The following is a 144,179-nucleotide window of genomic DNA, read 5'->3' on the forward strand; positions in this document are numbered from 1 at the left end:
ATACATGCAGTTTAGAGATATGTGCACGTTAAGGCTTTGTGTGAATCGCTCATAGTGTATGTGTCCACAACAACACACTCACAACTTCAGTTCAAAGAGCAAAATTCATTTTATTTTAGTTTGCAGTCGATACATTTCATTCAAAATGATTCATGACCGTTAGTAACCTTATGAATCTACTCCATGTTATTTTAGTGCAGTTATGTACATGTAGAGTTCAGTGTGAGTTAATCAGCCGCCCACTCTGCAGCAGCTTCAGTGGGACTTTAAATAAAGATGGACGACATGACGGCTTCCCAAAAGTGAAGCCAAAACATCTTCAATCCCGCCTCCTCCTCCAGGTTAGTGCACATCAAACAGATTGTTCTCAAAGACAGCGTCTGTTAGTTTAGGTAGTTCTCATCACACTGATGTTCAAGTGTTCATGTTTCTGAACTTTGGTTTTAATCACTTACTAAAAACAGGGTGAAACGTCATGATTGACAGTTGAGACTGACTCGTGATTGGTCGAGCGTGTGCATCGACCGGACCTCGATACCACGATCGCTACTGGGCTGGACCCTGACTCCAACTGCGCAAGATGGCCGCGTTCGTATCCTGGATATTTTGGCTTCGTTTCTGAGTAGTGGGGAAGTGGGGATGCGTTGTCTGTCTTTATTTACAGTCTTTGTGTGAAACGCAGCACAAATAATTCTTAGCCAGGATGTGACGAGTGAACAATCTTCGAAACAAACACTGAACATTAATATTTGCACTGTACCTGTAGTGTAGATCATTTGAAGCAACAGCGCCCCCTCTGGTTGGCATCGAGTAACTGACAGCCACATCTCACATTGGATAAGGTTTTATTACAAAAAGCTGTCTGACACTTGATGAAAAATGCATCTAGTTCTGTGCAGTAACTAATGATGAATGGACGTCCCCCATGAAGAAGCTGCTTATAGGAACATGTTCTGTGAAGGTCTGAGGCTGCCTGACTGGAGGAGAAGTGGGGACGTGGCCTTTTTCCCTTTGAATCCTCACTCTCTCTCAACTCATCTCTAATGGGCTCATGGAGCTGGATGCACAGCTGAGCCACTGGCTGTAAATAGGCTTTCATCATTGAACTAAACACAAATAAATACAGTACAGTGCATACACACACACACACACACACACTCACACACATACACATTCTCAGTCACCCTCACATCCATTTCTGTGCAAATGTAATAGTTTCAAGATCTTTTGTGCAAATTCAAGAACATAATCCACATACTAAGGACACTCCCTTACACCTATGTATTTGCTGAAGTGCGATGTGTGTAAATCTATTCAAACGGGGCATCTAGTGTTACTCCTGTTCGTCGCAGTGTGTGTGTGACCAAACGTCGGTGAAGGGAAGCAAGTAGCTGCCCTGTAGATTCAGTAAGAACATTAGAAGCAGCCATATCCTCCTCCTCCTCCTGACTGGACCGCTCTTCATATATGATCTCACCGGGAGGGGAGAAGGAAACGCACCGGCCTCCTCACATCCCTCGTTCTATTTCCACTGCGAAACCCCCGCAGACATCTTCTCCCTCTGAGGAAAAAGCAATCAGGCTGAGAACAGTCCTCCTGCAAGTCAGCCAGCAGGGGTCAAGCGAGTCGTTTTTCCCGGCTCCCATCATCTGAACCTTGCGGGAGCGGCTGACGAGAGTTGGAAGCCTAATTTCCGTGCTCCTGCGAAGAAGGCTAAAGGCGGTGTTTGGGAGTTGGACGACGAGCTGAAGGTCTCTCTCGTCAGTTCTCCACGTTGGCCCTGAGTGTGCGATGCTTGAGTCTCTGATGCAGCCGGTAGTCCTGGCTGGCCGCCCTCCGGAGGGGAGCCGGGGAGCCGTTGTTGGGGCCGAGTGTCTGAGTCTTCGCTCGTGGCAGCGCTCGGCTGCAGCTCACCGAGCGTCTGTCTTCGACGCCTGACTGGGACTCGAGCTGGGCCTCGCACAGCTCTAGCAGTGACAGTACCTGCTCCCTCTGCACCAGGGATTTGAACCTGCGACCTGCCAGTGAATAGAAGGCCTCCACAAAGGCTTGCAGTCCCATCCCTGAAAAACAACAATGGTGGAGGAAATAAAGTAAAACAGTTAGAACTATGCTCAACAACAAAATGTGGGATCTCTGCAAAACCACAATAGCATCACTTTATCTAGCATATTAGTCAGTGACAGTCAGTCACACCACTTCTTGGCTTTTTATATAAAACAGAAGTCAGACCAGTTTAAAGGGGAAGTTTGACAAAAAGCAAGAACAAATTGCCAACGTTTCCTTGTCTGTTCTGTCTGTCCTCATCTATTCGATGGGGAAAACATCATTCTGACTTCCCATAAAGACTGGAAACAGGAAGAAGCAGCGTTCTAATATTAATTAGAGAAATTGAGAGATGCTGGTAGGTGGATTGTTACGTTGGGAGAGATTCAGTTTAGCCTTTTCCTTATATATAAGAACATGTAATTGGACAATGGAAATATCATATATCAGTGGATTCTAAAAGTCTTTCAAAAAACCTTTGGGTTGCCGTATAATGAAGAGGACATTCTGCTTATTTCCGTCTCTATATTTTTATTCTGGGACGACACCAGAGTATCTTCGCATGACTCAGAGTTCAAGTCCTTGTTTAACTCAAACTTCCCTTTTCACACCGCTGACTGAAACAGGCAATATTAGCTTAGGCCTCCTTAAGAGACCTCCTTAAAAAGACCACTTCTGATTGGCCGAACATCTGGTCAGAGATTTACTTTTACGTACGTCTCCTTCGATACTTGGTCTCATTTAATATGAACATCTGACACTGCAGCAGATGAACTGTCGTCCATGACATGAGGGCGAGCATAAAAGGTCCCCCTTAACATTTGAAGCATGATAATAAAATATTAATGATTAGAAATTAATAATAAAATATGAATATATTGTTTGTGCCTTTGAGAGAAGACGACAGCTCTGAGGGTTCTGCTCTCAGCTCATTAAACCACTGAGCTGTTGCTGCTTTAAGGATCAGAGATATGAACTTTATTACTTTCACATCTTGCCTTAGGGACAAGGTCAGAGACACTGAGGGTCAACAACAGAGAAGGAGAAAAGCAGGAGCTGAAAGTATGTTCTCCTGCAGCTGTTGCTGTCGACGTAGAAGAGGAAACAAATGTGCAGAAAACCCAAGGACTCATGGAGGGAAACAAATTAATGAGAAGTTGATTCACAGGTCATCTGCTGTAGAATTAATCAGAATCATAATATTAAAGGGGGGGAAATATCGGAGATTTTGAGAAAAAATTCTAAACATTAACTTTGTAATATTATGAATTTATTCTTGTCAAAGTATTCATTTAATGAGAAGAAAAGCCAAAACATTATGAGAATATGTCGCAATTTTACAATAAAAAGTCATAATATCACGTGAATAAAGAAAAGGAAATAATCAGCAAGGGGAACTTGAGATCATTAAGTCTTTCTGCCGAGTTTTTATGCACAATCTTTTTAAAGGTCCATACACATTTTTTCACTTCAAGTGTCCCTCATACTTTGTCGTAGATCACAAAGAGTCTGGCACAAGAAAGCATTTAAATAAATTATTCCATGTGTCCTTGTCACCCCAATCAAAGCATTAGGAAAACATTTGACGATTTGCTTCATTTAAAAGTTTGCTGCCTCCTCCAAGTTCCCGAACAAATCTTCCAAAGCACATCCACAGAAATAACAGACCCTGACTTCAATCTCCCTGAATACGTATTAGCTCATTCTCAATTCAGCCCACAAGCTCGTCTGTACGGGCCCCTTCCATCCTGGCCCACGTGATCTCCATCCGTCCGCTCCGCCTCACAAACATTCCTCGCGAGGTGCAACGTCTGAATAATTCATGTGTGATAGTCTCTTTGCTGTCACATTGTGATCTCGGCTCATTTCAATTATGGGAGCGCAGTGTCGGAGGGAAACTGACAAAGAATGACAAGCAATTATCTCCAAGCACATTATTTGCTCCGAGTCTCAAGGATACTCAGCTCTATGTCCTCTGCATGTTGTTTCCCTGCGAGGGTTTTAGCATGTATCTGTGTGTGTGTGTGCGTGCGTGCGTGTGTGTGCGTGTGTGTTCGTGTGTGTGCGTGTGTTACCTGCTTCTCTAGAATCCGTCGTTGCTCCTGACCAGCGACGTGTACTGTCTATGTAGAAGATGTCCACTGAAGCCATGGTGAAGTTACTGTTGCTCAGTTTACAGGTCCTGGAAACAACCAGACAACATTTTATGTCCACGTGTTCACAATCGGACTGACACCAGCCGCGCACTTTTCCCCAGTAACTGTTTGTGTAGTTGCTGAGGTGCAGCACGAGATACTGTATGTTTCTTAATTGGATTCAACTTTTCACTTTACATGTAGTGAGACAATGAAATGCGGTTTAGCAGCAAGTGCAGAGGAACATACATATGTATCGAGACATATCGATATAAATAACAGGGAGGTACAAGTGTGGCAATCAACACGTGCGTTATACTGTGAGGTGTTTCCAATGTTCCCCCCCTCCCTCATTTATGTGACAAAAACACAAATTTTACCAGATGAATTTACACATTTCCCATAATGTAAAAAAACTGAACATCATTAACCCGATAAAGGGAGAATTAATGGCAGAGCTGATGTACTGCTCAGGCATAAACCTAATAACGTGAGCAGTGAGTGTGTGTGTGTGCTGTAACAGACAACAGAGATATGAGCTCGAATCTATCATCTCTACATCAATTTACAAGACAACTATTAGGGGCTGACACCAGCATCTTTTCCTGATTTTGTTGTTTGAGTTTATTATTTGTCAGGAACCTTAACTAGAAAGAGAAACTAGGAAAGCTACTAGCTAATTTCCATGTGCAGTATCTGGGCAGGTAGACAGAAGCACTATCCACAGCATTTATTATTTTTTAAATGTTATATTATACATATTATACCATATTTTTAAAATGTTTAAGAAATTGGGAATGAACGTTAGTGAGACATTTTTCATTTATATCATTAAAGTAGTCATGAAAAACAGTGCATTGATAAGTATTAGTCTGATCTTCAGTTGTATGGTTGCTACAAAGTTAGATACTATGGTAAAATTCATGCATATCCCACTTAGTACGTGAATAAATTATCTATGTACATAGCTTCTGTAGAATTGAACATTTACATTTAAATACTTTATATTTACATCAGGAGCGGGTCCTCTTTACAGAGGCCGCCATGTTTTTTTACAGTAGCCCAGACTGGACAAACTAAACACCTTTTGAGTTTTTATGACAACTGAAGGTTTGGAAGGGGAGGGTGAGGTGAGGGGTGTTCAGCTGCTACATGCAGCTTCACCACTAGATGTCACTAAATTCTATACATTGAACCTTTAAAATACAACTGGTAACATTAACAATTTATTTATACTATTAAAAGTTTTTTGTGATCTATTTTATGTTGTATTATGATGAGCTGATTTGTATAACTATTCACTGCTTTCATGATTCTACTGAAGATTAACAACTGCTTTGGCAGAAGTCTGGGGCTTCGGTAAAATACATCTCATTTGTACCTGATGAAGGTTCGGAAGGCTGTGGGGCCCAGACGCATGTTCCCCTTGACACCGAGGAAGCGTATGAACAGAGATGCGATCCGCTCCACCAGCCGCAGGTAGTTGAACTGTTTGGTGTACTTGGGGTAGACCTGCTTCAGACACAGTGAGGGCAGAGCTCCCTCGTCCGAGCCCTTGTCCTGCGTCTCCGTCTCAATGGGAATCTCCTCCTTGTGTTCGAACCCTCCAGCCCTCAGTTGGGAACTTTTCCTGTAGACCAAAAAGGAAAGAAAAAACGGATTATACTGTATTACATTTCAAAGACAGACTTTTTTTATGAATTGATAAGTTGACTGAGATTTAACCAGTAGCTGAGGAGTAGAAGTAAATCACTACATGCACTTGTGTGCTGTCCAGGGCTGAGAAACGGCCTTCGGGCCCTGCAGGACAGCAGCAAAAGAGCATGAGGCCAATCCAGAGAGCTTTTGTCGGCTGAGCTACCGACTGCCAAGCACCTGAGGTAGATAAATGCACCAAACATTTCACTTGAGTCTGCACTTACAGCCTGACTTGGCAGCGGAAGAGGGAGGAATAATATTGCATGAAGGACAAATGACTCTCCTTTGACTCTTTTATCTCCCAGCCACCGCACACACATCTTTTCACTGTCAGAGCTCACATCCTCAACGTTTATCTGCATCAGTATCTGAGCCTTTTATAGAGGTTTAGTATTTGGAATTAAAAAATCTAAGTTTTGCTTCTTATGAAGAGAAAGTTGATACTTGGATAGTTAATTAAGTCACACAAAGCCCAGAAAGGAAGGGCACTTGTGTTGTGTGCAGCACTGGGACTCTGAGTTCTGCATACCCAGGTGATAACTGTTGAAAAGCCACAGTGGATTGTTGCAGTTGTTTTAGTCTGTGCAGGGCATTAGTCAGTGTAAGCCTGAGCTTAAGAGCCATATTGCCAATTCCGGTGCAGTGACTGATGGTGGACAAATTGAGGTCTTAAAGACGTCACGTTTAATGCCCGGAATGAGGGAGAAAAACGTACAAAAGCACTTATGTTAGTTACTTGATTTGGCCAAAAGAAGTCCATCGACCACAGATTCAATTCATCAGCGTCCTGAGCCACGAGGTCAGAGAGAGAAAGGAAAGGAAATAAAACAGGGGATTTCTCTAGATTATGTTCCCGCAATACCAGAGGCTGCACTTTTGGGACCACATTTCTAAGTCCTTGGTTTAAAAAGTTTATTACACCTAAATACTTGTTTGTCCAACTCTTTGGATCTTAAATTGTCAAATATTATTTTTGTGCAGTTTCATCAAGTTTAATTTTATTGGTCATAGAGTAGAAAACATTTGAATTTGTCACCTTTGGATTTTTGTTTTACACCGATTCATATTTTCTAGCCTATTCATTAATAAAGGCACAGATTAAAGATGGATGACGTGACTGCTCCCCAAAAGTGAAGCCAGATCATCTTGATTGCCCCCTGGTGGCTGGCTCCAGTATAGGTAAAAAGAAAAACTCCTCCATGTTAGCAGCTGGGACATAGCCCAAACTATTTTTATTTTTATTGATTTCTCAAAGATGGTTTCTGTCATTCTAGGTAGTTCTTATCACAATGAGGTATGTTTAAGTGCAAATAAAAAAAGAAAGTTATTTGAGGCTGTACAAACAACTGCAACATCATGATTGACAGCTGAGACTGCCTCCGGATTGGTTGAGATTGAGTATAGGCCGGACATTGAGACTGACGCTCCACACCACACCACTAGGATGTTAGCGCCCATATCTGGGATATTTTAGCTTAATCTTTTTTTTAAATCACCTGGGGAAGCGGAGACACATTGTCCATCTTTATGTACAGTCTATCTATGGTGTCAGGTGTGACTGGTTACCAGCTACGATCTGGCACCTACATCATGTCCCATCTCTCCTCATGCTTTTGTGCTTCTCCTGAAGAATTTGGTACTTCTCATAGAAAATGAATGGCAGCCAGGCGCTCAGTGCGTTTCTACCCTCAGGACCGTGGGGGCGGGTACACACTGTGCTCGTCTGACATCTCCCTCCTCTTAGCTTTGTCGTCCCTGTTACTCTACAGCACAACTAATTACACCTTTATCTTCCTTGTTGGTACGACAAAGTCGCAGTGACCCCCAGTACCTCCCATCACAGAGCAGCAAAGAGGAGGACTCATCCACCAGACTGAGTGAAAAACACCTGCCGCATCGGCCTTTTAGGATGACACCTATGGTCAACGCGTGTTTATGAAGATACACAGACAAACAGGAACACAAAGGTAATTTCACATCAAGGGCATACAGTGCTGCTGACGATTATGAGGCACTTTCTTTGCCCATGAATTAGTAAGCAGTGTGAATGGCACTGAGAGAGCACTGCTGAATGTTTAATAGAATCAATCATCCCTCGGCAGCCAGAAGGACACCGCCCACATCTATTTAGACAGGACAGACACGGCCCAAAACAGCCACGTCTCGGACAGAAGCTGACAGCGAGACAGACAGCGAAGGGAATGTCGACGAGCATTCCCCCCGCAGACGGAGAGGAGAAACTGACGGAGGCAAAGAGAGAGGGTAAAAGGTGAGGAATGGCAGGTTATTAAAAACACATTCAGAGGTGCCGCTGCCAAATGTTAGCTGAGAGTACGTGAGGAGGGCTGCGCCTAATTCAGCTGTCATTAACCGGCGTTAGTGCTATTTCTGGTCTTGCGGTGAGTAACTCTTCAAAGCTGCAGTGCGATTCAGCTCCAAAAGGAGCCAGATGTGTCATTGAAAAGAAATGAAAGTGCCTGTCCACTTATCTCCATTTCAGAAATTGACTTTTTTCAGAGCGTGACTCATACAAAACATACGAAGACAAAATAAAATCCTGTGGGTGACAATAAACGTTTTATGTTAAAGATTTAAAACCCACCACAGGAATCAGAAAACGGTGTTACAAGTATTTTATACAAAGCTTTCCTCCCTAAAAGAATAGAAAAGTTAGACATTGGTTTTAAAGCTAAGTGTCGTCTTGTTACCTTACACTTTTCATCCAGATGATGTACTGTAATTTAAGGTATGCAAATCTATGAATATACGCTTTTTGTTCTCACCTATATATTCACATACAGCTCATAATGGCTCGTAAATCACCTTCATAGACAACGTACAAAGGCCCAATGAGCTGGGTGCGAGAAGTACGTCACCGATATCGTCACACTCTCCAATTCCTCATTTAACCCCCTGATTTTTGTACTTTTACAGCACGTTTAATCTGAGCAGTACCTTTGCATTGTGTGGCTGGTCCGTTCTCATCTCTCTTTTACTTCATTTTGTCGGGGGAAATTCATACGGGATTGGATTCGGTCTGAGCCCTGCGTTCTGAACGACTGAGTCCCATCCATCCCACTGCAGAACAGCTGTCAGTGACCACAGTGCAGGTGTATTTACTTACAAGTAGACCATCTGCACCGTAAACAAAACACTTAACCTCCTGTTACGGTATCAGGGACACTTTGTTAGCGCCCCGTTAATAATTCGGAAAGTTTGCAAGGAAAAAGAAAAGGGAAAACAAAGAAGTCCTTCACCATTAAAATAAATCTGTACTGAATATGAATTTATGCATGCTTACGGCAGTTTAAATCGTGTTTTAATAAAAGTTATAATCCACTGGCGTCCCTGAGATTCTAGTCATGATAATTGGTATTTGAAGAGTTTTGATGCCATGCTAAGAGACAGAAATATTCACCCAGCTCTCCTCTCCTCTACTTATTTCCCTTAATCAGCCCCATTCCTCTCATTAGTCATTAATCCAATGTTCACATGCTGGCATCAATTGTGGATATTGGATGTTGGAGATCTTTTTGCCTGCATTTCCACATTCATGGCTTGATTTAAAATGGATAAAAGTCAATTTTGCATTCAATGTCATGAAAAATAGTCCATTTCCCATCAAACAAACATATGAGGACTGCACCCATGGATCGTGTCCATGCAAACACACACAAAGAAGAAACTGTGGAAGTGAATGATTAATGAGCTCCTATTTAGGTCCTGTGTCATTGCAGTAATGATTACATTTTTCAGAGCATATCCAATCTCCGCACTAATTTAATAAACATTAGCCATAGCTAGTTGGGACATAATTAGCACGCCCCCGACCACAAGACACTATCTGCACAGCTGACAGGACACTTCCCGGTAATCACAACCTCACATGAATACTAAATTGTCTTGTTTAGAATTGAATTTTTGTTAATTGTGCCGAATCCCAGAAAGAATATTACCAAAGTTGGATCCAACTCTCAACTTTCCTGTGATTCAGCACAAATAAAATAAAGTTAGTAGAAGTCAAAAAAAAGAAGTACTTGATTGGTCGATTAATCACAGGGGACATATTTTTTCCGACCCTTGTAAGTGTTTGATGGTCGGTGATGGGACATTGAGAGAATTGTCAGATTGTCGTCTGCCTTGCCTCTGTTGTTGCTGCTAGCGATAAACGTAAGGGGGGGGTGCAGCTTTAGATGGTTATGCCTAGCGCTGGTATTGTTGTTGGCAGCCTTACTAATGTTGCAGCTGACAGCTTTATCTGCTTTGGTTAAGTATTTCCACACTGGGGATCTGAATCTGGTCATACGGACTATTGTGCCCACACTGCTGTGTTTAAGTCTCGCCTGACAAATATGACTTTTTAACTGTTTGTCAATAACAACAGCGCCTCCTGCTGCATATCTGCTCTAGATACCACTGCCATATCTTTAATAGTGCACTGTGCTAAACCCACAAATGCACAACTAGTCTACAACGATGCAGTGTCAGCTAGAAGTTTTGATTTGACTAGTTGAGCCTAATATGTGCTACTGATCTCAGCTTTACTCTGGGTCCTTCCACGCTTTTAAAAGAAGACACTTTACTGCTAACTCATTGCTAATCAATTACATTATTAATTATTAGCTGAGCACTGACTGTGTTATCATTAACCTCATGCTACTTTATCAGCTAAACCAGATTCCTAAAAACCTCCACCCCATCACCTGACTTCTATAATTTTTTTATTCCATCTCATTATCGTCATTTAGCACCATATGTTGTTACTGTTGGCCTGAACTCGTCATAAAGTGTATACCTTATTCCAATCACTTCTCCTATGTTTAGTGTTGTAGCATCTACAAATACAATGATACATTCAAATTTTAAACATGGCTGCAAGGCACTATGTTCCTGAACAGCATGAACCCTGCTGTCCTTGTGGGAGTCACTATAAGTGGTGCTTTATTTTGATAGAGGCTCTGAATCATATATATATAAGATATATAAGACCCCCGACCTTGTTTCTTTCCTGTAGCTTGTGTGACTGTCGATTGTACAGAAACTCACACTGAGATATTTTACAAAGATTTTCTTCCACTATTTAATTTGCTTGAGGAGGCTCAAAGTGTGTTGTGCATCTACAGCAGAGCAGTGAAATAAGTCAAGGTATCATTGTTATGTTCTTATTCAGACAAACTAGATAATAAAAGCAGTTCCATGGCTTTCATTCTCTGTATGTATGTTCTTCAGAGTTTAACCTTCAGGCCATACAGCATTGACAGCAATCATCACTTCCATACAGGGTTGGTAGCATACAGCTGTTAAAATAGGTCCTTATTTTTGGTAAATGCACTGAAATTGGACCAGTACCCAGTACTGGGTGTCGGTCGATAGGCAAACTCCAGGTATCGGTATCGGGAAGGGAAAGATGGTATCGGAACATCTCTACATAAGATGCAAAAGAAAAGAAAATCCTCCCAACGGAGAAGGTGAAACCAGAAGAAGTTTGATATTTTTCTTGGAAAATGACTTTTATATACTAATAGATAATGAATCATCAGTTCATTATCTCAGCTATATAACTGTATCGTGTACAGACACAGATATACAGTTTTTTTCAGGAACACCCACTAACTAACTCAGGGGCAAAGATTTAAGTCAACAGAGACATTCTGAGGAACATTAAACTAAAGAATCGGAGGTCTCTGAAAGTATGTAGATAAGAAATGGTTGAAAGGAATGGAAATGTAATTCTGTACACTGCGTTGAACCTTGGTATAATTACACACGGTAAAAAGCAAGGTTCTGCTGATTCGAGCTGAAGGAAAATGCCGCAATGCAGGAGTAACAAGGATTAAACATATTATAGACGGATTATATCAATATGTTACTGGTCATGAATATAATAGTTAAGTAGGTATTATCCTTGAGACGATATCCCCCTCACTTGCAGAACAAAGCAGATCAAAAACCTGATATAGAAGTTAATCTGGGGAGGAGGCGAGAAACAAGCGAAGGAAGCAGAGAAACAGTGAGAGAGCAATAGGCAAGAAATGGAGATGGTGGTGGAACAGAAACAGTAAATCCTCTTGTCACAGAAGAAACACAGATTGAGAGGAAGCAGGAAAAAAAACCCACAAACCCCCAATGGTAGAGGGGATTTACTGACAGGCACCACACAGGGCCAGTCAGCCAGAGAGATTGAGCCCCCAGACTCGCACAGTGCAGTGTGAATTTCCACCACGGCTCGGCTGAATTTAATTTTTCCATTTAACAGGCTTACGGAGAGCTGTTGAGTGGTGCAGAGCTGGGCAGAGTAAGGTATCATGTCCTTAAGTGGACTCTTAACACCAGCAGAGGAAGAGAAGAGCGGGGGTGGAGGAACGTCCACTGCACTCTGTGTGTTTACTGTGTAGTGTACATGCAGTACGTGTGTATTTACCCTGAAGGTTTCTTATGGCCAGGATCCATAAGGCGCAGTGTGTCCCTGATCACACCCACTTTGACCTCTTCATCCACAGGACTGGGAACATATTCAAAAACTCCTGACGACACCTGGAACACACACAAAGGTTTATTTTAGTACTGCTCATATTAAAATATAATAACTACACCACTATGGAAATACTGGTGTTGACCTTTACCTCTTTTTCATGTTCTATCCTCATACTGGGGTTGGAGTTGACCTCTAATAAAATTGGCTTCAGGTTCTTCATGAGCAGGATGTCAAAACCCAAAATCTGAGACACAAGCAAATCCTTAATTATTAATGTATATGAACAAACAAAAATATACACGGGGGGGGGGTACATGAAGTTGCAATCTGCATCTGGTTGTGTCACAAATATATACAGGGTTTATATTTTAAGTGAGAGCAATTGCAGCAGACATGGATGAAAAATGTATGGGACGCCTTTAAGCTGCCAACAAAATAACACAATATTTCAACATTGTACCTGAATTATTCATATAATAATAGACAAATTGTTTTCGTAGTTTACCGAATCGATAAAATATATAAAACTGAGTATAAATATAAACTGCTAAAGATCAGGGTGAAAACCAATAAGGAAAACACGAAGGATGACTGATGAGTTTGTGGCCTGCAGTAGAAGGAGATGAGTTATAAAGCTCTTGTTTCATGCACAAGTAGTTTAACTCTCTGAGTGATTACGCAGCCTTTAGGTCAATCAGCTTCCAAGTCATCTGCTACCTCCGTCTCAAGGGGCTGGTGCACAGGGACAATTCAAACATGGCAGACACAGAGGGCCTGGAAGATGAACCCATCCTGGAAGGTTGGTCACCGTCACCAAACATGAGACCAATGACCAGATACAACTTCCAGAAGGATCTATATGCTTCATGTGGGAGGGGACTATGGACGTTTTTGCACCTGAACGTCCGAACCATGGTCCAAACCAAGGATCAGGATTTTACATTACATTAATTATTCCTAAATAGATACAACTGGATTTTAGTGACTGTAGCAAAGTATGATGTACATTTATATTCGATATTTGAGTTATGACTCAGAGAAGAATTTGGAACAGAGTTTTTCCACAGATGTTCAGAGCATATTATCTGAACTCCTTACAAAGTCTTAGCCGTGACCCACCTGGAAGCACGTGGGTCCTGGTTTGCCCGGCGGTATATCGGCCTGGTAGTAGACTCTAAGTTCAGGCACCACGGCGATGATGGTTTTGAGGACGAGAGCGATGATGTCCGACCACACCTTCTTGATGTCTACGCCTTTGGCTGCGAGCCTGTAGAGGACGCTGGAGAGGGACCGCTTGCTGCCGGTGCTCTGGCTGTCTGAGTGGACAAAGTTCCCACTGTGCACGTTGAGGGAGTAGTTTGTCAGGTGCATGAAGACATGGCTCAGATTCTTCTGGCTTGGTTCCTTCACAATCAAAATGAGAGTGGCATTGATTTTGCGTATGGCGTAAGAATATAAGTAGATCTTCTAATGAAACCTGACAACATCGGTAGCACTGTCATGGATACCTGGTAGGGCTCGGTGCAAAAACGTGTGAGGCCTTCCTTGGCAATGTAGATCTCCAATGGCTCCAGAGACTTTATCAGCACATAGAGGCGAATATCAAACTTGAGCTTGTCGATGAGTAGCGGCCTCTGGATGTACTCCTGGACTACGCCCTGTTTGGCCTGTGCACCTACCATGAGCTTTAGGTCACTGGGGTCACGGATGAGGTAGATGCCGTCCCCCTGAGAACCCCCATCCGGCTTTACAATGAAGGTTGGATTCACTGTGGCATCGTTCTCCTTCACCATGCGAATCTACAGCAGGAGGTGGGAGAGAGAGAGAGAGAGACAGAGAGAGAGAGGATAAGGTCAAGGAAAAAACAACCTTGATGACCAAGATCCCCGAGAGGAGATACACAGCCTAGTATTCAAAAGTATTTGCCCACTATCTGATTTCTTCTATTTCTGAATATTTGTCCCAAGTCACCACAAAATGCAGTTTTTAAAATAATTATTTGATTTATTGAATGTGAAAAAGTGAAATAGTAATTCCCCCTCAGTTTCTAAATTAACCGATTAACCAACTTTGATGATTATTTGGTTCAGTGACACCAGCTTCACCCAGGCATGATTACTGTCAGGCCCATTCGACCTAAACACAATGTAAACAGAACCCGTCTGGCAAAGTGAAGCAGCCTAAAAGGTGTCAAGAAACAACACATGATGCCGCAAACTAAGGAAATTCAAGAACAGATGCTGAACAAACGGAAATCAGTCAGTCTGGAAAGTGTTACAAAGCCACTGTGAAGTCTCTGGGGCGACAGCGAAACATGATGACAGCCATCATCTACAAATGCAAAACACTTCCTCTATGAGCGCTTCAACAACTCATCCGGGAAGTCACAAAAGAAACCAGACGACTGTTTTAAGAACTGCAGGCCTCACGTGTCTCAGTTACAGTAAATGGCTGCAGAGGTTTATAATATGAGACGTTCATGGGATGTTTGCAGAGGTGTCACAAATATTGACAACAATCCAATCCTGAACAATTTGTCGTAAAACTAAACTGCAATAAGTCTAACTTGAAAATGTAACATCCAGTATTAAAGAAAACATTAAATTTAACATTCAAATTAGGTCACAGCTCATCTTTTGAACTTTAAAATTATGACGCTTGATAACCTTAAAGATTGTAATGTCGAACTGGGATGCTGAACAAGATGGATATTGTTTTCCTGTTCGGTTGGTTATCACATATATGAAGCAGTTTGACTTGTCCTATTGTAGATATTTACATCAGAAACAAATTTGCAGGGGACCCTGATTCCAGTGTTCCCTCGATGAGTCCCTCGCTGTGTCAATATGGTTTCATAAAGACCCTAATTTAACTTCTAGCGGCACTGCATCCATTCAAACCAGCTCAAATGCATCATCACTGGTCTTCATGTTGCACAGGTCTGATTAAGCACTGTCTACATTCAATGAGGAGTTTAAACATCCAACTTTCAATTATTTCTTTGAATAAAGCTTTGTCAAACTGACAAACCAACATCATATTATTTAAGTTTTTTCTTTGTTATTTGTGCCTTTTTAATGTTGAACACCTTATTATCGACGTGTAGGAAAGCGGCTGTTCGATAGGGATACAAATTAAATTTGTAATATATTAGTGCCCCCTGCTGGACATTTTATGTAGCTGCAATATAAAACTTCCTTTAAGATCATTCATCAATTCAAAGTGAAAAGTGCCCTTTGATATTATTACAAATAACTGAAACTGAAATGTAACTTCCAAATGTTGGTTGTGCTGGAGAAAATAAAATATATTTTTTAATGAAAGTACTAGGTTTCTGTTATTAGCTCTGACTACAAATATGATTGATGTACAAATCACATTCAAACTTTGGCTCTTTCGTCGTTTGAACAACTTTCCTCCCAAGTTGTTATTTTATAAACGCATAAATTTGGATACTGGAAAAATCGTTGTCACTTCATTTATGTGCTGAGTGGCACACTTGCTGACTGTGCGTGACTTGCTTGTTCATGGCACTCAACCAGGAAAAAGCAGGAGAGAGAAGCTCATTCTTCCCGGATTCTCTCCACTGCTCTTCCTCCCTTTTCAGTGTCGACACTCACTCACAGTGTTTCCTTCACAGGACAACTCGACTAGACTCAACCATGTGTTAAGGAGTGCCAGATTACTATAGAGGGTGGCACGCATGAATGTGTTACAGTCTGTCGTTTCCCCTCAAGGAAAGGGAGCAATGAAGCGAACACAACAGAGACTTAAACAGGCCGTACTATGTAGAACACTACTGTAGCACTGAAGCATGGTGAATAGCCACAGCAAAGGATTAGAAGAGGAACTAAACTTGCTAAATATGATAAATCACTACTGTTTGCATTATTAGTGCTATTTGCTTTTTTTTTTATTGTTTGTTTTCTGACTATTGCATATTTTTGTCTTCAACTCCTATTTAATTTGGGACTATTTGATCACATAAAGGTTACCATTATTCAAAAACTGACTACATTTTATTCTGTGAATTAAAGTATTAAAGACTAATCTTAAACTTTTTGTCTCTTTTTTGTGCAGACCTGAAATAAACATCCTTTCTGAACGCGTCTCCTGTGACCACTTGTGATTGGATCTCATTTCCCTGCTCTATCTTTAAATACACGCACACGTACGTTGTTTCTGTTCCTGAACACCTAGTGCTGTTGTTTTCACCCTGTGCAGTTTGTTTGTGTCAGTGTGTGTCGGCTCGAGTGAGAGAGAAGAGAGGGGCTGAAAGAATGAGTTATGAGTCCTTCTGTGGTGATTAGTGTTGATATTGAGGACACAAACAAATCACTGTATTGTCACTGAAAAGCCTAAACATAGATTTGATTCAGTGTGAATCTGTAGCAGGTCAGAGGACGTCAGCTGAGTAGGCGCTGCTGCATCTGTGGCTTCATTAACACAGCAAAAGTGGTCTGAGTGATCGGATCTCAGGGACACATGGAGGATGCATGTAAGTGCGTTAAGACCTGAACTTAGGACTGACCCCCTGTGATGGGATCACTCAGAACGGATGTTAATATCAGGTCTGAACGGGGCCTCTGATATGCAGTGAATGCAACTTTTCTGGCCTTCCATGACGGCTCAATTCTGCTCAGACAACACATAGAATCCATGTTTTGACTGATACAGTGGGGCAAAAAAGTATTTAGTCAGCCACCAATTGTGCAAGTTCTCCCACTTAAAAAGATGAGAGAGGCCTGTAATTTTCATCATAGGTATACCTCAACTATGAGAGACAAAATGAGAAAAAAAAAATCCAGGAAATCACATTGTAGGATTTTTAAAGAATTTATTTGCAAATTATGGTGGAAAATAAGTATTTGGTCAATAACAAAAGTTCATCTCAATACTTTGTTATATACCCTTTGTTGGCAATGACAGAGGTCAAACGTTTTCTGTAAGTCTTCACAAGCTTTTCACACACTGTTGCTGGTATTTTGGCCCATTCCTCCATGCAGATCTCCTCTAGAGCAGTGATGTTTTGGGGCTGTCGCTGGGCAACACGGACTTTCAACTCCCTCCACAGATTTTCTATGGGGTTGAGATCTGGAGACTGGCTAGGCCACTCCAGGACCTTGAAATGCTTCTTACGGAGCCACTCCTTCGTTGCCTGGGCGGGGTGGGATCATTGTCATGCTGAAAGACCCAGCCACGTTTCATCTTCAATGCCCTTGCTGATGGAAGGAGGTTTTCACTCAAAATCTCACGATACATGGCCCCATTCATTCTTTCCTTTACACGGATCAGTCGTCCTGGTCCCCTTGCAGAAAAACAGCCCCAAAGCATGATGTTTCCACCCCATGCTTCACAGTAGGTATGGTGTTCTTTGGATGCAACTCTGCATTCTTTCTCCTCCAAACACGACGAGTTGAGTTTTTACCAAAAAGTTCTATTTTGGTTTCATCTGACCATATGACATTCTCCCAATCCTCTTCTGGATCATCCAAATGCTCTCTAGCAAACTTCAGACGGGCCTGGACATGTACTGGCTTAAGCACGGGGACACGTCTGGCACTGCAGGATTTGAGTCCCTGGCGGCGTAGTGTGTTACTGATGGTAGCCTTTGTTACTTTGGTCCCAGCTCTCTGCAGGTCATTCACTAGGTCCCCCCGTGTGGTTCTGGGATTTTTGTTCACCGTTCTTGTGATCATTTTGACCCCACGGGGTGAGATCTTGCGTGGAGCCCCAGATCGAGGGAGATTATCAGTGGTCTTGTATGTCTTCCATTTTCTAATAATTGCTCCCACAGTTGATTTCTTCACACCAAGCTGCTTACCTATTGCAGATTCAGTCTTCCCAGCCTGGTGCAGGTCTACACTTTAGTTTCTGGTGTCCTTTGACAGCTCTTTGGTCTTAGTGGAGTTTGGATTGTGACTGTTTGAGGTTGTGGACAGGTGTCTTTTATACTGATAACGAGTTCAAACAGGTGCCATTAATACAGGTAACGAGTGGAGGACAGAGGAGCCTCTTGAAGAAGTTACAGGTCTGTGAGAGACACAAATCCTGCTTGTTTGTAGGTGACCAAATACTTCTTTTACCGAGGAATTTACCAATTAATTCATTAAAAATCCTACAATGTGATTTCCTGGATTCTTTCCCCCCATTCTGTCTCTCATAGTTGAAGTGTACCTATGATGAAAATTACAGGCATCTCTCATCTTTTTAAGTGGGAGAACTTGCACAATTGGTGGCTGACTAAATACTTTTTTGCCCCACTGTATATATCGCACAGAAATACAGAAGAGCAATGATTAGTTTTAAATAATCCAAACTGGAAAATGATACTGTTTTGGTGTTGCACAGCTGTACCTGTGTGGAGAACTGCTGGTACTCCTCAGGTAGGATCCAGGAACGGGGATAGAAATCGTACTCGTCTGGGAACAGCTCCTGAACCGTCCTCATAGCCCGACTCAGGTTGATCTTCCTCAGCATTTCTACCATTCCTGTGATGCAGGAAGCGACATTTCAGAGATGTAAATGAAAATGCAGTTGGAAATGGAAGAAACGATAAATCATATTCTTGTGCAGCTGTTACTGTGAATGCAGCTAGTTTTACTTAGATAGATGCTATAGAACCACTTCAGGATATCAGAATAGAGTTTCCATGCTGTAGAAGCAGACAGACGATGCAGTAAGATATTACTCCATGTAAGAGAGGGATGATACGCACTAATCACTTCAGTCTCTAAAGTAATAATTATTGCCATGGCACGAAAAGGTTCGCATTGCTGCAATGAGGATCAGTGGGGCTTTAACTAAACCCCTCTTGTTGTGATAACTGAATACTGAGTACACATGAAGTAGTGCAAGCTGTAATCGAGCCATCTCTCCTCTTCAAGCGTCAGTATGTGTGGCTTCATGTGAACAGAAGGTTGTAGGGAGAGTGAGGCAGAAGCTGTGTGAAATACCTGGGAACTTGTTCACCTGCCCTGAGACAATATTCTCATTTTCGTGGAAGGAGACGCCATGCCAGTAGATATCACAGGCCGCCCGTCTTCCCAGAGGAAACTGAAAACACACATGAGAGAAAGGTGAAAAAAAGAGGAAATAAAAACAAAACCTGCAAAATCAGATCCTTCAGAAAGACGTAATTCTTTTTCCATCTGTAAATGACCATGTAGGCTTAATCTTTAGCAATTACTCAGGGTATAGGAAGGGCGCTTGTCCTGCTGCTGACCCCAGTGTGGGGATAATCTTGCCTAAAGACGGTAGGTAGTGCGTGTTCTGTTGTGATGAGCTGGGAAAGAGGAGAGAAGTGATACTGTAAAAGGATTTAGAGAGCTCGGAAATCCTACTGGCACAAGGCACAGCTTTTGTCCTGGACACCTCTCCTCCTGCCCACACTCACACACTCCGAACTACAGATTGTGCATCAAATGTGTTTGTTACGATCAAGTTATAAGAAGAGGATATTCCACTCATACTGTGAAAAGAATCGTGCTTTGAACGTTTGGACATTCTGCGCTTCCATTTTGATTTTCAAGTATCCTGTCATAAAAATGTGTTATTATACAAAGCAAAAACAGTTCCAGCAGTGTTTAGACCCCCGGCTAGTACATAAATTACTATGAAGACAGCTTCTACTTCTCCTATCTCACTTCTCTGAGAGTTTCAAGCGGATTGTGTCTAATTGACTAATTGACTGCTGAAACCCATTGATGCATTTTCAGCTTTTTAACAAACAGGACGAATCACTGTCGTAAGTTTGGTCTCAACAGATGTCCCTAAAACAGAATGTCTTCTGTATGTCGATGCATCACAAATATTTGTACAAGTATCATCTAACTTAAGTGATAGTGATAAAGCTCCTACTAAATGGAAATGTTAACCGCCCTCTGCTTACATAAGTGACTCCATCAATCAATTATCTACAGTTCAATACTTCGAGGGTCACAGGGGGATAGAGCCAATCCTGGCTGACACAGGGCGAGCGGTGTTCTCCACCCTGGACAGGTCTCCATTCCATCATAGGTCAGATACACAGAGAAAAACAACCATTCTCACCTTCAGGCAATTTAGCGTCTGTGGGAGGCTCATTATAAAAACATGCCGACAGCGATGATTCCTTATGCCAAACATAAACCTAAATATTAAACTTTACAGTATGCTATCTCCAATAACAACATTGTAAGGAATAAGTAATATGATGCCACTTCAGATAAAGACCAAACCTTCTGGAGGGCTTGATGACATTATAAGCTAACTTCGGTGAGAATTTGACCAATATTTATTTTATTTCTTTTGCAATTCAACTTAAACTGTTATAATCGCTCGTAAAGCTTCTATGTTTTATATTGGAGATATATTGTTTAAATAAATATGGAGCTTGAAAAGAGCTTTTAAACAAAATGAGAACCATTTCTCTTTGATATATATCAAATTCACACAAGTTCAAACTTCCTTAGCCCGAATCTGCGATCAGAAAGGTTTCTTATTGGACCAAATCGGCAAGCCAGAATTCATTAAGATCTGCCGCTGTGCTGCCCAAAAGTGTGATGCTTTGACACGGAATGACGCCATAATGTATTTTAGAAGCTGCACTTCCTGATTTCCAGCCAGTTCATCAGACCCAGTGTTAATATCACTTGACACAGCTCACATCTGAGTTTCAAAGGATCAACAGTCAGCTGGAAAGTATGACGTCACGAGTCTATCTTTAACTGAATATTATCACGACCCTACATCAAGTTGTACAAGAAGGTCAGCTTCTATCCTGATATGACACCTCCACACTGTCCAGGCACAAGACAGTCCAGTGGAAGAATTACATCCCGTTAATGAGTTAACGTGTGAAACGGGGGAAACCCTGCTTGACAGCCAGGGCTGCTATAAATACTGGCAGAGAGATGCCAGCGTGTAACCGTCTAATTACATCAGAGAAGGAGGTCAAGTTGATCAGAGTCGTTTCTAAGGGATCCGGCCCACAAATAGCCATCAAGTGTGCGTATGGAAAGATGGATGGACAGGTGCATGTTCAAGCTACTGCTGTGGACTTCATCATGCACGGGTCATTTTCCAAATCCACTTTGAGCAGGAACACACTTTACTCACTGAAGTACAGCACTTTAACTTAGCTACTTTAGCAAAAAGCAACAATATGAAGGGTTTTTTAATTCCATTTGATCGATCATGTCTCCAGTTAACAGAACTTATAATTCAAGTCATTCCGCCTACTATTCTATTATGAAATTCCCCATGGGGATGAATAAAGTATCCATCCTTCTATTCTCCAAACATGCTACAATGGAAGCCTCTAAGTGAGAGGTACCTTCGTGCCTTTTAAAATTCATGCGCTTTCATTCAAAATGTCAGCTTCATCTGTTGGATTCTCATAAATAATACCAAGCCTGTGATTAAATGCACGGTTATTAGTCTAATTTTCTGAACCCTCTGGCTTGGCACTCCCTCTCTCTGCCTCAAAGCGGACTAAAAGTCTATTGGATTAGAGGAGCTTAAGGCTAATCATTTCCCACCGTTTAAGAGAATGCCATATGCTGGAAGTCGGTTGACAGCGTCCTCTCAGGTCAGAGAACACTGCAGATGTAGACACGCAGAAATTTGGATGCAAAGTGACCTTAAAGCCAAACTGTGCAACTAATCAGTCACTAAAACACCCTCAAAAAGTGTATCTGCACCACTTGTTGTAAAGGTGATAAAGTGGTAGGCTTGTTATAACTCGTTAAAAGAGATTTTCACCAATATATTTCATGACTGATCAAAGAAATAGAGCGAGAATACTTGAGTTTCTACCCCTTCAAAGATGTTGACAGGTACTTTCAAAGTGATACAGGATCTATAGCGCCCTTGACTTTGACGGGGCTGGATCGTGTGGACAAAGCAGGGTAAGGTATAGTCCTCCCCTCTCCTGTTTCCATCACCAGAGCTGAGAGGGTTTAAGTGTCACTGCGTGGTCATCGGTGACAAGTAGAGTCTTTACTTCAGCCGTCTCATTGCATTGCCCGTCTTTACTTCTCATGCATAATGGACATCGTGTTGATAATGGCTGAAACAAGGGTATTCGTTGCATCACGTTCACACTCACCAGATGGTGTTTGTGGCTCGGAGTAAGAAGAACTGGATCAATTAGCCCTCTCATAAATCTTTTAAAGTTGTCGCTTTTCTTTTGGAATAACTTTCATCCACAGCCATTGCCTGTGCATTTTTAGAGGGAGGCCCTTGTAGCTGGTTTTATATGTCATCTAAAGAATAATGGGCCAAGTCTTGTGTTAACAACTTATTCAACACAAACTTTGATAGAGATCATGAAAATAAATGGGAAATGGGAAAAGGGCAACAAATAATTATACTTTAAATAAGTTATCTGACAGGACTTTCTTGGCTTTGTACACTTGCAATTAAATTATTTTAACTTTCATATGCTTAGTGTCCATGTCAACATACACAATGATGGCACATGTCTGACAACACTTTCATCAAGTTGCAGCATCAGTGTTCTAAATATTAGTTTGACTTCCGGGTGCATGATCAGCCAAAGACAAAGCTACCTTCTCCAAGCCACTGTGGTAAAGTGGCAGGTAGCGACGACAAGGATAAATATGACACTACTCTGTGTAAATATTTAAAATAGTTGTACTGACTAGACATGACCAACACCGATCCTTTTTAGTGTCCCATGTTTTCCTATTTGACCACCTTCATTAATGTAAGCTATATACACGTATGTCTATACATTAATGTGAATGGTGATGTAACTGCTGAGAAGCTGTGATGTACCATGAATTACAGATTTACAAAATAAAAAAATTTAAATTTTAACACATTGTCTTTACTTTTTTCATAAAATAAATAGATAATCTGAGTTCGAGTATGGAAAATCTTTTTACAAAAGCTTCTACACAGAGTGGAGTTTAAGTTCAAGAGTTTTTTTGATTAGCATTTTGTCATGTTCCTGATTTGGAACGAGAAGAAACAACCCAATAACTACATAAACTAGTCCTGTTGAGACAGAAAAGGTTTTCCAAAGGGTGGCAAGCTAACGTAAATATAATGATTAGATTGATTTAAACTCTGACTTAATAATCAATAACAATAAAGGAGTCTTTTACACAATGTTACATGCCCAGTAGAAGTGATCTGAAGCTGTAGCAGTGCAGGAGGAATTTTATCCTACTCCATCCACAGTCACATAAACACAGGCAGCTTTTGCCTGCGTGTAACTTTGACCTCTGCAACTCTAATCCAGCACATCTCCCTTACTGAGCTTCCTCAACATCAAGAGGACACGTGATAAGCATCTTCCCTGTGGAGCCGAATCAAACAAAGCAACAGCCTGAAGGACTCAAACCCATGACTTTAGCTCTCTACAGTAGAGTACAGCCAGCATGAAGCTTATGGTCACGTCACATGTGAGGCATAGTCTAACTGTTAGACGCTATTCATTCACAGAAGGCAGTTAAGCAGAGAACCATACCACTGAGAGTCACTCATGTGCAGGCTTCCATTGAAATGTGGATGTTATCATTAAACCCCCCCTGCACCAGAGGGGACAAACTCCATAAGTGGAGGTGCTTACTGTTGTGTTTAGCAAGAGGAATAAGTGGCAGACATGTTCCCGCAGAGTTTGAGGGCAGTAAAGCAAAGGTTTTCCTGGATGCTCATTATATCATTATTGATGCTCTGAGCAGTGTCAGGGATGTGGGACACTGGATGAAAAGCGTTTCTCAAAGACAAACAGCAACGCCGCACACCTCTTTCCACTTCAACTGCTTGATGCTGATCTTCAGCGCCTCCAACGAGGTTTTGGCTTTCGACGTGTCCACTGTCACTGGTCGTCTCCTCCTGGCCGGCTTGAATCCGTCCTCGCGGCGTGTCTCTTGGTTGTTCTTGGAAGCATTGTTGGCCACACAGTTCCCGTTAGTCTCGGACTTGCCCTGCAGGATCATCTCAGTTCCCTCGATGTGAAGGGTCCGCTCAGTCTCCTGCCTGTTCGAGTTTTTCCCCACATGAGCAGAGACAACAGACCCAGGCGAGGACGCGTCTGGGGCGTGCATGCCACTGGTGTTCTGGGCATCTTTCCCCTGCTTGGTGCGACCTTTGCCTCGGGGTCTGGAGCCGACGGAGGTGCTGATGATGCAGCAGGGGTCCGGTGAGACGGAAGCAGCGGGGGAGGACGCCGGCAGCTGCTCCTCGGCGTCCACGTCTTCTCCTCTCCCAGCCTCCTCGCCCAGTGTTTTCATCTGCTCGAGCTGAACCTTGACTTGGATATAATGGTCACTCATCGTGCGAGAGGCTGGACGGGGCACGGCGGCACCACAACAGTGCTACGATCCAACTCCGGCCGGCTAACGTTGACCTGCAACGATGTGGTCCGCATCTCTAGCTCAAAGGGCTAACTGGGGAGGGAGAGCATGTCATTCACAGCCGTGATGTGCCCACAGCTAGCGAGACACCGGTTGACATCTCCGGCTAGAGAGCTAGCACAAGCTAACGACGGTGTAATGACGCTACTAAAGCAAGTGGCTCCCACCAGCTGCTGCTGACTTAGCCGCTAATGCTAAACACTGGTGCTGGCTGCTGCAGTAAGGGCAGCTCGTAGAGGCACTTCCGGTGTCAACAAAAACTGCAGGCACCTGCCTTTAACCTTTAAATAGTGAAAGTGAAATGTTCTGATATTGAAGCAAACTGTTATTTATACTTTCCTGGCTAACCAGTAATTTCAAGTACATCTCCACCAAGGTTACCAAGTACAACTTGAAAAGTAAAAAAAATGTTGCTTTTGATGACAGATAGACATTCAAAATGTCTAGATAATCGCCTTTTATCTTAATTATTTGTGCAAATGCAGATCATAATAACTAATTAAAAGCATTAAATTATAGCATTGTCTATTGTAACGACCTATTGTGTCAGTGGCAGTAAATGTTAATAATGCAACCTTAAAAAGGGCTACAGAGCTGCAATAACAGACACAAACAGCAGGTTTTAAATGTGTCATAAAAAGCAAAGGTATTGTAGTAAGGACTGGGTTCAAGTGACTTTAATATTAACAAATCTTTTAGTAGATACATATTTATTTGGGAATTCGGCCGTATTAAAATACAGCACATATGAGCACAGCATGTAGAAAAGAATAAAACAGATGTGAAGGGATGACACCATAAGTATACGCAGCGTCTCCACCATCCATGACCCGGAACAATAACAAGTAAGTAAACGTTCACGAGCCAGTCCAGCATGGCAACTGACAGCTGCCTCAAATCGCGGCAGCTGCTAACCCGCAGTTTCTGTTGCCACCGGAAGTGCCTCCACGAGCTGCCGCCGCCACGATTTGCTGAGCTCCACCTGACGTCAGCCTGTCAAACTTCATTTAGCGAACACATGGTTCCGAAGCGGCTCTGCAACTCATGACACACTTTACCTGCCGGGGCCGGGAGGTACTTTTATTTTGTAACAAAGAGCAGCGTCGTTCAGATGTGAAGTCCCCTGTATTATTACCCCCCCCTCCCTCCTCCTCCCGTGTTGCTAAGCAGCAGGAGGCAGAGCAGCCTCCACGAGGGGCTTTGAACCTGCTTTGAACCCGGCTCATGCTGCCTTCACTGCCCCTCGTAACTCCCGCCGCTGGCCTTATTGACTTCGTTATAAATAGAGCCGAGACTCTGGTGGAGTTTAGATTTGTTTCGATCCTGTGAGCTTTACTGACACCAGAATGTCCATATCGTTATACGAATAAATAAATGGCACGGTGTAAAAACATAGAATAAAATCATCACACTTTAAGAGTAGACGGGGATTAATCAACAAACAAACTTGCTCTGATTAAATATGATTATTTCCTAAATCCTGAATGTTGAGGAATTTTTGACCATCCTCACACATTACTGCATAGGCCACTATATATTATGTATATTGTATATTACAATATATCTGTACAGGAGAATAGTGCCTGTCTAATTCCACAGATACTCATTTCTAAGCAGTACCAAGGTCAGGTTATAGATAAAGGACCAACCAACAGTACATTGTGGTGTCTATGTTCAGGGACTTTCAACTCAGATGCTCCAGACAGAGAGACACCAACTTCAACTCTTTTGCGTATTTCACCAGTGGCAAGACGTAAGGACACAACATGAATAACAGGAGAGAAGAAGGCTGTGCCATCTATTCTTTGACTGATCAGTTTCTGCAGACACTGTATCGTCCTGAGCTGCCTCATCTTGTCCTGTGTCTCTGTGGAGTGTGACAAGCTTCTTCTCTGTACAGCACCGAATGCATCTTACTGACTGATGATTTTCCTCTACACTTACTCGAGTTGCCCAGTTTAGATAAATACAATCTTAATCACAATGTGTGGAACATTTTAATCAACTAAACTTTATTCATGGATTCAAAGTTCATACCTTTTTAATTGTCTCTATTCCATTTCCCACATGTCCATCAGTGTCACATCAGCACCAGCAGGGACATTTCAATATTTGCATTGTTCAATCCATCACTGAATCTTACCTCTGCCACAGCTTCATACTCAATTATACACAGGAATCAACAATGTTCCACTTATATTCACAGTTACAGTACAAAAACCATCACACTCTGGCACAATCTGACACTTTGTATCTACTAGGGAGTATCTACGAAACCCCAAATTATCCAGTATATTTTAAAAACCAATTCTTGACGGTCAGTTTCCCCAAATAAAATTAAAGGCATTGCCCTGAGATTTCTAAACAGATGAAAGTGCTGCTTAAAAGAATGCTCATGAGAAAAAAAAAGAAAAACAAACATGCTGGGGGTCTTATGAGGTTTTAAGAGAATAGATCAGCTTCCTCTTCTTTGTCATATTGTGGATTCCAGGGACGTGCACAGACATTTCGAGGGCCCACTGCTCTAACATGAAAAAAGGAAACACCCCGACCCCCCTTTGCTAGTGTAAGTTAACATACTACGTAGATAAGCTCAAAACACAAAATCATATCTATGTTTAAAGTCATTTACAGGAAACTGTAGCCTAACACAGTCATCTATCCGATTGCAAACCACAATATTTAAACTTTGAAAATAAAGAGAAAATGGCTCTACATCATTTCTTAAAATCTTTTATGACCGGATTATATCACACTTTAATATGGTCAAACTTTAGAAACTATTGGGACGACTCATATCTATGCACCTAAAATAATAATTAAACTTTTCTGTTCTCCAGGGGGGCAGCTCAGTTAAAGAGGGCAAACGGGCAGTTGCCCAGGCAACTTAAGGCCTGTGCTGTGCACGTCCAATCTGTATTCATTAGTGCACAGCTTCCTGTTGTTCAAAATCAATGAAGGGAGAAAATATATTAAATTGTACATAAGTAACCACCGCCCTCGAGAATGTTTGGCACAGTTTCATGAGAAAAGAAAAGTACTCATGTTCATGTTATGATTCAAGGTTCAGGCAGGATGATCTCAGCCTGTTTTCACGAGTACTGAGTGTTAGAGATTTTCTTCCACAGTAACGTCTTCAGGTTGTTGAGGACCAGCGAGTGATGCACCTCCATCTGGCTCGCCAGGCCGCTCAGCGTCACACAGGTGCGCAGCTGCTTCTCCAGGTCTCCGCGCAGGTCTGATGGCGCCCCGAACAGCAGGAAGTCCTGCAGCAGCACGCACACCTTTGCGAGATTGGGCTGCACGACCTCAGTGTTACACTGCTTCACCAGCCGATCGCAGGTGGCCGTGCAATCCCGGCCGTAAGTGCAGTCTGCGTTGGTCTCGCACCGCCGGCCCTTCAGAAACCCCCGCACAACCGCCTCAGACGCCACACTGTGCAGGTTGACCATCTTGCAGTCATATTTTGTGTTGTAGCCCACATGTAGTGGACTGGCGTCACAGATTAGGAAACTGCCGTAGGAGCCGTGGAACACCTCCTCCACAAACTCCAGCAGGCCTATGGTGATGCGAGCTCTCAGGGGCCACGTCGGCGCGAGCCAGTGGTTCAGGCCTAAACTCAGGGCCTCAGGGACCAGGGCCTGCAGGTAATGAGGCACCTCCAGCCTGTAGAGGGAGCTGTGGCCCACGCGCTCCGTCACATACAAGTCTCCGCAGAAGCCGAGCAGCTTGGGGGTGTGCTCCTTCTCCTGCAGAGCCACCATCAGGAGGAACTCGTTGATCTGGAGGAGAGCCCAGATTGATTTGGCCTCGGCTAGAGTCACTTTGCCATCCTGGTTGATGTCAGCGAGAGTGATGACCCTGTCCACCAAGGTGCTCAGGGACGACTGATCACCAAGGTTCACCTGCAAGAGGGGGGTTGACACTGTCTGGTTAAATATGTATTATTCATGTTTTGGTTTTTTTTGTCTTGGTTTTTTTTCATATTTACTTTAAAACAAGATGTCCAAAGTCATCATTTATGAGAGATACAGAAGATTTCTTCCTACTCTTTTTCGGACGAAAGATGAACTATTCATCAATGTTCATTTATGTTACTTAATATTCATGCTATGTTTTATTCCTACTTCCTATGTTGCTGATGTCTATTTCGTGATATTTTTGTTCACAAATGTTTTTCATTTTACCTTTTTCAAAAACGTTTGAAAAAAACTGAAAACCAACTAAACGGTAATTAAGGTGAGTGATTGTAATTGCTGAAATCAAAACAAACCTTGAGGTAACTGTGCAGCATCTCTTTAAATTCATCCATGGAGGTTCCACGAGTGGGTTTGTCGAACAAGCTCATCTCCTGTCGCAGCACAGAGTCCGGAGCCCCATCGATCTTCACAGGATCCTCGATACCGCACTTGATCACAACAGGCCTGTCATTCCACAGTCCACTGTACACCTGCACACATAGATATATGTGAGAAAACATGTCTACATGCTTGTACTGTATGTGACCATGCAGGCATGAATGGAATACAATGTGAATAAGCACTCAGGGACTGAACATTGGTTTGTTTTCCCCTCTCTCTTATAAAATGTAAAACTGCCTCAATTATTATTTTCAGATGGATGAATTTTTTCCAGCAAACCTGACAATGGTTTGTCTATGAAAAGCTAATGCAATCCAAGCTTTTTTTCCCCATTGAATTGTTGATTTAATATTCTTCATGGAAAATTATAAATAAATATAAGCAGAAAAAGGAAATATTATCCCAAAAAGTAAAAAGATCTGTGCCTCAACTTACATATTAAATCGATGAGCCAATAAATGTTTATTAATTAACTGAGAATAGTAGAATGGCAGAGCAAATACACCTCAGCCTCACCATGAAACCACAATTCAATTCATTTATTAGAATTGGCAACAAATTGCACACACTCAAAAATAATAACATTATATCCAAAATATATATATGTGTGTGTGTGTGTGTGTGTGTGTGATACCATATTGAATACTTTAAGACCTTAAAGTGGCACAATTATGTTCTAAAAGCATAAATACATCCTGTGCTACACTTTCTTTTTAGATCTACAAGAAGCTTGTGTTTTTCTGGCTGGCACATGACAAGCGTTCGCTGCGAAAAGCAAAGAACAATAAAATGTGCAAATTACTTCTTTAGTCAAAACGTCTTGTGTGGGTGTGTATGTACAGTGTTTGCGTGTGTGTGTGTGTGTGTGTGTGTGTGTGTGTGTGTGTGTGTGTTTGTGTGTTTGTGTGCTCATTTTACCTGATGTGTGGAGGACATGGACATGCAGTGCTGCATGGTCAGAGTTCTCTGGTCACACAGAGCCTTGCAGGACGAGCCCGATATGATGCCCCTCCTGTAGTGGTCACACTGCAAAGCAATGTCAATGAGGAATGGTTATATAATGAATCCAATGTTTACATTAAGTATTTCAAGATTTCTGTTTAATCCCACCCTCACTGTGTGTTAGCATTGTGTCAGCTGTGGTGTGACAGCCTTCATACAGGTGACTGAGAAGAAGAGAGGAGTGAGCAAAAAGTGGTTGGATAGGGACGGGCAAGAAAACAATATCCATTATTAAACTTTCAGTGAAGTGCATTAGCTCAGCACAGCCTGAAACATGGGAATCCAGCAAAAAGTGATGAAATCTGGCCACCAGCACCTCTGAAGTGCACAATCTAACACTTTATCTAAAAACAAACAACAGGAGAATTGGCAAGAAAAAACAGAAAAGTGTATTTCCAGCTCTTCTTTTAAGATCTTTCCATGGACACAAGATCAAGTTTCACCGATGCTTCCCCATGTTACCTCTGTTCTTAGTCATGTAGGTAGAAAACCACAATAAGTGTATTGTGGTTTTCAATGTGAAGTATCCTGTGCAAGCTTTCATCCAATGGGCACGCTGCTTTGCAAAGTAAAGTCCTGATCTAAGATCTTCCAACCAACACTTGCTGGTAGTTCCTAAGTCAAGGCTGGAAACTGAGGAGAGGAAATTTACCCATTTTCAAATCATTGCTAGAATAAATGTTTTGAAAGGAATTTGAAATGGTTTTAATGGATGTTGTTTTGTTATTTTTTACAACCAAATGAGAAAAAAACGCAAGATCTCAACCAACGTTTACAAACATCACAACTAAAACCAGATGCTAATATGAGGCTATATTCAGCTGCTACTAATGATACATTTGGCTCAGTAACATAACATTTAATCAATGGGGCTATTTTTACTTAATCCTTTTTTTTTATTCTCATTGAGAGTTTCAATCTCTTTTGAGATTTTTGAGAGACATTCACACTAAGCAAATAAATACAACCCAACCAAAAAGTCCATGAATCAAAGCAACACAACATCGACTTAATCAAACCAATTACAAGAATCATGAAAAACATCATATAACCAAGATTTTAAATCACCAAGGGGAGGGTGGAGCTGTTTTCAGACATAAACTTCACTGGAGAATTGGATGTGGACTTTCTGCGGTGGAATTCTTAACACACATGTGCACAACCAAGATTCTCTGTTTGGACAACACCGAAAACCATACAGAAATCTCTGCAGTGTTCACGTGAGGGGTGGCATCGGCCCTCATCACCACACATCTCTTGACTCTTTGTCTGTGTTAGAAACATCATCAAAACGCCCACTTGTGTTCTGATGATGTTTCCTGTATAGACGATCTCCTGCTGTGTTCTGACATCGTTCTGACTATACCAGGGGGTGGGCTGGACAAAGCCTGCAGAAGATGCGGAGCCTCTCACTCTGACATTTGCGTTCTCACGTACAGCCACTCCGGCGAATGTCCGCAGGATCTCCAGTGTTCAGTGTTTCAGACGAAAGCAGCTTAAGACTCCAGTTGTAGGAAAGATTGCAGCCCATTGAAAGGTGCATATAGGGGATATCTGCGGTGATGTGGTTACTGGATTCGTGGCCTTTCTGATATGGTCACTGTCTTGTCACCATTGTGCCGTGAGCGTCAAAGTGTTGAGACTGTACTTACGATGACCATATGGCAGACATGCCCGCGGCAGAGTTCCGTGTAAGAGGCGTACTGCATGTAGATGACCCAGCTGGTGACCAGGATGCCCAGCCATGCCAGGAGAAGGTACTTCACCTTAATGGCCGGGAGACGACTCTTCGGAGGGAAGCAGGGGCAGGAGAAGAGAAAACAGAAAACGGTGAGCCAAGAGGACGTGACAGCTGGTTGTAGAATCAGGACTACAACGCAACAGTGCAGTGACTGAGAGAACAGCTGGTCTCTTGACCTCAGGATACAACCAATATGATGGAAAAATAATATTAAATAGAAGTACAAGTGCATCGGAGCAAAGAACATATTACATGGCAAAGTCCTGCTTTCAAAATCCAACTTAGTACGTACTTTTATTCTACTGTATTCCCTGATTTGACCTAATTCTAGTTTTTATTGTGGTATGGAGTGATCATGCTCACATTTCTGTCACACGTTTTAGTATTATAGTATTTAATAAATGAAAATACAAGTACATCGTGGGTTTTCAGTTTAACGTAATAAAGTACAGAACAACTTACAGAACAATCTAAAGCTCAACTCTTTTTTTTAACCTTACACTCACAACATGTCTTTTGCCTACAATGCTCAACATGATAGAAAACTCTTTATTACATCAGACCCTTGACTCAATTTATGTAATAAAGGTACATGAATATTATATACGTAATTTAAATACATAAAATTTGCATTTGAGGCAAACAATTTTGAGTTTTTTACTTCCAGCTGTTCTTGTTTTAGTTGATTCATTTGCTTTAAATTAAATATCATGTATTGTATTGATTCCTTTTACTTCCTTCTGCTATTTTGCAAACGTTACTGTTTCTAAGGTTTCGACCTGGAGTGAACTGCCCATGCACACAGATGGTTGGACACACATGCACTGCAGTGGACCCTGACAACAACACAACCACAACGTGTGACATGATCCTGATGCTCCCACACAGACAGTACCTGCAGGCCTTTGGAGAGAGGGCAGAACAGCACCAAGTGGACCAGTCTCCTCACAGCCCTGGGCATCATGAGCGCGCGCGTGTGTGTGTGTGTGGAGGCAGAGAGCAGAGATCACATCCTCACATCCTCATCCTCATCCTCATCCTCATCCTCATCCTCAGCAGCAGCAGAAAGCAGATCCACACCAGTTACACAAATAACCACAAAAAGACCCGTATGATTATGAATCCATGATGTTTCCTGCACCAACACACACACACACACAGCCAGGATCTCAACTCCACAGCACCGTGTCCTCATCCATCCCTTTCTTTCCTCCTCAAACGTGAATCATTCGCAGGAAAGACAACACCGATCATGATCGCGTCCTTGAAACGGGGCAGTTTGTGATTCAGGATCCATCTGGTGCAGGAAACTCTCCGCCGCAGCCAGGAGGAAATGAAAAGGGACGAGAAACGCCTTGAGCTGCGATCGAGAGGAAATCCGTTAATGATGATATCTTTAAATCTGAGAGGACATTTCTGCGGCTCAGACACGAAACCTCTGTTTCCCAGCGACTCATCACTGCGCTGCTGCTTTAAAGGGGAGGATGCGGGGAGCTGCTTCTTTATTCTGCCGACATAAATCTGCCCTGCGTGGGTGTGCGCGCGCGCGTGTGTGTGCGCCTCATGTCCCTGTCTCTATGTGAGGAATAACACATGTCAACAGCACACCCTGCCTTACATATACTGTATTTACCACCTGTTATACATGGAGGATTTGAATTAGGAGCATAAACAGGACACACTTAAATATTTTATTTTGCTAAAAAAATAAATAGGCCACTTGGTTAGTTTCAGTTTTGTTATGACATTTGTATATTTGTCTCCTTTTGTCTTGTAGGTAGATTATTATGAGACCTATTAAGCCCACTAACAATGTAGCCACGTAAAACGTTATTACATATCACAAATTAAAGTTTAAAGAGAAAATTACATGTTTTATATTCTCTTTACTTCTTCTTAAAACCAGTCAAATAGAAAAGTATCTTTACTTTTCCAACAATCACTTGACAAAATGTATTAAATCTTAACTAATACCCCAGAGGCCAATAAATCAAATACTCAATGGCAAATTTACATACTCTTTCTGAACTCTTTCTGAAGAGTATAATAGTAAAAACCTTTGCTGGGCTACATTTTGTCACTTAAAAATAAAAACTGAGTTAAAAAAAAAATGATATGCTGTTAACTTTTTCTTAATCTGTAAAAAATACAAAAGCACTTAATTTTTTTTAAATGAAATCAAATCTATAACAATTTATTTTTATACCAAGTATTTCCAAAATGTATTAATTTATTTCTTAAATCTACCTGCAGCTTCTCATTTTGTCCAGAAGGGTCGTGTTGGTTGTAGCTCAGTATCTGAGCAAACACTTGGAGTAGTTACTTTGCACCACTTATTGGATTTCAGTTATCGATGCATTAATGTGTACTTTATTGTTGCAGCAGGTAATGGAAAGGCTCATTTTATTTACTGAATTTAGGGCCATATAGCCTTTAATCCCCCCACAGGAATAAAATAGTATTATCATAATCTTTGATTAAATACATTATTTGCATCTGGATGATAGTGGAGTACATGAATAAAGTAGCAGCAAATTATAAATGAAAAGATAAAAATGATTGTGGTTAAAAAAAAGAATCCAACCGTGGCATGAATGTGGATTCACCAGAGGAGAAATAACTACATTGCAATCAAGAACAGTTTCAAATTTATATACACACAATATGCATTTATTCATTTAAAGGCTTTATGACATTTTGTTGTGACATGTTGCCGCACATACGTTTGAAATGAGTCCATGTGTTGATTTATATTTACTGGGTTTAACCTGCACCAACAAAGCCTCAAGGGTACAAGACAGTGGCAGCATGACAGGAATATTGTGATTAGAGATGAAGATATAACGTAAACCAGGGAAGCACCGGTCTAATACTGACTGGATTTCAGTAAGAATAATAGAAATGACTCTGTTTAATTATATATGTGCTTACTACATCATGTGTAAGTAGTGCACCAGTACATTTTGCTTGGAGAGCTAATAAGCATGAAGAGAACGAAAAACATATTTCACACTTGCTAGAATGAGTCCTAAAGCCAATGACACTGTACAATATGTGACAATAGAAAACCCCTTGTTTCATATTATGCTCTATTGTTTAAATAGTTGAGATTGTGGTTATATTGCACAGCCCTCCATCTCATTAAACACTGGTATTGGGTTGATTCTCAAAATGATACTAAAAACCAAGTTCAGATTGGTGCTTCCCTAATGTAAAGGGTTGTTATGTTCTAGACTAGAGCATGTGAGTGTGAATATGGCAGTAACACAAAGAGCTGTCTGATTTTAGACGTCAACAGTGATGCACAACATACTTTATAACTTTTACACAACTTCAGTCTTCATACAAAGACAGCACTGGCTAATTCAACTTGTCCCCATACACCAACATCACAGCTTTTCTAAATATAGATGATGAATGGGAGCCGCAGCCAGTCTTAACTCATTAATACACAATTATTAATGTCTCTTGTATCAGAAGATATGATGTCATGAGCTTGGCGTGGAGGGAGCTGTGAGGCTGTGCACCAGCTCCATCTGCCTCCTTTTGTCTTTGGCACGGCTGATGGTCATCTTGAATAAGCGACAGTACAGCTCCATGGCAACCAGAGTGTCGTCATTCCCAGGCACGGGGTACGTGATGAGGCAGGGGTTACAGTTCGAGTCCACCACACCCACTGTGGGAATGTTCATCTTCGCTGCGTCTCTGATGCCCACGTGCTGCTGGAACACGTTGTTGAGGGTGGACAGGAAGACGATGAGGTCTGGTAAGCGAACGCCTGGGCCGTACTGGATGGGGGCGTTGGTGAGGAGCCCCCCCTGCCAGTACCGCGTATGGGCGTATTCCCCGCAATCCTGAGCGGTGCTCTCCACCAGGTGGCCGAACTGACGGCGGCGGCTGACGAACAGTATGACGCCGCCACGGTACGCAACGTGGGCAGTGAAGTTCAGGGCTTGCTGAAGGTGCTCCACAGTCTGGTCAAGATCGATTATATCTTGGTCCAAGCGGCAGCCGTACAGGTAGGGCTCCATAAGTCTAGATATTAAAGAAGAGAGAATTACAGAGAAATTAGAAAATTAACAGACAGAAAATTGGTACAGTGCAAACCTGGCAGAGAACAGGGAAGAGACCAACTGCCTGGTGTTTATGGGTTGTAGATTTCAGTTATTGACTCCAAACAAAAATGATTCTGACACCGGGACGTGCATTGGTGTTAGATTAGGTTTCATTTATTATGTGATTTGGTTATGATAACTTGTTAGGAGTATTTGTATTTAAGTTACATATACTTAAAACTTTTAACAGTTTTAACAGCATGTTAAATTTCAACTTGAAATGTCCCAGGCACCGGCCACTTTTGAGGCACCGGGGAAAAAAACAAAACAATGTCATGACTGTGTACAGTAAAAGGGTTCAAATATGATGCTGATCAATACAGATCCACTCCTGAATTAAAGCTCAAAGTTTGCACAGGAATATCACAGTCATGTGTTTCATTTTTAATAAATGTGCTGGATGACAGAGCAAAAACAAGATAAGTATCAATTATCAAAACTTACTAGAGCTGAAACAATAGTTAGTAAGTCAATCATATCAATTTTTGATTAATAAACAACTGATCGAGACTTTCCCACTTCTCAATTGTGAGGACTTGCCGTTTGTACTCTTCTATGACAGTCATCTGATTATCTTTAGATGTTTCACTGTTGTTGGACTAAATAAGCAATGTTAAGACACCATTCCTACATCTTAGACACCAGAACAATAATTTGTTAATCAAATTAAATAGTTAGATTAATAAAACAGCCTTTACATCACTAAGTTTCATCTGCTTCTCTGAAGGTAACTACATGGTAAAGTAAACAGCCCGCACACCTTCTGAAACCAGCATCTCAGCCACAGTTATTAATTTGTATTATTATGTGTGTAAAGTCAAACCGACCTGTGCCTGCAGCCTTGCTTATGTCCGAGATGAACTCTGGCGTCGAACAGGTCTTTCACCGAGAAGAGCTCAGCCACACGGAAAAAGTCCGGTTTGTCCAGAGGCAGGCTCAGGGCCTTTTCTGCAGGAAAGAGACATTGATGTAAATCTGAGGGCCACAGATGGTTCTCACACATCCATCCCTGCTACGGTGACTCACCTGAAACATCGTCGTGTACAGGTTGAAGAGGTTTAGCGGCCGTAGCAGTAGCATATTGATGTCCACCACACGAGTATCCGGTGGTAGCAGCTCGCAGCTGCCGCAGCCCCAACAGTCCTGAGCAAGAAACACAGACATCTGAGGTTAACTGACAGCTAGCATTTCTGCTAGCTACTCGGCTACTACTGACGTTAGCTGTCAGTCGCTAACCGACAAATGCATGAATTCAGAGCTACAGGTTTGCTAACTTGAGCTGTAACGATGTGAACTACACTCACAAACAAGCAGGTGATACTGAAGTGTTTGGTTTTACCTTTGGTCAGTGCTCGGGCAGCCATGCTTGCAGGAGTCACCTACCGCGGAAGGTCAGATTCTTCGTCTTTATCATTTCCGGTTTACGGAGGAAGCCAATCAGCGTTAAAATGAAGTACCGCCGCCTACTGTGTGGGAGTGGAACATTTATAATAGTTTTTGTATTTTTCAGTGAAAACTGTATTTGTTTTATTTAATCAACCTAGTTTCAAATAATGTAGTGGATTATTTAACAAAAATGGTAAATAAAATCTGATTTTCTACTCAAGCTTTCCTTAGTTACATCTTCAATGTTTCTCTATTAAATCAAAAATGTGAAAAATGGCTCGCTCCACAGACCTCATTACTTCACAGTGCTCACATAAACGTATAAGATGTTAAATTCCTTAAACACAGTGTTTATGTATCTTACTTGTTAAGATATTCTCCTCACGTGTCCTCCTCTCACTCCTCATGGACTACAATACCCAGGATGCCAAATTATTATTCAAAAAAACCTTCACAACTTTATTGAAAAACTTCAACACCACTGGAAGCAATGCCTTACTATTACAGAGCTATACAATGTATATAAATGTTAACATCAAGAAATAACTCCATAAGAACATGTTTGGCAATAAAGATGACACATTAGAGACGTTCTATAAACAACAGCTGCAGTGTGAAGAGAAACCCATGTCATCTATGGCCAATGACAACCCAGTGTGAATTGAATATACAATATACAATAGCATTTAACAAAAATACTAAAACTCTGCATATTAGAATTTACTTTTTTACTCCAAAACGAAATTCCCTTTATTTGCTACATAAACAAATTAGTAAACTTGAACTTTTTTTCCCCATGTATTAATGCGAATTTTGGAAGCTCTACTAAATGTATAACATTATAAACAGGGCATTAACCATTGTTTTCTCAAAAATAAAAAATGGGACAATAAAAATAAAGGGTATATTCCAAAATATAAAACTTCCATTAGTCTGGAACATCAAAACTGACAAGAAACCTTCAATAAAATAACACTTAAATGAAGTACAAAGTAATTATCCAACAACCTGCAGACTGTTACATCAAACATTGTTCTACATGCACATTTTGAATGCAAATTAGAGATTTATTTGGTCATGCTGGGCTCGCTGGGTGCTTCACTTCTCCTGCAAAAAGATGGAAATGAACTGAGATGAAACGTTCTGTTTGATAGTGATCACTCGCTGAAGAGACAATCACATACCTGTCCACTGGAACAAACTGCAGCTTTCTTTTGACGCGCTGCAGAGTCCTTCTTTTCTGCACAGGTATACTAACGAGAGAGGCTTTCCCCTGCAAGCATTGTGAATTACATATTTAATACTTGCAGTGGGTCAGGACAACGTTTTGATGAACATCTGGCTTCATCACGAAAAGGATACAAATAGTGAAGCTTCGAAGCTTGTTTTATTTCATTGTACCTTCTTGCAATTTTCAGACAGTTGCTTCCTGCAGAACATCCTGCTTCTCTCCTCTGTGGTGAGAGCTATGCAAGGTCTGATGGTGATGCCAGGGTCAATGGCACTGGACAAAGACCTGGGCAAGGCAGAGCAGGACAAGTGTCAGACCACTCCTCATTAATACTTGACAATCATATACCGTACTTCATTAAAGCATCCATCTTCAAGTGGAAGTGCTGCAAAGAATCAAACTGTATTAATGAAGAAGACCCACCGCTGTTTGGATCACACTCTTTATTACACAGATGCACTTAAGACACAGCAAAGTTTTTTTCATTTGAAAGAGAAAATGAAAAAAAAAAAAAAAAACACTTCTTACAAAATATTTACAAAACCTGGCAATGCACAGCATGTTCGGTAACTTTTTTTTTTGATAAACAAAAATAAATAGCCTTTTTTCACATAGGAATTTCAAGAAAACTTTAACATGACAAAGAAATGAACACACTAAATATTAAGTTGAGCAAAACAGAGAGAAGTAATAATGTGGCTTCTGTGGAAAGTGGAACAACACTTGAGTCGTAGAGGTATCAAGTCCAAGACTGTTTTAGTGGCTTACGTCAACAACTGAGCTTCAACTTCCCATCTATTAATTTACAACCATACAGTGAATTAAAGGCACTGTTTCTAACAAACAAATGTGGGGTAAATTCATTATATCTTCTGTTTATTTGAGAATTGACACAAGCTTGTTCCACTACAATAGCTCGGAAAAGAGGTGCCTATTAGGGGTCAAGGGTCAATGAAGCGTGACATTTTCTTCTTATGTACAAAAGTTAGAAAGGATTTAGTGAATCAGATTTGTATTTAAGTTTGTTTTTACAGTGGCAAAGCATCGGACGGGGTGTTTTTACTAAAGATTTAAAGATATGGATTTAGGAAAATTTTAAAACTATTTTGATGAGTTTAATTTCATGTTATTCAAGATTTTATTATAATATTTTAGCAACAGTATATTGCTGCATCTACATATGATTTCCACAATAATAGGATTATGGTTTGCTATTAACAAATATTGTCATTATTGTCCTTGACTAATTAGCCAATTATTTTGTAAATCAACTGATCCATCTTCTATTCTAAGGAACGTAGTAAAAAGAGGCAAAAAATGCCCACGGTGACATCTTCAAATGTGTTCTTCTGCTACGACCGACAGTTCAAAAGCACATGAATTAAGCAGTGTATCATACTTTGATGACGAAAAGGAGCAAACTTACATTTGAGAAGATGGAACCATCTTCTTTTGATCAAACAATGGTTTCAGGTCTAATTATGTTTCCCATGTACAAGCCCCCCCCTTCTTGTCTCCTTAACCACCTCAGTCATGGCACCAAGCTGTGTTAAATGTGTCAGGTTTGATGTACTGGACATCTAAATGTGACATTTCTAATCATAAAATATATATTTGTGTTCTGGCTTTTATTGAGATACAACTAAATAGGACATTGATAAAAACATGAACAATGATGACTTTTTAACTTTTGCACATAAAAGGGTCTTTAAGTTTAGATATGACACGTAACTCGTGTATGATTATGAAATGACTGCACATTTTTTTCTGATTTATAATTCATGTTGTTCCAGTGACACCTAAAACAGATCCTTAGTACATCCTTACTTTAAGCATTTTGGACAGGTTATTTTCTGGATCACTTCTTTTTACATAAAATGTCATGGATATTTAGGACATTTTCTGCAAGAAAGTATTGTGAATTTGGATTGCAGTTCTACTCATGCAGTCTGCCTCTTCAGTCAGTGTATTGCTTTTCAAAGGCTCAGTGATATGGATCAACCTCTGGGCAAAAAAACGTTGTCATAATGGTGCCATTATGTTACATAGCTGTATAAATGTACAAACAGATAAAAAATGCCTGTTTAGTTTAATTGTATTAACAAACATTCCCTTAGAGTGTATAAATGAATAGGCTTGATTGTAATGTATTTGCAGGGCACAATCAAAAACGTAACTATTATAGAAGTTGGATTATGATGTAATGGGAGATAGTGACCAAAGGAAATACTTACAATGTGGAAAAGCCCTGCTTCTTCTCTGGATTTATCCTGTTGACTGACTCACAATCTGCCTCATCTACAAATTCTTCCTGTTTTCTTTCTAGGTGCATTTCTTTATCACCTATCTTCAATCTCTTGCCTTCTTTCTTTATCTCAACTAGCAAATCTGCTGTCTCCTTTCCCTCGCTCCTTTCCCTGCTTCGGACCTGGACATGGTTGGTCCTGTTTGATTCCAGTTCGACAAACACACTCTTGTCCTTAGGCATATGCACCATACTCTGCGTCTCTCCTTCTAAAGGGCAAGGTGAGCTGTGGCCAGGTGCCTGGCTCTGTGTAAAGGACAACCTTGGTTGCTGCCTGGGAGCGGACAATAGGTTCAAAACAGGGGATCTGTATGTGGTATTTACTGTCTTCTCTGTAGTCCAGGGGAAGGGTGCTACGCTGGTCCTTGTGGAGGACCAAGCAGAGACAGGAGTCTGTGAACTGAGGTGGATGCCTGTGCTTTGATATGGTAGAGTTGCTGATGCAGTCTTGCTGATTTTAGATGAGGTGATATGGAATGGTAGCCGACTGAGAGTCCTTGTGTCAGTAATCGGGAGTCCCAGGCTCTGACGCCACTTGATTGACTCAGAACGAGAATGGGCAATGCTGGAACTCAAAACCGGTTTAACTCTCTCCAACTGTGGGGCAACTTCCTGGACCTCACTTCCTCCCGTGTTAGACCACCGTTGCTCGGTTCTAGCAGCCCCTGCCCCATCTGCTGGCTCCAAAGGACTGGGGCTACAAGACTGGACTGAGGACAGACGTGATTGTGCACCAACGGTTGAGATGTCTGGCACCAAACTCTGTGGTGTTGGAAGAGACTGTCTAGAGAAAGGGTTGGTGATACTTTGTCTTGGAATTTCAGCCAGCTGATTTTCCTGATGGATATCTTCTTCTCGAAGTAGGCTACAAACCACGACAGTACCATTCCTTGATACATCTGCGTCTTTACTTTTCACTGCAGTCGGTACTTTGGCCTTTTCAGCCAGAAATCTTCTGATCTCTTGCTCAATGCTATCGTCGCTGTCTACTGAAGTACTGTCTTCCTTTACCTCAAGAAGAGTGTGAGAGTTGTGCAGCGACATGGAGTCTTGACCTTCAGTCCCTTTCCATGTCCGTGTTTCACCTCCATGCACATCCTGCTCGTTACTTTGATCAGTTTGTTTATGTTGAGAAATGTTCATCTGACTCAATCCAGTTGTATCTTTCACTTCATCTTTAATCTTCTGTACTTTCTTCACAGCACTGCGCTTAGAAAAAGGCTCAGGTTTGGACTTTTTGGTCTGTGAGGCATTTGTTAGCAGTGATTCTTCATCATTAAGGCACTTCCTTGATTGCCGCTTCAAGTCTCTTGTCTTTTTCTTTGTCTTCTTTTTTGTCTTGAGCAGGTCTTTTATGGCAGTGTCTAGGTCCTCGTCACTGTCAAGTGAGCTGCTTTTATCGCCACCTTGTTCAGTCTTATGTAATCCAGCTATTGGGTGAGTCTGACTTCTGTTGGAAAACATCAATGGGCTCAAATCTTTTCTGTGATCAGGTAAAGATATCGGGGCTGTTACTGTCATGTTTTTATCAATACCTGACATGTTGGGATCGCTACTGTTTTCCTCTTTGAGTTTTCTTCTTTGTGTCACCGACATTCTTGAAGGTTTCTTCTGGGTTGCAACTTGTTTTGCTTTCACTTTTTCTGGTTCATTCTCACTTTGAGGCTCTTGGGTAACAGTGGAGCAAGGTGGCAGTTTGTTAACTTGGGCCTTCTGCTCAAGAAACATTCTGATCTCTTGCTCAATCCCATCTTCACTATCGATGGAGCTGTCATCACTTTCCTCATCTGGGCAAGTGTCAGGGGTTGAAGACTTTGAGGGAGATTCAGTAGTCGCACAACTGCCAAGGTCAACACTGGGATGGAAGACTCCGGGCAAAACAGTTTTCGAAATGTCCAATATTGCCTCAGCACACATGAGCTCTGCCGTTGTGTTTGCCTTTGGGGGAGCAGGTGTAGGTTGATCTTTAAGACATTCCACTTTAAATGAAAGTAAACCATTTCCATTACCTTTCTGGTTCTCTGATAGTGAATTCTTGGATATGAAAGCAGATGGAGGTACAGATTTCACTTCTTTCTCCGTTCTGGTCTTCTTCTTCCTCACTTTGGGTTTATTCATGCTTCCAATGCTTGTACTTCCAACACCCTGTATAAACGACTTACTGCAGGGATCTTTTGTGTGCGTGAATGGTTTCAGGACACTCTTCTCCTTAAGTTGCTCAAGTTGGTAGCAGCGAATAGCTTCTTCAATCCCATCATCGCTGGTGGAATCAGACTCCCCTTTGCTTGCAGGGAGATTTAATTCTTCCCCTCTGTTCTGCTGCTCCATTTTCTCTAGCTGGTATATTTGAATGGCTTCTTCGATGCCATCATCACTACTGGAATCATTGGAGTCTTCTTCCACCTTTACTGGGAAGGCTGAAATTTTGGTCATTGTAATTTTATCAGAATCTAATTTCTTCACAATATTGTCGTTAAGGGAGGCCTTGTTTTTGATAGACTTTTTTACAGGTATAACAGCTGGTGCTGTCGGGGTTTCGACTTTGAAACTTTTTGGATAGGGGTCGCTTGAAAACAAGAATGTATTAATGTCAGAGGTCTGTTCAGAAACATCAGGACTAGCTGTATCCTTCCTCTGAATTTTGGAAGCTTGGAGAAACGTGGAACATGGGTCTGCTTTGCGTTTGTTATCACCCCTTTCTTTCAAGTATTCCAGTATTGCCTCCTCAATTCCTCTGTCCACAGAACCATCACTGTCGGAGTCACTGCTCTCATGGTTGATTGGGGAGGAAGCATCAGCTTGCGGGGTTTCAGTGGGACCTTTAATTTTGGATTTGGCTCCCACATAAGAACCCATTGCAACCTTGCAGACTTGGGAATGATCGTCTTGTCCTGATAGCACATTTCCCTCAAGCTCGTCGCCCATCTCGAGTGAGGACTGGGTGCTCCTAAGGCTCTCTATGATCATCTGGACCTTGTCTGAGATAGGTGTGCCTCTGGTGGACAACTCAGGGTCAGAGTCATTGAAGCACTGAAGGCTATAGCCTCCAGGTGGGCCACATGTTCTCCATTCTGTTGTCACTGCGACAGGTGGCACATTCATCAAGTACATTCTAGTGTAGGGTGAGGTCCTCGACCACTGGAGTGCAGCTGCCTCCGATCCCAATCACATCGTTCAATCTATGAAGAAAACAAAAATAGTTCCAGGAAGGTCAAAGTACATTCAAAATAATCATCTTCATAATATATATCTTAAATCAATTTATCTGTCCAAGTTACTTTTTTCTGTGTTGACAAATCAATTAATCAACACATTTTTCAGCCCCAAAGCAAAGCCGTTATGTCTGTACTATTATAATATCTGATATCATTACCTCCCTAGTTATTCAAGTAAATGAGAAAAGATCTATGTTCCTGCAAGTCAGGAAATTGAATTAATGCAATAATGCCTTCATGCAGGAAGCACGCTGCACACATTCAAAATATCTAGGGAGGAATTTTCTAGTTTGTTATACAACCTCATTGTGCTTGTACAATTCATAAGCAACACATACATACATACATACATATATATATATATATATATATATATATATATATATATATATATATATATATATATATATATATATATATATATATATATTTTTTTATATTGATGAAACTTATATTGTGATAGTTACTCCCATTGTTTCATCGCCCAACCATAAGGAGTATTAGTGCTGTGATTTGAGCATTAAAACCATATTATGGCAGCCCAAATAAAACAACTGTGTTTCAATATCATATTCTACTGCACCTAGTAATGTGATGCCTTTTCTATCATAAGTCCCTTAGACCCATTAGTTGTCTACCTCGGTTAGGATTTGATTATGGCATTGGGTAATACGCATACTTTTACTGGTTGACATTTTCTTTCAAACACATTTTACAATCGAATTATACAAATCAGGTGTTTTCCAAACCTTTCTAGACCAAGGTAAAAGAGATCCATCATCTCAGTAGTTAATTTAACACATGTTCTCTTTCTTATATTGTTTAGGTGGGTAAACAATTTGTTGGTCGGGGGCTCAGTGAAACCCCCTAAAAGAGCCCTAAAGCTCCCCAGACTCCTCTCAATCAATTTGAGAGTCACATATTCTATATCTATTGAGCCTGACAGGCATCAGGGAAACAGTTTGGATCAATAGTTTGCACTAATTAGCTAATTAAACCTTCACATTGTTTGAACTTTTTCCTCCAAATTAACGCTGGTGAGATGCTGTAGGAGTAGGAAATGAAGTTACAGGTTGCTTTGGCTTCTTCTCTTCTAATTACTGAGTCTATTTCACAAATCAAACAGCTTTAAATGATCATATTTATGTAACTTGTCTTTGTCGAGTGAAAGTGCAGATTTGAGGTACTTGTACTTTACTTAAATACTTCAATTTTATGTTACTTTATATTCATGTTGGATGGAAATGTTGTACCGATATGGTTTTACATTAAAACATATTAACTTAGAAAACACAATGTAGTAAATCAGTAGCTCATTTTTGACTTGTGACCCCCTCACAAAAACACAGCGCCTGGATTCTCTCACCTGAGCTGCTGGTCAAGGTCATGGTAGAACTATTCAATGATTATAGATGTGTACAGCAGATGTGATTCCTTCTCCTCTCCGATTAATCATGTCAACACCGCCCCAGATTCACCTTGTGACCCCCTGGATGTGCCCTACTGTCTATGGACGGGCCTTATGTCCCATGGTTGCAACTACTTCACTCCACTTCAGTTCAGATTAAACTATAGTTTAGTCAAGTAGGCTACGATTAAATTGTTAAAACCAGCTCCATCTCAAACAGCTACTAGACTCTTACAGATGGAGCTTGGTTCTAATGCCAACAGTACTCACACATAATAATAATAATAATAATAATAATAATAATAATAATATCAGCTCGGACATTTCAACTGCATTTTACTGATAATACAGTGAAGTTCTGCACTTTGACTTACATGGGATTTTGAATGCAGTAGGAAATTAGCTTGTAATTGAGTACTTTCTGCATATTAGTACTTCAACTAGAGTAAAGGATGTGAGTACTTACCTCACCATTGTTAATGACAGTATCTGTGTATATATCGGCTACTTTATTGCTTTTCGCCACCTGGATTTTGTTCTTGTAGATCAGAATTTGCTCTTAAATACAAGTTAAACCAGTTAAATACCTTCTCTAGACTGCAGATGTCTGTTAAATGATGCACTTTTATCACCATGTGTTGCACACAGATTGAACAGAGGATGGACTTGTCCTGTGGAGCTTGGACCCAGTAGGACTGTGAAACTGTCCTGCGAGTGAATATACGTCCACAACCAGAGTTAAACCGTGTAGCAACCCCACGAACAAGCATGCTATCGGTGGGCATTAACCCGGGCGAGGTGTCGCTCTGCTGCGATGCTTCAAGGTGTAGCTACATCCACCCCTCCCGGCTCAGTGTGCAGGCTGCAGGGACAAACAGCCACCGTCTGCGGCCGGACACTGAGTCACTACACCACCAACAACAGCCTCGTCCATGGGCTGTTGAAGCTGGTGGAAGGATGAACCAGGATGTGGTCACCGCAGCCGCCCCGCTGAAAAAAATGCCGAAAGGCGCATAGAGCGAGCTAAAGAGTAGCATCGAAACCCGAGCCCGGTCTAACGCCAACTTTGTTTGACACATCATGTGTACAAAGAAAGTTTCTCCAGACCTGCCAGCATCAGCGGGCACCATTTCCATCCATTACATAAGCGAAACGTGTCGCTGCGAGCAGTTCCCCTCCCGGACGTTTTCCTGGTCGCTACAGACAAACCCCGGCTGTCCCCGTAACCGCCAAGCGGCACTCACTGCACCGCTGCCCGGCGTGAGGCGTCAGGAGACTCCGCAGAGCAACCATGTTTCTTGTGGACGGCCACGGTTGTCAAAACCCGCTAAATTCGCTCTGTGGCGCCGCTAAACTCGGATAAAATACCCACGGATGTGTTGAAGTGAAACACGAAGGGGCTTGATATGCGAGAAAGGAAGGCGGAGATGGGAAAACGTCGGTGGGGAGAACCGCGGCTAGTCGGTGACTTGAAAGACACAAGCGGGCCTCCCGGCTGCTGCAGCCCCGGCATTTTCTCCGCCGAAGAAAGCCTTTGTATTGGGCCACAGCTCGCACTCCCAGCCTCGGCTCTCTCCCACGGGACGAGACGGTGCACGAGTCGAAAACTTACCCGGTCAGGGGACACAGAAGGGCCGCTAGAGAAGGAGCGTGGTCATCGCCGCGACGGTTGAAGGTATTTCGAGAAGCCGTCGAGGAGATGTGTCGGTGTCCGTCAGCAGCTCACACACACACCGCCTGGAGCTCACCGCCGAGTGCCCCCTCCTCCGCTCCGACTGCCGGGCGGACCAGTTTCCTCCAGAGCCACAGTCAAGCCAAGCCTTTCAAATATGGCACCGGGGAAATATGCACACTTAACTTCCTATTTGACGATATTCTACCCGGTTACATGACAGTAAACACTCGTTTATATGTGTTTGTCGTGCATTAAGGCACGAAGCAGGTTTTCTGGAAACATTTTTTTGCGAAATAAGCGTTAATATATTTCCCCATTGTATCCAAGAGCAACGCCTTCTTGTTACAAAGTTTCGTCTCTCATCGCAGCAGAGTTTGATGGATTTAGAAATCGATCTATCAACTCTGGAGTTTTACTGGAATAAAAAACCTACTATTTATTTGACTATTTTCTGTTATTTAGACGAGGTTCTCCCTTAAATCCGCTGTATAACTTTTCACTGTTATATCTGTATTATGCTCCTAAAACATGGGAATAATGTCCCCACAAGGTCACGTGACATCAATCTGGAGCCAGTCATCCATTGATTTCATTTGTGTGTTCACCAAGAGCAGATATGTGCCTAGATTACACCTAGGGCTGCAACCATAATGATTATTTTCATCATCAGTTGATAGAATTTCATTATCTTCTTCATTAATGATATCTAGGAAATGTCAAAATACAATGAAAAGTCCCAATTACAAGTTTTTTAATTTGTATTTTGTATTGTTTTTTTCAGACCGACACCCGAAACCCAAATACATACAGGTTATTATTACTTAAGAATACGAGAAGCAGCAATTCATCACATTGCAGAGGCAGAAACCACAGAATTTTATGCAAAAAACAACTACAACGACTCATCGATTATCAAAATATGTTTCTAGCCTTCAATTTATGAACTAATCTGGATACACCCAAACAAATCATCAACACCCTTTAGTTTTTTTGCACGTTTTAATTTGATCCCAGACAATACGAGCATGACAATATAATTGAAATATCTTTCCAGGAAGGAAAATGCATTATTATTCCTCCCATTCATGGCACATTCTTTGTCCCCAGTCCTTGGTCCATGCCCCTGAATTTAAATGAATATGCAATATCTATATTGGTTCTCTTTGCAGTGTTTACTAAAGCACGTCTATTGAAGTAGGGCACTTCAGGATGCGCAGCTGTGACATCCTCAGCATAACTCTTTTAGGAAGGTTACTCTACATCTGGAGGTTAATTACAAAGAGGTGCTTTGGCAGATTGAATGCTGTAAAATATACCAAATGACGATGCATTTGCCAAATATCTTTCATCGAGCTCACTGCAACATGCCCCGAAAGGAAGCGCTGTACCTTGGACCCTGGAGTGTTGCCATTAGCTTCAATAACAACAACATGAAAACACCAGAGGATCAAAATCAAGTTGAATGCATCAACACAGAGATTTGAAACTGTGTTCAAAGCCAAAATGCTTGTGAGCCGGGATATTAAACATTCACAGATTATGATCTTCATTGGAATGCTTTACCTGCTTGGCATGAGAAATGTCACATGTGACGTAAATGCCTCTGAACTCGACTAGACACCTTTTATTCATTTGACTTTTGCTTTTTCCACAGATTTGACGAGGTTCCATAAATATTTCTTACTACATCACAAGTGAAGGTTTCCTTGTTTTTCTTGAAACACCACAAGACACAAAAGAGCACATTATATGGCAAAGACCAAGAGGAGCACAAAACGACTAAAGGGTGGTTAACTGAAATTCTTCTCGTCTCCAAATTAAGCTCCTGCATCATGATGTGTAATTTATAACATATTATGAAATATAACATATAGTACATCTAACCTGTACCTGGACAATATTTAACTCAGCCTGTGGATATAAACATTCAGCCACATAATGGACACTGGATAATGGGTATGTTCAGAGTTCTAATACTGAGGAATCTCAATAAGAGCAGAGATATTATAGATTTTTGGATCATCATTTGAGCCACAGAAATGAGTCGATTAATCGATGTTTAGATCCACAGTAAAATTATCTACAACTATTTTGGTAATTGATTGATATCAATTGATAGTCTCCTGTAATAGCGCATTCAATATATTTGGCTTTTAACTGTTTGTTAGATATTTGTCTCAATTTCTTGATGTTTTCTTGAACTAATCAGCTAGTTCAAAAAATAATCATAGTGCTATAGGAGAGAAAATTATAACGTCATACCTCTATGTAGAAGAAAGTGAACAAAATTGCCCATTTATCTGGATCTGGTCCAAAATATGTGGTGTACATAGTGTGTAATCTTGAATAAAGCAAAATTAGGACAAACATGCTCTCATAAGTCCTTCAAGCTGCCATTTTCAAATATCTTAATATTATTTTGTTAAAATTTAGGGGATAAAGAGCAGATTCCTGTATTCTGATGCATTTTCTTTATATTGTGACAAAGTTACAGTGCTACAATATTACCTAATATCACTCCTGTTGGAGATTTTGCAATTGGTCCACAAAGTTCATAATGCATCATCTTACAAGTGTGCTTCTGTGATCTGATTGTTCATGGACTGTTTCAAGTGATAGATGCCAAATTTTTATCTTTTTTTTTTCCAGGGTTACTTTTCTGATCCCAAAAAAACAACACTGCTCCTCAAAGATTGAATCCACGATCCTCCCAGTTTCACATCATTTGGATTCTGTGAGTTACGCATCTTGTTCTATTTGGTTTCGAGTTTGCTGTTGGTCAATAAGTGAAGTTTATATTTTGATTCAGAGCCATTTACTCCAGTATCGTCCTTCTTATTGATATAATAAATGGCCACTTGCATCTCAGCATTGAGAGTTTTAGGGCTGATTATTATGATATTATAATGACTATTTTCATTATCAATTACTTTGCCCATTATTTGTCTGAATAAGTGATTAATTGTATGGAGTACAAAATTAACCCGAGGTAGCATCTTCGAATGTCTTGTCCAAAACTTATAGATATCTAATTCATACAGTTTTGCTGAAAGATGATGGAAATCAAAGAAACCAAGGATCAAAGTAGTTGTTTTTCTGTCAACAGACTAATTGTTTCCATATTCTGAGAGCCTGCATCAGATGGTCAAACTTGAACATTTTCATGTTAACAAAGAAGCAAAAGTGATGACGTCCTTTGCATTTTTTCACCTTCTGTGAGGTGTTGATAGGTGACTGTGGATCTAATTTACTGTGCACTACTGGCTGCTAAAGCGGGAGCCCAAGTTGTCATTAGTGGCACACAAGAAAAAGTTACTTCACCGCATGTTGTGAAAATTGCCTAACACTTCATTTTACACTCTTACTCATTGGTGCTGTGTGATATTCCATATATATATTAACTGTTTCAGTTTCACAAATTTGAAATACTTAAAGATTCAGTGTGTAAGATTTAGGTGAAAGGGATCTATTGACAGAAATTTAATATAAAATAATCCATAATAGTGATGTGTTCATGAGTGTGTTTCATCTAAATTATACAAATTGTTGTTTTATTTACCCTAGAATGGGCCCTTTATATTGAAATACTTTATAATTACATCAGGGGGGGTCCTCTCTATTGAAGCTGCCATGTTTCTTGTAGTAGCCCCAACTGGACAAACTAAACACCCTTTGAGTTTTTATGAAAACTGAAGGTTACCACAGGTTCTCTTTCATGTTTGGAAGGGGAGGATGAGGTCAGGTGTATTCAGCTATAACATGAAACTTCACATCATGTCACTAAATTCTACACACTCAACCTTTAAATATAGCTCTAATACTATAAAAAACATTTTCCTAAAGATAAGGGGCGGTTCAACGCATGAGAGCCACTGTTACATGCAAAGATGATGTCAATATGCATGTATTAATTAATATAAACAACATGAAAAAAAAAATGTAATACCTGTGATTATGGTTTTCTTATTACATTGAAATTCATGCATATAAAAGGTCAGACATGTGAGTTTAGTAAACACGTTGAAAGTTGCATGGTCTACAACATTCCCTAATTACTAATGAATGGGGCTAAGTTATCAGTTGGGGTTAGGGTTTGTTGGAGTTGTTTTTTTTGTAATAAATGTATTGGTTCGAGTTAATCTCTCCTGCAATCAAGCAGGTGAGATCATGAATGCCAATAGACACAAGTTATACGTATTCTATTAGGGCTCATTAAAAACAGGCCTGAGACCTGAGCGAAGGCTGCAATCGGCACCTTAACATATGCTGCAATAATATATATTAATGCATGGGATATTTAAATCTGAATTTATATTCATTTGTTTGCACATTAAATATGACATGTACACATATACAAACACACTTTTACCTACATTGTACCTACTGCATTACACTGACAAGGGATAAAAAGGCATCTACACAATTATATTGTTTAGTCAATTTTCACAATCAGTAAAATAGGTAATTGGGAGGATTTTAAGTCCATATTCAAACAATGTTTTGATGATAAAACTCAGAACATAAAAACTAATAGTGAACATGGAGCCAAAATAGTATAACTATACTACTATGCTACAATACACCACAGTATTCACTTGTATAGGTTCTATTTTGGGATTCCCAATATTGTCTTCTTGTCCACTGCTCCATTTTCACCAATAATCACTGCAAGTAATTAACCCATTCAAGTTGCACCATTGGTAATGTGACTAAACCATAGACTGTAAATAAAATTACATGTCTCCACTTCCTGCATCTGTCCAGAAATGAAGCTAAAATATCCCGGATACGAACACTGCCATGTTGTGCATTTAGAGCCCGACTGCGCAGTTGCAGTCGGGGGATGGAGCCACAGTATCGAGGATCTGGCGATTCACACACTCGACCAATCGCAAGTCGGTCTCATCTGTTAATCTTGATGTTTCACCACATTTTATATCATAAAATCACCTATTATAAACTTACAATAATGACAATAATTGTATTTGTACTTTGACTTTTTAGTTTGGTACATGTCCAATCCATTAACATAGAGGAGAAAGAATTCATCACCTACACATAAGCCAGCCACCAGGTAGCGATCCAGACACTTATACCACACTTTTTGGAAGCCTTTGTGTCGTCCACCTTTATATACACAATCTGTGGTGTAAACCAGTTTGCTCTTTCTTCATGGTGGTGCAGAGAATGGCGACAACACCACTCCAGCACATTGCTACGCCCCTGACCTTGAAATGTTCTTCGTCCGGTCATTCTATGTTTCAATTTGCATGCAGTAGAGGAAGGGCTCAGCCAGTTCTCGGTGCTTGGGTAATAAAACTGAGTCTGATGTCACACCAAGAATAGACATCAGAGGACCATGTGCATCTCACACCAACTCCATCATTCATTTGAAAATAAAACAAAGAAGGCTTGATGGAAATACAGTCCCTCTCATCCCCCTTTACTTTCTATCTCCATGTTTCTGTTCATTTACCAGAACATGCTGTCAGCTACGTCGAGCAAAAAGACACCAAAGAGGAAAGAAAGGAGGTTCAGCACCATGGACAGCAACCACTCACTCCAACCGGGAAGGGGAAAAGTAAGGGGACATGCGCCTTGTGTCTCCTTCAGCTGGTCTTCCAAACATATGAAGGTAACTGCTGCTGTCAATCAGAATACTATTGTTGCTGATTTCATAAATATGAGTCTCTACAGTAGGAATGTGATCAAACTGATTCCCTGAGGCTGCAACTTGGCATCGCTGGTACTTTGTGCTGACTCTGATTTCTCTTTCTAGGTCCTGATAATTTGCCCACATTCTCTGTACACTCAGCGATGTTGTTTGTCTTCATTATGGAACAAAGAAAGATCCACGGCAGATTAGCAGACTGAACAACCATGCAGAATTACTATACCTAAAGGCTCTCTACATGTTTAATGTGAAGTATAAAAGAAAGCCCACCTGTTTATCCAAATACATAAAAGCAGACACTCTTTTAATTGAGTGTTTTACTGTAATGGTTCCATCTGTGCTGAAATGTAGAACTAGCCATAAATTCAACTTAAATTAAATATACCGCAGTGTGGAATACTGCAGCCCTTTCATGTCTTGGCAGTCAGATTATTAATGTCCTCTTCCAAATATTTAAGTTGACCATGTTTTTGTTGGCTAAAACAATGTTAAAGTTAATAAATAAATGTGAAATTACGGAGCCTAAATTCATGCAACTGCCCTTAGTACAGCTAGTGTCCAAATCGATACCTTATACATTGATAAAAAGGATCCAGTAGCGTCAGAAACACATACAGAAAAACATTATGTTATGTTAAAATATTAACTATCATAGATTGGCTTTATTTTATAACTAATCCATACCTATACTTACACACACTGATGTTATAATTGAATCCTGGAAAAAAGTTAAACTTCATTAAAATTGGCATGTTCATCACTTGGGGCTCATGTAGGCTGGAATTGATTACATGAAGTCCATACTTTGGTGGAATTGAAGAAGTAAGAGGAGACAAGTTAATTCAGGAAACACAACATGCTCTAAAAACTGATAAAGAAAAAGAAAAACAAGCACCACTATAGAGAGAAAATAATTTCCGTGCAAACGAATCCAAGAAAACAAATTGAAAAACAAACACAAGCCATGATTAAATGACTTTGTATTTAATTAAATTTTCCTCATGTAACCAGTGGAAGAAAATTATAATTAAAGGAAGAATGGATTGGATCACAAAAGCCTGTGTTAATTACGACTGTTATAGGACAAAATTGAAAAAGAAAAACTGGTATCAACCTTAAGAAGCACGACGCTCAGTGTAAACACCCAGATGTTTTTCTGTAGCCCTGTCAAACTCTAGTCTGCCTGCAGACAGCTCATGGCTGACAGAATCAAACGCCTGAGGCACAGCCACAAACAGGACAGAGCAGTGCTGCTGCTCAGAAGGAAGCGGTATATATAGAGTGATATAGTACCAACACTTTAGTAGCTGTAAGGACTAATGACACGTCTCAGTGACATATTTAAAATACTGTGAATTAAGGTTTTTCATCAGGTTTTTACCTAAAAACACAATAAAAAGCTATTCAGACTTTGGTCTTATCTTTATCTACAACCTTTTTAGTAAGTGAGATGTTCTGCAAAATACCACTAGATGGCAGTGTAGTCCTACAGGAATCACACACAATGAACTATAGCAGTAAAGGGAAGTAAAGCAGGTGAAAACTGAACTGCATGAGCATACGTAAAATAAAATGCATGAAAATAAATAGTCATTAAACACATTTAAAATGTAATATACATTTAATTTAATGTTGCTTATAAAGTTGTATAGTAACTATTATATAAAAGCCATGCTTTACGTCTCAAGGCTAAAGAAACATGAAAAATAATTTTTGAGCTTCACACTTATTATTGTACTTTTATGTAAAGACAAAATCTTCTTGCATCAATCATTTGTCAATATGGCAGATTGACTCCCCTTCTGTTATGTTTACATATAATATTCTGTATAGACACAGTAACCTCAACTATCTATTTAGGTCCAAAATATATGTCTATTTATGTAAAAGAAAAAACAGTACATGCTCTTTGTGTTATGCAGAGTTAAGGTCAGCACCAAGATGCAATATCAGCAACTACAGTCTTTGTAAGATTTTTCCTTCCTACATGAAAACAAATCCCATCGTCAGTATATTTCTTGTAAAATCTTCAATCTGGCGTAGGGTTTCTCATCGGAGACACAGTGTTGCTGCTACAGGGGGCAGCAGAGACCCAATATGTTGCTTCAGTTTTTCTCTTTTGCAGTATTTATTATATTCCGACAAGAGGAAGGTGGTGCAGCAACAGATTTAATTACATCACAAAGTTCACAGTCAATTTGTCTCCTCTCAATCTGCATCATCTCCTCAGAGGAGCTTGACGACCTCATGCGATGGCTGACGTTTGTTAACCAAAAACGAAACTGATCCGCAGCCCAAAAATCCCACTGGTCAGGGACATTATTGTTCCTATTGCGCCTGTCAAAAACTAAAAGTGCATATGTCTCGCAGGTGTACACAAACAACAATAGTTGAGAGACAGGGTGAAAAGAAAGAAAGAAATAAGTGTCCTCGAGCCCTGGAACAGACACTGCAGAGAGAGACCTTACAGTAAGAGCTGACAGAAGGAGGTTTTACAATGAGATGTAAAAAGGCTTGAGGATGATGTTCAGAGAGAAAGCCAAGACCCCTGCTGTGACCCTGCTCCCACTCAGCACACATGTATACACATATGCAGATCCACCCACACAAAGCGCAGTGTGCCAGCGCTGATCTGTTTTGACAAAAAAAAGGCAGCGTGTTTGAGCCAACCACATTAATCAGGAGTGATCTTACGATGTACCAACAAACAGCAGAACCATCTAACTCAATGAGGATAATAGCTTTATTTACATGGCAGCTTTTAAACCAGCCGCAACAAAGGGCTTCACAGAAAAGGACAAGTAAAGAAAACAATTACTTTTTTCAGAAGGCACAAACCTGAATTCCATATTATGATCATGATTTGTATTATTATTAGCAGGCTGCAATCTCCATCTCCGTTGAGGACATGCTACACAAATTTATCTAAAGATGTAGTTAGCCATATTAATTCAATGCACTTGGGGCAGGAGTGAAGGGGCAGTGGGAGCGAGATGGAGGTCTCTGAAAGGTCGTAAAACAGTATATGCTAACAGAACGCTTATCCTCTTTCACGTACAACGCCATGACTATTTCAGAACCATCTTACAGGACGTTACACCCACAATCATTTTCATAGTAACGCCTTAAATGCTAAATGCTCAGGCACCATAGACCACTGCTTACCCAGTGATGATGAGGAAAAGGCAAAGACTTGCAGGGAAGTTGGAAGAAAGTTACAATGGAGAGGCCACCTGGAGTTGCCTCAGGACCACAGTGAGTTTTGAGATCAGCAACGGCTCCTGTACTGCTCCAGGCGATGTCTCCGGACTGCACTGGGGGTCATGGCGACTACACACTGGTACACAATGTTCTCCGGGTGGGCAGCAGACAGTCATGGACACCGGTGAACGTGTGGTTTGTGTACAAGCAGAGGGTGTACTTTGTCCACAGTTAATGCTAATATTTGTGGTGGCTAATTCCAACTTTCTGAGGTCAGTCGTTCACCTTGGCAACGCGTGTGAATGAATGTGGGGGGGTGGAGCTTCTGAAGGACCAGTGGGTTTATTTGTTTTCAAATATCAACAGTGATTCCCCAGAATGAGTTACCCTACCTTTAAGTGTAGAACCAAACATTATCCAAACAGGAACCAAGGTAACATAATGACTGTTCAGTATCGTCTAAAGAAACAAAGCATAACACATAATTAAATCTGACTGTGTCTCCAGTTAACTGAGCAGGCAGAGGCATGAAAACTGGAGCGTATGTTGCATTTTAATATCTAACATAAAATACTGAGTCTTTTCACCATGAAAGCTGCCTTATAGTCATATGTCTCAATGTGAAATGTGTGTAGGAAATTAATAAATATATTTTTTTAAATAAATAAACTGTTTTTGCAGCCGCCAGAGGCTCAATCGGTGCATGATATTGTTTTTTGATTGATTTACATCCTGGCAGCTTATTTCCCCCTGAGTTTTCTGTTCTTGGAGTGAATGCAAGCCTTTCAGACAGAAAGAAAACAATGTATCAGCTTGTCAGGTTTGACAGGGAGCATGATTTAATGAAACACTGATCTCTGACATCCTGTTCACGTGAAGTCGATGGCAGAACTGCGGCATTGTTTTTTTTCGAGATGAATTGGCAAACTGTCACTTGAGGAAATTAAACTAGACTTTTTTTTCCCATTTTGGAACTTCACCACATCAGGAGCAAATGCATTTGTATTAAATAAATCAACAGAATCACAGAGATGAATCCTATTAATTCCGCCCTGGGTTTGTGCCAGTGGGGGATTGTGAACTATCAAACTCAAGCCAGACTCAACAAAAACAACACAACACACAATATGCCGATCCTGTAGCCTTCATCGAGCTGCTGAGCAATGCTAAGACTGCCGCAGAAATGGAGCCTCATTGTGTCTAAGTGACTGTGGCAACTGTCATGCCATTTGCATTTGCAAAGAGAGGTTTTAGGTCTCGCACCCCTGTCATTGTCCACAGTACCTCCATGACGACACTTTGAAACAACAAACGGGAAGCAATAAAAGGCATTACTAAAAACCACATCCAGTTTGTCAACTCTGTTTCTCAGAGCAAGAGAGGGAGCAGCCTCGGGTGAGAACTCGTCCTCATCCCTTGCCGGCTGCTGAATCTGTGAATCGGGTCGGTCTGGACTAAGCTCACTTTTTTTGTTCAAGTGAACGCCTTGTGAACGGGTGTTTTGTAGAGAAATTACTGGATTTGCCACAGTTCCACCTGAAGTTGCCATATATTTGCCAGTCAGCTCGCAGCCGAAGTAACTCAGTGAAAGGGGTCGTACCTGGGGGTCGACCAATCACATTAGAAAAAAAAAAAAACGGATATTGGATACGGATATTCCCTATTCGCTGTAAATAAAAGTGGGAGTGTCTGGGGTGCACAATGTAATTTAAACAGAAAAACAACTTCTATTGAATGCTCACAGGTGCTTACGGTCTATCAGGTGTATTGTACGAGTAAACTGTTATTATCTGATTAAATTATATTTAACATGTTTAAATAGGCTTTATATTCCCAGGATGTTGGAGGGGCGTGGCACTGTCCCCACTGGTTTGTGCCATGTTCATTTTGACTCCAATCAGGGGGAAGTTGTTTTTTGCTATCGACCAACAAGTAAACATGAGACGCTGCCCTGTTGCATTTGGCTCTCCTGCTATTTCAACACTCTGGCATATTTGTTATTGCGATTTTATGTCCTTGCCTTTTCACAGCAGAGCATTTCGATGCCCTGCAATGTCGCACAGAGGCCACGTTGCGTAACCACTTTTCCTTCTCAACCTCCGAGAGACTGGCATCAATTCAGAGGTTGTCTCATCCAAAGACGATCTACATTTTTCCTCACAGGAGAGAATTTATTTTTTACAAGACAAACGAGTCACATTTACATTTTTACACTGTCTGTCTTTGCACCAGACTTCATGCTTTAGTGTATTTTACTGCCTGTAATCAGTTGCTGGCACGTGAAGTATGGGAATGTAATGGTCGTGGACTTCACGGTTGAAAAAGTGTGGGAGGAGATGAATGCTGTTATTAATTTCCATAGTATGAGTATTACTATGAAAGCAGCCAAGTGATCCAGAATAAGCTGACATTTCCAATGCATACACAGATTGGATGAAAAACAGAGTAGCATACCATGTGTATGGAGGCCTAAAGAGGCCTATATCATAAGGACAATATAAACTTGAAAAGTAAAATGTAATTTCACCATAGTAATGTGATTTTCCACATATTAATGCGTTATTTTAGTGAAAATTAACATGAAAATGCAATAATACAAATTTTCATGTGGGCGTTTAATGACCATATTAAAATGAAAACAGAAACTCTGTCTGAAACATAATTTTCCATAGTAATTTCAAGCAGTACAATAGACAGTATTCAAATATTATTAATATATTGATTCATTTATGCAAGAAATAGTAAAGTCACAATAATTCCAGAAGTTTGAGAGGTCTGATCGTTACAGCAAATCCTGAAATCGTTGTCTGTCGGGGCCTCGCATGTTTCAAGACTCCTTCATTTCATCGCTTTCACATTTGCCATGTTTATTGTTAAGGGCCCAAGGAGGTGCAGTGTAGAATCTGGATCAATTTGCACATGCGATATGTTCAACATTAATAAACTTTAAATAAACAGGCGACCAGCATTCTGTAGCCGCCGCGTCTGGGACTTGTGAAAGTAAGTGACGATCACAACAGCAGGGTGTTCCTGTTCATGACAACAGCAACAACAACAGGTTCTCCTGTTCGGGGGTCCTGCATAATGACTCGAGTTTCAGGTAAACAGCTCTTTGTGCAGCAGCTGTGGTGCAGCCTCATTGTTCTGCAAACAGCCCATTCCAAACAGACAGGATTAGAACTGACAATTTATCAATATTTTGAAAACGACATTTGACAATTAGTTTCATTCGTCTGTTGTACACCGGGCAATATTCAAATACAATTAGCGAAACATTCCCCCCCCCAGTCTATTGCATTCACACATCTTCATCATCCCACTCCTTTGGTGTCAAAATGAAAATAAAAACACAATTTGTCAGTCCTCTGATCACGATAAGTCTTCAGTTAGAACATCAGTCATTGTCTTTAGGTGGGACGCTATAGGCTGCCTACGAGAACCTGACCTTTATGGTGATTTGAGTGATGGTTGCAGTCTGTAGTACGGCTCCCCTGAGGCGCGGCAGAGGTCTTGGAAAGCAAAACTCACCCTGTAGTGACATAACCAGTGATACTCCCCTGCATGCGTCCCCCAGTTCCTCATACTGGTTCTACAGGAAACACAGTCAAACAGGTGACACTCCTGGCACTGGTATCGTTAGAGGTGTAATTATTTAAATATAGTCCGCTATAGGCTTCCATAGTGGGAACAACAGGAGATATATTATGTTGTTTGTTTCATTACTACTACTACTACTACGCTGAAATTAATGTAATTAATGTCTATTAACTGATGAAAAATATCTCTCATTAATGAATTTACTGTAGGTCTCTCCGGGACAAAGGAGGATTTAGTGAGCCTGTGATGCTGTGTACAGCTAAGTTTGCAGACGCTGAGTGTGCGATCACCCTCTGAGCTCTATGGACAATGTCATGTCAGATAAACACACCATTTCTAACCCCAACAACCTTCTATCATCTCCGCACAGCGGGGTATTGATTGTCAAAGAAAGTGCATTTAATTTCTGTCTCAGCAGGTTGGCTGAGCCCAGCTGTCCTTCAGCCCCCTTTCTTTGTGTAATGGAATATTCCAGGGAGAGAAAGACACACACGCACACGCAGAGGAAAATAGTGAGTAGACGTACGCCTTCAACACATCTGCTCCATAGGGAATGATGCTTTGATGAGTTCCTGTCATGGAAATCACATCGCTGTAATGCAACTGGGAGTTCTTCCACCACTCACTCATTCTTTCATTTGAATATGATTAATCTTCTGTGTAGGATGCTACCTCTGGTAGATCATCTGCATTTGCGAACTGTCTTTTCTCCTCTGCACAATGGAATAGAATTTGAAAGCTCATGATAATAATCCAAAAAATAAAGCTTTAAAGAAAAAGACAAATCGAATAAGGTTTTTCTTTTCCACAGGTTTTTTTCCCACAATTCTCAATAGCATCTTTAAAATGTAGGTGTTTTACATGTTAAAAGACTAAAATGCATACATTTCTTATTTGAATTTTGCTTAATTAGACTGTAACAAAGTACATAACATTTGTTCTCAAAAGAGGAAGAACACATTGACTGAGATGCATCGACTATCTGCTTTTTAATTTATCTGCATTCATATGCAGATAGCTGTTAATAGAGATTAGCCTAAATTCCATCTGGACCTAAAAGACTGACAAAAAGTATGTGAGAAATGATCTTCTGTTCACAGTTCACTGTTTACAGTCTGACTAGAGTCTTGGCCCGGATATATGCTGGAAAAAACAGATTGAATGCAGATGCTTCCATATAAGGAAGATTCTGGACCAACATGTTTAACAGCACTCTCACTCATGTGTAAACTGAAAATTATGTCACTACTAATTATTCATTAATTCAGAATTGATCCATAATTACAAAAAAGCAACTCACAAATACAGCAATTCTTTTTTCCTGCAATAGGAGAAAACATAAAACAGTGGACTAACTTGTGCTTAAGGATGGTCCCTTCTAGTTGTATGCCTGTCAGGTCACAGTCAGCGTGAATGAACGTATGTAGCTGTTTTGTGTCATTGGATGAGCATCATGTCGACTATCAAGATAGGTGGTGGAATGTTGGGCTCGCAAAAAAAAAAAGGAATACGGCCATTTTTTTAAGTTAAAGACAACTCAGTGTGCCTCGTTTGCAGTGACATAATTACAGTGATTTAAAAAAGGCCAATCTCAAGCATCATTACAGCTAGTAATGCTCATGAATTAGCACTTTTTAGGTAACTTTGGTGCCGAGCAAGCACCGTTCACTTTAAATATCGTATTCTGACGAAGACAATGTTATGCAGGAATGTGTTGTGGGTAGCAAGCTAATTGCTAAGAAGCTTAAATCTCATTCAGAAGGAGATTTCTGAAGATCCCTTGTTTCTACTGCAGAACTGCTTGAACCAGACAATCACCTTGTCTGAACAAGACATTGAAAAAACTTTAAAGGACAATGCAATAAATTTCCATTTTTACTCTATGGACTGTGATGAAACAACAGACATAACAAAAAACAAACAACTAATATTTTATTCAAGTTGTTTTGGCTAAAACCAACTGCACATATCATGACCATCATCACTACCATCTGACATCAGGCGCCTCAGAAAAGAGAAGCCGTTACAGCCATTGAGCTTCAAATGAGATGATGTGTTTGATAATTTAGTATGGCCTGCAGAAGATGTTAAGTTTAAATGGCCTTTGATAGGCAAAAGGTTCCCCACCCGTGTGTTACTGTGAAACAAAACTTCTACTACATCTCTATATCTGTGTAATGTCATGTCTCTGACCTCATTGTCTGTTTACAGGACAGATAGTGCTATTGCACATATGAGAAAGGCTGTATAAACCTATTAGTGGTTGTCGTCCGTGAAGCTAGAAAGAAGGCAGTTTACATGCCGAATCAGTTTACTTAATCAGAAAGGTTTTGAGTTAGACATTTTCAGAGTTTGGTAGCAGTTGACACTTTGTGCCTTTTGGAGTGTTTGTGAATTTCAAAGTATGACCATATGTCTCCTATAGGGATGGTATCCCCACATGTCTTCTTTTTTTTTCCTGGTAACCCTCCCTCTGGGGCTTTCACAACCACATTCAACCTCATTATAAGCGCAGATGACATCATGTGCAGTCTTTCCTTTGTCCCCCAAGACCTAGAGATTAGCGGTGTTGCAATGAGCCCTGAAAAACACAGGAGAGTCGGCCCTATAGGGCGACTTAAACAAATCTGTACATCATCTGCATCTGTTTTGATGGAAAGCGTACATTGTGTGACTTGGCACTGGCCTGTTAAGTTCAGCTGTTACATCGGCAAATAAAGTGAAACGACAAAATTCGGAGGAAACTGAAGGATGGCAATTAATTTGTCGTGACTCAAGAATGTACACTGACCTAAAAATGGCAAAATGCAACAATCACAGTGTTTTGTCTCGCACAATTATATTTACTGTGTCTAAAGCACTTTATACTACTGAAAAATACCAGCCTTTTAGCTGGATGCTATTTAACACTTCCATTCATCGTCTGTGATCAAATAACACAGCAAGATTAACACTGAGGAAATTATCACACATCCTGCTGAGTTCTTGGCAGCTGGGAAGAAAATGTTTGTCTAGTCGATGTGACTTTTAACCAGATTGCCCCCTCGGGTTCAGTACTGGGATTGGAGTGAAAGGTTGTCTATAAAATATGCATGTCGCACTAGGGGCTAGTGCTGGAGTGTGTGTGAGTGTGTGTGTGTCTGTGTGATGGGTGCTGTGCTAAAGCATTGCTTGAGAACTGCAGAGGTGTGGAAGTATTATTACAGAACACTTACCTAATATATTATTTACGTATAGTAAATGTACCCTATTCTATAACTATATGTATAGTAGTTATAATACAATCACATTTCAAATATAAATGTTAATCCACACTAGGATGTCGGTCGATATTAAAATATTAATGTAAAGTCAGTATTCTCTTTCTGTGTGATACACCTCTACACAGGAGACTGGGATTGTCTTTTTTTGCTATTCAATATTAAAATCAGTTGCTGTTTTTTTATTTCTCTGTCCCATTCGGCATTTTGTAATTTATCCACGTGTGGCAGCAGCAGGTTTTTGTTTCTATCTTGACTAACAGCCGATGCTACTCATCCTCTCTGTCGTTTTCGTGGACGTGATTGATTCCTGTTGACGAAGTTCGGTGTGTGACGCGCGGGAGCGAAAAGCAGCATTCTTTTGTGTTTATAGTGAGGAGGCAACTCTGCTTACCTATTTATGTGTCATCGCATGCCACTGCTTTGTGGGTTTGTCATTTAAAGTGTCACATTTCAAATTGTGATCAGTGTAGTTAATGGACTTTGTGGATGTGTTTTGATATTGGCTGATAATGTACATAATTCCTTTGTCAAACGCTCAGGAGATATGTCTCCAGACCAATGGAGCGAGGGCAACAACATTAGACCCTGGATTAGAAACTGACTGATGGGATATGGAATATACTTTTTAATATAGTGCAGGATGCTGAGTGATAAATATTTTAGCTTTAATTCAGAGGACTTTGTAGCTCAGGTTTCACCAACTGCTCCTCACTTCAGACTTAACCTAATTCTAATGTGAAATGTTTCTGCATGACTTCAGTAAAACAGTTTGCACCTTTTCACATAGAGATTAGTTACTACAAAATATTTACATTTAGTAGATGCAACTGACGTGTAGCTCACTGAACCAACAGACTAAGGTTATGACTGTAATGTATGACCCATTAGAAGAGATAATAAGAAGTACAGTTAATTTGTCTGTTAAACAGCATTATTCCGTTTTCAGGTCAATGATGTAATTCTTGATTATTTCAAATCGCAAATCACCAAAATATTTCAATATGCCTCCAATAATAAAACATTATGCCAACAGAATTTGATTAAATTAGTTAATAATGCTAATATATTTAATATCCCCCTCTGTATAGAAACAGTGATACTACTACTATAGTACATATATTTCTCATATGCAGATAAGCAGCTACATTTATATAAAATCTACACTCTTGAAGCCCATTGGCTATTGTTTTGACGATGCTGTGATACTTTTTGTAGGTGTTTTAGGTCCAGCCCGCATTTTGGCTGATCTCTATAACAGCTATCTGCATATGAATGTAGATAAATTAAAAAGCAGATAGCCGATGCATCTCGGTCAAGGCGTTCTGCCTCTTTTCCTCTCCACGTGGACCTGTGGGCAACCAAAACGTGATTTGTCAAACTAGAAAGGTAAACCAGAAGGCTGCCGGCCTCTAAACCTCGTCCCTCGTCTACAGATTTTGCATATTCGCTTGAATAATCTGTTTATGGAGATTACAATATATAAATCTGTTGCATCTCTCAAACTTTATTTTCTGAAAGTCCAGCAACAGATTCATCCATTATAAAGGTACTTCTAATGATGCTCAGTAGTACGAAACGAGCTAGTGGTAAAAAGGAAGACCTTGAGGCTACACCTTAGTAATGTGTTCATTAGTGGCTGGTGCAACCAAATCCTTGAGCCAATTTCTCATGGACTCTCTTAAGCAGTTTTCATACATGTTTTGCAAAGGCTCTCTGGAGAATTTGATACAGATTTTCTCTGCAATTTCCATTTACACATGCACAGCGCAGCAGGAGATTCTCTGCTCAGACCTGTTCACAGCAATAACAGCTAATTCTCCATAGGATTCGGTTGAGGGGTGGTGCAGCAGGCAGAGGCAGGATGGAACGTATCATTTCCCCTGCAGAGATCACATGATTTGGTTTCCGGCACATCGAAATCAGCGTCGGCCCTCATCACCATAAACTCTCCTGACATCTTCGTCAGCGTCTTCTATGGCACCGCTTTTCATCCTGTGATATTTATATTCTTAATTTTTGCGGCTGTTGTGTGTTAGAAGCATCCTTAACCCCCCCACTCGCTCATGGTGAATCCAGCAGGGATCTCCTGCTGTGTTCTCACATCGACTTCTGCAGACTTTATACCAGGGGGCCGGGCGGAGAAAGTCTGCAGAAACTGGAGGCTCTCGCTCGGACAGATGCATTCACACATCCGGAAGAAACTACGGAGGATCTCCAGAGTTCAGTATATGTCTGACAGCAGCTACACTGAATTCAGAACAACAGGCAGTTCATACAATGGTCAGAAAGCCCCCAGCTTGGCTTCACTGCCCAGTACTGTTTCCACATTTACTGAATCCTACTGCACAACAGCTGCAAGCCATCACATCCTTTATACAAGGCAAACGAATAAAGGTAAGGACATTGCTGCACTGTACCTGCCAGTACAGTGAAAATGTGAAATCCCCCCCCCCTCAAAAGATTCCCTGTAGCTCCACAGCAGTGAATCTTGCATTTATTAATAAATTCAGCCACTGTAGCAGGTAAAGATATTTGCCCTTCTGCTCTTCACCTTGCTTCTATATGTCAGGTGATATCTAGTGTGGCTACAGGGTTAAAGCTCCTCAGAGGTTATCCACCTTTTGTATGTTCCATGAAAAGATACACCCATCCTGAAAAGAGTATCAACATTATCTACACACGACAATAGCTTAGCACATATCTGATAATGTTCTGTGAAATAGATGTGAAACAGGCATGTCATTTATTTATAGCCTTCTTAATTAATGTATTTATAATTGTTCCTACAATTGATTAAAAAAACCCATGCAGCAGCTTGTTAAGATGTTCCATTACTGGGATTGGCGGTCACACCAATATAACCGAACCTAAAAACCGCAGTGTCCATCCACATTTCTTCTTCCAGTAAAACATGGACATGCGAGGAGTCTGCTGTGCAGATGGAATCACTGGATGGTGGTTTGGAAAAATGTCACCTCTCGTCTGCACTGCCAACCCTTTTTGTTGGTTGCTAGGAGACAATACTGTAGTGCCTAAAGGTTTTCAGAGATTATGTAATGTTCCAGAGACCTACTTTTTCAGCTTAAGAGTGAGAGGCATGTTTGCAAAGATGGAGGATTTTTTTTTATATTCCAGCCCAAGGGAACCTGCAAACACGTGTACATTTGAATCGCAGGTACAGGCTGTTGAAGCATGCAACAAAATCATTGATCAACCAAAGTAATGACACATTACAGTGGTGTAAACAGCAAACCTCTATGTGATGTGGATCATGTCATAGATCAGAAATCACACCAGGAATGTAAATGATTGCACAAACTGCATGATGTGCAGGAATTAAAAAAAAAAAAGGCTTCCAGCTTTTTCCTGTATACCTCCACCAGCGGGGGGCAGTAAAGGTCTTTATCAGGGTGACACTTTGCTGTTCGTCTTCCTCTTGCCTTTTCTCCTCATTAGGTTTCAATTTGCTGTCTATCCAGTCAAATTAAGTTCTCACAACAGGAGTGGAGACAGTGGGTCGGAAAAGACCCACAGCAAAGCCTAATTTGGAGAAAAGGGGGATTTCCCAGGAGGCCTTTTTGGGTTCATGAAATCCTCCACCCCGTACCAAAACCCTTACCAAAAAAAACACCACACACCAATGTTGTTTTAACAGTTGTTCAGATATTAGGACAGTTTATCCACTAGAAACGTGGGTAAACAGTGGTTCCCACTTCTTGTTTCAGAGTAAATAACATGCTAATCCTCAAAGAAGCATTGAAAGCTTCATTTTTGGCTTAAACCACAGAAACACTGTCAATCCTCCAAACATCTGTTTTATTTAGGAGTCCAGATGGAATCCATAAGAGCTATAGGCAGGAGAATGTGATTTGAATTCAGGGTTTAGGCAAAGGATTATCAGTAGTTGTGTTTAAATTACAGATGACACAAAAAGTTGAATTGCACCATTTCCTCAAAACACGTATTTGGAGTAGGGGCGTGGTCATATTAGCATATTTATAGCTGCTAATTTTAAGGCCATGAGTCAAATCATTGACAAACCTTTGGAATATGGAATTTTGATGAACGAAGATGAGGTAGGGAGAGTAATAAGCTACTAGAGAGGGACTTAAAGTCTTTGGAATGATGGGCAGCTCATTTTATATATTTCTTTTACATTATTCAGATACAAACATCACAACTATAAAACACAAGGACAGTACACCAGAGGTTACAGACAAAATATAAAATATAATAAAAAAAGAAAAAGCCACTTGTTTAGAGTTCCCTGCATCAATCAGTCCTTCATACCAGTGCTTCTTTGCTCTGTCTACAGGGTTCATATCTATTCTATTTATTATCAAAAAGAAAACAGAGCCTTAAACTAAATGTCTCTTATTGATGTTTTCTTTTATCAGTGTCTGTGGCCCCTTGTAAATCATTGTCTCTGTAATGCTGCTGCAGGGCTGAGGCTGCACGTTCCATGATTATCAGTTCTATGAAGTTGCCTCACTTTCCACTTCATAAGTCTGGCATATTAGGGTTCATTGTGTTCAATCTTCTGTGGGGTTATTTATGTTCGGTATTAAATCTTCAACTGTATAAGTTTGTATTGAAAACACATTTTGAGAGATAACTTGTGCAATGGCATAACTTCATGTCATTGCAAAAGGAGAGTGGAAAAAGTTTATAAAGTTTGGATACTCCGTTTGTTACAATCTCTTTTAATTTATTATCTGTATCTTTGTCTGTGGCCAGGATAGTACCCTGTGATATAGATTTCTGCAATATAGATCATTAAGGTTGTATTTAGCTTTAATATCATTTCATAACATCATTCTCTCCTGCTTAACGATTTGTACCAAATGTTTAACATTCTGCCTTTTCCATTCCTTAGAGAGTCTTTAGAGTCTTCCCTCCAGCAGTGAACAATGGGTTCTTTTGAGGGATATTTTTTTTTTACTGGTCACAACATTTTCTGTTCCAGCTGCCGACCTCATACTGTTTGTGATCGGCCCAGAGCAAGGGAGTATTTGCCGTTAAAGGGCGAGTACTATGTGTATATTTCTGGCATCCCTACAGTGCCTTTTCTTCTGCATTTTACAAGTTTGTTGAGACCAATTCTTTTTTTTTTCTTACCCCAAAGAAACATTAAAAAAAGTTTTTAAATTGTTTTGAACCAGTATTCAGGAAATTGAAGTGGGACGGAAGACATCATAAAAGACAATCTGGGGTAAACATTCATTTTGATTATCGCTGCTCTTCCCCACAGAGATAGTGGCAGGACTCCCCATCCGGTCAGGTCCTCTCTTCTAGTTTTAATCAATTTAGGTCCATTTATTTCAAATATCTTGCCGATTGAGGATGTTATAATAATAATACCCAGATATTTCAGTCCCTCTTTCTTCCAAACTATCTGAGTTGTGCCAAGATGTATTGGAAAATGCATGCAGTGAAAGGGGGTTGCTTCAATCTTTTTCCAATTGATTTTATAGCCGGAAAGATTTCGTATGTGTGGAACTGAGTTCTGTATTTGAAAGAAATTATTTGTTGGTTTGCTCTGATGGCACATGCCAGAGGTTCCAATGCCAAAATAAATATGATTGGAGACACAGGACATCATTGTCTTGTTGATCTTGTTAATTCAAAACGAGGAGGACACAGAAAAGTGGTTTCAAATAAAGTGCTCTAATCCACTGCATACATATAGGTCCAAGGCCATTTCCTGCTAAGGTGTGAAATTAATAAGACCTTTCGATCCTATCAAATATATTTTATTACAACGACACCATGAGATTTGAGAGCTGTTGTTGATAAGAACTGATGAGGGTGTCATTGTTCTGTGGACAAAAAGTTGAGTCTGACCTGGACAATCTCCTGCTGCGTTCTTCATTGGTGAAAAGAAAACTCTGGGAAATGTCCAGACCCATATGTCTAGATATTTTTCATAGTTAATCTATCTAACAATTTCAGAAATCTCTGTCTGTCTGTTTTTCTGTGGTGCGATTTGAATACGTGATACGTTCAATATGAATTAACTTTGAATAGACAGGTGACCAGCGCTCTGTAGCAGTGGCGGCTGGGACTCAACTATGTCAATCATGACAATGGCTCCTTCTTGACCATGGCAGAGACTAGTGATTCTCAAACAACTTATTCCAAACAGGCAGGTTTTCAGAACAGCCACTGGACTGAAAACAATTAAAGTTACTTCAATGGAATGGTCTTTCCCCTCCTTTTAGCTAAAGCCTATATCCAACAATAACGTAATTTTGAAAACAATTCCATGTTTCCATTTTCTTCCTCACAACACACATACCACAGACATGGTCATTCCGTTCTTGCTCATTGTATCATCTGTCCTTTGGTTATAAAGCCTCAATAAACGGAGGATGCCTGGAAGAAGGAAGCAGTGTGAACCACTAGAAGTAGAATTTTAAATTGGTTCTGTAAACTGACAAACTTGCCTGGAAGGAGGACACACAGAGGGTGAACAGCACTGCAAGCAGTTAGGCTACTGGTCTACTGCATGTGTGCACACTCTGCTCCTTTTAGCTTGATCCTCAGTGCTCAGTATTTATAAGTGAGTATATAGATATAATACATCTAAAAACTACAAATGTCAGGCTGTATCATAAGTACACTAGAATGCAAAAAAAAGGTGGGCTCTCTAGAAGCATTAGCCATATCATGTTTATGACAAACTATCCCCAAGTGTTGTCTAATAAGACATCAATCATCTTTTAACAGATTGATCCCTGCTGGTTTTATTCATTGGATGTGGTGGCTCCAGGAGACAGACTTCCTAAGTGACGGTATTGATTTCATTTTTCTCTTACACTTTAGTAGCCTTACTAAGAACCGGTGTCCACATAAGAAACTGAAGAAGTGTCAGGCTGTCATTCTTACCTGTGAAAATCTTGGTAAAACTCACTACATTTGGAACTTGTTCTTTTTCTTCTCTGCCAGCTGTCATTTTGTTTGAAGAATATCTCTTTGTATCTGTCGTCTTTCTCTGTTCAGTTGAAGAAAAAGAAAAAAAACAGACAAGCCTGCAGCTACAATAAGGGAGAAAACTGAGTTTGGTTCATTTCACAGAGAGAAGTGCACATTTATTGCTAACGTGTGATTTTTTAACTTAAATCTCAGTTTATATTTATTTACTTGCTCTCTGTATCTGAATGTAAATTGTGACATGACTACGTCCACTGTCATGCTCTTTGTCAATTTAAGTAGTTCTCTTCACATTGATGTATGGTCAAGTGATTTTTCGGTTTTAATAACTTCAATGCTTTAAAAGCAGGGTGAAAAGTCATGATTGACAGATGAGACTGACCCCCGATTGGTCAAGCATGTGTATCAGCGGCACTTTGCTACCGTGGCTCCATTGTGGCTTCAAATGATTTCGTTGGCACAAGATGCCAGCGTTTGTACCTGGGATACTTCACGCCTCACTTCGGGATACTGGGAAGAAGTGGAGATGTGTCGTCCATCTTTATGTTATGTAGTCTATGATCTGCACTCAGCGCTGCTTTGAGCCAAATTAATTGTTGTAATATTTAATATGTTAGCACTTAATACAAAGTATTGCTAATGCATGGGAATCTTGTTTGTTTTGCAGCTATTAGGTGAGGAACCAAAGCATCAGAGGGTCACGTAGGGTCAAGTATAATCGATCCTAAATATCAATACCAAACTTTTGTCAATCAACCCAATGGCTCTTGACAGATATCAATAACTGACCCACATGTCAACCTGAGGGTAGAGCTAGAAAAAAGTCAAGGGTCACCAAAATCCTTACTTTCATCATCTGGGAAACTTGTAAGCAAAATTTGGTGCCAGTCAAAATGCTGGAGCCAGATGGTGGCCTGGCTGCCTGACCTAAAGCTACACTGGTAACAAACCAACACACTTGAAGGAAACCTTAATGGTGCACCACACACCATGCTGCCTTCTTTTGCTCTGATGCGTTACCCACATTTCTCAAATTTTGGGGAATGTGTGTGTAACTTGATGGACGTGTTTGTTCATGTGGTACAAGAGCCTGATATGTTGCCATATCATAGCTTGCTTCTGTTTGGGTTGAAATCTATGTATCCTTGCAGGCGGTCCACACAGTTAAAAGATTTATATACACACACAAAAGGGAGAACTTCACTTCCAATTTCACCATTCTCTTCTATATGACAACAGTTCCACACAACACCACAGAAAGTGTCAAAGCTGCCTCCGCCACAAACAAAACAAATTCGAATTACAAATAGATCAAACAAACCCATAAACAATATCTTTGCTTGGTGCCAAATTATAGCTCCGTCTGTTAGATTTGTTTGTGTGTCTTTTTATTCTAAGGCTTTATGTGTTTTGAATTTGTTATTTGGGCAGTTGACGGATGCAGACTTTTTTTTTATGATATCACATATAATTTCCGAATGTTTGAAAAGGTACTGAAATATTATTATAATGGGAATCCTGTCTGAGATGAGAGTGAATGAAAATGTTTTTTTTTAGAAAGGATAACTGACAGATCTCTCTGACCTGATATGTGATGTTGGACAAATATCAGAGGAGAAAAATGCTTCATTCTCTTATTGGCATTTTCGTCTGTATATTTTATGAATACAGGGTATTTCCTCTGCTATGCAGGCCACTGTGCTCTTATCTCCCATGTGATTTCCATCTTCGGGGAGTAGAAGAGCCATGCTGTGAGAGGCTTAGAGTTTCCTGGCACGCCTGGAGGGCCACGTACCTGAGGTGATTTGGGATTTGTTTCGCGACAGACTTTGCTGTAGTGGCAGTGCACGGGAGGTGAAGAAGTTGCACCGAGCTAATGGCCCATTCATTTCTGTTGACAGGACACTGGTGAATCTGGACCTCGGCCATAGACCGAAGTTATGTTCTAGCAAATATAGTTCAATCCTCAGTGGATCAAAGGGCTGAGAAGTTATTTGTTGAAAAGGAGCAGTGGTGGTGCATCAGCTCCCCTGAGAGAGCGCAACAATTGAAGAAAGTATAATGGATGTCTACACCGAAGAAAAGGGAGTGCGGGTAAATTTCAACAGGCCTCAGTTTTTTAAAGAGGAATAACCCCTCAAATATTCTTGCAAAAATGATCTAAATGATGAGATTGGAGTATTACAATATAGTAGTAATGTGATTAGCTGTAGCTTGTTCAGCATCAGGAGACGAACAGGAAGCAACATAGTCCATGGATCCACTGTCCTCCACTTATCCAAGATTGGTACACGGAGGCAGCCGCCTTATGGAAACCTGTCTTCATTTACCTTAGCTTTATTAGATCTTCTAGAAATTAGTGAAAACTCATTCTACATTTGGATGCAAACAGCTTGTGCACAAATATGTAACCTGGCCGTATTTGCTCTTCTCCTTTATTCAGGCGCTGTCCATTTTGTGTAAGACAAAGCACAAACAAAGTCTAATAAATATGTGATCAGGATTAATGAAATAGGATTTGGGGTATATGCCACTATCTCTGATTAAAAAACAGACCACATCACTATCCATTTAAACACATAAAAAATACATAATAGTGATTTCCTTTATATTAGAGTTCCTTTATAATGTAAATGATGCAGTTGCTATTATCTATGCGAAAAAAGTTAGGTTTTGCCGTGAAATGGATGCCCCAGAGAGTTGGGAGTGGGAGACAAGACATCCGGTCGTTGGCAGCAGCCAGATGCACTGTACATCCCGCAACTGAACAAACTGCAGCTGAATTATTAATGCACATTTGTAAGCTTGAATATACAGCACCTCTCCCTGTGATCATACCTTATTCATGTCAGTTCCGATGTCTTTAGCACGCACTTTTCACGGCTGCTTCATGAGTTACGCCTTAATATATTGCCCGACCTCATAAATGTAATCATGGCGTATTTACTGCTGCTGTGTGTATTGGGTGGGGTGTGTATGCGACACCAGAGGCTGCCCTTCATGGCAGTGCGTGAGTGCTGATGAAGGTGGTCAGGTGGAGGCAGAGCTGTCAAACACAGAAACACTTTACCAGGCTGCATCTGTCATGGTTTTGTCAGAGCACTCAGTGCACAGCCAGCGAGAGGGAAATAAGGGCGAGAAGCCATTTTACAGCACAATGCCCCGCTGTTTATACACCACTCAGAGGCTGTTCAACTGGAATGTCACTCTGTGTTTTGACAAAGATATTGAGCTCCAAAGTCTCCAGCTCGGAGCATTTATTGTAACCTTCACCCTCGTTGATGCCAGCGGCCACTGAGCTGAAAGGGAGAGCAGTAAATCACAGGCTGCAGCGCCCAGAAGTCAGAGTGAACATCTCACATGTCAGCTGTCACTGTGTACTTAACTATATGGAAGCGGTGAACAGCGGAGATGACGTTATAAACCTCAGTGGGTGCCTGGGGCTCTAATTTTACCCATCAGTGATGTGTTCACAGCTCTTGTAGGAGCACTAATGCATATGCAAACATAAGTAAAATCCCTTTTGTGGCTCAACAGGCAGCTGCACAAAGTCAGATACATTCCCTGAAGAGATGGCACTTCTGAAGGCTGAAGAATGCAAGTCCCAAAAAAACCTGGGAGTATGGAGAAGGACTCACATGTATGTGTTGGAGGCTTCAAAACCGAAACGTTGCACATTTACTTTGAATGGGGTGACGTCATGTGTTGCAGATCTGCATTGCGGTTCTGTTAAGTCCTGGCGCTGCGTACGGCAGAAGTTGAGATAACTATATAGTAAGCAGGCAATTTTGAGCGAAAATGTTCATGCCCTATATAGTGGACTCATTGTTTCCCACAATGCATCGTGAAAAGTTGTGTACAACCGATGGTCACTAACAGAGCAGTATATACCAACATGCATTGCACTCGCTGCGGAGAGACGAGAGGAGAGAGGGCAGAATGAAAACTCCAACCTGTCATAGTAATGTCAATACAAGCAGAGCATCACAGGATAAACTGTGGCCACCAACTTTATTTCTATATTTAGATAATGGTATTTCAATTAAATTCATGTGTTTTACCTTAAAGTATTAATACTAGGTGTAAAATAAACATTTCATATTTATTGTCGGATTTTCCACCGGCCGACGTTGTTGTTGTTGTTGTACGTCATAATCCTGTGACGATGACGTCATTATCGATAAATAGAAAATGTGTCAGAAAGCGCATTTTTCTTTTCCCGATGAGCTCACTAGTCTGACAAATAGAAGCAGAGCAGAACCCTTCATTATATAATGAAGTAGGGATTAGTGAGCAGGTTGATTTCAGACACAGCACTGGTGTGTGTTGCTCTCTGAGCAAAATGGCAGCAGTTGAGTTGAATTGTGTGAGTATCATAGCTTCAGATTTTGACAGGAAGATGTTTGGAATAAAAAATGCCAATAATCTGGTTTTGCCAGTTGTGCAAAGTTAAATGTGGACGACTTTTCTATTATTCTTTCAGCTGTTTCACTGGCTGTTACAAATACAACTACAAACTTTGACTATACAACAGATGCAAGTGAGGAATAAATAGCGTCACATTTATTAGATTAGAGGAGAATAGTGATAGCTGTTGTTTCATGTGGAAGTAAAACTAGAGCACCCATTTGTTTTGTTTTTAGTAATTAATCCTTTTATAATAATGAAACTGTATAATTGTGATAACACATTGATGAATCTTCGACAATAATAAATATTGTACTTGATTAGAGCCATTTTTATATTATATTATATTGTTTCTTCATCCTAATTTAGCTCTTGTTCACACACCACTCATAAGACTTACATCATCACATACAAACAAAAGACTGTAGCTTCTGTGATTCACAGTTTTCTCCCTGTATATTCCCTTTGTTTTAGTTTTTATTCATCTGGTAATGTTTTATTCTAGGTGCACTGATGATGTGCTCTTCAAATCTAAAGCCATGGCATGTTTTTCTTCCCCTTACACTGGATTCACATGAAACTTTGATGCTCTCTGTGTGGAAACTGGGTCATTGCAGCAACTGTGAATATGATGTAGCAAAAGCCAAACAGAGAGGGGTAGCACAAGTAGAAAGTATTGACAATACATGTACATAAATTGTGCAATATGTTCACATTATGTAACATGTACATACTGTATACTGTAGGTTAAACAGTTTTTGACAAAGCAGATACACATGCATTCATGAATAGACATTTCTATTTTCCTATATTTCCTCTAAGATGTTATAGTCAGAGGTATTTGCAGATTTTCTCTCATTAGTTTCCTTGTCCATTGTTCAGCATGTGATTATCATCATCAATAGTGCATAAGCTTTGACTGGGAAAACGTTTTACAGTCTTCCACCCTTAGTCCATCCACCCTCTGGAATAGCTCTCTATCCAACCCACTGGTTTGCTTTGTGACTTATCTTCTTTCCCTTGAGGTATCAAGTCCCGGGGGCTCGTGGGTTCTGCAGCTGAGCCCAGCTGAGCCCTGGGGGAACAGACAGAGGGGTCTTTCTTCTTGGGGGTAGAAGAGTAATGATACAGTGGACAGGTTGTGCCCCGCGGCGCGACTGCGTTGTCCAAAACTACGGTGGACAGTGCAAATGCAGTGGGAGCTGTGTGAGTGGGTTTCCATAGTTGTGTCCATAGAACATAGGACAGTGTGAGAATGCTCTGATTCAATTATCCTGTTAATATTCAAAACACAGACATAATCCCTCAAAGCTAAATCAAGGAGACCACTATGGGGTGGCACTGATTTGCACCCCATAGTTTCTGTTGGCATATTTAATTTGAATTACTAAGAACCTATGACTTCACATTCAAAAAGAGGAATTATTTAACTTCTACGGCTCAGTTCATAATATAAAACCTATAATATAAAGGCAGAATAACTCAGCTCTGTTCCTGTGTTCACTTACAGTTCACTATTGGAGTATTATTGTTTATACGTATGGTTTTTTTATCCTCTATAGAACTTTATTAACGTCAACACATTAACAAACTACAGTTAAGCTACATTAGAAGGACATGGTATTAAATTGGATAGATGTATCAATGTCCTTATAGGATTAAAACAGTTAAACGTATATCAACTACTACTACTACCACCTCTTACTAATCATAATCATAATAGTGATTTAAAGATGGAGAACTTGGATGCTGTGGCCTCAGATACAGATATATGCTCATTAAATTGTCCTGCCAGAATAATACAAGTGACAATATGTACATTATTTGCAATTTAATGTAAAACTGCATTTACCTGCATCATATAGTAGGTTTGCCTCCACAGCCTCCAGCCAATCAGAATTGTCCGTGAGCATTGTGCACTGATGAGCCAAAACACATGATGACTGACAGATGAAGCTGGTAACATTGATTATCTTATATTTATCTATTTTAACAATGTGACATATCAAGGTTTGCATCAGATAACAAGTGAAATTCAGTTTTTTGACTCAGTGTGGAAGATGTGAGGAAAACCTGAGCAATATCTGTTTCCCTTTTTCTGAATTTCCCCTGATTTATTTCCTGCACCTCTGGGAGAACAGCATCCTCTTTGCCAGTGAAATATGGCTCTACTACAGCTCACACTTTTGTTTTCCAGCGAGACATTAAACATCTTTTCTCTTCTGGGTTTTATCTTATAGGCAGGAAGCTGATAGAAACATCCCGTCCCCTCTTTCTGTAGCAGATGTATTTGTTTTTCTACATCCCAGAGCTAAGTGCTTTTTGCAGGCTACGACTGGGCCACATGTGTGCTGTCATTTCTATAGTAGTTTTCAGCTGCGGCTGCTGTACAGTAGTAATGGAAACATACAGGAGTAGCCGCTCCACTCAGTCCCCACTGGCTACAGGCCTCATTAAAGCTGCGGCAGGCTCAGTGGCCTGTCACACCAGATCTCGCTGCCCATTTATCTGGGGCTGACCAATGTTGTGTGTGTGTGTGTGTGTGTGTGCACCAGTGTGTCAGTGTGTGAGAAAGCCAGGATGTGTGCTAGGGAATCAGTAGGTCACTGTGTTAGAGATGTTCATTGTCTGCGTCTACTTGCTGCTTTCACTTCATCACAAGCGTTTTGTAACAGATACATTTATCTTCATATAGCAGAATCGAGTGTTTCATTGATGGTATACAAATATTTTTGCAGGATATGGAAAAAATGGAATGACGGCCAAATAAAACCCCATTTGTTAAACCAGACTGATAACAGAGGAGCGTGCTGTCCATGCTGACAATAACAGGTAATTTATGCAATGCATAAACTGTTGGCGTTTTAGTTTTGCATGTTTGCTTGGCTCGCCGTCTCAAAGTCCTTGCACTTCTCCCACTTTTCACCTTATTAAAATTCCCTGCAGGCGTAATCCAAGGACTCCCTTGTTCCCGGGGTGGATCGTTTTAGCTGTCAGGCCACATTTCTGCAGGAAACATTGTAAACAACTCTTGAGGAGAGTGACAGAGAATTGCTTTCTGTGACACTCAGGAGAAGAATGAAGGATGAATTGTTGCAGGGACCCAAAGTCCTGAAAGAGCATATGCAATTGGTGAAGACACTGTATGATGCACCGTTATATATGAAATAAATTTGTTGAGTTCAGTTTTTTCCACACATGCATCACACACAGATCTCTCACACCTGAAAGTCTGGACCATGGTACAGACCAAAGTACATGTCACATTGTTTACATTTGACCTTGTTAGTTTTGGTTTCACATTGTAATTTAGGGAGTGAACTAAAGACTTTTGTTTGACTTACATACGTCCTGTCAACACCTACGTGGGCTGCGTCTACCTGTGCTTGACACTGATTGGTTTGTAGATGTGCGTGCGTCTGATGTCGTCGTGTTGTCCATTTGGCTCTTGTATTAGCTTTTTGACTCAACTGATTAATTTAATTCAATTTCTTGCCACTGTAATATCCTTACGGTATTACTACCTGCAAAATGAACGTCCTCATTCAAATATTATATCGTCTGAAGAATGCGAGTATTCCTGTAAGCTGTTGGTGTTTGATTGACAGCAGGACTTACAAGGGCACCGAGACGAGGCGTGCAGTGGCTCTGCACGTGTCTGTAGCTTATTAGCCAAGGACACAGAGCATTTTATTAGCAGTGGCATTGAAGAAAGGAGAGAAAGAGAGGGAGAAAAGGAGAGAGGCAATTTACAGAAAAGATCAGTGTGAGATTTACTGATTATTTCCCATAGTGCGAACAATTTTGTCAGACCCTCACCTAAATGTTTTAAGTCTTCACAACCACAGTTTTCACTGCGGGAGTCGTTCTGTCAAAATCTGCCTCCCGAACAAGGTTGAGACGACTCTGATAACATCATCCGGAGGTTATCTTGTCTTTTAAGATTTCAAAAAACATGAGCCGTTTTCACAAGGTGAAGAGGAAGAAATCATGAATAATAAACTGACAATTTGTCCATTTTGAGTTTTCCAGGCAACACTTGTTCCCCCAACACACCCCTGATTTATTGGAAGACGTGTACATACCCCAATTTAACAACAGCTTTATGGATTTTATTTACTTCTTGTTTCATGACATTGAATATTATCTTAGAATATAAATACAGCTGTAAAATCACATTTCAAATTGTATTTCCCCCTCCTCCTGAGTTATTCCTGTACCAAACACTTTATAATTTGATTTGATTCCAAGTATTCCATTGGCAATAAATCTCACATAGGCTATACTGATTAGAAAACTGAGTATCTTGCAAAAGATATGTCTAGTAAAGTATAAGTATAGGGCCTTATACTGAAGAAAATACAATTTCGGGAAATTTTGACAAGAATGTTGTTATATATATATATATATATATCCCTATACTCATAAGTAATCTGGAAAAGTCGTCTGTAAAGGTTACATTTAATGTTTTTGGCTATGGTGCCTTTCGATCACAAGTCTGGTGCTAAGGACAATAAAAACACAATAAATGGATAATTTACGCAGAAAATTTCGATGAGGTCAAACAACAACAGCAGAAAGGGAGAGGGACAGTAAATCTGTGATGGGATTAGATCTAAGAGGCGGCTTTACATTTCTAATAGCTACAGCCGGGGGAGTTACAGCAGAACAGACGTGTGATCTGCACTCAAAAATCTCTAATAAACCACAACTGCTGCCCAAAATATAATTGCAAACTTGGACAATATAAAAGCAATTAAGCTAAAATATACAATAATGTTCTGCCACACTGTGTTATTGAAACTCTTGGCGATTGTTCTTCCTGGCACAGAAAGTGCATTTGTGGCACACTGACCTCATAAATTAAGATTTTGGTCCAACCTATTTAAGAGGGTGTAATGAGATTGGAGGTTTTGTCTGCGTTTGTTTGCCACATTTCTGCTGCCAATGTACTGAGCCCCCCCCCCAAGGTGATGGTAACCTGGTTTTTAATGCATTTTTTTCTTTCATCTATTCAGCATTTCCTTTCTAAGATTCATAAAAGGAATGAATGGAATAGACAGGTCACACAAACCTCATGCCTTATTCTGAAGACTGAATGAAAAATGTGATAATATATGTTCACATTTAAGGAACAAAGTCTTGGAGAAAAGTAGAAAGCCAGGTTTCAGCATAGCAGAACAACAACGTTCATTGAAGGGGTAAGAAGTCAGAGGGGGATGAATGGGTCAACAAAACATTGCACCGTAATATGGGAGACTGCATTTCGTTTCGTGTTTCAGATTGCTTGTCAGGACCCAAATGCAAGCAGATAAGAGCAGTGAGGAAATTTCATTAAATTCGCTTGGCTTACATGGTTTCCTGGCAGGCATGCAGAAATCCAAATAATTCACACTTTCAAGGACAAATCATAGGAATGTGTACTTAAACAGACACGTCAGGAAACTCCAGTGAATGACGAGACTAAATTGAACGGGAACGAACGAGAATAAACATACGAACCAACAAAGAAAACAGGGTAAATACACGATGGAGGTAGAGATGATCGAAACACATCGGAGCGGGGACGACAATCACAGAGATATGGAAACCAGACAAAGACAGGAAGTAAAGCAAGTGACACTAGGTAAGATACTTCAAAGTAAGTATTTCCGTGTTTTTATGTTATCTGGAGGCAGGGGTGTTGAGTGTTACAACCCAGTTTTTGTCTAAGAGTAAGGGGAGTGACAAAGCACCGATAGTCTCTGGCAACGCAGCCTTTTACTGCAACAGTGCAACAAATGATTTGCATTAACAACAGTAGACAGTGAACAAAAGTGCTATACAAAGGGTGGGGGGTCGGAGGGTGACGCCAAATCATAAAATAAACAAAAGACAAGCCCTGTTCCTAAACCCTGGCCCTACTGCCCTGACTGACAATAGAAAAACTGCCTGCTAATTCAACTAAACTATCCTTCATATAAATAACAAAAAACATCCAGGTCGCCACCCATAAGGACTGGTGAACTCACAAAAAGGAGTCTCAGTGATGTGTACAATGAAATAAGGAAAATAACAAACTATAGCCCACCAAACAAAAACTTAATCACAGAACTCGTGCCTCTCAAGTTACCATTAATCAACAATCCTAACACAAAGCAATACTCGTTTACAAAACACACAAGAGTTTACACGACACAACGAGAAGCAATGAGACCAACTGATCAAGTGAAACAAATCTCAGCCGCCCCACTCGACATTACACAGGCTTTCTTGTACTCTTGCCCACGACGCCAAGAGAGCCGGATTGGTCGCTGCGTAATTGGCCTGTGGGCGGTGCAGGGCGGTGCTCCAGGAGGAATCCCCTCGAGCTGCGTAGGGGTGGAGGAGTGCTTCACCTGTGGGTAAATAAGAGAGACTCCCCCACATCTTACTCGTTGACAAGAAAAATGCGGAGGGCCGTAATAAAGAGTTATCCAGGTTCCCCTTTGCCTGGGGACCTCATAGTCCCTTAACGCATTCCTGCCTGAGGGGCCTCCAACATGCTTGGAAGGGAATGGTCAGACAAGAGGTAATTTGCAACGTCACCACTAGAGGCCACTAACTCCTGTACACGGAACCTTTAATTAAACATTTATTATAACGCTGATATTCCTCTAAATCCAGTCAAGGTGTTACTGTGTCTAAATCCAACCACACCAAAAGGCACTGAGTTGACATTTTTTCCCCCAGCAGTGACTTGTAACAGTTTTGGAAGGTAAACTTTTGTGCTGCTGATTGTCACGTTAGCAAACTCCCTCATGTGTGATTCTCGAGGGCATAGACAATGACAATGACAATAGACACGTTTAATGACGTGTTGACATTTAGTGGCATCTAGGTATTTGGATCATGCAGAAATTTATATAAAATGCATGATGGCATGTTACCAAGTCATGAAAATGAATCTGTCTAAATAAATCAACAGCTGAGGTCAGCGACTCCAGGCTACATTAGCCACATCTAGCATAACACATCCGAATCTCCGAATGAGCTGTCAAGTTGGATTGTGGGTGGAATAGGCCTGACGTCTTGACAAGGAAATTAAGAATGCATGTATTTAAAAAGGCAACGTCTCTATTTCTGCTGCATCATTAATAATGCTTGATGTTTTCAAGTGGTAAATCGTGAATCTGACAGTGTAACAGAAGGGCGATGCTAAACTGGTGTATTACTTTAAGATCTACAGAACTGTAAGATATATGCATCTAACAGCCATAAAAAAAGCTGTGGTGCAAACTAAAGCATACAAGAATAAGGAGTAGGTAATTAACAGATTATGTGTTTAACATGAAGATGAACATGACGGTCACACGTCTGAGACTGAGAGACGGTGTCGCAGCAATTCCTGCTCCTGAGTATCCAGACTGAGCCAGATGTTCTCTCAATGTAGGTCAGGAGGAGATTTTGCAAAAAGGAAACAACAAAACAACTTTTTCTTTCTACCTGTGAGCTGTAAGAGGTGTGTTCATTGTTTTTTTTGTCATGTTCTTTAGATGTCAAGATTCCTAATTTTTCACATTAAAACCTCCCCCTTAATAATTTCTTTGTCACACTCCGTGCTTTGGCTGTGACAGTGTCATTACTCATCAGTTTGATGGCAGTGTTTAGAGAATGGTCTGTCACTATCAAGAAGGTGCCAGAACGTGAAGTGCATATGAGAGTGGAAGGGGTTGATGAGGCGAACACATGCTTTGTATACATGTATCCCCTTACTAAGATGTGGAGCTTACATAAATCTATTTCAAATAATTTGCATGACAAAATGATTTCTTGTTTGTTTATGGCAACATTTATTTTAGGTTACTCTGCAAAACCCACTGGGCTTGTTTTGGTGGAACATTTGCATGTCGTGAGGAGTTTACTATCATTAAAATGGCTAATTTCTCACAAAGAACAGTAAATGACATATGTCAACTCTGTGGTTTGTTGAAACATAACATTTTTAGTGAGAGCCAGAACTTACACAGAGTTATATATATATATATATATATATATCAAATGATATGACCAACAACTCCTTATTCTGCAGGGTGAACATTTAAGTCATTCCTTGTTTACTGTTAGCTCTACAGCTTTGAGCAAAGCCATTGACTATATTTTGAAAATTGTTCCTTGTTCAAACACATTTTGTACTATTAAAAACCTTAGAAAATGAAAGTTCTTAACAAATTGTCAGAATTATTGTTGATATTGTTAGGAAGTGAGTGATTTATTCGAAATTATAAAAGGATCAAAACTACAAAGAGAAAAGAAGCACTTCAGGGGTCAACCACCCCTGGATCTGCCCATGCAGCTTGATATCGGTTAATGGCAGGCTCTTACTTGCAGCCTGAGTCAGAGGACAACAGCACAAATAGAACTGATACATACGATTCCAAAAAGATTAATGTTATGATCAAAATGATGTGTGTTATACACAGACTGGTGACACATCAACTTGAAATAATATCTCCAAAGCCAACAATTCATTTCTACAACTGTGTTGAAGTGCATTGCTGTTTTTGGATGAGCTAATAGATGTTTGTACCCCTTTTCAAGGCTGTATGTCTATTTCCTCTCTGTCTTTTTAGTTTAGGAATGATTCCCTTGAACGCCATGAATTAGTAATAACAGATCTCTGACGTGCAGGAAGAAAAGTGCCAGCTTAATGGGATGCATGCCAGTTTGGTTCCATCCATCATTTGCTCGACAAACACATCCTAGTGGGAGGAAGACTTAGGATTCAATTAAAATGAATCAGATTCTCTTGCAAATATCGTAAGACTTTAAATATGGTCCGGGATACATCTACAAAAGATAATTGATTACAGGTCTTTTAAAAAAGACAGTGGTAGAATGTACATGTACCCGCTTAATTTGAGCTTTTAGATACGTGTACTTTACTTGAGTATCACCATTATCACCGAGCACTCACTGGTACAGCTATTATTGAAAACATCATAGCATTACATTATTACAAGTATGTCTTCCATTCCTGTCATTATAACAACCAGTCTGACAGTGCTTGAATAAAACTGTGTATTCAGTTGCACCTGGCCTTTCTTTCCTTGCACACACATCATCCAAATTTGCAGTTCAACCATGTGTACGTTCGTGGCAATACCTCTATAAACACACTTTATTGAACATATAGTAAAAGAAACATTCATTCCCAAAGTATCTACATTAGGAAGACAAATGACACCATAAAGGAAACAGCAATACCAGATGACAAAGCTTAGCATTAGAGAATGTGCTCATTGCTCCTCAGAGCTCGTACAATAATGCCTCTGGATATACTTTTAATAAGCATCTTCCTATCCAGGGTGGGCCATTATTACCCGGATAATAATAACAACAACAGTCCAAAGAGTCCACCTACTGCTTGAGCCAAACACAAAGAGATGGAAGAGAATGTGGAAATTTCCTTCAGCACAGAGAGTGGCTGTGAGGAGTGAGAGACTGTACACACAAGTTAGGGTACACACTTCCCCCGGAGCATGACTGCTTTGAACAAAACCCTAAATTTAGAGAGGGCCTGAGCAGCCTAGATAAACACAGGAAGAAAACACTGTAGGGTTTTGGAACAATGGAACAAAGAAAGGATTATTACAGCAAGCCATAAAAGGAGAAAACCCTCTGAAGTTACTCCCCGTCTGTCTCAGGTTGAGTGCATTGACCAGTGACAGGCCCTGCAGCAGCCGTGGATCAGAATCTAGTTAACCTCCTGTCAGAGAGGACGCTGTGGTCCAGATAGCCATGGCGCCGCCGCTGTGCCGAGTAAGCCCGGTCCAACAATCGCCCCAACACCCCCTGGCTGTGCGACCCCTCAGCTGTGAAGGGCTCCCACAGCTCGCTGATCACACTCCCAGCTTTTCTGCTTAAAAATAGGAGACGAGTCCCAGCGCGTCTCATCGCCTAATCATACATACAATTTTCATGAGACCCTTCGCTCACACATAAAAACCCAAAGGTCTCACGTTCTATTAAGCTCCCTGTGATCGTGCGATGTTATCAAATGCCTCAAAGCCCAGCTGTCAGTTCGGCTGTGACAAATCTCCTGATGGATGAGATTGGCTGAAAAAACAACAGATCCAGACGAGTGCATAATTATGTGGTGTGTGTTTATGGTTTTCATTCATCTCACTGTGGATGACTTTGTCACAAAAAGTAGAAATCTGGGAACAAGAAAAAAATCATCATAACCACGTGACCACACACATTTCATGTTTCTGGTGAATGCTTCACAATAAAAGCAACCCCTTATTGCAGCTGTTGAAATATTTTAATGTGATACTTCAGTAGCAGGATGTTTCATGCACTAATAGCATTGAAAATGTTTGAATTTAATTTGAATACATACACATGCTACATACACACAAAGGGTTAGCTTAAGGGAGTTGTGTTCTTGGAAACGTATCTCAATTGTCACAGCTCCTGTGCTTCACAGTCATTGTGTTTTCTCAGTAATGACGTGCCTAGCTTGCGGCTATCAAAAGGTAATACACTGGCTATTTCCTGTCTTTATGTGATCCATTTAGATGTTCTGGCTGGTTCAATGTTTGTAGTTATCATCATTTTAACTTTGGATTCCTCAAGAAAAAAACACTTTGGTTTTCACGCACTGCCCGCCTGTGTTGAGTTTATTTCTACCCATGCCTGTACCTATGAATTTGTCCGATAACCATTGGAACTTATCCTGTGCAGGACTCTGGTTTCAGGCATTGACAGTACCTTGATACTTACAATTACAATGGACAGATATAAATAGGTATAGGATAAGTTGACAATAGAAGAAATGATAATGTCGGCGACTCGTTAACCATAACTTTACGTGTTGTTTTTCTGATTTGAGATCATCATTTAATCTGACACCACATGAAAACGCAATCAGTGCTCCTCATATTTCCTATGCATCCCCTGGGCTTTAGTAGTCAAGATGCCCCAGTGCTGGGAATGGGAATGAAGACTCCATCATCACCATTAAATACATACTTTTGATGCTGGTGGGTGGATATTATTAGTCCAGCTGTTTCCATATTGTCGACAAGTATGAAGCGGTATCAATTTTCTCCTCTATCTCTTTGCAAGTAGGGGAAAATTTACATTTCTCAAAACGTTGAGCTAGTCCTTTAATGAACTTTCTGTAAATCGGTATCTATGATGTTGGCAGTCTAATTCCTCCTCTCTCATCTCCATTCCCTCATTGCTTACCCAAAAAAAACGTGTTCCCTCTCCCTCTGCACAGGAGTCTCTCTCTTTGTTTCACTTCGTTCATCCCTCTGCCTTCTCTAATCTGGATGGGAGGCTAAATTACTGTGTAATTATAGTCAGTGGCTCTTGGCTGTGTAGCTTTAATAGAACAGAGCGTCTCCGTATACTTTGGTAATTGTCTGACAATCCAAATGAGGGGGGGGCCCACGCTCTCAAATGCTAAGTTGATTCTCTGCACACACCTTTATGCAGCGTGCGTCTCGTGGCGCTGCTTTGAATAATGAACTAGTTAGAGAAGTTTATGATTAATTTTTGTTGTCAGCAGGGTGGAATTTTGCGTTGGGTCATTAGAAGTACAATATATTTTCATAAATAACATCAGTCATGCACACACACACACACATACACACACGTAACACTCACAGTGATGCTCATTATCTCCTCAGAGTTGGCCCCGTTTCCATTCCTCCGGCAGAAGAGTGGAGGTTTGTGAAATCTCTCCTGGAAAAGCACAGCACCACAGAGGCCGATCCTGACCCAGATTAATTTCCTCATTGTTTTAAAGGTGATGCTCAGATTCAGAGCTCCAGGTGTGATGTAGATAAGCAAAATATGTATATATATATTTATATTCCCCCATTCTTAAATATGCACTGACATCTATCTTCTCACATATTTTTCCGAGCTGGAGCAGAAGCGCTGCGGTTACATAAGCTGTTTAAGAAAGTGGCATCATCGCAAACTTGTAATGTTGTTTTTTGAGGAAGTGGTAAGGCGGCGGTAATGAATAAAGTAGCAGCGGTTGTTTAAGGCTCAGAGGAGTATAGACGGCAAGAGATGGGGAGTGACATCACAAGGGAGGGCTGGATTAGATTTAGCAGCCAGACGTGGACTCTACAGAGCACTAAACTTTGGATATGGAGCACAAGCCAGTAGCGGAAGTGGAGAGGGAGCTTGTTGTGATGCCACTTAGCTCGCACACTTAAAGATGTTCTAACAAAACACCCCACTGCCATCCCCCATGCTGCCAAGTCCCAGGAGTCACTTAAAAAAAAAAGAAACTTTAGCAGTAGCACTGTAATTGTGCTTCTCCGAAAGCTTTTAAAGCATCAAAGAAAAAAAAGAAGGGAGCCAACAAGCAGCACATTGGGACTAAAAAAGGAAAAGATTAAAAAAGGAGTAAAAATCTGTAAAAGCACATAGCCACCAATTACCACAAGCAAATGCTCACATCAATCAAAACAAACACTTAATCGAACTTAATATGAACACAAAGATCTTAAAGTGCTTCTTCATATTGGCTCATTCACTGATGATAATAGTTTTAATTCACCATGTGGCTCTTTGTATCCTGAGTAGGGTTGGGTACTGAAATCGTCCAAATCACAAACGCAGATTTCGGTGCCTGACCTCTGCACTGAAATAGATATCATGCTTACAGGCAACATAACAATTACTGCACATGCTTAACATTACTTTTAACTCTGTTGGCAACACACTTTACATGCTTCTAGCAGCACGTAACATTAGCCGTACTTCACACGAAAAGATTTTGACACTAGGAAAGTTCGTCAAATGTTTGAAAACAATTCCGTGTAAAGGGAAGATAATGACGAAATAAATGAAGCTCTGACGAATTACGGAATACTTTTGAAATTGAGTTGCTTGGACTGAATCTTTCTGTCTGAACACGTCCAAGCCTGATCACCGAGCCCGAGTGTGTGTTGCCCTGTCACTGACACACATGGTTATTGCTTGTTATTGTGTTACCCAATTACAGACATGTGCAGTGCCAGAAACATTTGCCCAGCCACCTCCAATATCATTTCAACATTTTAGTCCGAAATAAGCCAAGCCTGGTTTGGACCCGACACGCTGGGCCGGGTATCCACACTCTTATTTAAAAAGCGGAGCGATGCTACGTGTTTGACTGCTTGCGTGACCCCATGTCAAGCACATCAGCCGGCAGTGTAGGTACCGGTACCATTTGAAAAGTATTGATTTTGCACAATGTTGGAAAAAACCCAAACGATACCCAACCCTAATCATAAGAGCTGTCTTCAGTGGGCCTTTAAACCCTCCACCGGGTTACAGATGAAGTGATAGTCTCGCTGTTCCTCGCAGTACGGCAACTAGAGCGGCTTCTGATGGAATATTTAATGCTGGAAGCTGGAGAATGGATTCTTGCACACTTCTTACATCTCCACACAGTACACACACACGCTTGCTCCCTCTCCAGTCTCCGAACCCCCTTCTTCATTCTTCACGCCCCAACATGAGAGAGCCACACGAAAACACATGCAAACATACTTTCAAATGTAAACACATACAAGTGTGTTTGCACAGCAGCACTGAAGTTATAATGTGTACACTTCTCTTTATCCATATACGCGTACGTGAAAATGTGCACCCATGTCAAGCCCTGGGAAAACACGCTGGAATACGGTGTGACAGGAAGGCAATATGCTGTAAGATTAAATGCGGGAGAAGCAGAGAGGGAGAGATGGAGAATGTGGGCTGAGGGACAGAGTGGGCGGAGGGAGAGGTGGGTGGGTGTTTTACAAGAGCACGAGCCAGGTCATGATGAATTATGTACTGCTGAAATGGTTCCAATTCCCATTGTTCCCTCCAAAAGGCACCGCTCTCTACAGGAGACGGCCCTTCACTCTCCATCAGCGGGTAAGACATGTAAAGGCAAGGAGGGAGAGAGAGAGAGAGAGAGGGATGGATGGAGGAGTTCAGAGAGGCTGAAGGAAGGCAATTAGAGAGGGAGGAAATAGGCATGTCCATGAGCTGGAGTGACATTTGTTAATATGTAGAGTATATTTTTAATTAGGATCTATGGAGGGGGTATGAGGAGGGCGGGGGGCAGTGAGATACAGCCAGGGAAGAGGAGTGGTGGTGAATTATAAAAGGTAAAAAAAATGCGGACAAAGTGGAAAGGTTTTACTGGAACCACATTAGAGAGATGGATGATGAGATGGACCCCTATTTTACTGAGGAACAAACTGACTGACCCCTGCCTCTTTCTTTCTCTCACACTCAACAGGGAAATCTACCGACTCCACAAATGTCTGTATGTGGAACGCAGATCTCGCAAACCCTTCATCATATCAGCTTCACACTTGGTTTGCTTTGTAAATATAGCCAGAGGAAGTGCAGTGCCGAGGTTTGATGAGATTTGAATACGCGACACATTCATTACACATTTCACCATTTCGAACTGACAGAGACACAGAAGGACTGACCTGCGACGGGTGCAGATCTCCGTCATGGCAACAGAATCACTTCCTTTTTGTCAATTTGTCTTCAAAGTAAGCACGACTTTCGTTTTGGTTGCTGCCATCCTTTATACTGAGCTGAATTACAGAACTTCTATTTTGAAAAAAAAGATTGTGTAAATTACAACATATTATGTATCAATAAATAACACCAGTTGATTAAATCATTCAAACTTATACATATAAACATATAAACCGCACATGTGAACCGGTCTGAAGCTAATTTAGTTTCATTTTATGAAAAACATTGACTCTAAAATCTTCATTGCAGATAAACCAGGTAGGATGAACACATAGTTTTCTAACTTCACTCTGCATTATAGACGTGTCACGTTTCTAAAAAGCTCTGCGCACAACATCCAGCACACAGACAATAAAAAGTGACAGTGTATGGTAGAATTGTTTGAGGAGGACTCACTAATGCAAAGGAATAAATCTGAAGCAGCTCCGGGGGCGTCAACACAGGGCAAGAAAACAGGGAAGTCAGGCACTGTACTAGTGCAGTAGAATGTACCCAAGCAGTGACATTTTAAGACTTATTAATATGATGCTGCTACCTGGCTGTGGATAAAATATGTTTATACGTGGCTGATTTGCATTGGCCAATTTGTTCTGGGGGAGATGTAACTGCTGCCAGATCGTGTTTACTGGCGATGTTTTTACCAGTGCAGGAAGTGTGCCATCCTTCCTGCACACTGCTGTCATGGTATTATATCTGCTTGTGGCAACGAGGACATGTTTACACAGTCTGTTATGGCTCTGATGAGGAAACCACAGAACATGGTTATGGTTTTTGGGGAAGATTGAGGTCTTTTATTGAACATATTTATAATTATTTAATCAAAGTGCTTTTAAACGTGTAATATAGGGAACCACTGTGTCCGGTGTTAAAATCCTGCACCCTGTTCACCCTCCAGCCTTGATCACCCTCCACTGTATGACACGTGAGTGGTGCAGAAAACATAAAACATCTGTCACTGGAACAGACCATCGCCAATCCAGGCACCAGCTATAAACAAATTTAGAATTAGTTTCTCAATTACACACAATGATGTGGCAAGCTACCGTGCAGCTCTGACAATCAGGGGCAATTTGGACTTCAGTGACTAACCCAGGAGACTCATCTTATCAGCTTCACAGTTGGCTTGTGTATTGTTAATGGACCAAAGAAGTGCAGTGTTGAATTTGCTGTGATTTTGACAAGTGATACATTCAACAGTAAAACATTTTGACTAGGTGTAGCAGCGAGATTCAGTAGGACTCATCAACATAAGTGATGTTGTTGATCACGACAACAGCGCGTTCACGACAATGGCAACAACAATTGGTTCTTCAGTTTGGGGTTTTGCATACTGAGTCAGGCTTCCCTGCACTTTGAATAATCAGTTGAACAGCTCTTTGTGCAGCAGCTGTGGTGCAGCTTCAGGATTCTGTGGACTGAGTCCAGCAGTCGGTCTTAACTTGCTGCCTCTCAACTACTGCAGGTCCATTTTGCAGTTTCAGGAAGAAAGCTGCGACCACGGAACGTCTTGCTTTTCATTTTCGGCGCCCATATCATCAGGTTAGAGCAATCAACGTGCTGCTTTTCTAGAGAGTCAGGGTCTCGTCCATTTCTTCTGCATACTGCATAGAGTCAGAGCACTGAAAATGTTCTTATCACACAGTTTCAATGTCTATTTTTATTGCTATTATTTCAGGACCTGAAGATACATGACTTCAAACCATGGAGTCCTGGCTTTTAGTTGAGCACATAGGCTACTTATACAAGGACATACAGTCCTCATACCAGAACCCTCAGTGGCAGCTCTGGCCAAGTGCACAGCAGTGAACATGCACCTTGTGTGGTCCAGGCGTTAAAGGAACTACTGTCACATTTTGTGTTCATGACAGCAGGCCAAAAGCAAGACCAAACGCCAAGGAAGGTGAGGTGTGAAATTTTGTAAAAACAAGCAAATAAAATTCTGTATTCAGTAAACTACAGAAAAAACTGAAACCAACCAGAAACTTAGTAGCTTACACGTAGACGTGTATACCCTACTACGCGTTTCCGTCAGACTCGCCGCCATTTTAGAATTGAGTTGAAGGAACGAACCCTGACGACGTCTTTCTTTTCTTCGTTGCAGTTCTTTAAGAAAACGTAATTGCTCTTCAACGTCTATCGGCTCCAATTCCAACATGATCCGCTCTGTAACACTCGCCATTGTTCTGAAGTAAACAGAGACCGCAGAGAAGATGCAGGAATTGGGCTTCAGGAGGCAGGCTCATCGATCTCAGGTGAGGAAATCACAGACAAAGACAGGAAGTGAAATAAGAGAGAAACAGAAGTTTCAAAGTAAAAAGGACCACTGGTGAGACGCTACAACCGGAAAGTAAAACAGGAACTAACTAATCCAAAATGCAAACAGAGAAATAAAAAAACTAATATCAAAAACTCCACCAATTCAAAAATGTATCCAACAACAGAAAGTCATTTTAATGCTCCTGATAGAGGCAAAATCAACTATACATTGGAGATATATACTTTGATTGAAGGAAAAACAAATGAAATGTGTCGTTAATATCCAGTGTGAATATGTTGACGTCCAGTATCTGCAGTATGTTCATAGTGAATAGGCTATGAGGAATTAAGAGATGAATCTAATATAAATATTGATTAAGTGTAATCTGCCATAACATGTATTTAAATTGTCCAGGAATGTAATTTCCAGAGGAGAGCAGGCATAACTGTTAATCTGTACTTTTACACTCTGTACTTATATCTGTGAAATACTGCAAGGTATGAGAGAAGAATTAGCCTCATTATTTTACTATTACTATCTCAGCTCAGTATCCTGTGGACCCACATTTATACTGGACAATTCTGCAGCTGCTGATTTACGTCCAATGCCAACGTTCAGTAGCCAGGAGGAGAATAATGGTTCGGGGGGTTGGGTTATTACATCGGTGTGTTGTAAATCAGAGTTATAGGTATTCGACAGGTTTTTGGGACCCACCATAGAAATTCTGTCCAAACCACAATCATTTCTGAACCTTAAGTATTTTAATTCGTAATCATGGCATAACCAAAATCTTTGCAGACTGACATTATTGCCTGGTGAGAAGAATGCATTTCTTTGCTTTCCACTCTTAATAATTAAACTGTCCTAATACCTGTCCTAATACCATAAAATAATGTATGTGAATTTAACAATGGACTCTCCCACATTTATTTAACTTGGATTTTTTTGAGAGCAAAATAACATTATCGAAATCCATAATGTGTCAAACTGACTGAAGATTATATTTATTTATATAGTTACATAATTTGTCAATCAACAATGTCAGCTAAATGAATTGGATATAGTAGCTACATAGCTTTTATCTTAACTTTTGTCCGGTCGGTCTATTTTTGACTAAATGTTGTATATCTACATGGAGAATATTTTTTCAATGTGAACTGCACATTTTAACAATTGTCAAAAAATGGACTGCTTATGAAAAATAACTTATCGAAGTGCTTGGAGGCAATTCCAGACCAAAAAATATCAGAGTTTGGCAACACATGGGAGAGCATAAGTTGCCATTAGAATGAATACACTCTGGGTTGACTCGCATATGGACACATTGAGCTATGTGGACACGAGTCATAAAGAGTTTAACAGAAAGCTGATATTTAATAGCATTTGAAGGCTTGTATTTCTTGGACCAGTAAAATATCAGCAGTGCGTTTCTTGATCATTTGAATTCTTTTGTTTTCATAGTGAGTAGATCTTGAATCTAGTCAAGTCTCTTTTCTGAGGAAATGTTCTGTCGCCCATTTCTCTTTGGCGATATCCTCATCAGCATCTGAGAACAATGACTTCCTCCCGTCAAGAATCACTTCCACCTTCTCCCTTGACCCTTGGACATCACAGTTCCTGCTTCACAGTCCGTCGTTGAACAAACTGAATATCTGGCAAGTAATAATTCCCTAATGAGAAACTCATCTGTCACTTCTGCTTCTGATCATGAAAGTCCCTAATCTGAATTTAGACTTTGCACTCGGCTCCACAGAGACGTTTGCTCACCAGGACTCATCTGTGTATCATGCAGTGAATCATCAGGCAGTGAGGTGCTTCCTACTTCAGTCGCCTATTCAATCCCTGTTTCCTCATCATTGTGAGATTCATGCAAAATGCAACCAAATTATGATAAATTGTGCTTATAAGTATATATAAACTGCACAGAATGTTCTCCTGCTGTCATCATATGAGATGTGCAGATTTGCATAATGTTTGTTTCAAATTGCCTCCTCTATCCAGTCTTCACTGTAAGCTGTGTTCCACATTAAACTACAAGTCAGTTTAATCAGATGATTCAACGGACTCCTCAGTTTGGTCACCTCCTGTCTTTAGTGCCACCCTGTCATCACGAGGAAATGTTCCCTGGCTTTAACCTGCTGTCTCAGGGTCTTTAGTAATCTGACTCTATCCAGGAACTCACGTTTCCAGTTATTCATTTCTCGTCTCAAATGACAGTCAAAGTCTGCATTGCTTCCATGATGCCAAAGTCAATGCATAACATGGTTTAATCTCATTTTCTTTTGTGTGTCCTCACTGAGTGTTTTCACTCTACGGTATTTTGTAGGGTTGGAGAACATTGGTTCTTATTCTTCAGACACGGGCAGTGCTATTTAGTTTCTTGCAATATAATTTTGTAACATAATAATAAAACCGTATGTATAAGCCTGTTGTATGTTACTCACACACCATGCACTCAGTTTGAAACATTTATATCTGCACTTTGATTTATACTCAGGATGACGCTTGTATTTGCACTATGAATTATGTGTAACCTACTTTTAATAGTGCACCTTGTGTCAATGTAATGTTGAAGTTTTGATATGTGTACATTATATATTGTCACACTTGATGTTGAGAAATGTTTGAGGAAGTTGGAAGATTTGAATTGTTGATTGAAATTTTGTTGTTTTGTTGTCAGTGTTGTGATATGATTTGCTAACAGATACTTTGGGGGGATTATATTGGGGTCAACTCGACCTCTGAATGAACAGTGTTGTATAACTTGTTTTTACCAAACGTGGCTGCAGTATGGGGAAAACCAATTCCCACTTGTATCCTTATCCAGCCAAAAGAACATGCCTACGCACACACATTCCAAGTGAGGACTTCCAGGAACCACACACACACACACACACACACCACACACACACACACACACACACACACACACACACACACACACACACACACACACACACACACACACACACACACACACACACACACACACACGAGTTAGAGACCATGCAGATGTTGAAATAAACAGATCGTTTTTGAACTCCAATTCTGCCTCTGTTACATGATGATTCCTAAGTACTCATAGTCTAATTTTTGTAATCTGACAAATGAGGCAAACTTTAGAAAACTTTTTAAAAAGTAGTAGCAGTATAGCAGAAACCTACAATTGAGTATCAGGGCCACAAAAAGACAGATACAATTTTTTTCCTCATCACATTAAAGCTTCACTGTTTATTACAACTTCCTTCTCATTAAATCACAACTTTTTCACCGCAATATCACATCTTTATTCTTGTAATCTAAATTTTATCTTTATCAATATGACCTTCATACTTCGTTGCAGATCCCAAACCACTTACATCCCCACACTCAGAAAATGTTTGCCAAAAAAGGTTGAATATTAAGTTTCACAATATTGCAGTCCTGCTCATTCCAGCTCACAATTAAGCCCCTTTACTGGTTATGGAAATTTTTCTGGTGCCTTATGAAGCTGCAGGCCAGGAGTGGAAAAAAAAACAGTTGTAGCGTCTCACCAGTCGTCCTCCCACGCTGCTCTAACTCTCTCTCTCTCAGTGCCTGCCTCTACTTTCCTGTTCCCACTAGTTTCTGACTTCAAGAGGAAGTCATGTTGAAGAATAAACTTCACGCTGTGAGGTAAATAAACTAAATAGCTGTCTACTGAAGTGAGGACATCTTGTCTGACATGAGCAATGTGAACTTGCTCGTTCTAGCCAGTGCCAAGGTGGGGGCGCTATTACACTGGATCAGCCATTTAATGAGCAGCAACATAAAATAAATCAGACCACATAATTCGAGCCATCACCTGAAGCTGCCTTCAGAGATAGAGAGCTAATTTTACAAATCAGCGTTGTTAAAAATCATTTTAACAACCTTTTCTCTTTCACACAAATGGATAAAAGCCTCTAAGGTGAATCTTTGGGGTTGGGAAGCACTTTTATGGATATGGGGTGAATGAGAAAGGACGTGGAAGGGAGAGCAGGATTCATTCTAAGAGCTGGAAGCATGCATCCGATACCTGTGATAAGTGATTTCAGAAGAGCAAAACTGGCATCGCACTCTGCTGCCATTTTTGGAAAAAAGGTTGTGTGATCTCTCCTCTCACTCCCTCCCTCCCCTCCGTGGCTTCCCCAGCTCCATTCTTTCACTCTCACAACAGCAAGGGGCGTCTATTTTTAGGGCTTCAGGTGCAATCACAGGAATCAGTGGTAGCAAACATCAGTTTAAAGTGCAGCAGCAGCCGCATCAGTCAGTCGGTGCACGATAAAAGATTCATGCAGTGTTCTTCCAAAATACTATTCCTCCTGTTCAGCTTTGATCTCAGCTTACTGCAAATCCAATAATGTTTTGAGACGATAAACTTTGAACAGGAATGTATCATTCATAAAATGCTTGTACAGGACAAACGATGCAACATGTAGAAGTTTAACTTTGCTGTAGTGACCAGACTGAATATAAAGATGGACGATGTAACAGCCAATATAGGTTATGAGGGTCTCCTCCAATTCTGAATAGCGCCACAGGGTGGCACCTCCTTCCTTTTTGTTATATTTAACCAGAGTGAGCGGTGTACTCACATGCTGATGGACTGTCTTGTAATGCACTGGTGTTGGCTGTGCATCATATGTGCGTCAACCATGGTCATGGATGACTAACAAGCTTATGTTAGAGCCAAGGAGACCAGGCTGTTTCGAGAAAAAGTACCAATGTGGAATAACCCTACAGTTTCTGTGTCTGTCGACTCTTTGGGCTAGCCAACTATCCGGAGTTCAAGCTAAGCACCAACAACACGTTGCAAAGTGTCTCCACTTCCTCTCACTATCTAGAATTGAAGCCAAAGTAGCCTGTATAGGAAAGCATCTTGCACATTCGGAGCCTGAACGGTTGAGAGCGGGAATATTTGACCAATCGTGAGTCAGTCTGACCTGTCAATCATGATGTTGCACCCCATTCATAGCATCAAATAACTAATTTATACCAAAGTTATAGGAAAAATTTGAACTTCTATATACATTAGTATGATGAAAAATACCTAAATTGACCGAAACCATCTTTGAGGAAAAATGTATATGATGTGTCCATCTCACATCTGCTGACATGAAGGAGGCGGGATTATGACCTGTACTGCAACATAATCGTTATTTGGTTATTTCTCGTATCCTCTTCCATATCAAATATTTTCCAATAGATTTCTTTATGAAATTTTACAACATTTATATGAGCTTGTACATTCACACAATCCCACATAACAATATATATGTATTAGTAAATCCATAACAAATAGAAATGATAAAAACCCTTTAATAACATAAACGTATAAATAACAATAAACATATCAGTTCCCCTTACATAGACGTACATATCCAGTCCAATATACATAGAAGCGTGTCCATCTAGTCTTATTAGACTATCTCATGCTATCACCTGTAGTTCAGTTCCCAGTCCTTGCATTGGGGATTCAGTGCCCTCAGCAGCTGTGTTCTGCAGGGCTGATGCTGAACTACGAAGTAACACACGTCTTTCATACTCAAACACGCTCATTTGATTCTGGGAGAGCTGATGTTGGCAATGAACCCCCCCCAAAAAACACATACAGCCTTTTACATGGCAAAGCAGACACATGACAACATGGGCTACTGCATTTTGCATTTGATGCATTTACCTGCAAACACTGTTTTCACAGCTCTGTTTTGTTGGCGACTTGGTCATAAATCATGAGGCTTTAAAGAGATGCAGTGCAGTGATTTTAAAGCAGCCCCGCTGAAAAAATATTTTGTGGGCTGAGAACATCTCTTAGGGCAATTCAGAGCAGATCTGAAAATACCACCTCCCAGAATCCTGCACGGCACGAACATAGGAACTGAATTACCTCAAGGCACTGCTGTATTCATCTGGCACACAACCAATCTATAACCTCGCCGGTGTCATGATATCAACAACACAAACCTTTGGCAGATTCATGGTCTTTTTTTTTTTACTAAGAACAACAGATCTGAATTAATAAGAAGGATTTACACGGAAGAAAAATTAGAGAAAGATGATAGTTTTATAGAGAGGGATTTTTTTTGTTCCTGGCACAAGGCTCCTCCTCCTATTTCTGATAGATACAGAGTCGCCGTCTTAAATACCCACAAGCCATGTTGACCAACTCAAGTGATGTGTCACAAGTAATCAGAAACACAAATATCATAGTGAATGGCAGTAAATATATACATAAATAGTATACAAATGTAAATCAACCTAGGTTGCACAAAGTTAATAAGTCATGATATATAAATCAGGTTGAATACTTGTCATAAATATGTATTGGAGGTGTCTCTGTCTGTGTTCATATAGGGACATATAGGCGGGTAACACCACAGCTTATAATACAGCATTCAATAGGACATTGAGAGAAATGTAGGACATGTAGGACTCATGCTGGATTTTCTCCAGGCTTGAGGTTCGGTTAATTTAAGACTCTAGATTGACCATAGGTGCGAATACGAGTGCCCTGGCAACCTGGCCCAATGTCAGCTGGGACCGGCCAGCCTCGAAGAATAGATCATGATAGATGGGATGGAAAGTCTGATATCAAGTTTTAATATTAGTGTCGTCCATTCTGTTTTAATAGTTCCCGACTGAGAAGTTTAGGGTTAAAATTATAGAGATCAATTTTGAGATGTTGAAACTGTTCTGCATGTAATAGCACAGAGCTCGAACCTCAATTCAATTAATACAACTGTGAAATTACTACGAGGTGTCAGAGATAGACAGAAAGTCAAAGTATCAAATCCTGATTACAGCTAAATCAGCTTCGAATGTGGCCGTGCATATGCTAATCACACTGCCTCATATCTTCTGGAGTTGCCCAAATATAGAGACATTCTGGGAACGAGGAACTACTTCATGGTGATCCCCAAGAAGTGCTGTATTTTATACTTGGCCAATTTAACTAATGTGGTGATGAAGGAAGATAAGTAACTTAAGTAAATTGTACTCACAGCTGGAAGAAAAGCCATCACAAGAAACCTGCTTGAGACGAACACACCCAGACATGAGTTGGTTAAATATAGCACAGGAAATATATATGATGGAAAAGACTAGTTATTGTTTAAGAGTGAAAAAAAACAAGTTTAACAGAGAATGGGAAAAAGGATTGTGTTTAGAGACAAGGACATCAATACTGTATAACACTATTGACAATGTAAATTATCGTATTAAAATGCTGATGAAGGTGAATTACACAACAAACTGCCAAACGTAAAAAAAAATATTTTTGCATATGCTTGTTTAAAAGAAAGAAAAATCAACTTTGAATCAAAGGGTATCACATTCTTACGAAGTTTCTCTCTTTTTTGTATTGGATTGTGGACTAACTATATTCACATTGAATCGCCTGAGACTGTCTATTCACAGTAGTAATAGCTGTGCTGTTATCTATGCTTTCCGTCCCTGGATACTCCAAAAAATGTGTTAGGTCTTTCATTACAGCGATAAATCACATGATCAGCACAGATAAGATCCATTATTATCTTCGTTGTAGAGGAATCTAAATCACAAACGGTGCCACCGATTTGCTTTAACGCCGAACTTGAGCTGCCGTGTACCTTCTCCTTCTGTTCAAAACCAAGCCGAGCAGCTGTGGAGGACATAATACTCATACGTATGACTGCTGAGAAACACTCGGTGAACCCAATCACCTCGGCACCGGCCACATGAATTATGTGTTCCTGTTTTTTTAATGAAGGAATGCAGACACAACAGCTGCTGCTGCTGCTGCACTGCCTTCACTTCGAACTCACTCCCTACAACAACTTTTCCAGCAGGGGTCTGTAAATGAATCTTATTTATTTGTCTACATGTATTGTTCAAAGCATAAATAAAAGCAGGATGCCATGGTTACCAAATCACACAGGCATCTGCAAAGACCAACTCCGGGTTGTTTGGTTCATTTATTTATGCAGCGACGGATGTGAGAAGTGGTGGCACATCTTTGTTGTAACAACCGAGCAGCTTTTACAAATATGCAGATGGTAATAAGGAAGTTGCACCTTGGTCTCGCCTCCTTTCTCCTCCTCTCAGTTTCTCTGTATATGTTACATGACAGGTTTGTGCCTCTCTCCTCCCACATGTTCCTCCACCTCTGCAGTAGAGTCACCGGTATTGCTAAATTGGCACTGCACCGCGTTAACAATGTCTCATAGGAGAACAACCTCCGCTGCCTGCGACAGAGATGAGATCACTGACAGATTTAGTCCGTCCTCCTCCATGTGCTGGTCACACAGCTGGACCGCAGCGAGATACTCTCCAAACTTCACTCATCCAAACACAATTTTCAGTGTGAGAACATTGATTTTGATATGATTGTTATTGGTTTACACATAGACAAGAGATACGAGCAATCATATACTGATATATACACACGTAAATATGGAAATGTGATGAGAGCTGCAAAAAAATGGGTCAAGGTGTGGCGCCTGAGTAGAGCCTGTGGGAGGCGGGACATGACGTTTACAGCGCACCAACACCAGAGTAGACCCTTATCGCCAAAAGCTCTCGAATCGCGTTGTCTTCCCAATTTGACATCTTTATCGGCGTCTTCTATGTGTATGGCTCCTCTTTTTCATCCTGAAATATTTGTGTTGTTTCGGTTTTTCTCAGTTTGGTGTCCATTGCATTTCAGAAACCTCGTCAACACATCCACTCACTTGTTGTGCATTTTCTGGACCTTTAATTACGTTTAACACTTCATTCTCACATAAAGCCCCTCCGGATAATTCCAGGAAAATGTGTGGACTACGAAAGCAGCAATAGAGGAAGAAGATGCTTTAGGAACCTTGAGTTAAGTAATGACTTAGCGAACACTACATCTAGAATCTTTTGGCAGCCTTTAATATTACCGGAATATATTTTTCCCATCACTTCAGGGGTCCAATCTGTTGTGCAGGCAGTGATCTATTGCAGCCACAGCTCTGTCAAAAAGTTGACTGGTTTTGTCCAACTTCACACCCTCCCCCTGGACTGGGAGAATCAATGCGCTGCTTGCACTCACCACGAATCCGAATGTGCCATATTGAGAGTGACATGCTGTGCTGTGGAGACCAGGCTCACAGGACACAACTGGAAAGGATAGTGTACGTGCCAGTCAGTACGGATAAATCAGGACCTGCGGGTGACAACCAGAGCTGTGGTCAGGTTCTGTATATGTGGGAGCCTCGGTAGACTCTTGCAAGCAGTGGTCAGAAACTCTGGTGCAGTTGTGACTCTGATGTTACACAACATGGATAAACACGTGTGTGCAGGAAAACACAGGCTATACTGGTCTGATTGTCACACCGTGATTAAAAAAGACACTAATATTCATATTTGTGATGCACCTAAACCTTTCACAATAAAATAGTAATGGAATTTATTGTTGATTATTAATGGATGCTGTTTGCATTGTACTGTTGTGGGAGACTATTATTCCTCCTCTATTCCATCATCAACCCTGCAACCACCAAGCAATGTTGACTCACCAGTCAACACAGGTCGGTTAAGGTGGGAAGGCATTGCTTTGATGTGATGCTGAACATGAAAACAGCCTGAAACACAGAAGTGATGATGGTGTACTTCATCAGGCCTCGGGGGCGGCTGGTTCGCTAACCAGAAGGCTGGTGGTTCGATCCCCAGCTCTGAATGTCAAACATACTGAACCCCCAAAACATCCCACCGACGGCTGTGCAAACAGTGTACGACTGGTCTGTGATGGTAAAAGAACTGCATATAGAGATTGTGTGTGAACAGGGGAATGCAACGTGTAGTGTAAAGTGTAGAAAATTGCTGTATCAATACAGTTCATTGTACTTTAAAGAACTAACACTATGTGATGATGATTGCCTGTATATGAAATACCTTTATGTGGAAACAACACAGTGGGGGTTGAGCATGCATGCCAACATACCTCTTTCAAATTCACTCCACAAATATGTCTCGACAATCAACGCAACACCTTCTCGTAATGACTTTCTAATTAGCTCTCCCTGAGTGGTGAATTAGCCGAACAGCAAAAGCACCGATCATGTAGAGTATAGAATATGTGATGGTACCAACTCAACGAGGAGCTGCCTTAGTATTTGGACCAGACTGAAATATCCAGAATATCCAAACAGCTACAGGCAATATTTTTCCTTTGACGCCTTTTTTTTTTTATTGAAGCAAAAACTCACACCTACTTCAGGATTAAGCTCCATGAAATTTGGATGAAATGTAATAATGTTGGTGTTCTCCTGACTTTGCCTCGAGAACCACCATCAGGTAAAACTAACTGTTCGTACCTACTGCTTAAATGCATATCCTGCAAAGTCTGTACTTATTTGCAAAATGTCATGAGGTGCACTTCACAAAAATGAAAGATGGTTTAAATATATAAAATGAATATTACATATATATATATAAAATTCAAAGTCTAGTGTTTCCTCTTTCAATGATGAGTTGAAGCCACTCAGGGTTTCTGCCCCGAGTGCTGTGATCACCACTGTTGCCTTCACTTTCCACAGCTTCTTTAGCTCCTCTGTCAGACCCTCAAATTATCTTCTTCCTTTTTCTTGATGTTGCTGTTGCTTGGGATCGGTACATCTATCACCATTGCCCCCCCCCCCTGCTGTTTGTCTAGTTAGCCATCACCATTTTACCGGTCTGGATCTGGAAGTCCTGCTGGATCTCAGCTCGCACCTTTGGAGGTGTGTTCCATTTTGAACTTGCGACTTCCAGCCCATTACCGGCGTGGCTGTTCCTGTATCTATGCCAGCCATTTGATTGGTTGTGGCGTTTCATTTACACCATACCAGCCTGCATTATACATCCTGCTGTGGATACCTGGGGTCCAGTCACTTCTTCTCTCTGCTGATGGTACATGCCATGGAAGGTTCCTCCTCTTCCTCCTCATCATCCATAAGTGTCTGCTGTCTGAGGTATTCACTTAGCAGGTCATCACGAAAAGGATAGAGAATAAATAACCACTTTACATATTAATCATTAATAAGAGCTCATTACAATTTATAATTTGAAAACGGATTTTCTTTCATGTATGTTGCTCAGGTAGACCTAACTGTGCACACAAAGGTCACTCACTCTCCTTCTCTCACACACACACACACACACGATGCTGAAGCAGGAAACAGAAAAACGTACATGTGTTTGTCGCTGCACCTGGAGGGAATATTTTTCTTCTCCCGCTTTTCATTTTCACTTTCTCTCCCACAGTATCACACACTCCCCTGCTCCCTCCTCTCTCCCTCTATATCTGTCTCACGCTCGCTCTGCCTTCTCTCCCCTCCCCCGTCTCGCTCATGTTTATTTCATCGGGGCCTCAAGCATCTCGGAATAAATAAATTATACATTTCATTATGCACTCATTTCAAAGCTCCTTTCAGGAAAGGGACTAAGCTCATTTGTCCCTGAGCTTCTGTTTATCCTAAATGACTGCATCAGACATGATCATGAGCGTCTCGGAGCCCCGACTGTCCGCGCTCGTTTGTCATGTTCCAGAGCTAATTCCCATGAAGTCCACATTTCCTTTATTTTTTAATAGCACATCCTGGCACTGATCCTACGATTAGACTCGGCTGGCAGACAAAGAAAATACGTGGAAGCGCACACACAAAGGTGAACTCGCATTTAAGATATTATGGTAGATGCTCGTCAAGTTGATGTAGCAGACAGGTTTTAGTATAAGGGTAATATTTACACGTTCTCTTTTGTTCTTCGTTTCCTTCTACACATTGAGTTTGACAGCAACCTTCACTGGTCCTCCTGGGTCACAGTCAATGTTTTGCTTATATCCATGCCTATGCACTCGTTTGCCGCTGTGGCCTGCTGGTGCGACCGTGTGCGTCGATGTGCTGCCGCTGACCGACTGACGTTAGTAATGTTGTGTTCTTGGCCCTCTGTCCTGCAGGCGAGCCACTCCCGCTGTGGGTCAGTTGGACCCATGGTGGCAGGTAATTTTAGATCAAGTGAAGTGTCCAAAAAGCACTTCACACGTGGACACACGCAAAATGTCCTGTTCATCTGCCTGCACGTGCATTCAGCTGCAGGAGATACACAATCCATATATAGGTGCTATACACTAAATGACGTCGATTCACACATGCACACGCAGGAAAACACACACACATACATGCGCTCATGTAGACACACAGTGCCAGTAGAAAGCTCGGGCACACTCTCCACCCCATATGGACCCTCATGGCCATCTGTCCCACTGTGTACGTGCCAGGCTCTGCTCTCTGAATCTCCTCTCCCTCCATCGGACCATGGCGCTGCCCCACTACTTTTAGCCACTCTTACCTGAACTGTGGCAACCGAACATGCGCTTTAAAGAACAGCGTCCCAGTGGAGCGACTCCCAGGAGCTGTCAAGTTTTAAACTATCTCTACTTTAGTTTTTTTCCCCCATAGAGAGTACACCACATATATCCAGTTAGGACAGGGAATTATGGGTGAAATCAATACTGAAATAGTAATTATTTGATCATTTCTTTCATTGAAATCTTTTTCAGCATTTCGACATCAAAAAACTTTAAAGCAATAACAAGATATGACCACAATACAATGTCAGAGAAAGAATATATGTAATATCATACAAACAATATTTGTGATTTTTTTATCATCGTCAGCAAATACACACAGGGGGAAGCACTGACTCATAGAGACGGATGAACGCGCTGTTGGTTTTCTGTCGTTTTATTGAATTTTGTGACAGCAGGAGAAATAGAATAGCACCAGCCTTATCCTTTTTAATCACACGCCAATTGTCACTTGCATACAGCTTCATGATTTATACTCTGGTGGACTGAAAAAGGCAGAAACACCAACTCAGATTAACAGTTCAAGTTAGGGTTATTTGTTGCATTGATGAAAGTGACCTGGGATGACAGGGAACAGGAGGTAATGTCCAGGCAGGTCTTTGGGGCCTCCGGATTTGTATTAGCGATGGTGGCGGAGCAGAACTAGTCCTCTGAATGTGGACGAAGGCAGGTAACTGGGGACAAACAGCAAACAGAGAAAACAGGAAAACACAATGGGGCAAAAAAACCTAACTCATAGGTACACAAATCATTATATTCTCCTAAATACACATCCCTCACAGTGTACTTTGGAAATATGTGAATCCCTGGGCTACTGACATCAACAACCACTATTTGGAATCCAATCAATGCAACAAGATTAGAAGTGTTGGTTGAAGCTACTCTGGCTTATAAAAAAACTTTTGAGTTTGCTGTTTACAAGAAACATCTGCTGATGTGAAACGTGCCTCACAAAAAACATCTCAGAAGACTTAGACAGAGATTTCGTTACGTTTGCACGAGGCTGGAAAGGCTCACAAAGTCGTCTCAAAGCAGCGTATAGTCTCACGAAACGGTTCGTAAGACGGCCATAATGCAAATAGACGTTGGTTGCCACCGCCAATAAACTGAGCGAAGAAGAAGAAGAAGAAGAAGAAGAAGAGAAGAAGAAGAAACAGTTAAAGGGTTGAAGGAATCATTGGAGCTGGATGTTCATAAATGTACTATCTGCAAATGCTTCCATGGAGTCTGGGGTCTATCTTGAGACAGCACTATTTTCTCTCCAAACACAAACTAATAATAAAAATAATAATAGGAACATGACAGCATAAACAACACTATGCATCACCCATACATTTATATACAAGTATAATATTCTTTACAATAAAAAAAAGTGTATTTAAAGTATATAGATGATCAAGTACATTATGTGTGGTCATGCTTAATTTCTGTCATACGATTAATGTTTTTATTCTTTTATGACTGATTTTGTTCTTTTTATTATTATAGTCTCAAAGTGAATATATACTGCATTTTTATAATATTATAAAAGCTCCTATGAATACAGACTGATAAATATGTTTTATAGAAGATATAAAAGGAATTAAACACAAACAACAACAACACAATGTCACCGCACGTTTAAATTTAGTCCAAAAGCACCATGACAGCGCTATGTGGCTGGGAATATGTTTTGTGGACTGATGAAACCGAGGTTAAATTGTCTGGGGCAGCTCAACATATGGTGTAAAAAATGGCCGCTGCATTCCAACATGAAAACATCGCCACAACTGGGCATTAACAGCATCGTGATTTGCTGCCACTGCCGCTGGCTCTGGACAGCTGGCCGTCATCAACAGGGGAAAATGAATTCCCTGTTTTTGTTATCCAGGTATCTCACAGGATAATATCAGGGTGGCTGTCCGCCAGCTGATGCAGGACTCTGCTCATCCAAGTAAATCTACTGCAGAGTGGATTCAAATAAATGGAAGATCTCTGCAGCTTAGAGATACAGTGTAGGCACATTTTTATATCTGCTCGGTTCACTTCACACCTGATTTTAAATTCCCTCTTCCAAGCAGGCTTGTGTTACAGTCTTTATTCCTCTTTATAAATATGTACCCGGTCCCATTCTGGCAGAGTCTGCTGGGTGCTGCACCGGTGAGATCTCAGGAAGAGAATAACTCACACTCCCAAACCCGACACCTCGGAGCAGGAGGCCCCAGGGGAGCCAGTCTGTTACAGGGAGGCTGTTCCAAGACGTTGATAGGCTCACCTGAAAGGTGTGATGCTATCCTCAGACATGTCACCTCGATCTAAAAAAGAAACCTCTCTGCTGCCTGGTTTTGCCTTTTTCGAAAAAAAAACCCACAGAAAACCCAGGGTTATTTTTGAGTTATTTGTTCTCTTCCTCCCCTTTGATCACACGTCTCTTTCTTGTGTAAATTACAAACAGTCGGAAGCTCTTGAGGAATCAAACAAGAGTGGCAGCAGTGATAACGGGATTAAAAGTGGGAGGGGGAAGTTGTGTGTATACCATGACCTCATGGGCCATATTTTTTTCATATATTTTGACATTTTACTGAATAAATCATGATGCTGTATTAGGGCCATTATAGGAAAAACAATGTAGAGCCCAGAGAGGAAGGAATTTCTGAAAGCGAAGTTCCAAATTAATTAGGAAACAAATTCCTCCTCAGTTCAACCTCTTCACACCACAGACGCTGCCACTTGAGGAAATTCCCATGGTATCAGCACAGAATCACCATATTAGCAAAAGCATCTGGACTTTGAATAGACATTACTGTGAATTGTGCCCGAGAACAATGTTCCTATTGGGAGGGGGTGATACCTTTTGTGCATCAGGACGCAATGGACGCTCAAGGATATTTCATAATACTCAGCAAGCTGCAGCGTCTGTGGTGGGATGAGGTCGATCCAACCTTACGAACTGAAGCTCCGTCATTGACTCAAGGAAAAACAATTTTCTCATAAATTTACCACTTTAATCTCAGAGAGTATCCAAGTTTTTTCCTCGCAAAATTTGCTTGTGTGTTTTTGTGGGATGCAGATTTGTGGAAGCTGTTGTTGTTTATACATGTTGTTTATACGTGTTGTGTGCCTTGTAATGCATATATGTATTTATTTGATTGTCAGTCGTTTTTGTTTAATTGTAATATACTTTTTTCTGGTTAATTCTGATAAGACTGCAATCTATTCATGCCTGTCAATAGACAATTAATTCATATTGGGTTTCTACATAAGGGTCTGATAGTGCACACAAATGACCTTATTGTTTTCAACTTAAAGGGTAAAGCTAATTAAACTGCATAAAACCTACTTGAAAACACGGTGGAAATATTATGCCATGTTTGTATTGCCATGCACAGCAACAGATGAAAGTGATGTGATTTAAATGGTAGAAGGGATCAATCTGAATACGTTGAATGGACTCAGGTGGGCTCTAGATAAGGAGACTGCAGGTAGCTGGGGAGGAGGAGAGTTGTAGCGAACCACTAAAGTGTCAGCGAGAGAGAAGAGAACTGATTTAAAGCTCGACAACATGATTGGATAAATTCTGTGGAGCTCCATTAACATGTGACAGTATTTTGACTTTTCAACTTGCAGGATCAGCTACATATTTGTCAAAGGCAGGTTTGCTGTCCCCTGCAGATGAAAAGGATTCCTTAAACAGTAAGGCAGGGTTGTTTGAAACATGATGTGGTCAAAACCTTGTCAATGGATACAACTTTTGTGGTAAATGTGCAAAATTTAGTGTCTAGTTGAAAACTCTTTGTGGAACTGCTGCAAACAACTACCTTGAAAGGAAAGTGGCTATGGCATGCCTGACAAATTGCTAAATCTCACTAGATTAGGTAAAATTATCATATTCAGGATGTCATGGTGTTGTGTTTGCATTCTGCACAGTGTCCACAGGTTTCAGTCCTTCATCTGTTTGCTTCCCTTCTACTCTCTGTGCTCATGTATTCAATATTTTACTGCAGCCAATTTCCCGATCGAGCTGCTCTCATTTACATAATTTTATGATTCTGTTGACTGACAATGGAACTGCTACTACACGCCTATATCCAAGCTGCTGCTCTGCACTGATGAAATTTGTGATTTTATAACCACGAAGTCATCATACACATAAGATACAGACAACGGCTGCTGTGATTTCCGCTGCAGTACACACACACACACACACACACACACAAATGATCACTCAGAGGGAAGATTAGAAGCTCATTTGTGTCTGTGTCAGCTGCAATGCAGACATTTGACTGAGAGTGGAACTGTAGAGGGAAAGAAATTGTTCACGCCAATTCATTTTCATAGTCAGTTAGTGACACCCACAGTTGCAGTCCAGTCAAAAACAGCACGCCATCACACTAGACCAAAACAGGCAAGGACTCTAATGCAGACTTGAGGCTCATTTGTGCTCAATATTAGATGCGTATATGGAGATTGATTGAGCCTTCTGTCCGTACTCTGTGTTAATTTAGTCCCCGTTTGAGCAGGTCTTCTTAAAGCTTGCAGATACAGGCTAAATGGGAAAGTGCCACGGCAATTTGCGGGGGGGCAGTGTAGCCTACAGTTAAAGCGGAATAACAATGTTGGTATATTTTGAGGAGAGACTTTGGGACTTGGTAAAAAAAAAAGGAATTGATATGATGTTACTTTCTTGTTTACAACGCAGCTGCTATTTCATCACAATGTCCTCCACCATCGGCATGTTTGTTGTTGTCAGAAAATCCCCTCTGCACTGCCCTCTAGTGGATGTACTTCTTGACCACCATGCTAATGTAAAGGATGCGTGGAAGTTCGGTCCACAGGACGTGATTTCAATCAGCATAGGTATCCGGAAAATGGAAGGCGAGAACTAAATCACAAGCAGGCTGAACTGGTCATACACAGAGAAACTAAGAACAAACTAGGAGTGATCACTGAACACAGGAGATCAAGACGAACTGGCAAAGACAAAAGGAAAAATCACAGACTGAATACACACAAAGAGACAATTGGACAGACGGGGTGACACATTACGGCAGCTCAGTGACACAAGCGTATAATCAAAATAACACAACTCAACAAACATTAGGGATAACAAAAAAGTTACTTGTCAAAATTTTGGAGATGTGGACTAGGGTTGTCAAAAGTATCGGTACTTTTTCAATACTGGGCATTTAAAACAATACAATCTGCGTTCATTTTAATGATAGTATTGAAAATTACCGAAGCAGAACTACAATCAGATTCTCAACCTGAGGGTCCATCACAGAAACAAAACAAAGAAGAAAAAAACACCTGATCCTCACCTGCAGATTTTTACAGGCTGGTCTGGGCGCTGTTTTTGTGTACAGCCATTCTTTGTATTAATAACTAAACTATACACAATTGCTTCAAAGAAAGGTATTACATGAGCAATAGTACTCGACATAACATGATCTTATCTATTTTGTATCCGGGTGTTGTATCGAAGACTAAAGTTTTGGTGTCGTGACGCAAGCTGTGTTGCATTAGAGGCCTCCAGAGTCTCCCCCCTCTACAATATATCACAGTGAATGAGAATCTATGAATATGGCAGCTACAGCTTCATGAGCTTAATAAAGACTAATCCCATCTAGTTTGTGAATCCCCTAAAGCCATCCCATAAACCACTGCACTGAGAGAATTTTAATTTTGGGTACAAAACCTGATACTTCAGCCAATTGGGGTCAACCCACCGCTTTCCAGCCGCATGATGACAAATGCTCTCCCTCTAATTTAATATCATCCTTATCTGAGACCATACTGAAACTCTAGATATCACAAGCAGAATTGGAAATAAGTCAGAAGTCCCTTAAGGCCCATTTGTTCAGTCACATGACTTTTACTCGCCACTTCCAGTAACTCATTAGTACCGTCAGACAAAGCTGATCAATTTATGGATAGACATGCGGCCCTCTACATCGTGTCCAGCGACTTAAAATCAATGTGCCACAGATAAAGTCCAATACATCCTGTTTCCTCAACTTAATTAAATTACATCTGTGGTGAGTTGAGTTAAAGTCATTCCCTACATTTAGAAAACCGTGCATCTATTCGTAAGAGCTCTGAATGCTCATGCTAAATTTAAGGCCTAAACCAAATGTATGCAAATCCAAAGAACTCTCTTCTGACCTGTAAGAGTATTTTACCTGTGTGAATGATAGATTGTATATAAATATGGACATCAGGTATCCACTCTCTCTTTCACTATCAAGAAACGAAGCCAAAATACGCTGGATATAAACGCTGCCATCTTGCTCATTTGTATCCAGAGTCTGCCCAGGAGCAATCAGGGGACAGAGCCATGTGATCAATGTCCTGCTCCACATGCTCAACCAATCGCACGTCAGTCTCACCTGCCAATCACGGCATTTCTCCTCATTTTGATGTACCAAAAAACTAATTAAAACCAAACTCACCAGAAAATGGGCACTTGAACCATAATGTTTGCGATTCGACCTTTTCAAAATGGCAGATTTATTTCTCGAGTACTTTGACTTTTTTTTGTCCCATGTCCCATCTGCTAATTTGGAGCCACTAGGGGGCGATTGAAATGCTTTGGCTCCACTTTTGGAGAGCAGTCATGTCTTCCATCCTTATTTGCAGTCCATGGTATGAATCCAAGGTTGGACACGGAACCTTGCAAAATTGTCAAAGGTCTCAGGAGCCCAGTGGGCTCTGTTGCATTGTAGAGGGGACCATCTGGCCAAATCCAGGACAACTAAGGTCAGGAGTGTGGTGAAGACTCCACTCCTGAGCTTGTCTCTGTCGCAGATTTGCTCTGCAGAGGTGGTGGAACCTGCAAAAAAGGACGACCATCATCTGCAGTGCTCGATCAATCTGGTCTTTATAGTAGAATGGATGAAAAAAAAAGACACAGTGAAAAGACAGCAGATCCCAGGTGGAGTTTGCCAAATGCCACTCAGAGGCGTCCCAGACTACAGAGCAGTAAAGATTATCCAGTCAGATGTGACAGAAATGTAAAATGTAATTCCTCTTCATGTGGTGAAAAGCAGATATCGTGCTGTCACTACAGAGAAGGACGATTAGTGAAGCGTGGGGACACCTCAGCAGCGGGGGCCTGGATCGGTGGGTGATAAAGAGAACAATGAAATATTTGAAGACCTGTTCCAGAAGCGCAGGAGGGACAGACGACGCTGGAATGACGTCCGCATCCTTGAGTGGTTCCGTCGATAGGACTTCAATCTGTGATGTCGATGAAGATTTCAGTTCAGAGGGAGAGAAATGGGACAAACGGGCGAGTAAAGCAGTTTAAGGTGAAAGGGGAAATCGATGATCTCTGCCCCTGGTGCTACTAAATTACCCAGTAACAAAAAGGACCAAATTAAAGAAAGACTGCACATAAATGTTTTTCTAACTGTTAACTTTAAAGTTATGCAACAGATCTCCACAAGTGTGCGGTTTTAATGTCAAGTTTATTTCCACATGTAAATAAATCTACATTTATGGGTTGAACATGGCTCACGATACCATCATGGACCTTGAATCAACCGTTTGGGATGTCTCTACGTCATGAGATCGATATATATGAAAAAGTTAACGCCCTCTATATAAAAGGGAATCTGAAAAGCTGCACTCATTCTCAAATCTATGTTGAAACGACACCCCGAAGCCACCACATCGTCTACTGTTCAGAAACGTCACCCATCCTTTGTTACCTTTTAATACCTTAATAATATTTATGACTTATATCTGCAGGAATCATTCAGATTAAAGCTTTATGTGTTTCTGTCACTTGAACATGGAGTCTCCACTCTCATAAGGATTATCGCCATCTTTACATGACTTTGACGCAGACTGCCATCTGCCCCCTCCCATTTAGTATAATACTGAAATACTTCTACTGTTCTCCAAGCTTTTTGGTTTGCCTGTCGGTATATATGTTAGACCAAGGATCTCCTCTGTTGACAGATCCATGATGTAATAAACTCATATTCGAGTGAGGACAACTGAGGCTCAGTGAGTTCATTCAACAGAGATTAGAAATTCAGACATCACTGCCCAACGATGTCCTCAGGCACAGCTGCTTCAGTCTCACACACGCACACGTTCTACAACAGAAATGTCGTCTGGAGCACAGGGCTTGGAAATCAGGTAACTTCGGAAGCGAGAAGCCGTTTCCCTCCAGCTCTCTTAAGGTCATTAGTGTGTCCTAAGTGGGCATGTCTAAGCCCCGCCTCCCAGCACCGCAATTTTTGAATTTCCAGGGGTGAAGTTATGGTTTAATAATACATTACATGCTGTCGATTCAGTGACATCCATTATCAGAATCACAATAAGAAAAGCTTTATTGATCCCCAAAAGGAAAATTGGATTTCGTGACAGTCCAGCCAGAATAGAAATATGTACAGACCTAGACCACAACAATATAAAAACAAAATATAGGTGAGCATATTGTGACGCCTGTGTTATCCTTTTTTTTTTGTGTTGAGCTTTAGAGTCTGTCACTCCCTTTAGCGAGTAACAGACGCACAGTGGCAGAAAAAAAAAAAAGAAGGCGTACAAGCCAGACATGTTGCGCATTCAGAGGAGAGTGACGGATCAGCAAATCCCAGACCCACTTACTGACTTGAATCAGACAAGTCTCCTATATAGTGGTGTTCAGACAAGCTACTCTGCTTTGATACCTGTCATAGCTCTGCATATCACAGGAGGTAGGGAAGTGTGTAGGAACTAGAGCAGAGACGGGGGGTAGAAAAGAAGAGGATAAGTGTTCTGCTGTTTCTCTTCAAATTGGCTATATTTTCATCCTCAAACCCTTTACATTACACATAATCATTACTGCACGTCAGATTCTTAACTGTTTTGGTTTAATTAACTTTTCTAAAAGACCACAAAAAACGGTGCTGTCTAACTGTCCAACAAGAAATGTTGAAGTGCTTATCTGAGGCACCTGGAGTTATTACTGTGCACTCACAGCATTTACACCTCAGTAGCAGTAGCAATGATTTACGGATTGATCCAGGTTTTATCTCCCCGGCCACACACAAGCTGCTTTTTCTTCCTTCTGGGAGGTTTTTGGGTCTTAAAGGGTTAACTACACAGCTCTTTGTTGTAGATATAGAAATAAAACATCATGCATTGAGTTAAAAAGGTTCGTGGAATAGAATGGAAAGGGCAATTTTAATTGTCTGTCGTATTTTTATACAGAAAATAAAAAAGTGGCACGTCTCCATCAAGGAATTCATAGGTCACTGTATGAGATATATACGCATCAATCTGAATTGGCATAGGAATATTATTTTAGACAGATATTAAAGACATGATAACCATTTAAATCCCATTTATTGAAGATTATATACATCTATAAATGATTTAAATCATGCCCCCTACAAAGGGGCAGGGATTCCACGGTGGATAAAAGTTCTACTGGACAGGAAATGTTGTAATCTTTTACCCTTTTTTAGTTTTTATACATTTTTGCAAAAACAAATGAAATATGAAAGACATTTTGTGGTAACAACAAGCACGCAAGTTCAAGTAAAAAAAGATGTCTCTGATGTTGTCCGTGCCACTTCAGTTCCTCCTCCGTCCCTCCAGCGTCAGCCACGCGGGATGAATTTTTCATGAGCCCAGACTGAAGAGCGAGACAGATAAAAAAATAATAAATATATAACCAAATCACTTTAACTTACATTGGCTTTGGTGTAAAAAAACAACAACAATTTGGCGTTTGTGGGTGAGCTACAGCAGAGAAGGTGATGAATATTAACGGCAGAGTTTGGAGGATCGATGTGGAGCGGTGAGTTACATCAGGTCACAACCTGGTGACCACACATCAATGCGTTTTAAGTCTCACTGGTTCGGTCTTTGTCTGCTGAGTGTTAAGAAAGTTTGAAAGCTTTAGTGTAAGCTCAAATTATATCACCGCTCGGGCGATGGCTAATCAATAAGGAGGCGGCATATTGATTATTTTACACACTCATTTGTCCTTACGCCATAGACTGTATATAAAGATCGATGACATGACTGCTCCCCAAAATCCCATCTCATCCATGTTAGTGGATGGGAGTAAACATCAAAGTTTTTTCTCAAAGAAAAGGTTTCTGCCATTTTAGGTAGTTCTTATCACACTGATGGATGTTCAAGTGATCATTTTTCCACTAAAGTTGGTTTTAATTAAAATTACGTATTTGATGCTATAAAAACAAGGTGAAATGTCATGATTGACAGCTAAGACTGACTCCTGATTGGTCAGGCGTACCGACGGGAAAGTGCTCACTTTCTCAAATAGTGTCAACAGACCACACCCCTTCCATACCAAAGAATTTGCCGTTTCAACTCAACTCAACTTAAAAAGGTGCCACATGCGCAAGATGGGGGTGTCATATCCAGGGTATTTTAGCTTCATATCTAGATCGTGGGAGCAAGTGGAGATACGTCGTCCATCTTTATATACATCCTGACGTGCCTGTTTTACACTCCTGTTTACTCTACTCACCCTCTGAGTTGACCAAGAAAAAACAAGCGTTTAACATTTCATCTGTCGTCATCTGCAGTGGTTACTCGTAAATTCTAGTCTTTAGATTTAATCACACACACATTAAGCTCGGCCACATTATAAACAGGGTGTTGGCATGGAGTCGATCTCAATCGGTGTAATGAGATTCCACATCCCCTGTCTTTTAATGGTGGCTCCTCAGCGAGTGAGAGTGACACAAACAGCACATCCTCCAGGCAATGTCACACCTGTTAAATAATATCATAAGAATGTAGCATCATAAATTCTTTATTTTTTATAAATCAGGAATCATTGGCGTTATACTGAATGTCTATTTGCAGATTAACCTTGCTGAACCTTGTTTTCTCTGAGTTTTTCTTCCCTTCTTGTTGGTGTTTTTGTTGCTGCCTCAGGAGACTCTCTAACAGGCAGACAGAAAGTGACTGACTCACACGCTACACATGCTGTTAAGGATTTAGCAGAGTGAAGAGGCCAGACACCAGACTGAAGATCATCATATCAAACTTTACTGAAGGTAAAGATGACAAAGCGGAGTAGCAGGTCATATTGAAGTAGATGACACAAACATGGCACAACAAGCCGTCATAAATACCGAGAGTGGGCAGGGTTTAAATGGTTTGAATGCTCTGGCAGGTAGAAGGTCAGGGAGGTCAGGAGAGCACGCTGGAGATGGACTAGAGAAAACTGCTGCCCTGTGGTTGCCAATATTGAACAAAAGTATTTGTGTGCGTGCGTGTTTGTCTGTGTGGACCATTGTGTAACTATATCTCTATGCATAAATAGATTTGTAAACGTTGCTACAATAATGGCACCCCTGCCTTCCAAAAACTCCATCTAAGTTAATGGATTTTGATGCTCCTATAATTATCCTATGCTTTAATTCATTTAGGGGATAATCATGCAAATTGTAGAACTACAATTCCCAGTATGCATTGGGAGATTGAAACAGAAAGTAAACTTTTGCCATGGTTAGAAGTAATTTAGATGGACAAGATGATATCTCTTTACATTTTGACAAGCTGATACCATTAAAGGTATGGCCAATTAGCTTTTAGCAGTTCTTTATGAGCTGTGCCAGAGGATGCACAGACAACTAGCAGGGGACTACTATGATACTCGGGAAAACTTAAAAACCCGTTGAATCTAAGGTAAATTCTGGAGCATCTTCTGTCCTGTAATTTCCAAGTGGATTAATGGAGGACTATTCAAGGTGGATGTCAGAAATGAAGATGTCCTCGGAAAAAGGAAGTCACATTGAATAAAGCAGTATTTCGATTATGTCTGTGTGTTCCAATTTGAATGAGTTACGACTTAGAAGTTAAGATTTTAGTGCAAACTGAGGTGCTCACATTCTCAGGGGATGAAAGTAGTTTGCCTTTCACCTCATGCTGCGTCTTCACCTCATAAGACTGTGTCCCAATCCTATACTATATAACGATACAATGTAGGGCCTATAAGCACTTTATCTTATTGATATACTGTCTAGCAGGTAGTATGCAATAATCAACCCTTTGCTATTTAAACTATTTAAAATGTAACCAATCAATAGAGGCTTTATTTCCTTGTCTACCATTGAGGGATAAAAGTGTCCGTTGACTGAAAAGTCCTATTGACAAAGTTCTTTAATGTAGTGTATATTGCATTTAGTTTGGAAGTGCACACTTTATTCTACAAACTGCAGAGATTTACTGTTGTGTGTCAGTTTGGTTTGTTAAAAGGATTAAGGAAGGATTAGGATTCTAAATGATTATTGACTTTACTCACTTATTATAGCCTTTCATTACATGTTGTGGCTTTCGAAGCTTGCGGGACATTTTCAATGCACACAAGTGAATCTCAGTTTGTAGTGGACAGAATAACAAAACAGACCAGCAGGGCTTTTAAACCAACCAGAGAAGATTTTTGTGAATTTTGACAAAAGGTGATAATCTGCTCATTTTAATCTTCTCTTTTTAGTTAGTATGATGGAAATTGTAGAGGAAAAAGGTATATATATTGTTCACATTGCTTCTTTGCAGTGAAAAATCCTAACCGGTAAAATCTCTCACACCGTTTTTGCTGCTGTTAATTGGAATTTAACAATTTTCAAAGACAGATTTGATTGAAGATAAAGTAGCAATTTTAAACCTTGCAGTTGACGTTCATGAGAAAATACATTACATTCACACTGGACCTTGAAAGATATTTTAATTGGTCTGTTACAGCAAAGAAATACACATGTTTACATAGCATAGCCATTCTGTTATTATGTACATAAATTAACACCACAATTACTGTAATTTATTTATAGTGCTCAACGATTACAGGTCTTAATTAATCGCGAATTAAGAATGAATTATGCAAACGGCCACCCAAACACCAGAGTGAATTCATTCTTATATGCAGAGTTGTTTTTAATAATGCATGTTCACCGTTGCAGCTTCTTGGGGAACATTTGACTCGGAGTTCAGATGCTTGCCTACTTGTTGCTCTCTCTCACTAAGTGAGATGTGTCATTGATTTCCTCCCACAGAGACTGGATCGCAAACACAATCACAACATTCAATTTGAGGAGGCAAGAAAGTAAGAAAAAGACAAATATTTGCCGTCTACGGTGCTGAAACATAGATGGTGTTTGTCTTCCTTCCCTCCTGTTAGTTGAAATGCTGCACGTCTGACTGCTGGCGTGACTTCCAGTTACACCAAGCTCTGTGGTTTGGGGTTAGTTTCACACGGCACGACATGAACAGCAGAACAGCACGTGGGATGAACAAACAGTGCTCTGCACACTGCTTTTTTATTCAGTAGCATATATTATATACTCAGTTTAAGACAATAGCAGGATATTTTAAATGAGCCTTATTACGGACATTGCTGGGCAGTAGATGTTCCAGTAATGTGATAACTTTTCAGTAATGAGTAGTGAAGGATTATAATTTAAAATGTATTGATCATATCAGAGTTCAAATCCAAGTAATACTCCATTACTTTGGCCCACGTGTTTGCTGTCTTACCAGGAGGAGGTAGATGGAGAGCTCGTGTCTGTGTCTTCTCTGTGCGTTCAGAGGGCAGACTGCTGCAGGATGTGTTCGCCTGGTGCAGGGGCGGGGGTGTGAGGAGGTGGTTAGCCTGTACCAGACAAGAAATAGAAAAATGCCTCCCGGTCACACAAAAGTTTTAGTTTTATTTCAAGTTTGTGTCTTCTGAACTGCCAGTTGGAGTGTTTACCTGCAGTCGGTTGGTAAACCTTCGGTTGAGGAGGTTGAGACGTGGTCTATCGCCTCGGGGCTAAACTGAGATTAGCTGTTAGAAGTTAGAAGTTTCTTCCAGGTAGTGAGGGAGTTTTTTCTCTCCACAGTTGCCAAAGTGCTGCTCATTGTGGGAACTGTTGGGTTAAATGTCTTGACTTTCTACGTGAAGTACCTTGAGATAATCTTGATTATGATTTGGCACTATACAAATAAAATATAATTGAAGTTCTTAATGATTGCAGATTGGCTATTGTGAACCCATGATGTTTTGTTTCTTATTTCTCCTTAATTGTGAAATACAGGATAGGGCTGGGCGACCTAAAACTATAAGGATAAAAATGTTCACATTAGACGATCACAATAAACCATCTCTGAACAGAGGAGGAGGTTTAAGACACTACCTATCAGCAACATACAACACAGTCCTCCTGACTTCAATCCGCAGGAAGTTTACTGCAATTCACACCTTAGGACACATGACTCGCATGGGGCGGGTGGGTCAGCGACTCTCAACGACCCTACAAGTTAAATACCTGGGACTCCCAGCAGTCAGTTAGAGCTTTAGAAGCCTCTTGGATGAGAGGTGAAACGTCTTCAAGAAACTCAATCAAGTCCAGTTGACCTGTCTACCCTTGGATATACCATGACCTGGATGACGGCGAATCTTCACAGACATAACAATGAAAATCACATTGTGCAGGTTGTTGTTTTAAACTCTTCTTTATGAGCAGAGAATGACAAACACTTTTTATTTGTTCACATTTAATAAATCTGAGTTCGATCAATTATGTGTTATACCTCCTTGCTCTGCTTGCAAAGTGCATAATCAATACATCAATATACTGGACTTTTATTATATTGCTATTGATTTGAGTCATATTGCAATAATTATTGATATTGATTAATTGGAGAACCCTAATGCAGAAGAGTACAGAGGTTTAAAGTTGTCTAAAAGCACCTTTGATGTAGCAGCTAGAAGTCGTAGAGTTTTGCTGTTGAATAATAACTAAATCATTGAATACACTTTAAGTACTTCTTAAAGTCAGGGAATCAACTACTTCGATACACACAGGACACCAGGGCTGTCAAAAGCTGTTCTTTCCAAATCGCTGTACGGACTAGTAGACTACTTTCTGGCATATTTCTGATTTATTCTAATAATTTTTCCCTTTAGTCAAACTTGATTATAAAATGTCTTCATATCTGAACAATATTGAATTGCAGTGAATTGTATTTTCACCTCTGCCAAGTTTATGTTTTTACCCCTATCCTTTTTTCCCGACAGATTTCCACGAAAACTCTGAAGGATGGGACATGAGCCAAGAAAGAACCCATCAAATTCTGGCATGGATCAAGTCAAAGGGGGGGATGCAGGAGTTTTGTATTGCTTTCTGTAACATTGCGAGATAGTGGTCTTGTATGTGCCTCACATACAGTCTGTGCTCTACTAAGTGCCATTCTAATAAACAGATTGAATCGCTTTTCTGTGAATCTAAATGCTTATCGAATCGTCTGAGAGGGACGGATACACACCTTCGGTAATTAGTAATTGATTAGGTAACGTGTTCGACGTTGGTTATAAAGGGAATCCAACCGAATGTCGATTGAGGGCGTTTGATTGATAATCACTGGACCTCGATGACTGCTTGAGGCTGATGTTCCTTTAAAGTATCTCCTCCTGAGTCATTTCCACCAACCTGAGCATGTATCATGTATTACAAAAATGTCAGAGTCAAAGCCCCAGTGGGGTTTGGTTCAGCCGCTAATCCGACTCACTTCAAGACAACACACACACACACACACACACACACACAGTGTCTTAGCCTCTATTTGCTCCCTTTCTTTTCCTCTCCGTTCTTCGCTGTCTGTCTCCTCCGCAAGTGACTCATCCTTCTATAGACAGATATGTTCACATTTCAGGGTGAAACTCACATTTTCACACACACCTCTAGCAGTCACACCTAACAGTAGAGGTGTTAGGTTCCGCTTCATTTTCTTCTCTGAAGTTGCATCCTTTTCAAGTCTCCATGTTCCCACTAGTGAGCAAGGCAGAAGAAAGGAGAGTAGACGCAATGTGTGTTTCCCCAAAACACACAGACATAGTGAACGATAAACAAAACACACGGCACTACTGAATAAAAAAGCAGTCTGATTTATTGATGGTTCTAAAGTGCATTTCTAATTTGTTTAGTTTCTGGATGTGACTCTTCAAAGACCCCCTTATTTGACGCATCTGAGTGAACAGTGTTTATTCCCTATTCAGCTCAGTTTCTGAACAGTCTCGTCTCTGGCAGCCAGACAGCAGTGCAGTTTGCTCATTAGTGCCTTTTATCAAGAGAAAAGCCAACAGTGCAGATGACATTATTACAAGACATGAGCAAACTGTAAAAGAGGGGTTTTTCAAATTTCGTTTCACAGCACTGACGACAAAATATACAAGGAATTCCCAAACTTTTATCAATTGATGGATTGATTGACTGATTGTCATGGAGATGGTTCAGTTGTTAGCTTGTGATGGATCCTTGATCTCTATCAGGTTGTCCACTGCCTCCTTGTGCTTGTTAAATCATCTTAACTCTTCTGTTCACACCGAATTCGAAGCAAATTTGTTAAACGGGTTACTCACGCAAGTTTGGTCACAGAATCATTTGTGTTACGTGAGTAAATGCACATGATCACAACCCACCTTCAGTCAGGTTTACTGGCTGTAGTGACCACAATTGCTGCGTTGTTGCTGTTGTGGAAATGCAGAAAAAGCCAGATCCATTGTGTTTGCGTCCACAAGACCACATAGAGAAGCACACAGTTCATGCAAATCTTTGGCTCAAGTTCAAATATCTCAAGTGGGTGAAGAAAATTACGCAAATTTCAGGGGAACTTAATGATTGACAGCCTTTGAACTGACTCATGATTGGCAGAGAGCGTGTAGCGCCAGGACACTATAATACAACTACAGACTCTGTCTTCAAATGATGGCAGCACCCATATGTTGGATATTTTGGCTTCATTTTTGTACAAAGGGAGGACGTGGAGACGGGTAATCCGTCTTTATAAACAGTCTATGGACTGTAACCCTGCAACAGGTTCAACAAAACTAGCAGGAGAGTGTGGGAGATTTCAGGCAAGCAGACATATTTTGAGAAGTATGAGTGTGGGTGAACCATGAAAGGGGATTTAAGGTAATAAAACATTTTCCTGGTAATTCAATGAAGCAATGATCCTGTTCTTCTGTTTGCTTCTCATCTTGACTTCTTTTGGTGTCAATGTCTTTGCAGAAGTTCCCTTTGATTTGTTTCCAGAATGTAAATTGCTTTCCATCTTCAATCTTTCGGAGCAAATTGCTCTTTCTAAAATAAGACTATGCCATGAACTAAAACTAACTTGCATCATTTGGACCAATGCTATTGTACTGCTGTGTGTATATGTACAGTGTCTATTGAGCATTGCTCAGGTGGTTTCTTTGACTGAACACAATATGCTCTTCTGTGAATATCAACAAAGAACAGGACACATAATGAAAATGATACAGCCTTGGCTCTGTTTCCCATGCGCAGAATCAATGTGCCAATAGTCTCGACACTTTTGTTCTCAGCAGCAATTACTAATGAGGATAAGTGTTGCACTTACCTCTGTGCAACGTTATGCTCCAGATATTTTACAGCATCTCGGGTGTTTGTGACCACAACACACATCAGTCATTTTCTAAAATTGGCATTGAACATAAGAGACTGATTTTGAGAACTCCAGTGGTTCAGAGACAAACTGACCACCTGGAATAATGAGTATTTCACAGGTTAGCCAGCAACACAGATGCAAGAAGAAGAGAAGCTACAGGCTGTTTGGTATTCCTGCTGTGAAATGTAGAATTAAAGTAAATACGATCAAATAAAATTCAAAGACAACTGTTGCTTTCCTCTAGTAAACTCTGCTCACTGAACAGTAGAGATATATGGTCAAAGACGTGTGTGTGTGTTTTTCTACATCGCTGACAACATCAATCTGTCAGTTTCCTGGTTTTTACTCTGATGCTATTAAATTCACGGAGCTACACAGGCAGGACAATGAAGTGTGACAGTGCTCAATAAATGTTTACTGTGCAGCAGGTCACATTGAGCTGTGAACAGGCTGCTGCTGTATCCTTCATCACCGAACAGGGAACTATGGCTGACCTCACATGGCCTGCACCAAATACATCACTAGAGACCACTCAGATTACACAGAGAATGCATGAGCCACTGTGTGTGTGCATGTGTGTACGCAACTGCAGAAGGTTGACTGGGTCTTTGATGCTGTCTTTCAAAACAGCGTGATAAAAGCTGAAACTGGATGGTGTGGTGTGTTGAGGGCGGTGAGAAAAACATGTATGTGTGTGTGTGTCTCTTGTGGCCAGCTTATAGAATACATCAGTCAATGCTTGCTTTGTACACAGTTTATTCTCCAGAGCAGTGCCTGTACCTTAACAAATAAAATATGGCCTTTGTGTACTCATCAGAAATGACAATCGCATCATGACCAACTGTCCCCTGCCAAAATATCTGCCATCTGGTCACCCAACTTAAAAATAAGCTTTTTGTTCTGGAGCTTTGATCGGCAGGACCAAGATACCGCAGCTCCAACTCTGTGATCACTACTAGTACTTCTACTACTACCACTACTTTGACTACTACGACAACACACCGGATTGTTTGTTTTTAACAACAGGAGTTAGTGGAGACGCATCATCCATCTTTATATATAGTCCATGGAGTAAACTCACTTATGCACTCAAAATATCAACCATGAGTATGGAACTACACAAATTAAGGCACAGTATGGATTCTTTGTCTGGCCATGGCATCTACAGCCACCCTCAGACGACCTTCAGGATATCTGTACGGCAGCAGATTCTCTGCTGCAGTGACGGTCTTGAATTAATCCACATGGCTGCACCTCTGGGAAAAACACAAAGGGAGTGAGAGAAAGGGGAAAGGTAGATGAGGGAGAGGAACAGGTGTAGAGAAAAACAATGGAGAGATTACACAGATAAAGAAAGACTATGGAACGGGGAGATGTAGAGTTCACTATATGTTGAAATACAATAAATGGCCCCATAGTCTGTTTAACAGTTTAGGAAATGAGAAGCTAGATACCCCTCGTCTGCATCAAGTACAGAACTAAGAAGCTAGAGCTAGCAAGCTGATTAGTGTAGCTTAGCATAACAACTGCAGACATGGTAAACAGTTACTGGCTTTGTCCAAAGGTTTAAAAAAAAAAGAAACTAGCAGCACCTGAAGCTCATTAAGAAACCCATTGCATCTTTGCCCAGTCTTTATGCTACGTTAAGCTAATTGCCCTTGTTCTAGCCTACTCTTTAGTGTACAGATATAAATGTCTACTCATCTTGTGCTCCCCAGAGAGCAAATAAGCATATTCCCATAATCCAAATGTTGAACCATTATTAGGTCTCTGGGGTGGGCAGAAGTATATTTGTCTCCTTTATCCCATTTGATTATTTTTTTTAAGACTGTGTTTCAGCTATGCAAGTGTCTGCATGTGGGGTTACTGTTATCCGTTATCCAAAACCAAATGTTTGTTATGTTCATGAATATCTGTCAAGGTCAAAAACCATATTCCATGCAGCTCCACTGCACTTCAAACTCTCTATGCATTGGAACGACATCAAGTGAGACAGATGAAATAGTCATAACCATTCAGCCCATAGCCTCAAGCTGGCTTTTCAGCTTATTACTGGCCAACAATCCAGCAGCCAGTCACTCTGGTGCTTGTGACCAGTTGTCTGACAGAAGACTGTGGGGTCTGTGAGACAAGCCATCGCTCAACTTATAATGAAATGAGGGATGACAGAGATATTCAGGAAATGGAAGTGTGAGGCATTAATATTAAACTCTTGGCAGGTATATGTTCCCCCAAGCCTGTTAGAGCTTATTGGTTAATGTATCTTGCTACAGAGACTTACTGTGTCCTATGTCATATACTTCTGAGGTGAATTCAAGTCTTTTTCCCAACGTGGGTCCTGTTTTGTCTTATTTAGTAGTTTTGGCCTTCATTTCTGTCAGTAGTATCTTTCTCACCGAGTTAATTGCTTATGCCAAAAAGAAGTCTAATGGTATGAAACATAATCACTCAGGCAATTAAACAGGTTTTAAACATCAACATCAGAAAAAGTTATTTAGAAGAGAAAATGAAGGTAAGCTGTAAAGTTATTATCCCAGCTGTGCAATAAACACCTGCCATAATTTCAGACTTAGTTACATTTTTACACATCATATTTACAAAATATTGTGCATACTATACAAGGAAATGTCCCATTGGCTTGAGTAAAATTGGGTATTTCTCTGGTTTTTAACATTGTGGGAAACATTTTGGATCATTTAAGTACATCTCAACAAAATATATAACAACATTTTTCGACATTTTAATGAATAATTGTTACATATTCTCTTTAAAATGTCGTTTAAAAGATCTGGTTTAACTATTTACAACCTGTCTGATGGTATGACTGCTCATGTTTCTTCCCCCATAGGACTTGTAAATCATGTTATGCTTTATATCTAATTGTCTTTTTTGCACGACCAAACCTCTACACTCACAATGTGCACTTTTATCCAAAAGCCACAATATGGGTGTTCAAACTAAAACCTAGAACCTGGAATGAATCCATTGCCCATTTTCCTTAAACTGTTGACAAAAAAAGAAAAATGCAGTGTTATTTTTTGAAGTTCTACTTTAATCGGAAATATAACTAAAATGTTAAATTACGGCGCTGCAGATGGCTGGAAAGATGTAGAAATCTCCGATTTATTTAGCAGCTGCAGTCAGAACGACAGTAAACCACGACAATACTCTAACGTGTAACTGCACTCTGTAGAATAATATGACTTGTGTCATGCTTTGTTGGTAGAAGTACATGCAGGAGTAGGACCCAAAAGCAGATAGAAAGGCTGGCTGACATAGTGAAGTTAATCAAAGAAAAAAAAAGGCTTACAAGTAGACAGATTGAGTTCAGGCAAAAAACTAAGAAACAAAGCTCAGGAAGACCGAAGTCAGGTGACGAAAACACAGAGAAAAAAACTCAGGTACATACTCTGAAAAACAGAACGATGGAATGACACAAACATATATATTCCAAGGTTGATGGTGGAATGAGGTGCAGGTGGGATGAGACCATGGAAAGTCGGAACAGGTGTGAAAGTGGGCGGGAAGACAGGATAATAGGAAGGTCAGGGGAGAAGAAGAAAAAGGGGGCGGACCTAAAATCAGACCAAAACATCAAGGCAGATATGGTTTGTGGGATTTAATTGAACTGGCTGGTAGCAGGCAAGCGAACAAAAAAGTCAAAGCTACAGGAAAAACAACAACAGAACAAACCATCAAAATGGAAACACAAGGAAAATCCAGACCAAAAATACAAGGAAATCGATGAAGGAAAGTGTGGAGCACAGAGACCATATGCACAAAGGGAGGCAAAGATAACAGAACTCAGGTGTGACACATTAAAACAGGTACAAGACAATCACAGGAGCGGGGAAACCAAACAAAGACCGGAAGTTAAGAGACACAAGGAAATTAGTTTCAAAGTAAAACAGGAAATGATGAACTCAACTTGCAAACATGCATCCTAAAAACAAAATGAATCAAAAGTCCTTTACAAAAAGTCTAGACAAGAAAGATTTACAAAGGTAAACCAAAGATGACTCAAAAGGTCCAAATGCAAATCAAATGTATTTCAGCAGCACAGGGGGACATTATCACATTGTGACTCCTGCTAACTAGTGGTGACAACATACCGGTTTTAGCTTTTCACCATTTCCAGACCTAACCACACCCAGCGCCCAGTTTGAAGAGTTCAGAGTTCAAAAACCTGTCCCAACAATCTCACAGGCAGATTATTGTGATCAGGTGTTGGAGATCCTCAATTCTGGGTTGAATACTGCTTTTTTCCCTTTGATTATGATTATCAGATTATGATCTGGCAAAGAGACACATATTTTGATGAGAGTGACGCTAACATGGGAATAGGAATTTCTTTCTGTTGTCACTGCCATTTGTTTCAGCAGGATGACTCAAGAACTACTGAACTGATTTCCATAATATTATAGGACATGACCCAAACACAAACCTATTACGTTTTGCAGCAGATCCAGGATAAAAAAAGTTTCACTTTCTTTATCATGGCGAGATAGGGCTTTAGCCTCGGCAAACGTTTACACTCCCTAAGTCAAGGAGGTCATGTTTTCGTGTTCAATTACACAAGTTATTCTTGGAGCATTTTTTGCAGTTATCTGTTTCACCACCCTCCGGATATAACTGGGGCTGACTCGCTCTTTAATACGACCAGGAGTGATGCATATATGTGGCTACATGTGAATAAACCTGATATGATACCCCCACCTGTAGTCTTTTATCCACATCATAACTATCAAACCAGTAAACCCTCTTATATTTGAAGGCTATTGGCCCTTTGAAGTTGTCGCCTTGAGCTGATATTACACTATTACTGGTGTATTTCCCTACAAGGCAAAACAAAGGTCTCTGCCTTGAGCTAATGAGGTCCCACCAGAGTCAGTGTGATCAAGACATAAGACATTAAGACATAAAGCAGCTGCATAACAATGTTCACAGAGAAGGAATAAGCTCCCCTCTCTGCCTTTACTTTCTACTTCCTCTCTCTTTAGCTCTCCCTCTTCCTCTTCGTCTCCTCATTTCCTTGTGGCCTCCTTTCGTATCTTCTTCTTTCTGTTGGCTCTTAATCAGCAAGCCCTGTTTAGCTCCTCTTGTCACTGTTACACTCTGTCTTTGTCAGGGGATCCATTTGATGTAGTTAGGCGCAATGAGAATCCTCCACATCTGGGTCAATTTTCGGTGTGTTTTTTCATGAACCTATTTCTGGAGCTTCCCGACAGCCCCGAGGAGGGCAAGTACACGTTCGGACTCACTAACTGCATAGACGCACCGATTAATCAGCCAACCAATCCAACCATCCTCCTATCAAGGAAAATGAAACCAGATGAGGGGAGTCTCACACACACGTGCCCGAAGATGACACCCTTATTTTGCTCTTTTACCACGCAGGCGAGGAAAGCGGCGAAAGGCATCATGGTTATGATCCTCCAGGAGCAGAATAATCTGCTGAGGAGGGAGAAGCAGACAATTTGGATGTGTAGATAATTAAATCCTGGCCTGTGAGAGGACTAATGATGAGATTTTCTCAAAGCTGCCCCGACTTTATCGTTTTCATCTGAGCCATGAAAACAGCACTGACTGCGAATCATGCTGGCACTTTTTATTCATCACTCAGCAGTTCACGCCCTGAGAAGAACTCTTCTGAGACCATGGCAGAGTCTGGATATAACCTGGTATGAACCTGATGCTCTGTAGACAAGCTCGAACCACCCCACTTACATCAGACTCCAGGTCTAATTAGGGGAGCATTTGTCTTAGAGGTGCATTTGACAGGTTCCTTATAGGGATGATGAAAAATTTAGAGCTGGTTTGGATCATCTGCATATCGTTGGTATTCAGGAGCAGGAAAACCAGGCAGCTGCATCTTAAAGACCTACGCAATGATTGGGCCCTTTTCTTCTTTGTTAGAGAAATGAGAGTTTGCTTCCTCGTTTGTTCCACAGACAAATGAGATGCAAAGGGCTCGATCCTCTGCAAAAGGTTTTTCTCTAATGAGAAGTTATTTGCAGTTTTTTCTTGTTTTTTTTTTTGCTTTAAAGACATGTTCAAGGTTTTCCTGTACACGCAAAGCAGCTTGTAAATTTTTAATGAACGCTTTATGGATTATGTCACTCAAGAATAGATATAACACAAATATTGTCTTTAAACAAAGCTTATAAGTAGATAGAATCGAACGATGCCTCTGCTACACACTGACATTTCTTTTGAGAGAGAGATCCAAGGCTGCTCTGATAGAATGCTCAGACTTTTTTGTGGCTCAGTAGAGGATTAGGTTTCTTTTCCCTTTATTTCTGCCACAGGGAATGCCCTGTTGTGATTCCCTCACAACGTTTTCAGATTGAGCTCAGCTTGCCATTGTGTTGGTGTGGGCTATCTTTATCTGGTTCCTCACGCTATTGATCTGTAGCTTTTGAAAGGTTAGAGGGATAGCGCAGTGGTAATCTGGAACTGGCTGATCGATGTTGTGGAAATGTCTTCTGTGTCTCCCGTTTTTCCAGTAATTAGAGTACACACACAAGTCTTGGACCAACAGATCATTTTCAGGAATTAATCAAAACATTTAAATCCATCGGGGTACACAAACCAACCTTGTGGTGGTGCTAAAGGGAACGTCCGAGGATCATCAAAGACGATAGGATTCATCTTCACAGGACCACAAGGAGGTAATGTTTTCATCTGCGTTTGTTTGTTAACAGGATTAAGCGAAGATTAATGGATGGGATGGGAATTTTACTTTCACTTTCTTTAATATTGCGAGAGTGGACATTTGTTTTGATTTCTCACAGAATGATTCATGGTTCTTCAAGGCTTGACTAGAAGACTGATATTATGCGTCAGAAATTTGGTGCAGATCCAGATTTAGTTCATTTAAATGTAGTTTCATTCAGAGACTGTTGGGCCTTAGCAGAGGTATCCCATTCTAGTTGAAAATGTCACTGCAACCCACACAATAGTTAAGATCTTTCAGTGTGGACCAAACCAGTTGCCTGACCGACCACGTAGCTATAATATCTCCGCTTTAGTTAAGTTGGCATTTAATGTTGCCTCGTTTCTAGTTTTCTTTTAAAACTCATAATGTGTCTTGTTTCAGGTCACCTCACTTCCAGATGCTCCTGTGTTTCCTCCTCTCTTGGTATTTAGTCGGAGTTTCTCTTTAGTTTTTTCAGTTCATCTTGAACCTTTGAGTTCCCCGGTGGAGTATAGTTCCTACATGTATGACCTCTGATCCTCCTGGTGATTTTTGCCATACAACCTCTGCTATCTCTTGGACAGATTTTTGTGTAGTGAACTTTGGTATAAAGACCTTGATTCTGAGCTTGATCCTGTCTCAAATTCCTTTCCCAGTTAGCACATGGATGTGGTCAAATAGCAAATGTGGGCCTTTTTAGGAAAACATGCAGTGCTCTAGGTGTTATCTAGATGTGAACCTAAAGTGGCCCAATCAAAATTAAAAGCCGGAACAAAAATATACAAATGCTATCAATCTTTAACTCATAATACCAGCGAGGTCTGTGCCATAAAAATCAAATTGCATGACTGATGAAGCTAATAAATGAGAAAACACAGACACATTAACAGAGAGAAATGAAGTTAATTTACCCTAAACCTGCAACATCTGGTTTTTGATCAAATAAATGAATAAGACTCTTAATTGGTCGACAACATCCAAATATTACAAACCAATCTTTACGCCGCTCCATCTGTCAGGCTCAAATGTTGAATACATAACATCACCTTGTGATTGACCTTTGAATTGATGTTCAAGTTAAACGCTAATGGGTTATGAAGCAATATCATGCATTATTTGCTAATTGCTTTACTATTGATCAGTCGTAGGCAATGGAGGGAGGTAAAAAAAAACAGATAGTGGGGTCAGACCACAAATGCATGGGTGATACGTTGCCTTGTGTGGGTCAGTTAATAGCAGTGAATCTCGCTTGTCTCTTAATGGGACATCATTATTTACGATTATCTTACAAGACTCACAGGCCGTGCTGACAGAGGTGTCTTTAATGCAGTCTAGCAAAGTGATTTGTTGCTCTGCTGAGGCTTCATCCAGTCACTGTAGCACCACCGCAACAGTAAATGGCTATTAAAATTGAGTCATCTCACTTTTTAGTAGAGTGTTGACACTGAGGGGAGAACGTGTCTATTAGAATTAGCTCAGGAATAAGAGCATAGGAAGAATTAGCCATGACAGTCAACTAATGCATGAATTCATTAACTTCAAAGAAGCTAATGCACAGGAAATATGAAATTATTACAACCTCATTATGTTCCATCAGGCCTTCATGTGTGTTTGAACTTGAACTGCAGGGCCTAACTTTGAGTCCTTCTTGCTTCAAAATGAGAGCAGAGTTGTTTTGTTTACGTATAGAAGGTCAAAAACAATTGTTTATATAAGCTCTCATTTTATCAGCAAATCTGTAAGTTTTCAGTGTCTCTGACACAGTTTGAATGCTTTACAATTTCACCTCCTAAAGTGTTGCACACAAAATGCTAATGTGGTAAAAAAAAAGCATCTTATTGTCATTCCTAATTTGGCCAATTGATAATAATTCCTCACCCTGGCATGACTTGTGGCTAGTATTCAATAGTGGTGTGCAGCGGTTCATCACAGTAGAAAGTCACAAGACTATGAACTATGACTATTGGTAGGAACTTCACCACATCATCGTACTGCAAACTACATCCATATGCCCTCTAGGCACATTGATGAGGTTGAGTGAAAACTCATTTGGAGCTTTTTCAGCTCTGAAAACCAGCAACGACTGTGTGTGGGATGTTGAGGTACTTTGGCAACACCACAAATCTTGTTAAACATTTGAAATGCAATCACAATGCATAATATGATGAGGTGAGTTTTATTGTGTGGCTGTAATTTGAAATGGCCTTATTCTCCCTTCCCATATTTTTTTTTAACAAATTAAAAAGGGATAGTTCACCTACTTCTTCAAATGCAAAAAAAACGGGGGGAAAATACAACCTTAAAAGCAAAAAAACAGACACTTGGATGACACCACAAAAGAAGTATGGAGGAATTTTATGTATTTTTTGTTTGAAGAATTGGTCACCATTTACTTTGTATTGAATGTGTTTTGTGGACTTAAACACGTCACCCACTCATCCATAGCATAGTGGTGAGTAGATAATGAGTGAATTTTTATTTTTGGGTAAACTATCCCTCTTAAGCTTTTGCTCAAAGCATCAGTGTTGTATTGGTATCTGTAAAACCACCCTTTACTTGGTATCTAGTCGGGAAGAAAGCCAGTTATACCGCACATCACTAGTTTCACCTGACTGTATAAATGATCAATTGAAAAAGTTGTGTTTTCTATAGTGTGTAGAAACAGAAATGCTGGCCACAAACTGTCAGGCCAACACGAGGGTGAGACAGAGGAAGGTTTGAATTTTCATGACACGGATCGCCTTCCCGAAACAACCTTCACAGAGGGTGAGGCTACACTGTCACACTAATTACTGCCCAGACGCCGTCAATTGAGATTCATTATGTTCTTCTGCAGAGAAGAGGAGCGGGTGTGAGTGAGAGGGGCTAGACGCGAGATAAGCAGAGGGTGCCGAGGTGGTTGTGGCATGGGTAATGAGAAGCCTCACAGCTCAGTGTCTGTATCACTGAGGAGAAGCAAATCAAAAGGGCCGACAAAAGTCCAACGGTTACGGCTGAGGTGTGCTCTGTGTAACAAAGGGATTAGCCTCAACATCAACCAATGACTCTATTAGCATGGAAAACTGTGATTGTGGGTGATGTAACTTCATTAGACAAGGCTTGTCTAATTCTATCCTCTTATGTTCACATGTGCGCTTATTCTATTAAAATGAAAGGAGAATTAATTTGGAGCGATGGGGCGGGGAGCGAGAGAATGCTGAGAAGGGGTGAGGAAAGGAGCAGTTGGAGGAAAACGAGAAGAGGACAGGATGAAAACGAGACACAATGTCGGGGACAAATGACGAAAAAAAAAAAGGTCAAATGGATGTAGAGAGGAGTCGGAGGAGGAGAAGATGAGTGATGGGTGGGTTGTTAAGATTTGTTCCACCTGCCCTTGATCGATCCGTTCCACTGGGCGGTTGTCTGTGTGCAAACAGGCATGTTTAACCACTGTGGGGCCTCCTCACTGCCGACTCTGCAAGGCCCTTAAGAGCTGGAAATGTCCAATCAGTGCTGCTGGGTGCCTCGGCGCTCACACACATGCAGCCTCCAATACACAGGAGTTGCTTTGAACCACTTGCTGGTTACACCGTGCTGTGTTCTCCCAAGGCTTCTTTAAACGCACGTTGTGGAAGAATAGCTTGAAACGACCTTAAACCTATTACACACGTGGGGTTATTCATGTTCACCTTGTCATGTGTGTTAATTTACTCCGAGCCTTTGAAACTTGAAGGACTCTCGAGGCCCAGATAGCAATTTCAAAGGATCAACACAGAAAATTACTATTATTGAACTTGGATCGTAATACTGTATATTTTAATTATATGATGCCATCATATTTAACATACACATATTATAACATAATGATAATTCAAACATAATTAACAAAACACATGTGGTGTAGTGCTATTTGTTGTAGCTCGTCATGTGACCACTGTTGCTATGGTGGCAAGTTTAAACCAACTTCATACATATAGTCAGCCAAACCTATAGCTAAGCATGAGACGATACCAAGGACATAGCGAGTTGTAATTATGTAACAGGTGAATAACACAAATAGTTTGTGTTTTGATGTCATGACTTTATGTTTTTGTCAACAATCCAGTCTGAGGAACACCGGCAGTGCTGGCAGAGATCAAGCTCACACCCTGTATAAAGAAGTCATGACTGCTCCCCTAAAGTGAAGCCAAAGCGTCTCGTTCGCCACCTGGTGGCTGGCTGCAGAATATTATGAATCCTGCCTCCTCCATTTTAAACTGATGTTTGGTTTTAATTAGTTACTTGATGCTATTAAACATCGTGATTGACAGCTGAGCGAGACTCAGGATTGGTCGAGTGTGTGTGTGTGTAGCGGCGCAACCTTTTCACTGTGGCTTCAAATCCCCATCGCCACTGCACAGACTCTGGCTCCAACTGCAAGCTGGCGGCGTTCGTAACCAGGATATTTTGACTTCATTTCTGGATAGTGGGAGGAAGTGGAAAAAGCATTGTCTATCTTTTATGTACAGTCAAGCTCATTTTATAGAATACACCACGAAAATGCAGCTAAGCCAACTTTCATTACCAGCTGACCAAGTTCAAAAGGCTTTATAATGTTTCCTTGCAAAATTATCAAATGAATAAAATTTTGCTAGGTACTGCAGAATTTTTTTTATCCACAGTTCTGCGAAAAAGGCTTCCATCAGCTACCTGCAACTTTTCAGGTGGAATCACTTCTAGGATTTGATGTCAGACCAAACAGTCGAGCAAGAAGGCATTTATGGAAGACATTTCAACCGTTTCTTTTCTCTCCTCTAGTATTAAGTTTTTGAGTTATGATTCAATATTCCCTAAAATGTTGTTTTCCATTACAGCCATCTTGTGTGCCGTAAAACCCAGTTTGACTTTCATGTATTGTAATTGACCTTACACTAGGTCCCAGTTGGTTAGAAGTGTTTGGATGGTGGCTTTTTACTTTCTTGCAAGCTATTGTAAACACATTACTAGAGATTTTGCACAGCAGCCAGCTCTGCAGAAAATGCAGTTTCACTGTCTTAGAGAAGCAAATGTATAAATGAGCCCTGTAAGTTCTGTTAGTGTATGAATGTGAATATGTTCAAGATAAAATGTAGGCAATTAACACTCAATTTGTGACATGGATTGTTTTTAGACTGTTTATATACTGTAAATGGGAGTAGCTTTGGCACACACCTCACACTGTGGTTGACACATTGCTTCAAGCATATTAACAGCTTTTTCATGTCTGCGGTGGCTTTTTGCAGCATTAAAACACACCAAAAACACTCTATTTCAAGAACTAATTACAGCCAACTCATTTATCACCCGCATAAACAAGCAGATATTTCAGATGGGAGATTTTTCATAATTACAATAAAGTAATGTGGGTGAAACTGGCTGATCGTTTTTTTTTCAGACGCCTTTGAACATTTTTAGAGATCGGGACACACATTAGGCCAATAACAGAGCTGTGTGTGTGTGTGTTTTTGCACGCGCTGCTAGGTGGTCGTGATGGGGTTGATCGTTGCCGGTGTGGAGTTCAGACTTGGCTTTATCGAATGAGTGTTTTTTCTGCACACACATCTCGAGAATACAAGGGGAGTAAATGCAGCAAAACAACTGATGCACAAGGTCTGCCCTTTTCTGAAAATAAGCATATTCATTCGTTCAGATCCACATGGAACATTTGGTTCCCTGCGGCCAGTAACACATTCCTCATGCAATGTTTATGTGTGGAAACAAACCTACATAGGGTACGTACAGGATTTACAGCCTATTGAGGTTTTACTGTCAACACGTTTTGTCCGATCAGCTCTTTTCAGACCAATAAGAATAAAGGAAGCCACAATCACACACACACTCATCTTCTGAGCCTGGGATTTATGTTGATCATGCTCCTTTGCTTATGTCACGCAACAGCATCTCTTGACTTTAAAACCCACTGTAGATTTATGGATAACAGCCCGTCTTATCCTTCCGACCCCTCCAACATGTAGTCCTCCAGCAGGAGAGGGTGGAGTCGGGGAGGGAGGCAAAAACGAAATTGGGGGTAGGGGGTTGCAGAGAATACAGCTGGGTCATTGATTTGTCCACAGCGCTCTCTGAATCGATCAGAGAACTGCTATAATAACCTTTATAAAGCACACTCCTGGCAAGGGAGAGTGTGGAAAAACACCTGCCTGAGTCTGTCAATCTGCACCTAAATTATATTGTAACAGCTATGAAGAGATGCAGTCTTTGTGTTATTGGTTTCATTTTTAGTAGTAAGGTGGCACAGATCTCGTCTGTGTGTAGGTGAGGTATCTTTCTGTGGAAAAGAAACAAAACTATGACATGAGAGCGTATACCTCTGGCCAATGCCATATCTCGCCATGTCAAAGCAGAGTTTTCCAATAGTTATGTAGACTGTGACCGGCCGCCATATTCTAATTTGTCCTGCCACAGTTTCATAATAAAACAAAAATGTTTTACACCTCAAAATTAAATAATAGATCTCTAACTTAGGGTTTTGCTCCGTTGCTACATTGTAAAGCTGTGTGCAGCTCTATTTGCTATGTGCTTGCACTATCGTCCATAAAGTTGTTAGGGTCCATGCAGACAGTTGTCATAGCTTCAACTGCAGTTGTGTGCGTACCCGCAAGTGGCATGCAATGCAGATCTCTTTTTAATCCACGTACCTGTCACTCAGAATCTGTTGTGCAACGTTTATGCACGTGCATCCCAGCTACCACCATAGATGGAATGAATTCTGTGGAAAATGCTGCAGAGAAAGTGAAACAAAATCCCTGGATCCCCCAACTTATTCGGATCTGCAATAAAATTTTGTAGGCTCTGTCCAGACCTGTACGACATCCTTCCAAGTATTGTTGTAATCCGTCCAGTAGTTTGTGTAATCCTGCGAACTAACTGACAAAGTAAAAAGATACATACCTTGGCAGAGGTGATTAACAAAACCTCTACGACAACAGTTCACATTCAGGGAAATTGTTTAACAACAAGATTAATAAAATAACGATGGTATTACATTAAAACAAGGTTATTGTGCAGGGCCTGATTTATGGGTCCATTATGAAAAGCTATGTTTCACATCCATCGTCGTTGCTTTGATATGCATGAACTGTTGCTCGCCTTGTTGTGCGCTTTCATTCTGGGCCCGCTGTTCTAGTGTGTAGCTTGTCAGGATGTTTATAGATGGTGTTAAAACATAAGAGGGAGCAAGAGAAACACAGAGAGGGGGGTGGGACATGATGAGAGAAATGTAAAACACTAAAGATGATGCTGGAGGAACAAATAGGATTTGAACCAAACACAGATGAATCAAAGCGCATCAGAACGTTACAAAAGCAAAAGACCGATGTAATCAAAAATTCGGTGGCCTGATATCGTGCAGATCACTGTTAACCTCAAAACAAAGAACTGGGAGACACTCCATACTATTGTGAATTATCAAACAACGCACTCATTTAATCTGCCTCGTAATCGTACTGCAGTTGATTTGACAAGAAAAGTAAAATGAAACGAAAACAAAAGGTGGAAAAAAGGAATCGCAGTGAGGGAACAGAGTCTGAAGCCCTGCCATCAATTCGTCAAGTTCTTGGGGAGAGTCCAGATGCACCATTATTTTTCTATTTAGGGGAAACTAATGGTCAACTGCTTATTTACTAATGGACCCTGGCAGCTGGCAAGCAGAAAGGAAGGTGGGGAACACTTTTTCATTTGTTTCAGTGCTTTTCAGCTGGCCAACCATCGCTGTTTGGCAGGTCTCAACTTCCACTAGAAGAGAAAATAACCCAGGATGCTTCACACACTTTTTTTTGGACCCCAACAGGGAAGCTTCTCCAGAAGTGTCTGTGCTGTAAATATCACACTGTGGAGAAGGCAACGTGAATATTGCGAGGCTCGTTATAGTGATCAAAGCTCAAATGAGATGCACGGCACATGTGAAATAAGAAAAGAGGGAGAGGATTCAGGCAGCAAATTGCATTACGAGCAATAAATTCCTCTTTGCAGCGCTCTCTCTCTGCCGCTCATGCAGTGTCAAAGCGGCCAATTTTTCTGATGAAACCAGTTTGCCATGTGATTATTTGTAAAACGCGATTTGATGCTGCTGAGAAAATTTGGTTTGTGAGCGCAGGCCTACTCACTCGCCCGGCATGTGCATGAGCTTGTGTACATGTGAGCAGTTTACATCAGTAGCTAGGAGGATGATCTGAGAGAAATTGATAACAAATTGTAGCTCTTTGTGTGTGTGTGTGGGGGGTGGGGGGTTGTGGCTAACAGCAGCAGCACACCACTTACCTCCGTCTCTTGGTGTGTTCATAAATCCTGTGGCTCCTTGAAAAGTACATTGAATTTGAATGTTCCCAATGACAGTGACGAGTAATAGAAGGTGAAGTGGGGTCGATAAATTGAGTCGCTCCATGTGCCTCGGTGTTGATGACCAGTGCAAGTTACTCGAAAATCTATAATCAATTGTTCATTACACAGTAAAAAGTAATTACATCACTAATTACTCAGGAGCTAAATGAATGGAGTTCAGTATTCTTACTTTCTTTTTTATAACAATTGTTATGCAGCCTCTGCTTTACATAACTTCAAATGGCTCTCACCCACACATGTTGAATCTTATATAATCAATGCATGCAGGCTAGAATTGGAAGTTCTCTACACCCTCCAACTTCAAGAATAATGAGGAAGCATGAAAAGGGAGATGCATACCTGTGTGTGCATTGTATAAAGGCTACTATATACACCACAATATTTGCGGCTGCATGTGTGAACGCATATGTCCGAGTGAGAGCTTCTGGACTTTCTGCAAAATTCTCTGGCCAGTCGCCTGGTAGATTGTCCGAACTAGCCGACGCGAGAAAACAGCAGGAGATCCTTCACCATGATCAAGAAAAACCTAAAGGAAAACAAATATTTCAAGTGGTGCCATACACGTAAAAGACACAGGCGAAGATGTCAAGATATTTTTTTGCTGATGAGGGCTGATGCCTGTGCCGATGTACTATAAACAAACGCATGTGATCTCCACAGCTGAATTAATAAATGATGTCCTGACTCTGACCACCTCTCACTTGAATGCTCCAGAGAATCTCCTGCACTGTGTCCGTAGAATGTCAGAACCCATTCTCCAGAGGTCCAATCTGAAAACGGCTTTTCAGGTATAAACAGCCATATACACATTGTTTCAGGAAACCCTGACGACCCACTACTTTACCAGGGCTAAAAGGACCTACATGTTAAACATTACGACTCAAGGAAATGACCCACAGATGTTAAATACCTAATTTAAAATCTTGCTAATTCCGCAAGTCTTTCTATGTCCAGTGGGTTCAATACCCACAATGAACGAGTGGTTTTAGACATCACTGTCCTCTGTGGACAGGTTGTCACTAAACACTTACTTACTTAAGTTACTGGTGTAGAGTTGAAACATGGGTGTTGTCTACTCCATAAGTGCAGAGTATTCATCAGTACTTGGGTCTCATGTAATAATATAGTAATAACTGAGTACACATGAATCAGGACATGGCCAGTGTGATCTTATCACAAGCTTGTCTCCTGTTTCTTTAATTTACAGACTGGAAACTAAAGTATGTCTTTCTTTTGCTTCACTGTTGTGGATAAAAGAGATTCTTCTGTCTGATGAATTTTGAATGAAGATTAAGCAAAGTCTGTTTCTTTATTATACATGTAGACTGTTCTCAACTTCAGTGATACAAAATATGCTTTAAAAAATACAAAGGCTGTGTGCTGTGTCCTCTAAACACGCGTAGTCTCGTTGGCCAGCAGATGCTCTTTTAGTATAGCAGGATCTACCGAGGTGTAATGAATATTGACAGATTGGCACCTCAAGATGAAGGTGACATCTAACAGTCCTTGCTTGATTTGCTTTGGCCTCCGAAGCTCATCCATCTTCTTTATCACCCAGAGTTTTTCTATTCATGCATTTTTTTATTCACGCATGTTTATTTAAAATGTATGTTAAGATTTAGCTGTGATACCATGTGTACCATAGATATTTTAAGAAACACGTTAGATAATATTCTTGCAGAGTTATAGGGAAAGATTTATACAAAACGTGAGAAATTTGTTTGCACATATCTTGGGAATGGATTTAAGTTTTGGGGCCTTATTCACCAACCGTTAAGAAGAAATTTCTTTAACCATTTTTTCCTTATCTGGGATTTGTTCTTATGTAAGAACATAATCTACGCACACTGAAGAGCACTCTTACACGCACTGGACTACTGACATGCTTGTGTAAAATACTCTTGTGTTCATCATCTTAACTCTACAGTTGGATAGAAACATTTAAATAAACATAATATTATTTTTAATACATGGAAATGTTGATTGGTATTCACATATTCAATGTGCCACATGTCCCATGGTTTTACCGCTACAACTTCTAGTTAAAATGTTCCATCAAAGTGAAGCCTATTAATTCTGAAAACTGTTTATCTCTCTGCTGAGATGAGAGATGGCTCACGAGATGCAACCGCACCACACAGTGGGCACTGTTCCCAGGTCTGTGGATACTGTGTGCACCGTGCCTGACCTGAAACCAAATATTATTTAAAACATTTTGACTGAACATTTTATCTTTTATCTTCTCAGCGAGAAAAGCATGAAGTAAAGAAATTCCCCAGATTTTTTTTAAGCCACTTTGTTATCAAAGTAGCAAGCTGTAATAGATTTAATACAACTTTATAAAGTCAGTATAGCGAGCATGTTGGCATCTAACAGGCACAGCATCATTGACATCCATTTAGAATTGTGTTTTGTCCACATGATGAACACAAACCCAATATTCACTCTCCTTTTAGCTCTATATTTGGTCTCCACCAACTCCTGTGTGATATGTGTTTGTTTTTTTAGCTGCTACCTGCTTCACTCTGATCACCAGCTAGTTGATACCTTGTTTTCTCTCCTCTAGTGCTGGGCAGGTAGCATGAAGTAGGTGTATCAGCATTTGATGAACATTGAAAGCACTGAGATTTAACTATAACAATAAATTGTGGGCAGTTAAACCGAAACAATGATCTGGAAGAACACGGAATGATCCATCGTGCTTAGGTGATAATTATAGTGTATATATAGGGTTGTTGTTACATGACTCCTTTCAGAAGTTGTTTTGCTGTTAATTTATAAAAATTGTGCAGCCAAAGGTTAATTATCTTTTCATTTGTATATATTCAGGATCACAACAATGAGAGACAGAGAAACAAAAAATACCACTTATTGGTAATTGTAATGTCTGCAGTCAGGGCCAGGGATCAAACCCAGATTGCTGTCATTGTCAGGCAACAGTGAAAAGAGGAATATGTGGGGAATATAAATTCGAGTGATATTTGTGTAGAATTTCTCCTTCAACACGTCGCAGCCACTGTTAGCTATTAATCCAGCAGCTTTCCTCAGAGCTTTACGCCTCCCTATTCATCCCCACTCGCTCTTTATGTTTCAGCGTTCTCACTGTCCTCCTCCCACCCTCCTCCTCTTCTCATTCCTGGCTCTCTATCCCCCAAAAAAAAAAATCAGTACTTTTATTCCCCTCCAGTGTCATTACTGCACCCCACCCCACTCCAGGGACTGTATATTAAACCTCGCCTCACGATCGATCTCAGATAAACACATTATGTTCCATCTCGAGCGCAAAATGCAATTCTGATCCCACCATAATGACACGGTACACAGGGACGAAGCAAAAATAACCACAGCTAACAAACAAACCACACTCCAATTCAAAACAAAAGGTTTATCCATGCAGGTCACAGCTGTTACTGGTGAGCGTTTTGCTTGTATAAGACCAGAACACTGAAATAGTGATGTTTACATTGACGCCGGTCCGAGTTTCACATATTTTCCTTCTTTTTTCCCTCTCCGCAGCCAATGTGATGTGATGTAGAAGGTGCTTCATGTTAATTACCAAGCATGAGGCTTTAAAGGTTGGCCAAGTAGTGGGAGACCTCCATCCTCAAAGCCAGCTGGAACTTTGGAGTCAGATCAAACGCTCACTGGTTGCAGACGGTGGAAACATGGCCCTAGCTTGGCAGCAGAAAGGCATTCCAATACATATAAATGCGCATGTTTGTGTCTGACAGCTCAGTGAATAACGCAGGATGATCTTTGAGATATTAAATGTGCTTGAATCGGAGAAAGAGCGGTTCGGCATGGAATGTGAGATGTGTGTGTGTATTTGTGTACAAGCGGTGCTATATACCCACACCGTGTCTGTGTGTTTACAGGTGTGTGTACATGTTGTTTTGGTGTGTTTGAGCTTCAGGGCTGCCAGAAACTGTTTGATGTTAAATCAAGGTTGTTGGCTTCACTGTTGGTCATGAGGATGACGGTCTCTGTATCCCCAGACCCCTTTTAATCAAGTATATCAATTTGTATTTATAGGCTGTGTCTCACATTGCAGGGACAATATCAGAAGATTAGCCTTTGGCCTGCGTTACAATGAGCATTTTGTTAAGTTATATTTTAGTGAAGGTTTGACAAATAATGAAATACTTTTGGCTCATCAGCATCACATTATCATAAGTATCAAGACTTTGATTTTGGATGCAGAAGAAGTCAAACACAGGTTCTTCTTTCTACTTATTTGCTAAAAAAATATATATTTTTCTTGAGATATTGTGTCTTTTCTGCATTAAATTACGACCATGACTTTTTCCAGATTTTTCGTCTCATAATGATACAACTTGATTCCCACTTTCCAACACGGCCCTGATACTCAGTCATAAGCCTTATTTTATATGTGTATAGTCTGAGTGAATGGAGCAATACACATTATGTTTCCTCCTGTACCTTTCAGGAGGCCAGCAGCATGGCCCTAGCTTGAATTGTCTCCGTGCTGTCATAATAGAGCAATATAGTGTAATCTATAGATTGTTGTGAGAGGAGCTTAATGATTGACCTTGATCCTTGCGTGGTGGTCCCACCAGGCACCAGTTTAATGGCTTAGCCCCCATCACAGCTGCTGCATCCCAGACGCAGACTGTATCCATATTCACTCGATGGCCATATTTGCCTGGTCGAACAGACAGGGAATAAATCATGCATGACAAACGGCAGATTTTTCTGAAGACTTTTGGAATGAAATCCAAAGTCGTCAGGAGCCCATCACGATCAATACCTCCTGTCCTTGCTGGAGGAGCAAAAGCAGAGACAGAAGAAGACATGTGGGGTGTTTGTGACAGAGGGGCCAGATTTAGAAAGACACACAGGCAGTGGAAATTGAGATGGGTTTAGACAGAAACAAGACTTCTGGAAACTTGCGAATCTCACTTTTTCCCTCTTTGGTGAGTGTGTGGATGTGTTCATGATGTATCCATAATCTGCTCACACCCTGGGATTTTATGGATCGATAATACAATAGAGGATCGCAGTAAACACACAGAATGAGTGTGATGCACATAACAATGATGTTATCACAACACCGGGGGTTCGACAACAGGTTTTATTTTAAGACCGTCGTTCTGTTTGAAGAGAATACACCCAGAACGCACAGAAGAAATCAAACGTGTACTGGAGTCAAACGCCGTCAGATTACGGAGCGGATCCACGGGATAATGCAGGCGCTTGTTTATTTTTGTTCACCAAAAACAAACAACAATTACTTCCCATCTTGCAACAGCCTGATCACATTTTAACTGTAGTTTAGTCTCACATATTCAGCAGGGAGGCGCGGTAGACAGGAGTTATCACTGTCCCAGTTTGATTCCCAGTTTGGCCAGGGCCTTTTTGGATACACTGGAGGCAGGTTCCAGGATGTACCCCCGCTTCTCTCCCAATGTCAGTAGGGATTGTCTCCAGCTCCCTCCATGACCCTCAAAGGATAAATGGTATAGATGACTAATTGCTGGATATTAATCCACTGCACAAAATTGCCCTCAACAAGTGCAATATTTGGAAAACTACAATGTGTAGCTATTTTAGGAAATGATTTAGTGTTTTTAACAAACTATATAATTAGATGAAGGGATATATAACTTTTGCTGGGCCACAGCATCAGTGGCCTCTGCCCCCACAAATGGTAATTACAGATCCAAACAAAAAAAAAATATACAAGTGCATATCAAATAAGTGTTTTTCCCCAATGATGGTTTCTGTAATTTTAGGTTGTTCTTATCACACTGATACATGTTAAACAGTACTTATGCTATTTAACAGGGTGAGATGTCATGAATGACAACTGCTATTTAATTCAATTCAATTCAGTATTATTTGTTTGTCTAAATTCACAACACACATTATCTCATGTTTGAAAAATCTGGCTTTAAAAAGGTACGTTAGGTCAGTTTAAGGTTTAGGTCAGGACTAGAGAATGGTGTCACCTGTCATGGGGCCTGTGGATTTATGACGGTCCAGCCTAATACCCACTCTGGGGCCCAGTGATTGGTCACAACATCATTTAACATGAATACCAGGCCTCAATGGGAATGTCTGTACTTTGTGCTGTAATTTATGGTCTGTTTTATGAATTCAGTGGGACCATTTTGAGGCTAGGCACCACAGAAATACAGCCGATGAACTGGTATATATTTATTTTGTGATGGAACACAACTATTTGCTCACATGCTGTGCTTGAATACAATTGTGACCTACTTAATCTTAATTAGTGAACTCAAAAGTACAAGACATACAAAACACAATGTAGTGTTGTGGATTAGAATATTCATAAAGAAGTTAAAATTATCTCTGTGTTACAGCATTTGTATGCTGCTTATACACTGACGCAATCGTACCAATAATTCAGGAACAAGAAAGTAACCCACTGACAGGGGCTTTTTCTGCTGCTATATTTTTGATATGGTTTAATCACTACTTACTTACTTCAGTAATAGATCCGAATACTTGATCCACCATAGCTAACTCATAATTGCTATGGCTGGACTCACACACGCTGCATGTGGCTTGTTTACCACCAGCTGCTTCAAAGCAGCCACAAGGTGACCCCGCGTAGACAGCTCTTTGCTTCCTATTACTGTCTTCAGGGACTTCATGGTAGTAATGCCACAGAGCAGGCTTAATGTAAAGTCTGGAGCCGGAGAAAAGAAAGATGGTGTTCCCTCACAATTTCCAGCTGCTCTTATTTGCTGCGGAATGAACCAAGGCCAGGGAGGAGGGAGGAGGCAATTTAAGCACCTGTGGTGGATTGAAGACCTCTTGTTTCTCCTCCATCATCCTCTCCCTCTCGCGTTTCTGCTCTTTCTCTCTAAATTCCATTTCCCCTGCACTGCTTACTCCTGTCTCCCTCTCCTGCAACGACCCCCTCATCTCATGAGATGAAATTATTTGCACCCTCATATACGGCAAAGCGTAAGTATATAGAAAGTCAGTCCCAGTGTGGGGGAAAAATGCCCGACAGTTTTTCTGCTCTTGTCCACGGGGAGGGAGAGAATATGAAATGTTTGAGATAACATCCGCAGCCCTTTTGCTGACTGGATTTAATCTTGGGCTGCAAAAAGTTAGCTTTCTGCTCCACTATCCGTGTGTCGCACTGAAGAAAAAGAATGTGGGAGAAGCTGCGAGAGGCTTAAGCAACTGACACAGGCGGCAGCAGAGTGCTAACACTTTGAGGGCGATATTGAGAACGTGGGAGTATGAAAGCTCGATTAAAGACAACTTGGGTATTAGAGGAGGAACCGACGGAGGAAGACAGAGCAAAAAATAATTAGGCCAAGTCTCTTTTTACATTTCCTCCTCCTCTGTGCTCTCGCTCGCATGTGCTTGAGTGTTTGCAGTATGCATTTGCGTGCGTGACTTTGCATGTGTGCATCCTTGTTTGTGTGTTAATGGGCCCGTATGCACATGCATGCCTAAGTGAGCCTGCACATGATTGATGATGAGCGCAACGTGTATTTGCAGAGGAACATCTTTTAAATTTAATATTCCAGAAGATAAATGTGATATTCTCTTCTGCGGTGCACACAACCTTTCAATGGAGCAACACTGAAATATAGATTAAGGGTTTAAAAAGAATATAAAGACACATTAGGCTTCATGGTTCAGTCACAAAACAAAATACAGATTATATTGCATGCTCGGGGAAATAAGAGTTTAATTGCATTTCATAAGCATGTGCTATACTTTACTCCATTTTTTTTTATACATGCATAATTCTCAATCAGTCCAGAAGTCACAGAAATAAATGATTAGGTCTATGAGTAATCTGCCAGACTGGTCCCATCTGTGCTTCCATGGGTGACACGACATTAGTGTGTGCATGTATGTGTGTGTGTGTGTGTATTTGTGCAACAGGGAGAGAAAGAAGGCGCATAAGAAATGGGGGGGAAAGCAAGGAGGAACATACTGCAAGCTTGAGTATATTTTTACAGGCAGATAGTCTGGATGCTGCTGGGCGTAAGACGTGTCATTAAAAGTTTCACAGGCACACTGGATAGCTGTCAGAGCCCATGCCAATTAGTGCCACTTTAGGTGTCAGTCTGGTAGGCAGCAGAGACGAAAGGCGAAGGAGGCTGAGAGGAGCACCAGGAGAACCCTGCTGACTGAGCCTTCCTGCTCGGCTGAGCGTCCTATGAAGCATCGGCTCGGCTCACCAAAAGCTTTCGTTTCATCCATGTGGCAAATAACATTTTTCAGTCATGTGATGTCAAGGCTAAACATCGTTCGGTTTATTGAAAGTGGGCAAAGGGCAGTTACAGCAACATGCGAGAGTCATGCAAGATAGACAGATAAGTGCTTTTCTTTGGACCTGTTGGCACTTATTAGCTTT

The 144,179-nt window shown here is 40.7% G+C and overlaps 4 protein-coding genes and 1 long non-coding RNA gene across 6 annotated transcripts; 1 reads left to right on the forward strand and 4 right to left on the reverse strand.

The window, feature by feature from the left end:
* Positions 1-828: 828 nt before the first annotated feature.
* Positions 829-25,085, reverse strand: ttll11 (tubulin tyrosine ligase-like family, member 11). The gene is made up of 10 exons (XM_035184903.2): positions 24,111-25,085; positions 19,311-19,410; positions 18,712-18,845; positions 13,863-14,153; positions 13,474-13,758; positions 12,503-12,598; positions 12,301-12,413; positions 5,563-5,811; positions 4,122-4,228; positions 829-2,063 (listed from the first exon to the last, which is right to left on the reverse strand). Exons 1-10 carry the CDS (start codon positions 24,639-24,641, stop codon positions 1,762-1,764), a joined length of 2,208 nt encoding a protein of 735 aa, XP_035040794.2. The 5' UTR covers positions 24,642-25,085; the 3' UTR covers positions 829-1,761.
* A 1,628-nt stretch (positions 25,086-26,713) lies between these two features.
* Positions 26,714-33,355, reverse strand: dipk1b (divergent protein kinase domain 1B). Its single transcript, XM_035183891.2, has 5 exons — positions 32,722-33,355; positions 31,738-31,872; positions 30,002-30,109; positions 28,996-29,172; positions 26,714-28,627 (listed from the first exon to the last, which is right to left on the reverse strand). The coding sequence occupies exons 1-5, from the start codon at positions 32,788-32,790 to the stop codon at positions 27,815-27,817; spliced, it is 1,302 nt and encodes a 433-aa protein (XP_035039782.2). The 5' UTR covers positions 32,791-33,355; the 3' UTR covers positions 26,714-27,814.
* Positions 33,356-34,462: 1,107 nt separating this feature from the next.
* On the reverse strand, positions 34,463-37,392 carry mrps2 (mitochondrial ribosomal protein S2). The gene is made up of 4 exons (XM_035184338.2): positions 37,281-37,392; positions 36,968-37,084; positions 36,769-36,889; positions 34,463-35,861 (listed from the first exon to the last, which is right to left on the reverse strand). Exons 1-4 carry the CDS (start codon positions 37,303-37,305, stop codon positions 35,315-35,317), a joined length of 810 nt encoding a protein of 269 aa, XP_035040229.1. The 5' UTR covers positions 37,306-37,392; the 3' UTR covers positions 34,463-35,314.
* A 381-nt stretch (positions 37,393-37,773) lies between these two features.
* On the reverse strand, positions 37,774-47,342 carry ppp1r26 (protein phosphatase 1, regulatory subunit 26). Of its 2 annotated transcripts, XM_035184337.2 has the most exons (5): positions 47,099-47,342; positions 40,793-44,042; positions 38,729-38,843; positions 38,512-38,600; positions 37,774-38,434 (listed from the first exon to the last, which is right to left on the reverse strand). In XM_035184337.2, the coding sequence occupies exons 2-5, from the start codon at positions 43,972-43,974 to the stop codon at positions 38,395-38,397; spliced, it is 3,426 nt and encodes a 1,141-aa protein (XP_035040228.1). In that variant the 5' UTR covers positions 43,975-44,042; positions 47,099-47,342; the 3' UTR covers positions 37,774-38,394. The 2 variants fall into 2 exon arrangements, with proteins under 2 accessions (XP_035040228.1, XP_035040227.1); XM_035184336.2 differs by having other exon boundaries at positions 37,774-38,600.
* On the forward strand, positions 46,325-56,570 carry LOC118125598. The gene is made up of 4 exons (XR_004698865.2): positions 46,325-47,161; positions 49,811-49,895; positions 52,641-52,796; positions 52,941-56,570. It is a non-coding gene; the product is annotated as an uncharacterized LOC118125598 (long non-coding RNA).
* Positions 56,571-144,179: the final 87,609 nt, after the last annotated feature.

This window comes from Hippoglossus stenolepis, chromosome 18, assembly GCF_022539355.2.
Source record: "Hippoglossus stenolepis isolate QCI-W04-F060 chromosome 18, HSTE1.2, whole genome shotgun sequence".
NCBI classification, from domain to species: Eukaryota; Metazoa; Chordata; class Actinopteri; order Pleuronectiformes; family Pleuronectidae; genus Hippoglossus; species Hippoglossus stenolepis.

Coding starts and splice junctions, on each gene's coding strand:
- ttll11 (XM_035184903.2), bottom strand. CDS start 24,641: ATGAGTGACCATTATATCCAAGTCAAGGTTCAGCTCGAGCAGATGAAA. Junction 12,599..13,473: donor CAGGACCCACGTGCTTCCAG/GTGGGTCACGGC, acceptor CTTGTGTCTCAG/ATTTTGGGTTTTGACATCCT. Junction 2,064..4,121: donor GACGGATTCTAGAGAAGCAG/GTAACACACGCA, acceptor GTTGTTTTTCAG/GGATGGGACTGCAAGCCTTT.
- dipk1b (XM_035183891.2), bottom strand. CDS start 32,790: ATGATGCCCAGGGCTGTGAGGAGACTGGTCCACTTGGTGCTGTTCTGC. Junction 29,173..30,001: donor CCATGTCCTCCACACATCAG/GTAAAATGAGCA, acceptor CTATGTGTGCAG/GTGTACAGTGGACTGTGGAA. Junction 28,628..28,995: donor TGCTGCACAGTTACCTCAAG/GTTTGTTTTGAT, acceptor CCCCTCTTGCAG/GTGAACCTTGGTGATCAGTC.
- mrps2 (XM_035184338.2), bottom strand. CDS start 37,305: ATGGCTGCCCGAGCACTGACCAAAG. Junction 37,085..37,280: donor TGCCCGAGCACTGACCAAAG/GTAAAACCAAAC, acceptor TTTCTTGCTCAG/GACTGTTGGGGCTGCGGCAG. Junction 35,862..36,768: donor AAGCAAGGCTGCAGGCACAG/GTCGGTTTGACT, acceptor TTTAATATCTAG/ACTTATGGAGCCCTACCTGT.
- ppp1r26 (XM_035184336.2), bottom strand. CDS start 43,974: ATGTACTTGATGAATGTGCCACCTGTCGCAGTGACAACAGAATGGAGA. Junction 38,844..40,792: donor AAGCAGGGCTTTTCCACATT/GTAAGTATTTCC, acceptor TGCCTTGCCCAG/GTCTTTGTCCAGTGCCATTG. Junction 38,601..38,728: donor TGTCTGAAAATTGCAAGAAG/GTACAATGAAAT, acceptor CAATGCTTGCAG/GGGAAAGCCTCTCTCGTTAG.